General features: G+C 38.5%; 6 protein-coding genes and 1 long non-coding RNA gene across 19 annotated transcripts; 3 read left to right on the forward strand and 4 right to left on the reverse strand.

Moving 5' to 3' along the window:
* The first annotated feature begins 5,136 nt into the window (after window positions 1–5,136).
* Window positions 5,137–49,102, forward strand: LOC309697943 (chemokine-like protein TAFA-1). 9 transcript variants are annotated; one of them, XM_082520170.1, is made up of 7 exons: window positions 24,896–29,162; window positions 30,207–30,367; window positions 46,457–46,597; window positions 47,726–47,850; window positions 48,041–48,127; window positions 48,283–48,363; window positions 48,491–49,102. In XM_082520170.1, the coding sequence occupies exons 1-5, from the start codon at window positions 29,107–29,109 to the stop codon at window positions 48,071–48,073; spliced, it is 516 nt and encodes a 171-aa protein (XP_082376296.1). In that variant the 5' UTR covers window positions 24,896–29,106; the 3' UTR covers window positions 48,074–48,127; window positions 48,283–48,363; window positions 48,491–49,102. The 9 variants fall into 9 exon arrangements, with proteins under 9 accessions (XP_082376301.1, XP_082376300.1, XP_082376303.1 ...); XM_082520175.1 differs by lacking the exon at window positions 24,896–29,162 and adding an exon at window positions 5,137–5,417 and having other exon boundaries at window positions 30,223–30,367; window positions 48,283–49,102; XM_082520174.1 differs by lacking the exon at window positions 24,896–29,162 and adding an exon at window positions 5,137–5,417 and having other exon boundaries at window positions 30,226–30,367; window positions 48,283–49,102.
* LOC309696331 lies at window positions 18,295–21,311 on the forward strand. The gene is made up of 3 exons (XR_014273425.1): window positions 18,295–18,322; window positions 19,882–19,966; window positions 21,050–21,311. It is a non-coding gene; the product is annotated as an uncharacterized lncRNA (long non-coding RNA).
* Window positions 49,103–55,633: 6,531 nt separating the features above from the next.
* LOC309696523 (chemokine-like protein TAFA-4) lies at window positions 55,634–65,271 on the reverse strand. 3 transcript variants are annotated; one of them, XM_082517781.1, is made up of 5 exons: window positions 65,113–65,271; window positions 63,860–63,984; window positions 61,662–61,817; window positions 61,307–61,431; window positions 55,634–59,273 (listed from the first exon to the last, which is right to left on the reverse strand). In XM_082517781.1, exons 2-5 carry the CDS (start codon window positions 63,972–63,974, stop codon window positions 59,262–59,264), a joined length of 408 nt encoding a protein of 135 aa, XP_082373907.1. In that variant the 5' UTR covers window positions 63,975–63,984; window positions 65,113–65,271; the 3' UTR covers window positions 55,634–59,261. The 3 variants fall into 3 exon arrangements, with proteins under 3 accessions (XP_082373907.1, XP_082373906.1, XP_082373908.1); XM_082517780.1 differs by having other exon boundaries at window positions 64,840–65,271; XM_082517782.1 differs by lacking the exon at window positions 65,113–65,271 and adding an exon at window positions 64,078–64,150.
* An 808-nt stretch (window positions 65,272–66,079) lies between these two features.
* Window positions 66,080–71,070, reverse strand: LOC309697653 (NEDD8-activating enzyme E1 catalytic subunit-like). The gene is made up of 18 exons (XM_082519731.1): window positions 70,989–71,070; window positions 70,848–70,886; window positions 70,092–70,215; window positions 69,862–69,942; window positions 69,658–69,740; window positions 69,473–69,553; window positions 69,321–69,364; window positions 69,177–69,241; window positions 68,766–68,921; window positions 67,987–68,089; window positions 67,786–67,896; window positions 67,650–67,703; window positions 67,267–67,303; window positions 67,067–67,148; window positions 66,874–66,974; window positions 66,726–66,789; window positions 66,575–66,629; window positions 66,080–66,473 (listed from the first exon to the last, which is right to left on the reverse strand). The coding sequence occupies exons 1-18, from the start codon at window positions 71,006–71,008 to the stop codon at window positions 66,385–66,387; spliced, it is 1,389 nt and encodes a 462-aa protein (XP_082375857.1). The 5' UTR covers window positions 71,009–71,070; the 3' UTR covers window positions 66,080–66,384.
* An 841-nt stretch (window positions 71,071–71,911) lies between these two features.
* LOC309697942 (PRA1 family protein 3-like) lies at window positions 71,912–76,277 on the forward strand. Its single transcript, XM_082520168.1, has 3 exons — window positions 71,912–72,163; window positions 73,063–73,280; window positions 74,794–76,277. Exons 1-3 carry the CDS (start codon window positions 71,982–71,984, stop codon window positions 74,967–74,969), a joined length of 576 nt encoding a protein of 191 aa, XP_082376294.1. The 5' UTR covers window positions 71,912–71,981; the 3' UTR covers window positions 74,970–76,277.
* Window positions 76,278–77,663: 1,386 nt separating this feature from the next.
* On the reverse strand, window positions 77,664–81,395 carry lmod3 (leiomodin 3 (fetal)). Its single transcript, XM_082519204.1, has 3 exons — window positions 80,145–81,395; window positions 78,444–80,045; window positions 77,664–78,249 (listed from the first exon to the last, which is right to left on the reverse strand). The coding sequence occupies exons 1-3, from the start codon at window positions 80,430–80,432 to the stop codon at window positions 78,202–78,204; spliced, it is 1,938 nt and encodes a 645-aa protein (XP_082375330.1). The 5' UTR covers window positions 80,433–81,395; the 3' UTR covers window positions 77,664–78,201.
* A 76-nt stretch (window positions 81,396–81,471) lies between these two features.
* frmd4bb (FERM domain containing 4Bb) lies at window positions 81,472–100,267 on the reverse strand. Of its 3 annotated transcripts, none has more exons than XM_082519201.1 (23): window positions 100,070–100,267; window positions 93,291–93,356; window positions 92,439–92,533; window positions 92,221–92,313; window positions 91,923–92,007; window positions 91,533–91,589; window positions 91,419–91,441; window positions 90,550–90,633; window positions 89,792–89,857; window positions 89,466–89,523; window positions 89,294–89,380; window positions 87,785–87,861; window positions 87,429–87,567; window positions 87,215–87,356; window positions 86,829–86,962; window positions 86,557–86,673; window positions 85,777–86,005; window positions 85,646–85,699; window positions 85,403–85,550; window positions 85,008–85,175; window positions 84,011–84,795; window positions 83,431–83,569; window positions 81,472–82,385 (listed from the first exon to the last, which is right to left on the reverse strand). In XM_082519201.1, the coding sequence occupies exons 2-23, from the start codon at window positions 93,354–93,356 to the stop codon at window positions 82,349–82,351; spliced, it is 2,883 nt and encodes a 960-aa protein (XP_082375327.1). In that variant the 5' UTR covers window positions 100,070–100,267; the 3' UTR covers window positions 81,472–82,348. The 3 variants fall into 3 exon arrangements, with proteins under 3 accessions (XP_082375327.1, XP_082375326.1, XP_082375328.1); XM_082519200.1 differs by lacking the exon at window positions 100,070–100,267 and adding an exon at window positions 94,387–94,475; XM_082519202.1 differs by lacking the exons at window positions 85,008–85,175; window positions 100,070–100,267 and adding an exon at window positions 94,387–94,588.
* Between the last annotated feature and the right edge of the window lie 1,901 nt (window positions 100,268–102,168).

Here is a 102,168-nt window from a genome sequence, read left to right on the forward strand (position 1 = left end):
TTCTTTTGAGGAATGCAAATAATATACATATACCTTTAACATTAAAAGTATAATTTATATTACAGAGCAATCTGCAATCTACATTCTACTGCTGGCGATTAGCTATTAGAGAAAAAATATTTTGGTAATTATCAGTAGTGCTAATTTAGAGCAGCTCTGTTAAACAAATACTACAGGTGGTAGCGTGGGTCGCGTCCAAATGAGAAGGTTGGTGGCTCAGTCCCTGGCTCCTCCTGTCCATGTGTAGAGGTGTCCTTGGGCAAGATGCTGAGTGTGTCGAAGTGTGTGTGTGAGTGTTAGATACTGCTGTGGTGTGGTGGCAGGCACTATTGTCGCACAGCAAGAAGACTTTGGGTTTGAATCGAGCCTAGGGCCTTTCTGTGTGGAGTTCATGTTTTCTCTGACGTCCTCCCACAGTCCAAAGACATGCATGGGGTTAGGTTAATTGGTGATTTTAAATTGCCCACAGGGGTACCTGGGAAATCTGTTGTCATCTACTAGTACAGTTTATAAAATCAAATTACAGTTTGATTTGTAGGGCAGTCTAATTTGCTGAACTAAAAACAAATTACTGAAATGATGATGTTTTGTTTCTAAAGAGGAGCAAAAATAACCCATTCAACAACTTACACACAACCTGGGCTTCAGCAGATCTGGGAGGCTCTTACAGACAAAGACTTACTATAATGTAGCTGCCAATTAACAACTCAAAAATGTTTTGGGAAAAAAAAACCCAAATGAAAACAATATCAGCTATTTTTTTTAATATCAGAATTGAAAACAGAAAATTAAAGGTTCTCACTGCAGGTTGTCATTAAAGCATTTCCCAAATGCACTTTTCACAATGTGCCAGATATGACATATTAACAGTGAAAACTCAGCTTGCTAATACAAACTAATGCATATTAATGTATTCTTTTCAAACATGCCACTGCTTTATTTGCTATTTCTAATAACACTTACCTAAAATCATTCCTCATAATTACAGTTTGGTTGACATGTTATTCCCCTTGTACTGTGCAACTGGTGTCAAAATATCACATTTTAGGAGAATGTAGCACTTTCAATGTCTGTATTCAGTGACACACTGGATTTCTAAAGATTTACATTATACGTGATAGTAATTTATGAGTAGTTTATGACTGCACAATGTGTGAAACTATGTTACTCATCTGCTGTCGTCAAATAAGATCAGATATGGCATAATGGGTTTATGTATAAACAAGCAGAAGCACCAACTGCCTGTCATGTCGACACACTTTATGCCTTTTGTGTGTCGTTTTTCAAAGTTAAATGACACATGAAAAAGTTTGGGTATGTTTTAGCATTTTAAAGACTACATGTCACAAAATGATGCAAAGAATCTGCAGCAATAACAAGCTTATCATATACCATTTAATGATACAAGTGGATAAAACCCTTTAGCCCTATTGGCAAGAAAAATGAATGCTCAATTTTAAAATGCTAATTGTATTAGTATTTAGTTTATTAATTCTATCTAGAAAAATATCAATACAAACTAGAGATCCTTTTCTTTATAATGAAGATGAGTATGTACTGTCACCTGAGGGTGCAAATGCAACAGAATTAGAAACAACATAACTCACAAAGTGAGCCGTGTGCTGACAGTCGGCATTAATGTATTGTAATGTATTCATAAGGTCGTTCAATGGTGATGGATTTGCTGAGCTTAAAGGGGTTTGCTAATAAACAAACTTGTTAAGTATTAATCTTCTACCATTGTAGGTCTGGATGCATCACCACATGTACAGTTTAAACTCTGTCACTTGGACATTTTTTTTTTTTTTTTTTACAATTTTATAAAGAATAATAAAAACAAAATCTTAACAGTGGATGTATGGTGTGCAAAAATACTTTAGAGGTCAATTCTTACAACACACATAAGCAACAAAAGGAACTGAAATCTGAATGAGAAACTAAGACCAGTCCAATTAATTCATAATTTCCAAAAATATAAGATATTGGAAGCTGATAGTTCACAATTAAGGACATTAAGAACATGTGCTTGTTTTGCAGCTAAATTAAACAGCTTATGTAAACAACAAAATCAGCAAAATATACACAAAAGACCCCAAATTAACCTCATCATCACAGAGTGAAGAGCATGATTGCAAGCACTGGCAGCATTATACAATAGCATGTTTCAAAAAGCAGCCCTCTTAGCTGTCTAAATAGGATGATTGCTGCTGGCCTGAAGGGTCCTTCAGTGAGAGGAGCTTTGGAGAAAAGAGACAGAGAAAGAGGTAGCATATGTGGGAGGTGCCAAATAAAACATCACTGATTAACTTGTTCAGTGCTGCGCAGTGATTGTGGTGTATGTATGCTTGCAGTATACAAACTGCAATTTGTGTGAATTCCCGCATCTAAAATTGGCACATTTACTTGGACTTTTAACAAAAGCTAATGAAAGATGTCTGGGCACAGATGCTCTTTGTTCTCACCTTTTCTCTGAGCAGCAGCTGCATCACAGCCAGGTGAAGGACTGGGTCAAGGGAGAGTATCTATTTGTTATGGCCGAACCTTATTAGCCTTTAACAATATGATGATCTAATTACCTCTTCTTGTAACTGCCAAGTGTATAGCTAATAGCAAGCATCTATCATGACTTATTAACAAAAGACGACTACCACAATTAATCAGCTGTCATGTGACAAATTACTCTCGCATAGCCTAATAAAACAGCTGTTTTCTTCCAAAGTAGTGTAACCACATAATTGTCAGGATTTATTACACTTAAATATGTAACATTAGTATCCCTTTAAATTATTTTTGAGCAGATTATATGTAATGGAGGTTCACCTTCTTTTTAGAAAACAAGCAACGGCTCTTGTTCCTTGTGCCTGAGCCAGTTTCTTCAGCGTATTAGCACAATCATTAAACTGTATATCTGTTCTCTCTGAAGCCACTCTCTTTGTCTCCATGCACAAACCCATGTGAACTGGTTCACAACACACTGTTTGATTTGACTCGTCTGTTTTTACAAATGAGAATTATGCAGGAAAAAGTGGTTGTGCAATACATTCTCCCTCCAGTCATGAATTTTGGACAACATTTTTATTAAGACAGAAGTGGTAATATTTATTTTCTTTAAGTGTGGTCAGTGTTATTATGTTGTTAAGTTGACATTATAGGTATTCTCATAACTTCTGGTTAACAGATGAAATTCCTCATAAAATAGTGGTGTAAAATATAGTGGAGAGAACAAAAGAAAGACTTGCACTACACATCTACAATATACTGTATATGTTGTTTTTTTGCTGTTGAGTTATGGCAATAGCACACAATGGATGATAGGACCATAGACTTATCAATAATGCATAAGATAGTGAGAGAAATGACAGGCACTCTGCTGGTAGGTTCTCTCCAGAAGCAAGCCATAAATTTGCAGGGCAATAATAATGACTCTTCTCAGGGAAATAAAGGCCACCCTCTGCTCCCCATAGTCATAAACCTGACTCACTCTTCCATTGGTTGGAAGAAAAATGCTTCCTCTCCCACCACACAGGAGTCATACACAGGAGGTACTTCAACCAGCCAACTTGATATGCAATCATCTCTCTTTACAGAGGAAAGAATACAATTTCAGTTTTTATATGAGCTATTTTCCTATTATGCCTGTGGAGGTGGGGAGAAATGGTGAGCAATGGTGAAATGAAGTTCAGCTGAACAGCTTGGAAAGGTATTCAGAAATGATTTCTGGTAATTCTTTTACTTCAGTCATCTTCGAATCCTGTTATGCAGCCTGCTGTGTAGTAAAAAAAACCCAAAATATTTTATCATGTTTCTTTCATTATAATTTAAAATCTTAGTTTTTTTGCTTGGGAATCAAAATACTGGAATTCAAATTAGGATGTCCATATCATCTATTGCCAGGTGAGCTTCAAATTTTTGGAAAATAAAGTAGAAGTTCTTTGGGTCAACTAATAAATGTAGAATATACAATATTAATTTTAAAAAACAAGTAAAACTGGTAAAAAATGAATGTTTGTGGTTTTAGAACAAACACTGTAAATTTTTTAAAAAATGGATGTCGTGAAGACAATGAGGAAGTGCCTTCAGCTTTAATTCTTTCTAATGTCCAGCACAGGGTCACTCCTTTGTCTGCAAAAGGGAGTTTGATCGTAAAGAGTGTGGGGAGATGATTGTGCTGCTCACTTAATCTGTGCCCCCCCATTTCCTTATGAGTTTTTGCTTTCAGTTGCTAGTTCCACTTCTTATTTAATAGCATAGCTATGATCCCAGTGAGACTCAAAGAGACTCAAAAAGGACGATAAAGAAAGATATGCCAAGGCTGGGCCTTCTTTGTAACAAAAAAATTGCTATGAACGTTTTTATTTAGATGTTGGACGTTTTTCACTCACTTTCAGTCCAGTCCTTGTACCTGACCAGTTTCAGAAGAATGTTCTTTTTTTTATTGTTTGTTGTTGTCGTACTTTGGTAAGCCGCTGATGTATGAATCATTCAAACATAAAAAATGTTAAAATAAACCCCCCAAAACCTTATGTGTCTACACAACACTGGTTCTTAGCAGAAAAAATATTTTAAATTGTTACTAGCAGCCTGAGAAGAGTGGCAGACCTAAAAAAAACACATTAACAATATCTAAAAGTCCTTAAGAAAAAAAAAAATCCAGCAAAGACCTGACACAGGACCTGAGATGCATCAGACTGTTCAGTTGATCCATCTACTGTTTGTTGACACCTCATCAGAATCAGTCAAGAAACCACAACTAAGGAAGAGAAACAGGGAGAGAATGCTGAAGCATGCCATATTAGATTTAATGTCAAACAATATTTTCACAGACCGGCCTTTAGGTGTCACAGTTAAATACAACAAAATAAAACGCTACCACCAAGACAAAAATGGTGGTATTTTGTAAATATAATAATAAAAGTGAATTAAGGGTGTAATTGTTGTTTATTAACAGCGTCCTCCTGTATGTGCCAACAACACTGAGAGTAACATCCTCCTCTTTGTCCCTTAATGCTCTCTTATTGCTATGGTAATGCATAAATATGTCTTTCAAAATAAGACACAGGAAAAGACCCAGGGAAAACGAGTTAACGATAAAAACCTTGAAAACCCTAAACTTAACTAGAGATGGACCGATCCGATATTACGTATCGGTATCGGTCCGATACTGACCTAAATGACTGGATCGGATATCGGAGAAAAATAAAAAATGTAATCCGATCCATTAAATATCACGAAAGCACCTCACAAAACTTGCAACACGCCGTAACTCACCTCAGAACGTTAGCATGTCGGAGCAGTATGCATCACGTGATAGAGCGGCTGTGGCACCTGTCAGTGGTCTGGATAGCATTTGGAGCTTCGCTAGCAACCCGGCATTTCATCTCCGACAAAGTTATCCCCGAGAGAAGTAAAGCAAGTGTGTAAGTCCATCTCTGAATGTTTGTAAAGCATTCCTGCATTAAGCTTAACGAGCGACTGCCTCTCGCTCTCCGGCTGCTTAAATGATCAGCTGATCGGCTTTTCTGTCGTGAGTCCATCTTTGTTTTTGGCCCACTTTGCACCAGAAAGAGGAAACCAGCGGCTGAACAACAGCAGCACGTTTAAGCTTGATAAGCTGTTGTTAGAATTTATTTAATATTACTTTCTACTGGAGGATCTTTTTCTACAGCTGACGTAACTGTGCAGGGGCGGATCTAGCAAAGTTTAGCCAGGGGGGCCGATAGGGCATTAACAGGGAAAAGGGGGCACAAAGACATACTTTTCTTTCTTATTCTCATTTAAAATGTCTAGCTTTTAATAAATAATTATCTGACACACAAAGTTTTAATTTGATGTAAAATGAATAGAAGTCAATTACTGTATATAGTGACTATTAAGTCTAATATATATACCCTAGTAAGCTATAGTGCTTTTTCCTTTGGGAAGGTACCATCTGTGCAGTCTGCAATTTTGTTGAAGAAAGATGTTGAATCTATTTAATATTTCTTGAAAAATAATTGATTTCTGTGCATTTTTTTTTCACACTGCATCAAATTAAGGTTGATTACGTCGATTAAGCATCATGAGGTGGCGCGTGAGGGGTGGTTCCCTATTTTTTATTTATTTATTTTTGTTGTTGCTGGGAGTTGGAACCCTATTAGTTAGGTTGCTTAATATTTACGCTAAGTACTCTTTAAAATACCAGAATAGGGAGGATGGTGTAGGTCTAAGTTTATTAGATTGATCAGCATTGCTGAACTATGAAATATTTTTTTTGTATACAGGTATAACAAAATAGCTTTAGTGTAGTTGTTGTTTTAAACTTAAGTATGAACTTGCAGACTTGCAAAATGCAGCAAGATATTTTAAAAAACAGTTTTGTTGATTAAAAAACACTATATCGGATTCATATCGGTATCGGCAGATATCCAAATTTATGATATCGGTATCGGACATAAAAAAGTGGTATCGTGCCATCTCTAAACTTAACACCCAAGCCTCAACTCGTGGGCCGGGGTGTCATATTACACAGGAAACAAGCTGAAAATCAATCATAACTGGTTTTAAGGAGTGAGGAATCCAAATTTAAAAGTTTTGGTTCAAATATGTCAGTGTATATGGTACAACAGAGTGTCTACATCCATCTGTAAAACAAGGTGGGGGCTCTGTCATGGTTTTGGACTGCATTTCAGCCAGTGGTGTAAGGGTTCTTCACAAAAGCAATTGAATTATAAATGCAAAAAAAACCACCATATTGATTGATTGATTGATTGAATCTTTATTTTGAACATGTTGAAAAAGTATAAAAAAAAAAATAGAATTAAAAGAGACAAATGAACAAAGCAAACAAAAGGAAAACGAGCAACCACAACTCCAAATAACGTCCATGTTCAAAAAGGAGCAGGAAGAAGCATAAGCTTATTTAATCCCACCCCTTTTCCACTATCTAGTATCAATAGACTACAGAAATACCTCCTTGTAATTACATTATATGTTATGTGTAATTTTTTTTTTTTTTTTTTAATATATACACATATATGTTTCTATCTATCCATACCTACGTATATACACACATACGCACATATACACATTTTCAATAACCCTATTAACACCTGAAGGATACACAACCTACAATTTTATATATATTTAATATATATATATACATATATATTAGAGATGGCACGATACCACTTTTTTATGTCCGATACCGATACCGATATCATAAATTTGGATATCTGCCGATACCGATATGAATCCGATATAGTGTTTTTTAATCAACAAAACTGTTTTTTAAAATATCTTGCTGCATTTTGCAAGTCTGCAAGTTCATACTTAAGTTTAAAACAACAACTACACTAAAGCTATTTTGTTATACCTGTATACAAAAAAAATATTTCATAGTTCAGCAATACTGATCAATCTAATAAACTTAGACCTACACCATCCTCCCTATTCTGGTATTTTAAAGAGTACTTAGCGTAAATATTAAGCAACCTAACTAATAGGGTTCCAACTCCCAGCAACAACAAAAATAAATAAATCAAAAATAGGGAACCACCCCTCACGCGCCACCTCATGATGCTTAATCGACGTAATCAACCTTAATTTGATGCAGTGTGAAAAAAAAATGCACAGAAATCAATTATTTTTCAAGAAATATTAAATAGATTCAACATCTTTCTTCAACAAAATTGCAGACTGCACAGATGGTACCTTCCCAAAGGAAAAAGCACTATAGCTTACTAGGGTATATATATTAGACTTAATAGTCACTATATACAGTAATTGACTTCTATTCATTTTACATCAAATTAAAACTTTGTGTGTCAGATAATTATTTATTAAAAGCTAGACATTTTAAATGAGAATAAGAAAGAAAAGTATGTCTTTGTGCCCCCTTTTCCCTGACTCTTGGTGGCGCTGTCACTTGGTGTTCGCTCGCTCTGTGGTAGAGTATCACTTCCTGTTCCTGCTCAAACACAGTGGTGTTTCTGAGTAGCTTATTTGCTTAGCGATTTAATTAACAACTTTTAAATACATTCTTCTTTCATAGTATAATCTTCACGTGCTTCCTCCGAAGCACACTTTCTGTGTACTCACTACCTAATTTATAGCCAAAGTATTCACTCACTGTCTCTGTACTGTCTCGCTAGCCTAGCTTAGCTCGTAGCCGACTCATTAGCACCATGGCTACTTCACCTGTCCCTCCTGCACTTTCTTGCTCATTGTGTCAGATGTTTAGTTACTCCTCGGCCTCCTTTAGCAGTAATGATATCTGTAACAAATGTAGCATATTTGCAGCGCTGGAGGCCAGGATTACTGAATTGGAGACTCGGCTTCGCACCCTTCATTCACCCGCAGCTAGCCAGGCCCCTGTAGCTGGTGCAGCCGAAAATAGCGTAGGCCCCGCTAGCTGTTCCCCGGCAGGTCCCAAGCAGCTGGGGAATCAGGGCGGCTGGGTCACGGTGAGGAGGAAGCATAGTCCTAAACAGAAGCCCCAGGTACACCACCAACCCGTTCATGTGTCTAACCGTTTTTCCCCACTCGGCGACACACCCGCCGGGGGTCAAACTCTGGTAATTGGCGATTCTGTTCTCAGACATGTGAAGCTAGAGACACCGGCAACCATAGTCAATTGTCTTCCAGGGGCCAGAGCAGGCGACATTGAAGGAAATTTAAAACTGCTGGCTAAGGGTAAACGTAAATTCAGTAAAATCATAATTCACGTCGGCAGTAATGACACCCGGTTACGCCAATCGGAGGTCACTAAAATCAATATTGAATCGGTGTGCAACTTTGCCAAAACAATGTCGGACTCTGTAGTTTTCTCTGGTCCCCTCCCCAATCAGACCAGGAGTGACATGTTTAGCCGCATGTTCTCCTTAAATTGCTGGCTGTCTGAGTGGTGTCCCAGAAACGATGTGGGCTTCATAGATAATTGGCAAACCTTCTGGAGGAAACCTGGTCTTGTTAGGAGAGACGGCATCCATCCCACTTTGGATGGAGCAGCTCTCATTTCTAGAAATATGGACAAATTTATTAAACCCCCCAAAATATGACTATCCAGAGTTGGGACCCGGAAGCAGAGTTGCAGTCTTACACGCTTCTCTGCAGCTTCTCTCCTCCTGCTACCCCCCCAAAAACCCATCTCCATAGAGACTGTGTCAGCTTCCAAAAAGACAAAAAACAAACTAAAAACCAGCAACAAACAACTTAAACATAAACAATCACAAAGAAAGAACAATACAGTATCCACATCTGAACCAAAGAGTAAAACAGTGAAATGTGGATTATTAAATATTAGGTCTCTCTCCTCCAAGTCTCTGTTAGTACATGACTTAATAATTGATCAACAAATTGATTTACTCTGCCTTACAGAAACCTGGTTGCAGCAGGATGATTATGTTAGTTTAAATGAATCAACACCCCCGAGCCATTCTAACTACCAGAAATCTCGAAGCACAGGCCGAGGGGGCGGTGTGGCAGCAATTTTTCACACCAGCCTATTAATTAATGAAAGACCAAGACAGACTTTTAATTCATTTGAAAGCCTGATGCTTAACATTGTCCACCCCAGCTGTGAAACTCAGAAACCAGTCTTACTTGTTATCATCTATCGTCCACCTGGGCCTTACACAGAGTTTCTGTCTGATTTCTCAGACTTTATATCTAATTTAGTTCTGAGCTCAGATAAAATAATTATTGTGGGTGATTTTAATATCCATGTAGATGCTAAAAATGACAGCCTCAACATGGCATTTAATCTGTTATTAGACTCAATTGGTTTCTCTCAAAATGTAAAAGAACCCACCCACCACTTTAATCACACTCTAGATCTTGTTTTAACATATGGCATCGAACCTGAACATTTAACAGTGTTTCCTGAAAACCCTCTCCTGTCTGATCATTTCCTGATAACATTTACTTTTACAATAATTGATTACACAGCGGTGAAGAGTAGACTTTATCAAAGTAGATGTCTTTCTGAAAGCACTGTAACTAAGTTTAAGAATATAATCCACCCACTGCTATCATCTCCAATGCCCTGTACCAACACAGAGCAAAGCAGCTATCTGAACGCTACCCCAACAGAGGTCGATTATCTTGTTAATAATTTCACCTCCTCACTACGTACGACTCTGGATACTGTAGCTCCTGTGAAAACTAAGGCCTCAAATCAGAAGTACCTGACTCCGTGGTATAATTCTGAAACACGTACCCTAAAGCAGATGACTCGTAATCTGGAGAGGAAATGGCGTGTCACAAATTTAGAGGATCATCATTTAGCCTGGAGAAATAGTTTGCTGCTTTATAAGAAAGCCCTCCGCAAAGCCAGAACATCTTACTATTCATCACTGATTGAAGAAAATAAGAACAACCCTAGGTTTCTCTTCAGCACTGTAGCCAGGCTGACAAAAAGTCAGAGCTCTTTTGAGCCAACCATCCCTTTAACGTTAACTAGTAATGACTTCATGAACTTCTTCACAAATAAAATTTTTATCATTAGAGAAAAAATTACCAGTAATCATCCCACAGATGTAATATTATCTACAGCTATTCTTAGTACCATCGATGTTAAGTTAGACTCTTTTTCTCCAGTTGATCTTTCTGAGTTAACTTCAATAATTACTTCCTCCAAACCATCAACGTGTCTTTTAGACCCCATTCCTACAAAACTGCTCAAAGAAGTCCTGCCATTAATTAATTCTTCGATCTTAAATATGATCAACCTATCTCTAATAATCGGCTATGTACCACAGGCCTTCAAGCTGGCTGTAGTTAAACCTTTACTCAAAAAGCCATCTCTAGACCCAGCAGTCTTAGCTAATTATAGGCCAATCTCCAACCTTCCTTTCATATCAAAAATCCTTGAAAGAGTAGTTGTCAAACAGCTAACAGATCATCTGCAGAGGAATGGTTTATTTGAAGAGTTTCAGTCAGGTTTCAGAGCTCAGCACAGCACAGAAACAGCTTTAGTGAAGGTTACAAATGATCTTCTTATGGCCTCTGACAGTGGACTCATCTCTGTGCTTGTCCTGCTAGACCTCAGTGCAGCGTTCGATACTGTTGATCATAATATCCTATTAGAGCGATTAGAACATGCTGTAGGTATTACAAGTACTGCGCTGCAGTGGTTTGTATCATATCTATCTAATAGACTCCAATTCGTGCATGTAAATGGAGAGTCCTCTTCACACACTGAGGTTAATTATGGAGTTCCACAGGGTTCAGTGCTAGGACCAATTCTGTTTACATTATACATGCTTCCCTTAGGCAGTATCATTAGAAGACATAGCATACATTTTCACTGCTATGCAGATGACACCCAGCTCTATCTGTCCATGAAGCCAGATAACACACACCAATTAGTTAAACTGCAGGAATGTCTTAAAGACATAAAGACCTGGATGGCTGCTAACTTTCTGCTTCTTAATTCAGATAAAACTGAGGTTATTGTACTCGGCCCTGAAAATCTTAGAAATATGGTATCTAATCAGATTCTTACTCTGGATGGCATTACCTTGGCCTCCAGTAACGCGGTGAGGAACCTTGGAGTCATTTTTGACCAGGACATGTCCTTCAACGCACATATTAAACAAATATGTAAGACTGCCTTCTTCCATTTGCGCAACATCTCTAAAATTAGAAATATCCTGTCTCAGAGTGACGCTGAAAAACTAGTTCATGCATTTATTACTTCCAGGCTGGACTACTGTAATTCATTATTATCAGGATGTCCAAAAAACTCACTGAAAAGCCTTCAGCTAATCCAAAATGCTGCAGCAAGAGTCCTGACAGGGACTAGAAAGAGAGAGCATATTTCTCCTGTTTTGGCTTCCCTTCATTGGCTTCCTGTTAAATCCAGAATTGAATTCAAAATCCTGCTCCTCACATACAAGGTCTTAAATAATCAGGCCCCATCTTATCTTAATGACCTTGTAGTACCATATCACCCTATTAGAGCGCTCCGCTCTCGCTCTGCAGGCCTACTTGTTGTTCCTAGAGTATTTAAAAGTAGAATGGGAGGGAGAGCCTTCAGTTTTCAGGCCCCTCTTCTGTGGAACCAGCTTCCAGTTTGGATTCGGGAGACAGACACTATCTCTACTTTTAAGATTAGGCTTAAAACTTTCCTTTTTTCTAAAGCATATAGTTAGGGCTGGACCAGGTGACCCTGAATCCTCCCTTTGTTATGCTGCAATAGATGTAGGCTGCCGGGGGATTCCCATGATGCATTGAGTTTTTCCTTTCCAGTCACCTTTCTCACTCACTATGTATTAATAGACCTCTCTGCATTGAATCATATCTGTTATTAACCTCTGTCTCTCTTCCACAGCATGTCTTTATCCTGTCTTCCTTCTCTCACCCCAACCGGTCGCAGCAGATGGCCGCCCCTCCCTGAGCCTGGTTCTGCCGGAGGTTTCTTCCTGTTAAAAGGGAGTTTTTCCTTCCCACTGTCGCCAAAGTGCTTGCTCATAGGGGGTCATATGATTGTTGGGTTTTTCTCTGTATCTATGAAGCGCCTTGAGGCGACTTTTGTTGTGATTTGGCGCTATATAAATAAAATTGAATTGAATTGAATTGAATTGAATTGTTAATGCCCTATCGGCCCCCCTGGCTAAACTTTGCTAGATCCGCCCCTGCACAGTTACGTCAGCTGTAGAAAAAGATCCTCCAGTAGAAAGTAATATTAAATAAATTCTAACAACAGCTTATCAAGCTTAAACGTGCTGCTGTTGTTCAGCCGCTGGTTTCCTCTTTCTGGTGCAAAGTGGGCCAAAAACAAAGATGGACTCACGACAGAAAAGCCGATCAGCTGATCATTTAAGCAGCCGGAGAGCGAGAGGCAGTCGCTCGTTAAGCTTAATGCAGGAATGCTTTACAAACATTCAGAGATGGACTTACACACTTGCTTTACTTCTCTCGGGGATAACTTTGTCGGAGATGAAATGCCGGGTTGCTAGCGAAGCTCCAAATGCTATCCAGACCACTGACAGGTCCCGCATGCCACAGCCGCTCTATCACGTGATGCATACTGCTCCGACATGCTAACGTTCTGAGGTGAGTTACGGCGTGTTGCAAGTTTTGTGAGGTGCTTTCGTGATATTTAATGGATCGGATTACATTTTTTATTTTTCTCCGATATCCGATCCAGTCATTTAGGTCAGTATCGGACCGATACCGATACGTAATATCGGATCGGTCCATCTCTAATATATATATATATATATATATACACACACATACATACACACACATACACACATATATATATACATATATATACATATATACATATATACACATACATACATACATATACATACATATACACATACATATATACCCATACCAACAAACCCGTGCATGCGCACACACATGAAAATATTAGAAAATATTGCTTCATATCTTTACTTAGTCTGTTCCACAGCTTCACTCCACACACAGAGATGCAAAAACTTTTTAATGTTGTACGGATACGAGGATGTTTTAAATTTAATTCCCCCCTCAAATTGTATCCCCGTTCCCTTTTAGAAAACATTTTTAGAATATTGTCAGGAAGCAGGTTATTTATTGCTTTATATATAATTTGTGCTGTGAGAAAATGAACCAGATCTGTGAATTTTAGAATTTTTGATTTTAAGAATAGTGGATTTGTATGATCTCTGTAACCAGTTTTATGGATTATCCTTATGGCCCTTTTTTGTAATATAAAGATTGATGATAGCGAACATTTGTAAGTATTGCCCCAAACCTCTGCACAGTAATTCAAATACGGTGCAATCAGGGAACAATAGAGAATGTGGAGTGATTTGTGGTCCAGAATGTGTTTTACTTTACTCAAGATTGAGACACTTCTTGAAATTTTGTTATGTATATGATTTATATGAGACTTCCAGTTTAATTTATCATCTATAATCACACCAAGAAACTTATGTTCAAGTACTCTTTCAATTTCCACACCATCTACATGAATCTGCACTTGTGCATTTCTAAGGGAATTCCCAAATAAGATAATTTTAGTTTTACTTAGATTTAGCGATAGTTTGTTCCTGTTAAACCATTTTTTAATTTTGCACATTTCTGAAGTAATTGTATCCAGCAGCTCCTTTAGATTCCCCCCAGAACAAAAAATATTTGTGTCATCTGCAAATAATACTAATTTTAATATATCAGATGCCTTACAAATATCATTTATATAAATAATAAATAATTTTGGACCCAGTACAGAGCCTTGTGGAACACCACAAGCAATGTCCAAGCATGATGAGGAATGGACACCCAGCTTCACAAATTGTTTCCGGTCACTTAAATAATTTTTCACCCATTGCAGTACAACCCCCCTAATCCCATACCGTTCCAGTTTATTAATTAATATGTCATGATTGATTGTGTCGAATGCTTTCTTGAGATCCAGAAATACTCCAGCTGCATACTGTTTCTGATCTATAGCATTCGTAATCTCCTCAATTGATTCGATTAATGCCAGAGATGTTGATCTTTTTGATCTGAATCCATATTGACTGTCAGAGAGTAATTTATATTTATCTAAGAATTTGTCTAATCGTTTATTAAACAGGTTTTCTAGGATTTTGGAGAATTGTGGTAGTAAAGAAACAGGCCTGTAATTTGTGAAGTGGCGTCTATCCCCGGTTTTATACAGCGGCACAACTTTAGCTATTTTCATTTTGTTTGGCACTTTTCCCGTCTGAAATGATAAGTTGCAAATATATGTTAGAGGTCCTACAATTCCTTCAATCACCTTCTTGACGATTTTCATGTCAATATCATTACAATCAGTGGATGTTTTATATTTACACATGTGTACAATGTCAATTATTTCTTTTTCCTCCACTGATGTGAGGAACATTGAGTTAGGGTTCCTATCAATCAGGTTTTCACTACATTCTACTGATGGCAGTGACTCAGGAATTTGTTCTGCCAGTTTTGGTCCAATATTTACAAAATAATGATTAAAGCTGTTGACCTTATCAGCAGTGTTTTCCATAATATTGCCATTATCGATAAAGTATTGTGGATAACTTTGTTGTCCAGAATTATTTTTAATGATACCGTTTAAAACATCCCATATTCCTTTCATATTATGTTTATTGTTGTTCAATATTTTACTATAATACTCCTTTCTACATACACGTATAATATTGGTCAACTTATTTTTGTATTTTTTATATTTATTTTCAGCTTCTTTTGTTCTTTGTTTTAGGTATTCCCTATAGAGTGTATTTTTCTTTTTACATGCATTTTGTAAACCCTTAGTGAGCCATGGTCTATCTGAATATTTGTGCTTTCTGTTGTATTTTATTGTTGGACAGTTTTTATCGTACAACTCCATGAATATTCTTAAAAATATGCCATATGCAATATCAATATCAGCTTCTTTGTACACCTTGTCCCAGTCCTGATTTAATAGATCGTTCTTAAATGCAGTCATCGTTTCTTCCGTCCTTACACGTCTGTATCTCAGTTGTTCTTCATGCTGATTTTTCTTATAATTAGTGTCATAAACTGCAAAAACTGGTAGGTGATCACTGATGTCATTAATTAATATTCCGCTCACAATGTTGTTTTCCATATTGTTAGTGAAAATATTGTCAAGTAAGGTGGCACAATGTGGTGTAATTCTGCTAGGCCTGGTTATTTTAGGATGTAAACTCAAACTGTACATAGTTTTTAGGAATTCGTCGGTCATTTTATGCTTTTTTGGATTCAACAGGTCAATATTAAAATCACCACAGATAAACATAACTTTTTGATTTGTTTTAGAGAATATTTCCTCTATGAAGTCATTAAATACTTGAATACTAGAGCCAGGTGTTCTATATATACAGCTAATTATTACATTTTTTTCTTTTTCCTTATAAATTTCAATTGTTATACATTCTAGTAAATTATCAATTACAGTTGTCATACTTTCTACCACCTTGTAGTTTAGGTTTTTATCCACATACACAGCTACTCCCCCTCCACTCTTGTTCCTTCTATTTACAAAATTCACTTCATATCCCTCCAGTCCAAAGTCCATTCCTTTCTCCGCATTGATCCATGTTTCAGAAATGGCAATAATTCCAAATGGATTTGTCAACTCATTTAGATATTCCTTTATATTGTTGAAGTTGGCATACAGACTTCTGCTATTAAAATGGATTATTGATAATTTATTTTCCGTGTTGATGGTGTGCTTAAACTGTTCATCAGTGAAGTAGCAGCAGTTACAGCTGATGTTGTAGAAGAAATTATTTTCCGGGTCTATATCCTTTTCTAAGTCTAGAACATTATGGTCTGTGTATCGAAATGTTCTCAGTTCCAGATTATCATAAAGAGAATTCCAATGAGTCATGTTGATATTGTTGCCGGATGCAGATGAAGTTCTTTTGGACTGTGCCATGTGTTGTGTTGTGTGTCACGTCACATGTGTATTCATACCTCCAGAGTAAGTTGACCTCAGTATTTGTCCAGCTCTTCCATATTTCTGATGACCAACACTTTGGCTTGTTCCGGTGTTCCATTGAGTTTAATGAATACTTTGCAGTTGGTGGTCCATGTATTTTGAATTTTTCCCTGTTTCTTCAAGTAACGTGCTTCCCTGGCAATGTCCGCATTTCTTTTTATCAGATGTTCGTTCATGAAGACATCGGATCCTTTCAGTTTCCTTCCTTGTTTTAACAGTGCTGTTTTCTGTTTTCTGTTTGCAAATCTCACAATGATGGCTGGTTTGTTACTGTCATTTTTTCGGGGTAGAGGGTGGCAAGCCTCAATGTTGTTATAATCCACTTCCACACCTTTGGACCGTAGAAAGGTAACCACTTGATGCTCCGTGGAGTTGACATCTTCCTCTCCTGGCCCTCCTACATTGTCAGTGGCGACCGCCCGGGCGTATGACCGGGGTTTGATGCGAAGCCCCGTGATGATAACATCGTTCATCCGGGTGTACTGCTCCAAATCCGCCACTCTGTTCTCCAGGTACGCCAGCCGCCGATCCTTCTCGGCGTTCTGGATGCGGAGAGCCTTAACTTCCTCGACCAGGTCCAGGATGGCTTTCTGCTGCAGTTTGACAGTAGAAATCTCTGTCATAAACTCCAGCGACTTCTTAATATTGTCTCCTTCCTCGGCTGACAGAACTTTTTTCGGGCCCATGCTGAGAGACGCTCTCGTAGCTTTGCCGTGACGACCGGCTAGCTACTTCCCAGAATATTTTGATCCACCCGTGAAATACTGATTTGCAACAGCTTCATTTTACAGTATGACTCACTGCCAAATAACTAAAAGCATATCTGGATAAAAAATAAAGTCAAGCCAGACACGGTTTTTTGCCTTCTATACTTTATTATATACTTTATTTAAACGTGTGTTTGCATCTTTCACGCATTGCACCTATTTCAGATTGAGATTCAAATAATTTTATTAATCCTAAGAAAAGGCAGTTCATCTGCAACTTACCCACACAACCTTCTCACACAATCAAACTCACACAACCTCCAGTCTATAAAAGTTTATCACACTGTTGGGTGTCAAGGAACAGATCAACCAACACTGAGTTAAGCGACCTGAGTCACACACAGCGGAGCACCCCCTGAAAACAGCAGGTTATTTCCCATCTCTTAGCAAAATATAAAGAAATGAAACTTTCATATGAACGCATCATATGTGTCAGATGGAGCCCAGCTGTTTCACAAGGTTTCCAGTATTCTAGTAAGCTAACCAGCTGTGGGCTGTCGGTTTATATTTACCATTGAAATATGAGAGACATAGTATTCAACATTTGGAGCCCTGATAATAAAAGAGAGTATGCTAGAGGACATGGATTTTGCCCTTGGGTGTCAGTCAGATCCACTCCATGGTTGTGTAATCTGATTACTTTTTTCAGGTAACGAGTAAAGTAAGGGATTACTATTGCAAAAACGGTAATTAGATTACCGTTACTTTCCCGTAGGAACGCTGCGTTACTGCGTTACTAAAACCGTGATTTTTTTGCGAGAATGTCTCATGAGAGTGACGTAAGCGAGTGCGCCATTCGTGACAACAGCTGTGTGCAGATCAACAGTGCATCATATATTGACTGCGGGAGAGAGTATGAGCGTGCAGCGTTTAAAGCGTGGAAGTACTGACCTTACTTTGAGTTTGATTCCATAAAAAGTGACAAAAACATTTGTGTCCGTTGTGTGTGGGAAGAAAACTTCTTTTAAAGCGAAAAAAAAAACCCTAAACTTCCATGCAAGCACCGGGAGTGCGCTACCACGTAATGGGAAACTCACAGAGAAACTCGTGGATTCTTCCACTGACACCTGCACCAGGGTAAACCTCCGCCTACCCTACTCCTGCTTTACAGGTGAAAATAGAGCAACAGGACCGCTAGTCTTTGATGTTATTTATTTTCTGCTGTGTTTTACTTGCATCTATTTGAAAGAGTGAGTGTAAACACACAAAAAATATATATTTTATGTGCTGGAATGTGCAGAAAATAAGTTTAAATGTTAAACAAATTTCTTCCAGTCAGAGAATGTTGCATATAATAAAATTTTTGCTTGATGCATAAAGTTAAAAGATTAAAACTAATAAAACAAGTTAAAAAAAAGAGACTTTTCCATTTGATTACATTTTGTATGATGGATTATGTAGAAAAAGTAGAATTGGGCTGAAAGATCTATCGCTTTATCACCTATTCAGGTTGTAAATCGTGTTTTTAAAAAGTAACTAAGTAACTAAATAATTAATTACTTTTGAAAATAAGTAATCAGTAAAGTAACGGGATTACTTTTTGGGGGGAGTAATCGGTAATTAGTTACTGATTACTTTTTTCAAGTAACTTGACCAACACTGGTTGTCACATTTGATTTTACTAAGAGAGCAATGATCGAAATGTTGAACTTGAGGATTTAATTATGGCAGTGTGCAAACCAGTGGGAATGGTCTTCATCTATCTTTTATCTATAGCATATGAAACCCTACCAAAAATACCCGTAGAGCCAGATACAGAAGGTAGCAGGATATAGATACAAACAAGAATAATAGGGCAAGATGGCTGAAAAGCACTTGCTTTGTGTTAGTGAGCTACTATAGATAGCAAAGTCACATTATAACATTCTGTGTAGTTCTCTGATTTGTAAATATCCCATTGTTATCCAAATTATAACTGTAAATTAACTTACACAAATATGAATTTACCTTTTGATAAAACGATGCAAAGTAGTATTACAGTTTCATCTTTACAAGTGTTCACTGCCGCTAGATTAATGCGATGGTGTTGTGTTTAGTATGTTGCTCTGTTTTTTTGTTGTTGCCTGTTTTCTCTTCTTTTTCTCTCAACAGGTGATCCAGGAGAATTTTTTTTCTTCTTTCTCTTTTTAAGTGCCCTTTCTCACTGTCCCTCTCCCCTTCTGTCTTTCTTTTCCTTCATCTTTCTTTCTCCCTTGCCTATCCCCCAGTCATGTCTGTCCCGTCTGTAACAACTGGAAATAAAATAAAATAAACAATAACAACAAAGCTCGATCAAATGGACCAATATGGCAAGGCCGTGATGATCCATTCGGCAAAGTAAATCCATTGGGTATCCTTGTTGGTCTTCAGACAACAAATCTGATGGCTAAAGAACTAAATGGGACAGGCAAAAAAAAAAAAAAAAAAAATACAAGTGTTCACTGCCACATATAAAATTTCAGTTCTCTGTTCAGTTCTTCAGGTTCTAAATGCACGCTTGTAAATAGCCTGTGTGACAGCAATTAACTAAAAGGCACAAGGACCAAAAACTGCTATGATGATATGGACTATCATCTGACAGTTTGGCAGTATATAAGTTTATTTTCTTGTTAATTATTATGGATTATTCTGCAAACAATGTCCAGGAGTTATAAATGGGAGTCTTTACCCAGATATCTGCTTGCTACGCAGGTGGTTGGCTTCTCAGATTGGAGGGCATGCATCCTGTAGCAGATACCGCTAAGTTGCATTCTGTTTCTGCAACGACTTATATAGTGTGAGTAACGGTAAATAACTGAGCAGACAAAATTAAAATGATTTTCTTGTCAGCTTTTGTTATTGTGCTTGTGACTTTTGGCAGGACTAGAACCACAAACACATATTTATAGCAAACACAAGTGACAGGCAATATAAAGTCAGTGGAGCATTTTGGTCTTCCCCCCTGCTTTGTCTTTGTAGTAACAGTTTAGAGTGAAGGGTATTGTTGAAATTAAGTCAAATAGCAGACAAAATTATATTGTATAAATCCTAAACCTACCATGAGTTCATCATTCAAAGAACGTTTGGTGAGAAATAAGATTTTTGCTGCAGGATATTTTACGAGAAAAATGTATTTGATTTTTTTTTCTTATAAATAATAACTTGAGTAACACAAGTACAAAATAAGTCTTGTCAAAACAAGAACTCGTGATAAATATATAGATTTACCTTGCTTGGGCAAGGTAGCATCATATTATCTTTACAAAAAAAGGTTGTTATTTTTCCGACTGCTGCTGGTAAGGTTCTTCCAGCTGTTCAAGTCATATTCAGTAAGCATTGGCCCAGAACAAAATAGTCTGGGATGGAGAGTGCCGGGGTGGGTATCCATAATCAACTCTAGTGGGCTGCCTTTAGAGTGCAAACAGCAGGTATCAAACAGTTTAGGGTCTATTTGTTGTGCTGAGTGCTTTCCACAAAAGGTTGCATGAGACTCTCTGACCTTGTCAAGGGGGTTAGAAGGAGATTTCACAGAATCCCTTTCTGACTGCAGAAGAGACCAGCAGCAATGTGACAAAGCTCTCACTGATTTCTTCTTGAATTATGTATCTTTAACTTGTTTTAACAGTCACCTGATACCACAAGAAATAATGCATGAATTTTCTGTCCTTGTATGCATGACAGTTTTGAAAGGATTGAATTTGACTGGATTATACGAGCTTTGTGACTACCAGTAGATAGCTTGCAAAAAAAAAAAAATGCTTTTCAGCATCTTTCAGCAGCACCAGCTTGTTCAGAGACGTTATCTAGTTTGGGCATCTCTGGTGTGTAACAAATAACCAATGGGGAAACATGACTGAATGATTATGTTCATGCTTTTCAGGTGTTAATGTAAACATTTGAAGGGCAAACGTGGCTTCGTCTCACGAGATGAATACAGGCATCAGAAGAGGACTGGTGAGTTCAATTACGCGAGCAACAGCAATTTTGGGGTTGTCATGTGATATGATGGAGCCAGCACAAATACATTGTGCCATGTCAACCATATGAACTGGGGCAGGCACAATAAAGGCAATGAAATTGATTGAATGTGACTTTGGGGAGAAAAATGTCTTCCCACAAGATTTCTTTCCCTTTCAAAATGCCTTAAAGATAATGTAATCTCTATGTTTAACATTGTCATATCTGAGTCTATAATCTTTAAGACAGCAAATGAAAAAAAAAAAAGCACATGACAGTTGGCATACAGTATACATTTAATGTCAATTATTAACACAGTCCTGTGCACTTAACCCAGATAAAAACGACTGCTGATGACATTTTTAAAGATGGGAATAAAAAAGGCACCTATTGATATTTTTCTTCACCTGGATGCCACGAGAGAGATCCGTTTTTTACTGTAGCAAATCTCAGGAGGCGCAGAGATAGTTGCTGGAATGGAGTGGTGAAGCGAGGAGCCAGAAGGCAACAGCATCTGCTCTCTCTGGAGACTGTCATCAGCAGTTTGGCCTAAAAGAATGGCTACTTATGTTGAAATGTCTATGCGCCGGGTCTATTTTTTCCCCTGACACTGCAATACTGTAGTTTTCTTTGTTAATTTTAAAATTTCATAATGTGCATGCAGTGACATTTGACTCAATGGTGGGATCAAATAACAGCGCAAGTAGCACTCAGTAAATGTCAGTCGGACTTGGGAAATAATGGAGGAAAAAGCCATTTGCATGAAGGCTTTAAAAAATAAAAAAATAAAAGAGCAAGGTGTGCACTGTGTTAGCTTTTTATTCTGCTTTTCACCTTCATTTTTTCATATCGCACACTTCAGGTGTAGAAAGGTTTGTGTCTGGGAAGTTAATGAGTTGTTTCGCCTGAGAGAAATGTGCCTCAGTCTTATCCACGACAAAGATATAATGGAAAAGATTGATATCCTTAAAAGAATCTATTAAATGTTAAGATCAACTGATGAAAAAGGTGAGACACTCAATTTCCATTAAACATGAGGAGCTCGGCGAATTGAAAAACATCCGGCTCAAGACTTCAGTTATTTTAATAGCAGTTTTGGCTGATTCTACCCACTAAGACATTAATACTCTACCGAATAAGATTCAAAGGCCAGCTTCTCACACTGCCTTCTATAAAGATAATCTTATTTCTTACTTGGCTGAACTTGAGAGTTGGCTCAGGCAGATAAAATAGACACCAACTGTTTCCCATTGACCTTTCCAGAAAGGAGCAGGAGAATGCTTGAGAAAACAAAAACATTCAATGGAAATGCAAATGAATCACTTGAAAGGCATTCCCCACTATTTAAATGTAAGTTGTTTGCTGGCAGTGATTTATTGATCTCAGGGAAAAGAAATTTGAGTTGTTAAACCAACAGCAAGATATTATCTTCTTCTATTATTGAATCTTTGAAACTGTTTGCACACCACTTGTCTTTCTTGTGTCAGAGCCATGGGACTAAACACACTGTGTATGGAAGGTGCGTGTGATTTATTTATTTAATTTATGTGTGTGTGTGATATTATAGCAGGAATGCCCATAGAAGTATATGACTTTTATCTACCAAACTCCCCCTCCAAAACACACACCCACACACACTATTGTTCAAAAGGCATTGTGTGGTGATGCATAAAATGATCTACAGTATGACATGTTCTCTGTGTCTGATAGAAATCTGCCTCGGGGGAATGGTGTCATTGTAATCAGCAGTAATATCATCTTAATAAAATGTCATTTTTTTTTAAAGGTGACATAATAGGAAACATTGAAAGAGTAGACACAGCTGAGGGCGAAGCTAAGTACAAAACTGCTATGTGTTTTTTTTCCTGAGCTATCTCCAGCGTTCCCACCCTGAGCAAAATTCAATGATTTATTGACATTTTTACTCTGCCTCCCCCTCTGGACAAAGTAACAGCCAACACCTTATCTTGTAGGCTTGCTATTCGGAAGAGAAATCTGGCATCACTAGATCTATATTGCTGCCATTATTTGTAAAATACTTGACTTTATGCATGTCATTTGGCAAATATAAGAACAAACATGACGTGCCCCTAAAAACCTTGTCACCCTCGACGTAACATTCGAGCCAGCAGCTCTTGGGAGCTCAGGGCTGTGTACCTCCTGCATGTATCTGTACCCACCATTTTAGATTTAGGAGACAACTCTTGTGGCCATTCTCACAAAAATCATCCTTGCTTTTCAGAGAGCAGCCGTCAGAACCATTCAGGAAAGAGTCCATTGAATCAGCAGTGCATGAACCTTCTTCAGACAGATACTGGTGGTCTGCCGGTCAGGAAAAAGTATGTTTGATTGGCTTGTTGCACTGCAAACATGATAGATATAGATTCAGGGGATTTTTTTCTCAATTCACAACAAAGTTTGTTTTTGTTTTTTTGTTTTTTGTTGTTCAGCTGTGAGCAAACTAAGAAAGGAGGGGAAAAACCCAACATGTGCACAATAATTAGAGAGTTTTGTAAATTTTTCTTGTGCTGTTTGTTCTCATTTATCAGAGCATAAATATATTAGCCTCAGCAAATGTCAAACTAAATGAGCATGCGATTGATGTGCACTATAATTATCTACACAGTCATTTTCCTACTGATACTCTATATATTACTTATTGTAAAAAAAAAATCTCCGGTAAAGAACAAAACAATGTCTGATATCTGACAGAGTGCATTCATTTGATGTGAGTTTCACTGCTGCTCCAAACCTTTTAAAAACATATCAGTGAGCAACACAATTGAATTGAATGCATCCATGAAAAGAACTGTAAATTATTTTGAAGTGACTGTATATAAATAACAGCCTGCCTCTGTAGTGCAAGTATTAATTAATCCCCTGGCATACACACTTGCTACTACTGTTTGTGTGAGTGTCAAAAATGTCAAACCTACAGTGCCTAGCTGTGTCCAAAAAAACTGAAAAATGAAAGTATATACTTAGTATTTAGTATTTTAGTATTTATTTATTTATTGTCATTGTCAAGAACAATGAAATTGCGTTTGGGGCTTCCATACAACCCAAAAAAAAGAAGAAAATAATAAATACCCCTTAAAACCCAAGTGTACATATTTAACCCAGTGTGACTCCAATGCAATAAGACAATCCTTAGCAATAATGTTCGTAGAAATTCAGACAAAGACCTGAGAAACATGACAAAATACAACAATGCAACCCATTCAATATTATTGTACTGTGAGATATGATATCAGATATGATAGTTATCTATTTAAGAAAGAGGGGGGGGGGGGGCAGGAGGGGGAAGAGAATAAAGATATGATGCACCAATGCAGACCAGTTCATTGCTATTAAGAAGTTGGATATGGTTATTGTCCGTGAGAGGGGGGCAGAGAGTTCAGGAGCCTCACAGCCTGTGGATACAGGCTGTTGGCCAGTCTGGATGTTCTGGCCTGTATAGACCTGTACCTTCTCCCTGAGGGCAGCAGATGGAAAAGGTGGCGCGCAGGGTGATGTTGGTCCCGCAGGATACTGTGCACCCTCCTCAGACAGCGAGTGGGGACTTGTTTGTTTTGAAGGATTTGGTGTTTTAAAGTGGGAGCTAGTGGACTTTCAGCTGAGGAAAGATAAAGTGATGACACAGGCTGTATAGAAACTCTTGAGAGACAACATGTTGTTTCCTTTTTTATGGCCTACGTTTGCAATAACAAATTACAGAACATGAGGAAGGAAATTCATTTCTTTACTTTCTCCAACTTATTTTCCCTGGTGTGATATTTGAGTTCACCTATAGCACTATTGCAAAAGTCTCAAGTCACCCCTAAATTCTTCATATTTTGCTGGGAAAATAGGAAATAAGTGTAATCATTTATTGAAACATGTGCAAACACAGAAAGAAATAAGAGGGTATAAGGCAAAAAACAGAGTCTGCCCAGTTCTAACAAGCTTGAAAGTCAGCATTTGATATCACCACTTTTATTCTTCAACACAGTCTGAACTCTCTTAGGTAATCCCACCTTCCTTCACCAATGTGAGTCTGCTGGGGAGGCCAATCCATGACTCAGTGTTCCATTGTGTGTTTTTCAATTCAATTCAATTCAATTCAATTCAATTCAATTCAATTCAATATATAGCGCCAAATTACAAGAACTGTTGCCTCAAGGTGCTTTTTATTATAAGGTATAAACCCGACAAAAATACAAAGAAAACAGAGAAAACCCCAATGACCATATGACCCCCTATGAGCAAGCACTTTCGTGACAGTGGGAAGAAAAACTTCTTTTAAGAAACCTCGAGTAGAACCAGGCTCAGGGAAGGGTGGCCATCTGCCAGGACACAACAGGACAAAGACATGTTGTGGAAGAGAGCCATAGATTAATAATAACCAATAATTAAATGCAGAGAGGTGTATAAATACATAGTGAGTGAAAAAGGTGGCTGAAGAAGAAACATGGGAATCCCCCAGCACCCTAGACCTGTTGCAGCGTAACTAAGGGAGGATTCAGGGTCACCTGATCCAACTCTAACTATATGCTTTATAAAAAAGGAAACTTTAAACCTAGTCTTAAAAGTAGAGACGGTGTCTGTCTCCCAAATCTAAACTGGAAGCTGGTTCCAAAGAAGATGGGGCTGAAAGCTGAAGCCTCTGCCTCCCATTCTACTTTTAAATACTCTAGGACAGGGATGGGCAACTCCAGGCCTCGAGGGCCGGTGTCCTGCAGATTGTAGATGTGTCCTTGAAGCAACACAGCTGATTTAAATGGCTAAATGACCTCCTCAACATGCCCTGAAGTTCTCCAGAGGCCTGGTAACGACCTAATCATGTGATTCAGGTGTGCTGACCCAGGGTAATATCTAAAACCTGCAGGACACCGACCCTCGATTCCTGGAGTTGCCCACCCCTGCTCTAGGAGTACCAAGTTGTGCTTTCATTGTAGCAGTGTTGTTATCATTGTCATTACTAAATAATAAAGCCTATGTCAATCAGACACTTTCTAGATGGTATTGCTTGGTGGACAAAAATCTGATGGTAATTTTCTGTGTTTTTGACAACATCCCCAACTCCAGTGACTGAAATGCAGCATGGTTAAAAATGGTTGATGATACTCGCTGAACTTATTAATGACGATTTGAACCAAAAATTTTACATTTGCACTCATCACTTTATAAGACCTATTGTTACTTATTCCCAGCACATTTCCTGTGTAATTTGGCATTCCTCAGTCTTTTTTTCCACCCTGTTTTCATTCCTTAAGAATTACTTTTTCACAGTCAACCTTTCAGTGAGACCATTTTAGACGAGGCTGCAGTAAACAGTAGAAGGACAAACTGAAACCTTTTTCAGCTAAAGAAGTGGGAGTGAATTATGTTTTTTTTTTTTGCAACAGGCTGCTAGTCACAAAGTATCTAAAGATTTGATTTGTCTGTTACTGTATATGTAGACACCTCACTTGAATGATTCGTACACTAGGTCAGCGTTAAGTGGCTTAACAAAAAAAAAAGAAGGTCAGATACAAGGACTAGACTGAAAAAGAGTGAAAAGCACCCAATGTTTGAAAGACCTTTAGAGAGCCTAAAGAACTCTCGCTTATAATAGCTTAAAAAAAAGTCTGGCTCCTTGAAAGAAAAATTTAAAGGAGCAGTTTGAGACTTTTTCATAATACTGTAGATGGCTTTAAACACAACAAAACCACAACTTTCAAAATACCAAAATTGTTTATGTAGCTTATGTTTAAGATTTATTATTTCTGACTGGGCTGCAAACAAGCTCTTCACTGCACATCACTAGGCTCTAACCTCTTTCAGTCTGCTGACAGCATAGTTTGTGTGGCTTTGTTGTTTGTGTGTGCACGTGACCATGTTTGTATATGTGTGTCTAAATTTATTTCATGTTTAGAGATTCATTATTAGCCATTCATCAAGTAGTTGGACATCAGGGATGCATTAGTACCAGGTTCAGTCGGGTCAATGTCAGAATAATTGTTCAGTCTCACGTTGCAATACGCTTTTGATACTTGAGTGTCCTTTGCACATGTACCGCTTTTGTGTCGTTCCTGAATGCAGTGATTGCCTGTCAGTTCAGAGAATTAATATAGACTTTTATAAAAGTCACAGAGACAAGTAAATGTTTAACAGTTGATTCAGTGGTACATTAATCAGATGTACTCAGACGTAATGGTGCATCTTTCACCTTTTCTTGATACTATACTGAATAAGTCACTTTCAATAATCCATTTTAAGTTATTCATGCTACTTGGTCACATATCAAAAAGTAATCTGACGGTATCACTAACACCATTTGCAAATATTTAACTATGACCATATGCCCCCGTCTTGCTTTGGGTTCTGGGTAATTGTCTGTGTGAGTCACAGGAATAAAGATCAATGGCAGTATTGATTTCAGGGTTCTGTGTTTGAGATACACAGTCTCCAGTGTGCTCCATGAATTTCACATATTTCTCAACAATCTCCCTGTGAAGCAGGTGACTTGAATGAAGTTCAGCCCTTTGTTAAAAAATAGTGTCATCATGCAAAAACCTCTATAAACTATTAATGACTTCCTCATCTCTGGAAACTATTGTTCTGCTCTGAACAACTCAGCAATTTATGCTGCCTGGCTTTCTCCTATATGTCCCAAACCCCCACACAGTTGACTCTGCCAAAGCCACAGACATTAATGCTGTGTTGTAACGTGCATACATCTCCAGCAGTTTCTTGCAGTTTCTCTCACTGTGGGTATTCTTCGCTCCTTCCTGAACTGGGAATGCACCCTGTCTTCCTGAGCAAGCATCAAAATAAAATGTGATGTCTCCATGCCGTAGAGATGGCAGTGTGAGCTGCAGGCCTTGGGCATGTTCTGCATACCAGTGATAAAAAAAAACAAAAAACATCTAGACACAATTCAAAAGTAGAGATCACCATATAATGAAGGTGGTGGAAAACAGGGAGGATCTAGCTGTTTTCCACTCATCCACATGGGAACTGACTTACTTCATATTACAGCTCTCACCCCCCTATGATCATCATTATATCTCCATAATGGTGTACTGAAGAACTCCCTCCAACAGTAGGTGAAGATTGCCTTCAGATGAATGGACATTTTTATTTCTCAAAACAACCCAATTTCAATTTTCTTTTCTTCTGAGCATGTGGAAACATGTTCTTCATCTTCTTTTATACACCTCCCCACAACAAAATAAAGGTATGCTGAGGACTGCTTTTATTTTCTCCCGAATCTTTTGTTACTTGGTAACATAACATCCTGACTTTCTGGTCAGGATTTTTAGATTAATTTTGAATCACCTAGAAACACTGAGCGTGTCTTTAAAACCCTAATGTAGACAGATTTGAGACACTCAATTAAAGATGAAAAGAATAAAAGAATAAAATGAACTGTTGCCTCGGATGAAAAATAAATGCATTCTAAATGTAAATAATTGCTAATCCCGTGGTCACAGCTACATGAGTGATACCAGTTTCCCTTATTTGCATTTGTTAGAAGCATCTGTTTAGATGGAATCCCACTATGCCATCTAATCCAGAGGCAGTCTGGCTTTAAGACATGTGATACACTCTTTACACTCAGCCAAGCTGTACGTGAACATTTGTCTCTCAGTGTTCGCTGAGGAGGGACTCAGCGAGCGCTGCTGTTCAGAGGCTGCCTCTCACTGGAAGGATGCAGACGGGGAAAGAAGAGATTCCACTACAGTTAATCAAGGAGCACTCTGCACGTGCCTATAAATGCGAAGGGGCAAATGAATTCAGTGTCACTGGGAGCAGCTCTTTAAGGGGAAGCAGTGATAATTCAAAGGTGGAATTGAAACAGCTGTAAATCTATTTCCTGACTCTGGCTTGACGGTCATTCGTGAAACACCGGACTGTTGCTATCAAAGTGTGGAGCAGGGAGACAGAGTCAGCGGAGTTCCCTGCTTGAGCCAAATCCACAGTTATTGGATGGGATCAACATGAGCAGAATTATGGATGGATTTATGCCATTCTGTTGAGATATTTATACACTCATTTTTTGGGTTGCTCAGGTAAGGTAATCTTTTGTTCTTCTCTGAGTGAAACCTAATTTCTGTCGTTGTTAAGATGTTCAGGTTTTGTATCAGTCTTTGAAGAAAAAGAATGGAAACTGTGAAATATGCATTCATAAAGAATAACTGGACTCTCTGATACAGCGTTGAGAAAATCTAAATACATTTGATCTTATTTTATGATACTGATTTTGCTTAAAATTGCACTGTCTGTTTAGCTAATTATCTATTTTATTCCAGTTTAACATTTACAAAACCAATATCAATAAATAAAAAGACAGAAAAGACAACCCAGGACTACCAATGAGATTTTTTCTTACTTATGATTTGATAAAAGTTTTTTTTAGGGCTTGTCATTGAAATATATAAATTAGATTAAAATGTAAAACCTAATAAATAAATCCTGATATGAATGAATTTCAGGGAAGGAATGTTTTTAGAAAAATATTTTTTCCTTTTCCATTTTGATATGACCAGATGCATTCCTCGCCGTGAATTCTATATTCTCCTTTTTTTTTCTTATCTAAACAGCGTGGTGAGACGTTACAAGCCTTTTGATTCCTATTACCACCACGTCACTGTCATATTACTGTGACAGATACAGAAAAGCCACGGCAGCCAGCTGCTTGCAAAATCTTATCTTTCTTTAAGTTTGATTTTGGTTTTGAGGCAGGAGCACAGCTCAGGAGTTGAAGGGAGTCAGCCTGTCAGGGGAAATCTCTGCTGCATGGGAAAAAGTCCCCAGGGATCACTCCACATTTGCAGTGTTGTGGCTCAGGGACAAGACAGGGCAAAGTAGGAAGATGAAATGGTGAAGAACTCATACTTATATAATCATGCTAATGATAAATTCCGATGACTAAAAATCTCCACTGAGGGGCGTTGAGGTCAAATTACCGACAAAAGTGCTTAAAAGAAAATTGAAATGTATTCATTTTTGCTCAAGACTCCAGAAGTGTGCATGCACAGGGGATGGGGCAGAAGTGGAGGTGAGGGAGAGTGAGGTCAGAGGTTGAGACATAATGCATTATGGGTTGATTCCAGCTCTACTGGTCCTCAGCAGATGTGTCCTGTCATGTCCTGGCTGCTCTGCCTGTGCCTCTGGGTCAGTGTGACTGCCATCCAGCTGTGTCAGGCCACTTTCTACGACACCATCCAACAGCATCCTGGGACAAGGCCTGGGCGGACCACAATTCATATGATTGGTGAGTCTTTTTGTACTTTCTTTCTTATTTGACATGACACATACAGCATAGAAATGGCTGCAAAAAATACATTCTGAATCATCTCCATTTATTTCCATTGCCTCTTGAGTACTGCTACTGTATGCTGGGTGTTAGATTTGTATTGTTGATTGTCATTTATGCTTAGAAATATTTACTTATATATGCTTAGAGTTTTGTAATTAGTTGTAGATTGGTAGAGGTTTTGATCCTTGATAGTCTGCAAACTTTGTGTGTATTAGACAGCACTTTGGGAGCATGAGAGGTCATACCGTGTCTTATTGTTTTATGGTAGGATTAACGTAGTTGCGTCTGTTCTAGTCTAAGTGCTCTTTGTTTAGATGAACTGCAGGACTTCCTCACCGTGTTATCTAGGATGAACCATCTAGGGTGAGGGGGAGGCTACCCTCTTCCTGACCAAGGATGTCTGACCCTTTGATCAGCAGTCCACACACACACACACACACACACACACACACACACACACACACACACACACACACACACACACACACACACACAGGCAAGGTACTCTGTGTGTATGTAGACGTCACATGTTAATGAACCTATGCATATTCATGTAACCTCAATAAAAGAACAGTGGTACGGGAGAACGGACGAGAGCAACTGGGGTCAAGTGGAGGAACGGCACTCTGTCCGGTCTCTCCCGTGCACGAGTAACATGAAGAACTTTGCCTATTTGTGTCTTGCTTTGCAGTGTAATTATATTGCCTTTAACGTTCCAGCGGATGGGTTCAAGCTACAAACCTATCACTGGGTTTGGCTGCTTAAGTGTTTAATTAGATTCCTAAGAGAAAATATTAGCCCACTTTATTTCAGTCTTTATTTCATTAATATATTAGTGATTAACAAATTATTTAGCAGGCAGATTGCACAGGGGCTGACTTTCATTAAGATTTGCACCACATAGCTTGAGAACTTCTACTGAAGATCACACAGATAAACAATGAATGCCTTTGCTTTTTCCTTCTTCAGCTATTACGGTTGATATTCATGCTACACTGCTCCCCCTCAATTTGATCTGTGCGATTGTGTTGACTGTGAAATTGCACTGAATGGAATATGAGTGAAGCATTGCGGTCGGACTTTTGTTTTCATCAGGCGGACGTGAGCCCTGGTTATGGTAAATAATTATGATCTCCGAATTCAACAGAGAAGAGGAAGCTCAATGCTGTCAGAACTTCAAAGGGAGAAGTAGCTGCATGAATGTGCAGGTCCTGAGTGTCTGTTATTTCCTCTATGCGCTGGTGCACCTCAAGCATATCAGCAAGAAGTCTTTTTAACAGTCTCAATATTGTGAGTCAGAAGACTTCCCGTTCCAACACCTCCATTTCATCACTCAGGTGTGTGCATGTGAATTGGAGACGTAGAAAAATATATAAAAGAAGAGGGGAAAAACACAGGCAAATGGGATATCTTCTCATAGGTGGTCTCATATCAACAAAAGGAAATTGAATTAATATTTCAACTGTGCGTTCGGGTCCTTTTTTGGAGAAAAGAAACAATTTGAATCCTTCAGGTCCCCGTCTTACTAACAGGGAAAATGTCCTGTCATTCCATTTTTCCATAGACCTCACTTCCGCACAAATGAGATGCCAGTTTTATGAGAGGAGGATGGGATGCCTGTCTGGATTGATTCTGACACTCGAACATTTGTTCTGTGCTGTGTTGTGTGCCTGTTGGATTGGTGGAAGGATTGGGGTTGACGGGTCATGAATTGGTGGCAAGAAGGCCATTGGCTACAGACCACTGGGCCAATCATTAAAGGCAGCAAAATGCCACGAGTTCACGGTGACTGGTATTACCAGAGGAAATCAAGATTACAGAGGGCGAGAGATCAGTTGTGTCCTTGCCAATAGGAATTTAGATCTACCCGGACGTATATCAAATCATTCATGTGTAGTGGTTTTGGAATCAGCTAATTGTGACCTGGTCTTTATATCTCTTAAACATATTGAAACTGTTGATGAATTATCGGCTGCTGTGTGAACAGGCATCTGAGAGATTTATTATCAGCACTGTGTCTCACACTCCAGATGTGTTTTCAATAATAATTTCTTTTTGACATTGTGGAAGCACCTGTCCTGTTCATCCACTGACATATTGGCAGCCTTATTGCAAAGAATGTGTGTCCAGAAGTCCATTAGCTAGATGACCCTTGACTAGGTGCCTGTGTGTGCTCAGTGAATCGAACAAGGTGGCCTGCTTTCCACCCTACAGCTCTACTTACAGATTGCTGCCTGCCACTCTCTCAGATATGCTTAGGGCTATTCTCCGCCTTCCTGGTACAGGCAGGGTTGCTCTCTGCGGTATGATTCATGAGGTGCTGTATTTATTTGGTGCAAAGAGCGTGAACAGTGCACAAAAGAGAACAGATTGTGTTTGTCTTGCATCCGTAAAGGCCTGGTCAGAGATGTTGCTTTTTATTTGGGGTTGTGTATTTCTTGACCCTGAACATATCCAGAGGAAACGAGAGGAATCGCAGATGGACAATTTTTTTTTCTGTCTAAAACTCTGACCTGGTAAACAAACAACCAAACAAAAAAATAACCCCCATAACTTGGCAATGATTTTAAAATGTAAGCTAAGATACTAAAAATACATTTAAAAAATCCTGTGCAGGTATGGCTATTTACACTTTTGCACCTCAGATGTTGTGTGATATTTGTTAAAGATCAAAATACATGCTTCAGTTCAGAGGGAACAAAGGTGTGTTGAATTTTTTGAGCAGCAGTCTACATTCAGGGGAAGAAATAGTGCCATTGGTGATGCAGTGCATCATGTGGAGGTGTTAGCAAAAACTACAACAAACAGTAGATAGTGGCTGCCTGAGGTGGCCTTGCTCTCTCGTGAACTTACTCCCACCAACATTTGGCTCGGCAGGGTCAAACTGTTCATAACTGAAAGGTCACTGAATCTCAACGCCGTGCAGATAATCTCTTATCTTGTGGTTACTGTAAAACATTTGGCTGTGAGTGAACATGCATACAAAGAGAAGATATGCAAAGCAGCAGAACTGGGGATACAAGCAGAAGGAGCTCACTTGCATGTTAAAATCTGCTCATATTTAAGTCACGCATGCTACATGTTGCACTCTTGCAAAGTTACCCTTCTTCCTCTTTAAGATGGCTCCTTCAAACATCGATGAAATTTCAGTGTTAAGCAGCTTAAATATCTTCTCTTCTAATATATGGAGTGAAACTATAGTTTCTCCTTTTTTTCCTAGAGTGAAAATACCACATAAATCCCTCATGTCTCCCATTCTGCAGCTTTAGTGGGGACTAGAGGATCAGGACTTTTTTCTGTGTGCCTCAACAAAAGAAACCACTCGCTGGCAAAGCTCACAATGAAACAAACATGTCACAAACAAAGGTTGTATCCACTATGCACTGTTTTAGACACTGACAATTTAATAGCCTTATATAAGGCATCCTGGAGGCACATTATTTTGACATACATCTTCCTCCTCCCCTCCCCTAGACCTCCTCTCAACCACGCTGTCACTAGTGTCATCGCTGCTCTGCTGCAGTGCCAATGGGAAGTGGCGTGCAGCCTCAGCCCGAGGCTTCGCCACATCTGGAACTCGGCAAACTCACTTTGTCCTGATGCTGTTACACATGTTACTGTTATACTGAAAGACCATCGGCCACTCTGTGAAACACCAGAAACTTCTTCTACCGCCTGCTAAAAAGATTTCCCGCTTTAATGGCTCTGCTGAAAGCTGAGGCAAAGCTTGTTCAGCCATCATATTTTAGAAAGTATTCATGTAATTTCCTTGGTTAGCCCTGAAAGAAAAATATATTCTTAAGTAAATGAATCTGAGGACAATCAGTGGCCTAATTATTACTGTATGCTCACAGCTACAAATAGGTTTTACATATTCTAGTATTTCCCATTTATCTTTTAGCCTATGAATTATTCATAAGAGAGTACTCCTCTAAGCTTGTGGATATTTGTTTAAACAGCATGTTTAATTGAAGTCTTTCTGCCAATTCTGTGCTGGGCTATGGTTTGTGGTCACAACGCTTATATGCAAAATGAATTTCTGTGGCCCACAGCTTAATTAATTTGCCAGGCTTCTCTCTCTCTCTCTTTCTCTCTCATGACTTCACCGGCTATTTCTTATCGAAGCCAAATTTTCCCAAGTATTAATAACACAGGTGTTAATGGCTCACAAAGTTTATCCTCCTGATAAAGGCTGCAGTGTTAAATTTTCTCTTCCGGGCCTTTAGAGAACTGTAACAAATTAAAGTAGAAATTAAACGAACTTTTCAGAACATGATACTAATGAATAATGACCTTATTTTAAAAACGTCTTTCAGTTTCTTTACAAAAACATTCTACATTTTAAGAACTTATTGATGTATTTTAACACTGTGCATTATATGCCATGTTTATGTACATAACCTATTACAAATAGGCCACTGTAACAGCCTAATAGCACTCATTCATGAGTCAGAACAGTAATTGCAAATCTGTCACATCTTGAGGTCATTACATTGCTGGCAGCAGCCTGCTATTTTGCCGTGAACCTCATTATCTGAGAGGTAGCACTGTCAAAGTCATATCTCATTGATCATCAGACACAAATAAATATAATCCTCATCATCTGCGGTTACCTCAATGTCTTGCTTTTTTAGATCTGCTGCCATTAAAAACCTCCATCCCAACGTAAAAGTCTTTCATTCCCATCATTCCCTACTACATGTGACAGAAAAGTGACCTAAGTAAACTTATTCATCCTTATGTCTGCCTTAATTCATAATATCAGTGACCCAGAACGAGCCAAAACAAGAAAACACACTCTTGCATACCTCAAGACCCTCAAGGCACTCTAAAGTCTATTGGAGCATATACTGCATGTTTTAAGCAAAGTGGACATTATGTAAATATCCTTGAAGCCAAAGTATACCCTTGGAAATTTGATTTAAACATTTGAAGGCCATAGACTCCCTGATTCTAAGATTGATCACGGCGGGTTAAAATGGGAAAACAGCTGAGAATGAAAAGATGTATGATAAATGTGGTTTATGCTTTCTTTTTCCTTAAAAAAAAGCATGTCTGTAGACGTAAATTGTGACTTGGAATACAAAATCCATCTGTAGTTTGTCTCTGTTTACCTACAAAGATGCAGTTAATCAGAGAAGTCCGATGAAACACAGCGTCCAGTCATATCAACAGATTCTCAATAAAGAGGTGCTTCGGTCTCATTTAGGCTGTCACTAAAGATGACTGTGTGTACCCTCGCTCAAGGAAGCCCCTTTACTGTGTTATGGTCACACCTCCAAACTGACAACAGGCAGCTGCGAATTTTTGATGTGTTTAAAAAAGTAACATAAAATACAACTATTAGAAATGCATCGTCTATAATATAGTCTATACACTTTATAGCATTCTTCTGTCCTTCAGAGTGCACCCCACTTTGGGAACCACTGCTCTAAAGTCTGTGTTTAGTGATGTAAAACAGAGTTCACCTAACAATTCAGTTCAATCCATCACTAAGAAACAAAATGCCAAATGCTTATGGCTTAAACTCCTACTTGAAAGCTTGCATGTAAATAGTTTTTGCACTAAGCCAAAGAAGCTCCTGAGGAACAAACAGAATGCATTGTTACTCCTAAAATTAGTACATTTATGTTAGAACTTTGCGTATACGAGCTGTGGCCCGTGGCCAATTGCTTCTGTAAGACATTAGCTCTGCTAAGAAGGCCTACTGTTTAATAACTGCTTAGAATAGCAGAACACGTTTTGCCTCCGAATGACATTATTATTGGATTGTTTCAAACAAATTTGTCTCTGCTGGGTATAAGAAGCAGTGCATCCTCTTGGGGTCATCAGCTAGATTGTTAGACCCTGGATTTGTTTGTAGTTAGCAGCAGTTTTCTAAATATGTTGCTATGACAGCTGACATAGCTCAAGGATAGTTGACTCTGAAACCCCGAATCCTGATAAAAGTGCTCAGTTTGCTTTAATCCAGAAATAGTCCAAAACAAAACTCGGCTTCTACAGACATCGTCCTTTGTGTTGTGTGAAAACAGCAAACTGAATGAGTGTTTTTGCTAATAATAAACACGGTTCGGGAAAGTTATGGAGCAAGTTTATCTGTGTCTGAAAATAAATTAGTTGCTTCTTAAATGAGTTTATGCAAACAATTAAAGTTTCACATCAATTAATGGATGATGATGATGTTGGGAGTAATTAGTCTCAAAGTTTTATTACACTAAATTGTACATCTGCTTTAGACCACAGCATGATTTTACAAATGTTGGAATAGAGTTGTTTCGTGGTGCTGGGTGACTTACAAAGATAAAGAAATGCATTTATTAGAGGGAATAATAAACTTCACATGAATAATATTTAAATTGCTTGGAAACAAAAATAACTAGCTTTAGATATGTTTCTCTTTTTTTCAGCTTTAGATATTTAAATAAGAAACTAAAAGAATAACTATCTGCTATCTCTAACCCTGGATACCCCAGAGTCACAGAATAGATAAGAGCTAGTGGCACCCTGAAGACAAACATGCCCCCAGAACTCCCAAGGGCAAGACGCCCAAACTGAAAAAATAACATTACTGCATTTCATTTTGTATTCTATTTATATCTTGGTTTTTACTTTGTGCCTCTTCTTGTGTATGTTGGTTGTTGTTTTGCTCATTTTTGTGCTTCCTGTTAGTTGTTTAGCTTCTCTTTGTTTTCTTTTTCATATCTTGGTTTTGAATTTGCGGCTGTGAACCTGTATTCTCTGGAACCATTATTTTAATAAGATGATAAGAGGAAAGCGAGTACCACTTTGCAGCCACATAGATGGGCTCTGTGTTGTTTTTAGCCAAAAATGTCGCCCCCTTTTAGAGGCCCGTAAGCCCATTGAGTTACAGGATAATAGACTACAGTAAATGTTTTGCCAGGCACCGTGACAGCACTTCAAATTCCTCATTATTAATGACATGAAAAAATCAATTCAGCCTTTTTATCCTTTGTTCCTATGTCAGTGAATCAAAACAAGCCTTCACATTGGAAAGGATCCCACCATCACGGCACTTCACTGTAATTGCTGATGTCAGTGGTTGCACAAGTGTTCATGTGTGAGCACTCGTTCACTTTAATTCAACATTTTCCCCAGGAATCAAAAACTACCAGTGAATTAGTGATAGCTCTCGCCCCCAGAGTTTGTAAACATTATATCAGCAAGTTCAGACCTTCGTGTCTCTTGTGTGCTGAGGATTGCTTGGGCGAATGCACTCTCTGCCAATGTAAAATTCTACCCTGGTGACTAGTTTTCCAGCTTAGCCACATTGTGGGTGTGTAGATGTAGACCTTGTCACAAAGCCTGGTTTTTTTTTTTTCTCTTTGCAAAGGATTTTGAGGTGTGGCAGACCTCGTGCTCGTCTTGCTCCTTAGATGATTTTGTCACTTCACTGTTAGCCAGCTGCTGTGGAATTTGGATGCTGGGGATTTTATGATCGAGTTGAAAAAAGTAATCTCGCTAAAACTGAGACTGCAGATTCAGAGTCTCTTTTAACTAACACCCCTGTGGTACCCAAACAGCATCGTGGTGAAGAAATATTACTTCTATTAATTCATGCTCTGTATTTGTAGTGTTAAAAATGGGACCTCATTTCCACATTTTTGATTTTTTCAATGAAGGAAATACTTCTTGCAGACTGGGAATTATGCTTGAGAGATCATTTCACATGGCATTGCCTTTGTGGTAGCCTATTTTAAATGCTTGGCAGGAATATGAAATTCATTATCATTACTTAGACCTCATTAAACTGAAAAGAAGCATCTCAACTTGCTAATTGGTTCCAAGGGGGAGGGTAGTATTAGGAATAAGCAAAGTAATTAATATTGGGTTTATCAGGCTCTCATGCAGATTTTATTTTATTTTTTTCTGCTCCTAATATCTCCTTGGTGTGCTATAAGTCTTCTGGCATATTTACACCACAGATCCAATTACCTTTCCTGCAGAGACTGGATAATGCATGTGTGAAAATGGGGGACGAAAGTGGGGATATTATGTTTTTGTCAAATATAAAGAACATGACGGAGAGACTAAATGAGACATTTCAAGTCATGCATCACCAGAAGAAATTAAATTACAATAAAAAGACAGTGCTTTTTAAGGGTCTACATTAAAATCTGGTCCAGTATCGAGCAAATTAACAAGAACTTTATGAGGCAGTCAGTGAAGTGAATACATCTACAATGTCTAATTTAAAGCATGTTATGCATGCATTTAAAATGTTTCAATATACAAAACAAATGTCCTATATCATCCTTAATGGCAGGAAGATGTGTTTAAAATGTTGATCCTTTGGCACGGGCGGCCAGCAAAGATAATATCTGCCATATTTCTCCCCTTATCGGCACTCCTACATAATAATCGCCACTGTCTCTTGAGAGAACAGTCAGGAAAGGTCATTTAATCTTTGCATTACGCATGTTACACAGTTTACATGCTGCTACCACATCGGCACCCAGGGTGGATTGTCTGGTTGGCAGTGAGAGGGCCAGCCAGCAGTCACATCAGAGGCGAACAGCCATTCTCTAAAGGCTCTCTGCTTTGGCTCTATCTCTCCTTGCTTTTCTTCTTGCTGAATGCAACTCTTTCATCTGAGCAAGCGATCTAAAAATATGAAATACCAGTTCTGGACATTTGCGAGTTAGAGAAAAAAAAAAGCTAGATAGAAGGACAGGAACAGCTTGACATTTAAAAATGAATGACATCACACTGACAGAAGACAAATTTTTACAATGCATTCTTTGCTGTGCGCTCCTTTTCCGAGAACTCTGCAGTAATCGTGTGCAACAACAGCATAGCCTGTTTTATGTGTGTTTAATGGACATGAAAGCTGCTGTGTGATTGCTGTACTTTGCTGTCATGCTCAACATGCCACACCATAAAAAACACATAACCACTGGCCTTTTTCATGTGTGGGACCAACTCACTGAAGAGTCAAAATAGCACGGAATATCCTTGATCAGGACCACGGTGTCGCCAGTGTCCCGGTCCCGTCTTGTATGTGACAACACGAGACGACAGACTTTGAGGCTCAGATGCAAATGAGAAACCCATTCTCCACTACTCACTGCTTCTTTTGTTACATGCAGTTTTCATGCATCTTAAAACAAAAGCACGCTCTGCACTGTGAGTAGTCATTTGGCATTTCAATAAAGTATCACCCATGTCTGGCCCACTGCACAAGACCAATCTAACGGCCTTCTTGCGTGACATGCTGTCAAAACCACCGGGCATATTTCATGAATATCTGTACTTTTATTTGTCATGGACAGTGCCTTTTCAGAGTAGAAAATGGCAGTGTTGATACCCCCTTTCTATCAAGCACATGCGCACACGTTTGTAAACTTACAACATGCAAGTGTTTTAAAGAAGAAAAAAAAGATCAACCTAAATATGCATTGATAGCAATTAATACCTAAAGCTGTTGACAAATTCTGTTAATTCTTTAAACATTTGCAATTCTCAAATTTACTCGAGCGTTGTTTGAAATCTCATTTACACTGCAACAACTCCTCTGCATTTTCTCCAGACTCAAAACAAATTTGTCTCGGAGTGTATCGAGCAATATGTCACTCACTTTCACCCCAGCATTTATGTCTAGAATAACAACAGTACTGCAGGGATTTCAGATGTTTTTGCAGAAGGCAGGGAAAAAAATAGACACTCAATTTGACACCATGCAGTCACATGTTTTGTGCCTCTCACTGTCTTCCATCTGCATTAATTTGACATTCTCTAATCTGGCGCTCCCATTTCCTGTCAGCAACAGAACTGCTGTACCCTGCTGGCTTGGATGTCTACAGAGAGCATGCACAGAGAAAGTGAAGCCTATTAAGGGTCACCTTGGATGCATTTCCCATTAATAGGTGACAGGCATGGTGCTCTAAAACATGGACTTCTGTGGTTAGGAAATCAGGGCCCGCTGTCTCTGATAAATGACTTTTGAGCTACAAAATAATTAACCACAGGAACTACGGACTTTCCAGGGACTTCCATGTGACATGGACTCAGCTCTGAGCTTGTTTGGAGTTATTCAGATGTCACACAGTTATCAAGATATATTGTCACATGGCACTTGTGCACTGTGCAAGCATACACATTCAGAACAGGGTGTACACAGAGTGCCACCGGCTGCCAGTCAATGGAACCCAAAGCCCAGGAGAGAAACTGGTTATCTGCTAAATTGAGTCCCTTAGGCTTTCCATTTGGTTTGTATATGGAGTGTAACAGTGACTACTTTCAGTGCTTTCCTTTCGGTTATATTCACTGTTCATTAAATCGTGGTGTTCAGACTCCCTATATGAATTACACGTATAACATTTTTCATGTATACACAGTTCTGAATGCCTGAAACAGATGGCAGAGGAGTGTTGTCATTCAGAGGGTATACTTGCTATCAGTGTCTCCAGAGACAACCCCACAGTCTGGGCTCATTACAGTAGACAGCGAGCCATTGCATACTTATTGCGTAGTGACATTTCTATTGAGATAAACTGACCATTTTCCTCTGCGCAATAGCTGTTTCATCACGTCTGAAGAACCATTTACTGGTCCCACATGAACCCTGCTCACATTCATTAGGCAGGCAGGACCGCAGATCCACAGAAATTCAGAATTGGTGCTACGCGTTCATGTCACGCATGATTTGACAGCATTTGCCTTCAACCAGGCTTGCTGTCCATAACTCATCGAATTTCGATGCAGTGTTGTTGGCTTCCAGCGTGACTCATTGTGCCGGAGAGCATTGACTGAACGACACTTGCTGTCCATTGAGCAGATGAGACGCTGCGGATCCCAGGTGTTGTCATTTGTGTAGATAATAGCATTACATTTAAGTGTTTTGACACTTTTCCATGTGGTAAACTTGTTCTGCACAGAACCCTCTGTGAGGAGTTGTTTAGAGTGCTAGAGAAATGTTTTGTTTTCTGCTTTTTGTGTTTCACAAAATCAGTATTAAATTAATTTTACATTAGCTATCAACACGCTGTTACATCTTGATTTGCAGACATATCAAGCTTTAGGTGCTTCGAAAATCATGGAGTTCAGATGAATCCAGAACGAATCGTCCTCAACCTTTTCTGCTTTCTCCTTTTTTATGAGTTTTTGGTATCATTTTTCTGACGTTGAGAAGCTCTAAAGTTGGGTGAGACAGGAAAGTGTTGATAATGATTTACTTCTGCTGCATATGAGGATATTATAAGAACACATCAGATAGACCTATTGTATATTATTGCTGGCTATAGGGTATGCTATTCATTTTTGACCTTGGAAACCAGTATGTTGCTTTTGGGCGAAAAATACATAAATATTTCTTCCAACACTGCATCTACAATTCAGTTATTTTTCTACAAGCATTTCTGTATAGTACTTAAGGTAATGATCTCACCATTAGATCCATTTGTAGCTCTCCTGGACCCTTTGATCAAATTTTATGGCTTGTAGATGTTAAACTAAATGTGAAAATGTATAAAGTCATAGGGAAGAAGCTCTAAAAGTGCTTTGAATATCAAGTAATAGACTGATAAAAGTGTAACACAAACACAACCAGTAAAGCAGTAAGACAACAGAAGACAGGTCCTTTAGCTGCACTGAAGGCACAAAGTTGTACAGTATGACTAGTACTTTTAATATGAAATTTAAAAAAAAAAAACAGCTAAGAAGAATTTAAAAGTTATTTCTGCTGATAAAACAGCTCTGATCTAATGTACTCTAAGGCTTAGCAGCGCTCTCATTTTTTAGGCATACAGCAGCTAATGAAAGATGTAAATTGATTTCTGGTAAATATAGGATCAAATTAGACTCTTAAAAGGATGAAAAAGTAAAATCTTAGCTTATGCTGCATAGATTTTGCTCTCTTGAGTAAATGTAGTTATTCTTAAATACAGTCCAGTATTAATGTAAACATTTATCTCATATGCTCGAAGAAAATTGGTGTGATTCCGTATGTTTTTTTTTAAATTTCAATGCTTAATTTGGTAAATACTTCAGTATCATTGATGTCCTGTTCATCGTTAATCATTTACATTGTATCTGTAACTGTAGAATTAGAAAATGTCAAACACAATCAAAAGCATGTTCATTGTTCCAAGGATTTATTTCTCATAACAGATCAACAAAGGTCAGCATCGTTAGCTTCATAGCATAATTGCCTAAGTCATTTGACTAAGTCAATGACTTAGGCACTTATGCTATGAAGCTAACGATATGCAATAAATCGCCATAAGAAACCAAACAACACCAGGAACAGACCTTCCCAGGCAACACTAGAGAAATCTTACCACAATATAGCAGAATTATTTTTTCCCCAGCTCTTCCAAGCCTGAAAATGAGTTGTGCCCTGTTGAGTGCAGGTTATACAGGTTTTCTGGCCCAGAGTAATGAAGAGGCAGGAGCAGGGAGCATGGCAGCAAAATCAGGGCAGCTCCAGTTGAGACCCTTTTTCTTTGTGACCTCTGACCTGATGAATGACAATTTCTGTGTGACCCTTGTTCCCTGTCAATCAAAATGTTTTTGTAGAGGCAATACAACCATGAGCACGCACACACACTGGCAGACACACACACTGTCAAAAGCCATTTGTCATTTGGAAGACTGATAATAGGAGAAATGGAAATACAGAAAACAATTATACCCTTGCATGACTCCAGCCCTTACCTGAAGAGAGCATTCATATCCAGCCATGTTATCCTTCGTTTCCTTCTGCAATATTTATCATGCAATGATGGGGTCTTGGAGCATGCAGCGTGTTGTACTTGCAGGCTGAAACCACGGGTGAAGTTGAAAAGCATTCATCAGTGTAAGCTTAGCTTTTGTTTAAAGGTACCCAGTACACCTGCCAGCTGGAAATACCACACTGATTTGCATTTTTATTCGATTTTAATGTATTCTTCGGAGGTGATGATTTCCAAAAATAGAGTATCCTTATTCTTTGCTGTGCTTGGTAGCAACAAGCAATGCAAGTTAATTCTGTTGAATAGTGTTTTTAATAGATCAAAGAAGAAATCTGGGGCTGTCTTATGCAATTAAGGAGATGCATTAAGAAGAACAAACCCCTGTGGGCTGTTGTTTTCAAATGATGCCCCACTGCTTCCACTGGTACATCACGATTAACGTTGTGCAGACATGCCCTTTTGTTGAGTGCATCAGGCAGCAGGCAATATTCGCTCAGACTGGCTACAGAATTTGGATATTTTTCAGTTAAACCAAAGGCTGTTTATGTTTTCTGAAATATACAACCTGGAGTTATGATAACCCAAAGAAGCTCCACAGACTTGGCAAGAAGCGAGAAAATGACAAACTTTTTTAATTCTATCCTTCCCATGGTCTGAAATTTGACTATTCATTTTGTCCCTTAATGGGAAGCTAGTTGTGTTTATTAATAAACACAACTAGCTTCTGCTACCGCAAGAGCAGATTCACAACCGGGGATTGTAAATATGCTGAATATCAACCCGGGAGAAATACTGAATCCTGAATCAATTTCAAATAAGTTTATACCAATCTGACTTTTTGAAGCTTTACACACTTAGAAAAGATAACGATGACTCTTAATGCAATGAGGTAAAAATTAGAGAATCACAGTGAGAAGTTCAGTGATCTACTTTTACCCAGTAGGTCACCTGGGTCCGTGTTGGTTAATCCCCCCGGAACTTAGATGATGACTCACAAGATTGATCTTATTCCTTTTTTTAAATTTAAGCTGCCTTATGAATGAATTTAGTTTCCACTTAAAAACTGAATCCCTACAATCACATTTTTCTTCCTTTATTTAGAAGTGATCCAAAATTATCATGCGACCTCTTCATATTTCAGTTTCAGAGCTCAGTGTGAGCACCACGTCGCCCCGATTTGGCGTTTTAAGGTATTATAATGCAATTAAATATAGGAAAAGGAATTTTAAAGTTAGAGTGCAATAGTGATCAATAGATTGAGAATGTGCACACGTGCTGACAATAGGTAGTGCTTTGCTGTACTGTGAGTAGAGTGGTAACCATATTTATTACACAGATTTATTTTACTCTTAAAAAAGTACCAGGGCAGATATATTTCTTAGCATTTTGTTCCCTTTATGACTGCATGAGAGGAAGACAGGAAATATAGACAGGAAATGCCAGAAGAAAGAAGGGTTTATGGCTCCAACAACAGATGGTAGTCAAACTGTAGAATGAACCATGTCCTCATTGTTTGCCTTAATTAGTGAGAAAAGATATCCCTTCACCAGTTCAGTGTACCATTTGAGCCTAGAACAAGCAAATATTTGTTATTTTCTCTTGATAAACAAATGAAACAGTTGGTTGAGTGTTACTTAATTGTATGCTGTTTTTTTTTTAACAACAACTTAGTAAATATTCAATCACTGATTATATGCAATAGCAAAAGTTTCAAAGAAAGGTGAAAGAAAGGTCTTTGAATCATCTCACAACTAACACAGCCCCATCTTTTTTGATTGCTTTATGGTTAGTTTCATTAGTTTCATTGCAGTGATTTGTCCGATGACCAAACAACATCGGGTTTTCTGCTAAGATGGTGTCCAAGGCTTCGAAGAAACTACTAGGAATCAAGAGGACCTCACTAACCAAAATATTCAAATGCAGTGAAGCAATATATGCAAATCTAGCCATGACACATTTCACAAACCCACAGCTCATTGTCAAACATTACTTCAAATCACTTTGCTGGCAGTGTACCAGATACTTTCCCCCTCTCACTGCTCTTTCTCTCTGCAACCTCCTTGATCTTCTGTCATGTTGACGGGTGTAATTGTCAGATGGTCCTTTGCTGCACAGCTCTCATATGTTGGAGAGTCTGAGCGCAGTGGGTGGGAGAGGCCAGAGGCCGAGGTGGGTCATGTCCGTTTCGTCCAGTTCTAACATCCCTCAGGGCAAAGCCAGTAGTTTGGCGATAATTGCATGGTGGATGCAGTGTTCATATTCATGATAACCCTGAAGCAGGCCTCTCCTCCTGCTAATAGATGTCTTTTTTCTGCCCGCTCTCACACATCTCTTCATCGTCATTTCACATTCGCCAAGCTGCAGGGGCTTCGCTTGTTCAAAGACTGTAAAGCACAGGAATGATTATTCTGGTTTACGGCAAACTTCTGTGATGTTTTACTGTTATTTTGCTGCATAAAAACAAACAATTCATGAATATGGACATTGTAGATTAAACACAAGATACATCATTTTCAAGTACCTTAAGGGACATTTTTAAAGCATTCAAAATCATGAGCAGAAACATAAATATGACAGTTGTTGTTTATTAATAAACACACACACACACACACACACACACACACACACACACACACACACACACACACACACACACACATATATAGATAGATAGATAGATAGATAGATAGATAGATAGATAGATAGATGAGCATTTTATATATCTAAACTAAAATCATAGTTATCTGAGAGATAAGAAGGGGTCCGACCCATACACCGCTCTTTTAATAAAGAGTCACATGGAAGCAAGCTTGGCCAATCCAAAGCATTTTATAAGCTTATCATATGTGGTTATATGTACTATCTAAAGCATAACTAAAGATGTAATAAATTCACTGTGAATCTGATATTATTAATATCGTGATATTTGGGAAAAAGCCATTCCATTCAGAAAGCTAAATAGCATCTTTAGAAAACCTGTTTTGTCAATAACTATGTTTAAAATGACCTTCATTAGGTTTAAAATGGGTCTGCTTTCACAGGAGAAACTGCTCCCCAAAATACTTCATGCTTGAAAACACAGCTGTTGATTAAAAACCTAATAATTGTCTCTTTGATTAATCAAGCGACAATCATCAGTTAAATGTAGGTGAGCAGAAATATTTCCTTCCAAACAGCAAGATTAGTGTAAACTACTCAAGTAACCTCATAATTGTTAACACGGAGCTCAGCTAAATTAGTAACTTTCCAGCAGTGAATCCGCAAATGTCCACAAATGAGTTAAGTGTTTAGAACGCAAATGCAGCTCAACTTAATGGCTAAATGTAGCCCATTTTTTTTCTTTCTTTCTTATCAGAAGGGGGCACATGTGAGGTAATTGCTGCTCACAGATGCTGTAATAAGAATCGTATTGAGGAGCGGTCACAGACGGTCAAGTGTTCCTGTCTGCCAGGGAAGGTAGCTGGAACCACTAGAAACAGGCCTTCATGTGTCGACGGTGAGTATTTTTATAACCAAAGAAGAAGAAAAAATATCAGGTTAATCTACAATATCGGCTTTACTAATTCTGTCCTATGATTGCATGGTATTTATTCTGTGTGTGACTGCTTTGCAAGAATAGGATGCTTCCCCCTTGGAATTCTACCAAGCATGTTCTGTTTTACATACAAAATATGTTTTGTAAAGATACAGAGATTTGTGCAAATCTCTCAAAAGGCTGAAGTCACCCGTGCAATGCTTTGTCCCAAATAAGATTAACATTACCTGTGATAACGCCACATACAAATTGTGTTGCTGACAGACAGCAGAAGGTTTCTGCAGGGGTAAGCTTTACTCCGACACAAGACAGTCAAATACATCTGCCAAATGTAGCGCACCTCAGGGAAGAGTGCAGAAATAAAAAATAGAATAAGGCAAAGAGACACAGACAAAATAGGCGTTGATTAAATATGCACCTTGTGGATATTTCATGAAGGTTTTACACATGCTTTGACAAATGTCTCCTACACAAGCTCAATGCTTTGTAAGAAATGAATTTGGTGTCGGGGTCTGACACAACTAAAACACATATTGGCTTTAGGAAACCTCTCACCTGCAGCTTTTATCTTAAACCCTTTTGCAAATATTACTGCAATATCTGAGCAGACTGAGGGATATTTGAGTGCTCTCCATGTCAGCTCTGACACATTCTTTTCCTCTGTCACACATTGCAAACCATTTACTGTCTACTTACCCTGTATTTAAGGCAATTTTCTCTTCTGATGGCAGGGATATGGTGTGCATTAAAGTCAAGTCCCAGTCACACCTACCAATCCCTACACTCAATGAAAAGCCTGAGTTCCAGCCTCTGTATTAATGTATAACTGCATCTAATAAAGAGGCCACATTTTAAAGGATATACAATGTAAAGCAATAGTTTTTCACCAAAACGGTTTGTCCAAAGCATATAGAGCTATCAAATACAGCCACATTACTTACCGATAGCTTTGACGTAACATATAGATAATTAGAATTAGACAACTTCACCTTAAATCTCCTAACCACCAAAGCTGTGCTTTCAGGCTTTTTCAGTTTGGGGCTTTTTACTTGCCTACTATGTTATTTCTCTTGTCTTTGTTGCCTGTAGCATCCATAGTAATTGGGAAGTGGTGGTGTGAGATGGAGCCTTGCCTGGAGGGGGAGGAATGTAAGACGCTCCCTGACAACTCAGGCTGGATGTGTTATGCGGGGAACAAGATCAAAACCACAAGGGTAAGATAACCTCTCTTGACCGCAGGATTCATGATATTATAGCAGAAATGTGGAAGAAAAGTGTAGCATTCAGTGACTCTGTCTGTGGCATCAGCAAAACATTGAACTTTGCAGGATTCCTTTTCAGTGCAAATTGACTTGTTAACAACTGAGTCTAACCTCTTAATTCCTTCCTTATTTTTCTTGTCAGAACACTCAGCCATACACAACATCAACATATTAGCATTTTGCAGAAGGGATGCAAGTGAAGACCTCAGGTGCAGAGGATAATTTGCAGGTCAGCTTACTGGGAAACTGGATTACTAATTAATTTCTCCCAACTGTTCCAACTTCTGAACTGAGCAAAGAGCAAAACACAGACTTTGTGCTCTCTTCTGTGCTATTAACTCTTAGCATATAGCCCTCTAAATGTGTCTTTCTTTCTCATTTCAGCACTGTCGTAGGACCAATTAACGCAAGAGACAATGAACCTATTGTTGCTTGAAGAAATGCAGACACTTCTCAAATCAAAGTGTAAAAAGATGTAGAATACATAAAACACATTCTGCTCAAGGCTCCTGCTCAAAGCTGCCTGCAGGAAACTTCATCATAACCTTGTAATGAATACATTTTCCCCATTTTTTTTCCAACTCTGAGACAGAACGAGACTGTCTGTGCATTTGGATTAATATCTGGAGAGAATCTGACGTCCCTCCGTAGACATCAGTAAGACAGATGTGTACTACGAAGCACCAAACAGGAGAGGAATATATCAAAGGACATGGGATGAGCAAGTGCAGAAGCTGACAGCCCTCAGGATTTTCTTTACTCCTTTTAATATTAGAGGAAAAACATTGTACATAATTTGTTTGTCCTTCATTGTGTACATGAACTATTTATGGTGGTGGTGAACCTTCCCCCCTTCTAACCCACAAAAGAGCCAAAGTCTGATGAGTTCACGAATAATATGTTAGGATGAAACAAATGCATTATGAGGAAGATGTTTTACAAATACTGCTTGTGTGTCTTGATACATTTTGCCATTTGTTTGTGTGGTACGTGTATGCCTTTGATAACCTCTTAAATTGCTTTACCAATTAAATTTGGTGACATGTCAGCTACCCTAAAACCTGTTGATTCACCAAAACATGTGAAACCAGTTAAACCATTTCCAAAACTTGAAATGCCTTATTTGTGTTGGATGATTCAAATGGTAATACTGTACATATGAAGCCATCTATTGATATGTGCTGAAGTTTCATTAAAGTCAGTGTTCCTGTTACTCATGCGAGTGCATCTTTGCCACTCAGTAAAACATGAACACAAAGCCCCCCAAAAATAATATTTTAGATTCAGTGCACCTCACACTTCCTGAGGAAATGATCACTTCTGTACTGCTATGTGCATCGCAAATAAAAATCCACAAGTCGACTGAGAAATCGCAGGGGGGGGGAAATGACACTTAGAACTCGCCTCCCCTTGTTTTCTCTGATATCAAAGCAATGTAGTTACAGCTGTGTGCACATTCTTTGGTCAGCTTTAAAAAGAAACTCCTAATAGCCCATTGAGCTGTCTAGCTGTAACCCACACACTGACTTATATAAAAGGATGGATGTAACCCACAGGTTGGAAAAGTGAAGCCAATAGGGCATTTGCTCTTATAGCCAGCAGGGGGCAGCTCCTCCAACTGCAAAAGAAAGAAACAAAAAGAAATCGTGCTTGTGTATAAGGCTAGAAGAAATGAGTCTGGGAGAAATTAACTGCATTTCCAATTTAATTTATGGCCTCAGTAACCGCTTAGCTGATGGGTTTATGGCCTCTATCACTAGTTTATGTCTTATTTAATATAGTGTGATGTAATTTCGTAAACTGCACACAAATGTAAAGTAAAGCAGGGTGTCGTTTAAGGAATGGAAAGACGTAAGCACACTTCAGTTTCTTCTCTTCTGAGTAGAAAAAAGTTAATTAGACAATAAGCATAATGCTTATCTCAAGTCTTTAAACTTTAAACTTCTGAGCGATAATCACAACACCTACATCCATCTTTTATATACAGTCTCTGAGCCTACAGCGTAACTAACTCTACAGCAACATTATACTTCTATATTCTCCAAAGTGCAATTCAAACACTAGTCCTGAGGTTCATTTGTTTCAACCTCGCTTGCGCATTTGTGGATTTAAAAATTCAGGTTTTGCTTTCTTTTAATAAGTTTCCAGATTGCTATGTTTTTAGATGTCAAATGATTTTAAGTTTTTTTGGTTACAACAACAGAAGTTTTTTAATTCTAATAAAATGTTTGTTAGATTGTGTTAGCATATGGACAGGCATTGACAAAGACACATCGGGAGTCATGGTGACCTTTCAGGGACACTGACATTCTTTTCAGTGTTTAGTTTTTTGGAGATGCTGCTTAGCAGAGGGTCTTACTTTTGAATAAAGACAGGTTAGTTTTCATTTCTTTTTAAAGTTAAGCAGCATGTCCTGTGTTGCTATTTGGGATTATCATGATCCCTATTTGCTTGGTAGGTCCTCCTCCCACAGCCCATGAATATTTTAGTTATTTAAGCTTTATGGATATCTAAAAGAATAAGCATATTTTCCAAAATCTAATATTATTTCTTTAATCACAATTGCTTTTTCTGAGAATGTGCTATTCAACCCTTCACAGAAGCCTCTTTCAGCTCAACACACAGGTCATTAATTGGAGTCACTCTTGCTCCCTGTACAGGCAAGACAATCGCGCATGAATAAATGGCAAACAAGCATTGCTCCCCTGTATTTACAACATTTTGATGCAGCACTCAGTGGGACACTGGCCATTGCTTTCACAGCCTCGCTCCCTCAGGAATTACTCCAGGAGGAACTCGTGGCTGCTGTCGCTGTGCAGTGTGTCATCCATCTTCAGGAAAAATTGTTTTTTCCTGGACCTTCCACTTGTTTCATTATTTTCTGCTTTCCACTGATATTCAGCTCTCTTGAAAAGCACAGCTTGTGCGCTCATTAGAATACTCTGGATCACTCATCTATTAGATAAAAATATTAATATATAGATGTTTTATTTGACTTTTAAGCTCAGGAAGGATTTCATCTGAACTTTAAATAAGATAAAACACACAATATCATTTCATGTAGCACTGAACAAAAATCACTCCCATGAGTTACATAAAATCCTTATCCCGTTTGAGGCCTTAGCCCCTTATAAATTACTTAAAACAATTCTTTATATTTTGCCCTTTAGACAGGGGAGGTCACAATATCAAAGGTATTTTTATAATATTTCACAGACATCTACTTTCTGTCTAGAAAAGATCAAGTTTGCCCAGGTACAAAACACTGAAAGGTAGCTGAATGCACCACAGTAGTGACCACTGCAATCTATGGAATATTAATTTATTTGGGATTTCTTTTACCCGGTGCCTGAAGGTATTTGTAAATATCCTTAAACAAAATACAGCTTCCAATGTTAACAGTAAAAATTTATTCTTTGACTTTCTAAGTAGTCAAATTTACAAACCAAAACTAAATTTAAAATGTTTTAAAAGACTTATGCAAGAATGCAGTATAAAATTAGGTTGAATACAAGCTAGCCAGGAAGGGAGACAACAGTTTGACTCTCAATGAAAAACATGGAGAGGTTGTTTGCATAGCAACTACACTCAGCTATAGTGGTTGCTACATGTTGTGATTTTGACAAGAATTTGCACTCATTGCCATAAAAAGCAGAGATTTGATTCAGTGAAGACCTTTATACAAAGAATGTGTTTTTTAAAGGGACAGCATTTTACTGTAAATCCAGGGGTGGCTGTATTAAGAGAGACATCTCTTTTTTTCCCCTGCTGTCCTTGCACATGTTAATTTTTGGCTCAGTCTGCACTGAGACTCATGCAGCATAATCACAGATGCCAAATTACAGCACAATGTCCATCATTTACTGTACTGAAATTACAACATGCAGCAGGGCCAGCAGTGATTGCTATACATGGCCCTCTGAATTCATGAACATATTATTTAGGTCTTTCTTTTATTTCCCCCAGGCTGCCAGACTTTTAACTAGCATTTGAAATAATGTTGCATGTCCAAAATGGGATTGGTAAACGGGCATAAAGTGTGGACGATGTCAGCAGCCTCCTTTTTTCTGTCTGTCTGTGGAGTGGCTCTCTGGGCTAAAGCTGTAGGCCCTGATGTCTCACATCATGCAGCAGAACAGTGAGAAATAAGACACAAGTGATGGTGATGTGCCCTGACTTCTTTTTATGACGCACCTGGGATTTAGAGCTCCCATGGGTTTGTTCTAAAGACACATTTCATTCAAAACACTCAGAGAGTCTAGTCATGTTCCACTGTCTGCACTGGGAAGTCACTTTTTCTGTTTTCATGAATATCAAGGTGCAACTTTGAACAACTGGGAATGATGATAGGCTTTTAAATTTGTAATAATTCCTATCAAGACAACCCCCACGCACCAATAATTATCTGATTGTGTGAAGATCAGTGCAGGGCTTGCCTGTTAATTAATACTAGAAAAACCAACTGCAGCTCTTGTTGCACTCAGTAAATATACGAGAAACTGCGGGGCATGGAGTGCATACTGTGGAAAAAAGCATTTAACAAAGTGAAAGTTATTAACTCGTTTTTGCAGTGGTTTTCTGTGGCATCGAGCAATCGCCAAGATTATCCAGTCTAATCACATCCTGTAACCGTGGAACTGTCTCCACTTCCCCCGCAGGACTCTAGGATTTCAAAGTCAAGGTAACGCGGACCAAACTGGATTCTAATTAAAGTTGACATCAGGTGCCTCATGCTCCTTCCCCCCTCCTCCTCAGGCTTTCATCTAAATGATTCATGCCGAGAATACCAGGCCTTTCAAGCCGTTAGGTCCTCACAAAGGAATAACAACTTGATCACACAAAGAAAACATAGACAGATTTACAATGACACTGGCACAGTGTCTGTTCCACTAGCTTATATCAAGTTATATCAAACCAATGCAGAGGCACTCGGCTGACATTTTACATTTTTGCAGGGATGACTTTTTTAAAGTATTCATGCTGGCAAACAAGAGGAAATTAAATCAGAGGCGTAAAAATGTTTTTCCACCAGAATCACGTTGTGTTGTGGTGACACATACGACAGAATGCTCGGTTTCCAGGTGTGCTTATGTGAGTAGGGTGCAACCTGCTACATGACTGTCTGGAAATGAACGTGACAAGTGTTGGCCATATGTTGCACGCTGGAACACCGTCATTATGGCAGAGGATCAGTTCTAGCAATTCAGTGTCACTCTGGGTAGAGCAGCAGCTAAATGGCTAAAAGAAACATAAAATTGAATCCTTCTCTAAAATTGCAGAAGATACAGGTAGGCTAAATAATTGCTCAATAGAGAGATGAATAGTTGGAGCCCCCACCCCCACTCATACACCCTTATAAGTGGGAAGAGGATTTATCTTTGTGAGAGAAAACCTGCCTTGAATTAAAGATGAGCTTCCCTTGCCTTTTGTCAGGCTATTGTGAACACCACAGCATATAGTACACAATAACTACAGGTATGCAAAAATAGGTTTAGTATAATGGTTTAGCTTTGTGGGGAAGCTGAACAGACTTACCATGACTTGGAACTGCCTGCAGGCTGAGTAAGAGTGTTGTGTGCTCTTATTATTTATGTTGGATTTGGGCTGGTGGTTTAGTTTCTAATGTCTGAGCCTTGAAAATGAAAACTGTTGTGCCTTTGGGAGATATTGGAAAGACTTCTCATGTTAACAGTGAAATGAGTTAGAATCCCCCATTCACAGTGTTGGTCCTCAAACTGATATATATATATATATATATATATATATATATATATATATATATATTTTTTTTTTTTATTCAGGAATAATAGTGCGCTCATATCTGCGTATCTGAAGATTTCTGTGTTTTGCATGTTTCAAAGCAGACAGTGACATAATGTGACCGTCATCCGTTGAGACAAAGGACGTGAAATGAGCAGCGACCAACTCGTCTCCGATCCTTCTCCCTGACTGCGGTGTCTTGCTGTGGGTTATTTTCCTCCCCAGCACCCTGGCCTCACCCTTATTCTTGACTTTAATGGAGAGTGACAGTAAATCACAATTACCCATACAAAACACTTTAAAAATAGTTTTGAAAATTAGGCTGTCGTGATATGAAAGCTGAACACATGGTCCTTGCTCAAGTGTGTTTTCAGTGGGGACATCATATGTCGACAGTTCAGACAGGGGATAAAGGCGCTCATTACACAGTTACACTTTTGTCCTTGTTTGCCCCTAAAATGATGATAAGATGCAAGTAAAGGGAAAAAAACTTCATTTTCTGACTCAAGCAAATATACAATGACACTATGTTTTGTTCTCTTATTATTCTAATTGTGTCTCTAAAAGAACACTTCAGACATTTTAGAAATGTGACGGCCCGCCGCCTTGGCCAGGGCCTGCTACATGGCCCTGCCCGTCCCTCTCTGTTGCCTTGCAGGTTCCTGGTAGGCTGAGTTAATTAGAGCAACCGGGAGCACCTGCTCAGTCTCCTTGGAGCATTTAAGCAGTTGCTTACTCTCTTCCTTCACTCAGCACCATGTTATTTGTTTTCTTGGCATCAGGCTTGTTACTTTAGGTTTACGCTACAAATTGACATTCACTTTACACTGAAACACTGCTGACACACTGACAATGCTGACTAACTAAAGTTAATAATGGTTTTTGCTTTGTCTGGTTAATAAATTGGTAAACCATGATTAAAGCACTGTTTCTCACATTTATGTAAAGAGCTGGACTATGACAGAAATACACTTATTTGCTTTCTTAGATATCAACCTTAATAAATGTATTAGTGGAAGTAGTATTTAAGTATTACATTTTTCTATTATTTAAATATCTATTATCTAGTATCTAATAAATACTTAAATAAATACTAGAAAAGGCCATTGTTAGGTAAGAAAGACAACCATTTACAGCAGTGGTCAATTTAGACCACTATTTGTTCTCACCAGCATATTCCGATAGTCGAAAGGTTTTAGACCCACATTAAGTTATTTGGTGTTCCTTAATTGGTCTTAGTGTGAACTCTTGTCCATCCCTCTGTCTTAGACCTGCGATAAACTGTTGGCCTGTCAATGGTGTACCCTGCGAGTCACCCTGGGACAGCCAGGATAAACTTTTACTCCCTGTCACCCTGAACTGGATAAGGAGTTAAGGAGATGGAAAGATTTTTGAGAAACAAAATTTGACTGGCAACTTGTAATTGAGTCTTATTATCACTTGGGTTCAAGCAATGACAAAGTGAAATCCAGTAGATGATTTTTCCACCTTCCTTCTCAGAAATAAAACCTGTAAATAAGAAAGTTATACCCCCAACACAGTGCATCAGCATCACCAGTGTAATTCTCTATTCTCACTATGGGTGCATAACAGTCTATACTGCAACATGCAGCCAAGAGGCTTAAAGGCCTATACATCACACACAGCTGATAACATCAATTGTGTCCAATTAATGTTTGTTCATTAAAGTGTAATTGTTCAGCTGTCTGTTTTAATTAAGCACGAATATAATCTCTTTTGGAGATAGTATGTCTGCATAACGACACAGCAAATAGATGGAAGCTTCGAGCTGTGACCAGACTACATTGAGACCATTGCTTTAAGTCGCCTTTACTGTATAGCTGTCTCTTATTAAAGAAGGCTAATTCAGTTTACACACACACAAACACACACACTCTGCAGTTATACACAGAGAATGAGAAGTGTGTTTACATTTTTTATTATAACTGTCAACTCTAGATGAGGTGAAAGTTGTTAAAGGGGAATAGAACAGTGTTTCCATTATGTTTTTCATGAGCCCCAGGACAGTTTATTTTCTATTAGTGAACATGAACTACTGTCCCCAACAGACAGCCACAAGAGAGGAAATGTTCCCCGTCACATATCATCCGGAAACTCCCATCATATAAGCTGTCAGAAACGTGTTATTTGTGAGTCTGGTTTGAATTGTGAGAATCAAGTGTAAAGAAATGTTCGAGCTTTCTCTTACTCCTTTGGAATAACATCTCAAAAGTGAGGTTACTTTTCCCCCTCATCTTGTGGATCTTTAATCCTCTCATCTGTTATAATTTTCTGATTATTTGCCTCAGCTTTTAGAGCATTTATTTCGTGTGTGCAGCTACTCCCATCTAAGAGTGCAGATCCTATAACACCCGCCTTAATTAACTCATTTGGCTGCTTTCATTTTTATTTTGGGGGGGATGTGATTCTTGTTTAGATGGCAGGTGCCGAGAGAGCTTCGACTTAATTTGTGAAAAAGCATAGCAATAAAGTGACTGACTTTACTTTACTTATTCAGATAAGAGGTAATCAAGCAGCGCTGAAATTTCCTAAGACCCTGTGTGAGTGTGTGTATGAATCACAGTTTATCTGAGACACATCTGAAAGTTACCTAATGAATGTCACACCAGCTCCTTTGAAAATATATCAGAGAAAATAAAGCTGTGAGTGCTACTGGTATTTTAGGAATATAGGCAGAAATTTGAGGATGTGTGCTGTCACCGTTGACATAAAACCCCCTGGGGTATAAAGTACTGTTACCTACTTCAAACTTTTTTTACACTAAGTTAGTTCCTGTTGAAATTTTTAAAAACCAAATCTCTTACTTCACAAAATATGACCAAACAGTACGTGACAAAACATTATGTTACAATGTAAACTCATGACAGTTCAATCCTGTATTTTTTCTGAAAAAGTACAGATGCAGCAGATTGTAGGGATTCCCAGCAGATGTGTCTTTTTTTCCATTTTAATTCCTGGTCATTCTAAATATTTATTCACAAACAGTTCAAGAACAGTTTGGGAATTATGGAACTTTAAAAATACAATTTTATTTTAAATTCAAAAAGTACAATGTGGTTCAATGAGCAAGAACATTGAAAAGACTCCCAGTGATCTTTCTGTGAGTAAACTTCATTTTCAGTTCAAGCCTGAGGAGTTAAATCAGTCACTGAGAAGCATCTTTAACAAGATAGCGTTCACAATCCATATTTCTGAAGGGTTTGAGAGTAAATAAATATTTTTTGGTTTATTCCCAGAGTTTGCATCACTGAGAGAAGCGTCGGCTGTCAAAATTGAACAAAATCAAGAGTGACAAATTATTAAAAACTGTTGTGACTGCAACGATAATTTCTGTTTCTAATGCCTGAGGTAGTAGCTTCTGATTGCATATATTGTCAGTCTGACACTCCAAAACCCCCATGATACTGTGTTTACTACCACAGAATGTTTGGAGTTTTTGAGTTATACGTGCAGCTAAATTAAACAAATAAATATTGCAGATCACTGTAGGACTCTTTTGTATATCTTGAACAAATGCACTAAATCCCAACACGACTGTATAGTATATTCATTCAGTATAGCCATATATAACAGTTGTACAATGGATTGCATTACATTTTAAATGGTTTCTGTTATTGCACCTATAGTTTTTATACAAAAACAGTGCAAATGTTAAAGCACCATCACCCTACTTTGTCCTAACTATGTCAGACAAGTTTACAAGGTCTGCAGTTTTGTAATACTGCTGTCAGAATGGTTAAAAACTAGCCAGTGAACCTACAAAATACTCAAAAGCATATCACATTTAGAGTGATTTAGAAGAAGGGTTTTGTGTCACAAATAAAGAAATCTAAATCTCAAAATCAGAAGAATCTCAAAACGTCCCATCAGGCACATTTAAGTGCAAGCTCATGAAAAAAGAACAATTTGAGAAAGAAAGAAAGGTGGTATTCCCTAAATACCTCGATGAGATCAACATAAACATGGCATATGGAGCTCTGTATGCGACATTCATTGCTTAAGATGTATGCATATAATAATCTACATCTGGAAAGCATTGCAAAGGCCCTATGTTTCTATTCTCACTGCTATCCTCTGAATTATTTTCTTAGCTATAAAAACAATTTCCAGGAAAAGAAGAAACACAAAGGAGATGAACTTTTGAACTACAGATTCCATGAGATACTACTGTCATCTAAAACCAGTAAAAAACATCCAGCGTGATTGAATACTGTATCGCTACATGATCTTAGATTTACATATTGCATCCTGTAAAATGAATTCACAGCACTGCAAGAGTTAAGGAAGAATTAAACCTGAACGCTTACAAAATAGCCAACGTGTAAACACTTGAGTTTCAGACCTTTCAGTGAAGACTCTTGTCACTACTAAAACAATAACATGTAAAATATAAATCATGCATAAACGTCTTATGTTGAGTTCAGCTGCTTTCAACTTGCAGCGGTTGTTATGCATGCAAGTCTAATGCTGGAAGTTGGAATGATTTGCAGCTACTGTATTTGTGTTTTTATTTTCATTTTTTTTGGTCCCTTCATTTCAAAGGTAAATTGCAAAGTATCTGCCTGAACTCAAGAGATAAAAGAGAGGCAATCGAGGTGGGTCCAGAAGGAATATTATTTATATAAAGAGGACAAGTGATGAAGTGGTAATAAAGGTAAACATTGTGTTGTGTTAGTGGCTACGATTTGCTTCAAGGCAGAGAACTGTCAGTGTTTCCCATCATTACTATAAGCATAGTCCCCGCCACAGGAGCACAAACAGAAACAAAAAAAAGCATGATGTAAAGACTCTCAGCAGTGAAGAAGAACCTCTTCTCTTTTCTCTCCCCTTTCTCCCCATGATTAGCATTTCAAACAGTCCTTGTTTTGCATCAGAGCTTCATGCTTGTGTGCATGCCATCACAGCCTTGCAGGTGGTGGCCCGTCCAACCAGTTGAGTCAAAAAGCAGCCTTTGTGTATGCATAGTCATGTGTGTGTGTGTGTGTGTGTGTGTGTGTGTGTGTGTTCGTGCCGTGTTTGAGAGAGTGCTTCTTTGTGGAAAGGGAGCGGACCTCTTATGAAACTCAGAGTAAGTTAAGAGACAGGGTTGTCTACAAATGCTATATAATAATAAATTTCTCAGAATTTGTTGGCTTCTGCTTTGAGAGAGTCACAGGCCACTGACTGGATTCACATTCTGCCTCCTGAAAATCCACAAAATCTCTTTTTAAGTGTCTTCCAGCAGACCCATCCAAACTTTGATTGAGTGCATCGCAATGTGCCCAGAATATCAAGCGCAAAACACAATGATAGACTTTTGCAAAAGCTGTTCATTTGGATTGGAAAAGGTGCTGCATCATTTTATCCCAGGTCAATTGCTAATAGATTCTCTACGCCATGGCATTAACACAAACCAAAATTGTTCCAAGACAAAGCAAATTAAAATGATGATTTTCTGCAAAGCTGAGCCATATCTAATTAAATCTATATTGTTCTGTGCTCCATCTGACGGGGCATTCACTATCCTCACAGTGTAATGTTATTTAAGTTGACCGAGGCAGACCAGTATGGGCTTGCACTGATTAGCTGGAGCTTCTGTCTTGCTACCGTGTCACCTGAAAATGAAACAGAAATGAAAGAAAATTACATTTTGATTTTTCTCCATCACAATGATTTCAGTACATCTGAAAAGCAAGTTAAATACTGTCGAATTTGTTCTAGTTTCAATCTATCCCTCGTTAAACTCCGCTCATTACCCCAATCATAGCTGAGTATCTGTAATGGCTTGTGAGGGATTGAATTTCTCCAAATTCTAAGAAAGCGTGTGGTGCTGCGATAAGAGAAATACTCTCTATCTCAAGAATTTGCAAACAGCTGTCAATGATGATGTAAAATTATGTTAAGTGCGCATAATTTCAATTTACTGCTTACTAAGCTATTAAGCATCCATTAGATGCAGAGAAGTGAATGAGTGAACAAGGAAGCAAATTCATTAGCGTACACTACATATTGCTGATAAAAATCTGTTTGAGACAGCTGTTAATTTCCACAGCAAAATCCACAGTGCTAAACCAGAAGTGAGCAGTGTGTTTTTATTTACTGTCTAAAGTAAAGCAGCCAGTAAAGTGTTTTAAACTGTATGCCCGATCTGTGAGCAAAAGGCTCAAAAAGCTCAGTGACAGTAACAAATGCAGGGGTTAGCAAAAAGGACAAAAGTATGTGCTTTTGTTCTATTCTGTTGGGAGTATAATCTGATGATCACATGACTTCTGTAGACAATGATCACTTTCTATATGCTGCATGTGTTCACTTTCCCTGTCTCACTATAAAATATTCTCTACTATGAATCATTTATAGAATACAGCTGATCAAAAAGGCAACTTCTGAGAATGTGCATTTTAATTATTTATTTATTTATTTGAATACAGTGGGGTTTCCTTTGGTCGTCAGATTTAATTACATGGGTTTTACTGCTTTGGTATTAGTTCATAGCTTATTTCATGTTTGTCCTCTTGGCCCCATCATTCACCAGATTATAGAATTAGGGTTTCTGAGCCCACTGTGCCTGGTGCAAGCAAAGGGGTTGATATGGGCACTGGGAGCAGTGATTATGCTTGATTCTGGAATCTTTGAGCATCAAAGGAGTGCTTACTAAAATAAAGCTTTATGATGAGCATTCACAAGTTTGTCAGACCCTGTTTGCATGAAAGTGAACAGTGAAAATGGAGAAGATTTTTTTGTGCGACTGTATTTAAGCATCTATAAATACCATGTATGAAATTAAAGTCACTATGTGTTATTTCTTTTGTAGGGCTGCTTCCACTGTGACTCTGGGTGCACCCACACTAATCTATTTTCATTTTAAAATATGTAATTTTTACAACCGCTAGGGCTCATGTCCGAACTGGTTCATTCTCTACAGAGCTGTAAATGTAGAATTTGGGAAATAATACAGAATCAGTCCGGCTGCCTTCTTTTCAAACGCTGAAGACTAGCATGGCTGGATGACTGAGAACATAGATAGACATTACAGACTCAGTTTTAGTTTGTAAATTCCAGAACTATGAATAGTCCTAAACTGGCAGAAACAATATTATAGATGTACACTTACTGAGTGGGTTTTTACATCACAAAATTAAGTCAAAATATTACAGTTAGCCCAAAATAATAGGATTTCATCCTTCATATGTTGGTTCTCCCGCAACACTAAATTGGATAAGCAGAAGAAGATGAATGGATGGATGGATGGATGGATGGATGGATGGATGGATGGATGGATGGATGGATGGATGGATCTTTCCTGGCTTGGTATGGCTTCCACTAAAGATGGACTAATTTTCCATTACCATATTAGGTTTGCAACAACTTTCTGTAACATTTTCATTATTGTTGGACTGATTTCATTATCAGTCAAAGCAACTTTTTGCCATTGCTTTTTCCTCTGAATCCTCTGCTTCCTGTTTACACCAGCAAAATACATATCCAGTATGTATATAACTAATCAGTGTGATACAAGTATGCATGCATTAAGTGAAATTGATTTTGTACTAAAATATTGATTTGGGTGAATAATGTTTAAAACATTGTTTTAAGATGAAAAAGTTATTGTGTCGATGTAACCTCAGACTATTGCAGGCCCTCTGCTCACCTTTGTGGTCTTCACTTTATTTCCAGAGATGCATGACCAGCCAGTGAGGTCAGGGAGGACTCTGCACTCCTCCCCCTGCAGACACGGCTCCATTTTACACCACCATTTCTGTCGCACAATAGAGGCTGGAGGGGGAGACGAACACAGCAAAAGGTCACTTTATAGACAAAAGGACTTCAAAAAAGGCCTTGTTTGGAAAAAGCATCTCAGTCAAATGTCACACTCTTATGATTCTTAAATGCCTCAGTATTAGTGGACTCCAGTGAAACTAACTCTACTCTGACCTGTAATACATGCATGTCATGAGGAAATATTTCAGTTTAAGAGAGCTGAAAGAGGGTCCTAGTAATATTACCTTCAACACAAGAGGGCAGAGCCCTTGTTGTCCCTGCTACCTGTCCTGGGAAGCAGGAGCACTTGACAGTTTGAGAGCGTTCTTCAATTTTGTTCTTGTTGCAGCAGCGATGAGCAGCAACCACTTCACAAGTCCCTGTCCTCTCCTGTGATGACCCTGAGAAAGAAATTTTGAAGGGAATGATACCAATCTTCTACGCTGAGTTTTGCGTGCAGGTTGCGGCAGCCTGGCTGATTTTAATCTTTTAAAAATGACAGAATTATAGGCAATCACTTCTAGGCTTAATGACATCTGAGATCTAATCTTTTGTTACAGTTAGAAAACAGTTTAGTTCTTATTGATTAAACCTAATTTTGCTGTTTTTGAAGCTACAGCACCACCAAGTGGAGGAAATGCACCAGCACTCATGCACCAGGCAGGGGGATGGGGTTTCAAATGCTGCAAACATATTAGCAGCAATTATCACTATGTTCAGTAAGCTAATTTCATGTTTCACATTATCAGAAATTAGCATAATAAAGAACACGAGCAGACATTTCAAAGCAGCATCTGCATCTCTGCACAGAAATCTGCATAAAGGAATGCTGCTTTTAGGGATTATCACTGATGAGTCATTCTGCTGCACTTAAAACTGAACTTCCAGTTTAAGGGGTGCTAGAGAGCAGGAGAAACAAGCCTACAAAAAAGGCATGAATATTGCTAATTTTGAACAAAGGTGTCAGGCTGGCTCCATGGTCAACAATACCTGCAGGATTTGGAAATTCATAATTAAACGGTGTTTTAAATCAGACTACAATTAAAGCACTCATGCCAAATGCAAAATTATTCAAAACATAGAGATGGGTTTAGGGCTTAACATTGCAGTTGTTTGTGAGTGTATTTTCTTAAGTAGAAATTCATATACTTCACTGAAATGTATCCATTTTCTTCTGTACTGGACTTCTACTCCATAGCATTTCAGTCACAAATATGCCCTTTTTATTCAGCTGCATTTGTCTGACAGCTAGAGGTCAATAGTTACTTCTTTGTTACATCATATTGAATAACACTGTATAAGCTTAAAAATTAGATTCAAGTAGTGCTTCCCAATCATTTCTTCATTTGAGCCCTCACAAAAACAGTTTCTATGTGGCAGTTCAACTGTATAATTGTCTGCTTGTACCTGGTCAGATCCATGATCTGCTATCATAAAAAAAGACTAATTGTAATCTTTGTTTACATGACTATTAATGTTATAGCATAATCTTAAAATTAAATTAAATCTAATATGTTTCACAAACCACACATTTGACCACTTAGAGGGGGTCTGACCTCTAGGTTGGAAATTGGTCAAACTACAGTAGGCTGATATGGTTTAACGAATTCATAACCTCAGGAGGGAATGTTCTACAGAATCACTACTTTAGAACTCTGAAGACATACTATGAAGCTCTGTATGACATGAAAACATATTTACATCTAAAAAAAATAAAATAAAATAGCAAAAATGTTTCTCTGGATCTCGTTGCAAAAGCTTAGCCTAGTCCCAGTCTCTACACTCACAGACTCACAGGCTTTGATGCACCTTCCTGCTCAGACCGTGAGAGGTTTAGGACTGTCCCAATTTGAAATCATCAAGTAGATGGGAGCTCTCTCCTATCAGACATTTGGATCCCTTTATGCAAACTTTCCACAAGTCTGCATTTCCGCAGATTTTGAACTACCAATAGTCCAACGTGTTGGGATGTTATACCCTAACATTACAAACAACAACAACAACAACAACAAAAGACTGTAAATAGGCATTAAAAACATATACCATATAAGACTTACTTTATTTGTTTGTAATACTTTAACTTCAATTTTTCCCAATTATGCTTGTGTTAAGAGCAGAGCAAGAACTGCCTTTTCTTCTTTCTAAACGGTAAAGACTGGAAGATGTTCAAATCAGGCAGTTACTCTCTATGGCTGTTTTTGTGATGAAGAAAATAAGAATGTGAAATAGCAAGTCCCACTCACAACAGTATGAAATATTATTGTATTTGAGCATGTGCAGCCTCCAATTCCTTACCAGATGACAACAATTAAGTCTGTGAGGGTTTAGCACTCATGCCTTAGGGTGGCACTGGGCCTTTAACTGTCTACCACACCAACACAATAGTGACCAAAAAGCCATAATGAGTTCCTCTGGGGGTGCCAATGGTCTGGTTGGGTCTTACCTGTCTTTCCTCGGGAGCTTTGGTTGCCACTGGACACAAGCTGGATGCAGAGGCTCATTATACACAAAAGGAGGAGACCCCAGTGTAATGCTTGTGTCCTTATGTTCATCTTCATCTTCAAGTGTCTGCACAAAAAAAATATTCATGCAAACTTTAAGAGACAATTTTCATTAAACAAATTCAAAATACAATATTAAACTCTTTTGATATATTCTCACTCTGACAAGTGGTCCTCCAGATCATAGAATCTATTTGCTCGATTATGACTCTGACATCACCAAGCTAAGCCAAGGCAAATCAAAGAAATGCCAACAAAAGCCTGATGAGAGGCAGATGAGAGTAGGTCCTTGCACTCATTTCTGAGATTATCCTTTCAGCTGTGAACGGCTCTGTGTGCAAAGCTAAACACTTCCTCCAAAACAAGCTGTATTCCACATGAGGCACAGAAAAAAATAAAGTGGGACATGGACTTTTATGTTAAATTACAGCAATAAATTATACAGAGCAATGTGGCATCAAGCAATGCATCATTGCGCTAGATGGCTTGAGGCATTTTCATTCATCACTAAACCCCCTCATATAAAGTTTAAGGCTCCAATTATAGCCATTATAGCATGATTTTCATCATTGATTTAACTGTGGATTACTTTCTTAATTCATTTGTCAAGTAGACAGTTTAAAATGTTCTACAGAAAATGTGTGGGAAAAGTAAACACTACAATACCGGCAATCAGTTTTAGTTTAGTGAGGGAAATTTCCCTTTTTTCCATTTAAGTCGTGTCTTTTAATGCATCATTTCTGAAAACAAACAAACAAACAAACGAATATCTATATATTCATACACTCAACTTGTTTTTTCTTCCTGTTAGTATTTGAACCAACACTGCTAGTGATGCGATCTCACATAAACGATCTACATCAGTTTTGCTTCTGGAATTTGAATTTTTCTTGATGGATAAATTCTTAATTCACCTACTTACTTGTGCTCAGGTTACTGATGTGTATAATGAACCGCTGCTGAAGTCATCATCAGTGTCGGTGTTAAAAGCAAGCGCATCACATCGGTTCAGCGAGGTTGGTAAAGTTCGCTGCAAATGTTACTCTCCACTTTCTGAAGAGGCACGAATCAGAGCGAGAAAAGGGAAGAAGAAGGGGGGGGAGCCTGCAGCTGATATAGATTACAGTCAACACACCGGCTAAGTGAAAAGCTGCACCTTCACACATCATCTGCTCTCCCCGGAGTTACACTGTACCTTTCAGCCAGGATGCGATGTGAGAGATGTGTTGCTCTGTGAACACAGCGGGACAAGCCTGTCAGCTATTCCCGTCAGGAAAATTAAATCTTAATCAAGACACAAGCCATCTGTCTCCCGAGCAATATGTGGCCACTTTCATTAGCGCCATAAGAAGCTTAAAGTGAGTATCGACATCCTGTCACACAGTGAACGGAGAGGATAAACTGCATCTGAGGAGGGCAGAGTCCTGTTTTTGTTTTATTCGTTTCCACCTTTTTTTGTCTTTTAACTAGAAAAAAACTGTCAAATATATTATCAGGATATTATCTTCTTAGGTTTGAAGAATGTTCTTAATTAATAGGTTGCAAAGGGTAAAACATCCCACAATATATATTTATACAGTCTTTCCACGATGTTACAATGTAAACCGAGATTTTTAAAAAAAAAACGGGATAGTGATTAAGATAAGAATAACGATTAAGTGGAGCAGCTATCAGTTTGTGTTTATATCAACACCATAATGAGTTTTACGGTATATGACTGTTCCTTTTTGTCGCGCAATCATTGATTTGCAAATGTTAGCCTATTCCCAGGCTATTAGTACTGCTAATAGTAGCCAATAGTAAAGAAGAGCGTGAACTCCCTTCAGTGATGAGTGTTGATGTCTTAGTTTGTCTACTACATGGGAATTTGGAAAGATATAAAGACAACAACCACTTCCATAGTTAGGGAGAGTTAAAACGTAAATAAACATACTAAACAAATTTTTGCATTTCATATGAACTTTTCAGTTGTTATAGAATTAATCATAAAACACATGACAATCCAAGTGCCTCTAGATTAAAAAGCTTAATGCACCATGTCTATATACTGTGATAGTTGTCATCTAATCCAGTTGTTAGAAATCCATCAAATTAAAACCCAGAAGCTGCCAAAGAAAATGCCATTTACTTCTAAATCAAATAAATGAGATGAAACTGTAGTCTCACATGATAATAAAACTTTATTAGAGTATAGTGCACATCATTATTTTTATTTAATTTGATGGGGAAGTAGCTACAGGGTAGGTCAACACAGGACAAACTGACAAAGTAGTAAACAACATTACTAATAGAAAAACAATGTTATTTAATGGCCATATTCATATAGCATCAACACTATCTGACAAGTGAGAACTTACTGATCATATTTACATTATTATATCAAATGTGCTACTGAAAAGTCCCAGTAACTTTGTCATGAGACCAGTTTGCATCCAGTTGCATCAGTGCTGCTTGTAGTAATGGAGGTTCAAGCTGTAAAATTGAGCTTGAAGAGGACCGTCTGGGGTGTGGTGATATCAGCTACAGCCAGTTCCTGTCCATCTGACAAGCCCAGCTCTACATCAGAAAAAAAGACTTGTTACACAAGCATGATTTACATGTTATAGATGCAACTTTTAATGGACTCTAAGAATCTGAGCTTATCAGCTTCTTATTACCTTTTAAAGTTTTGCAGAGGTTTGGCCTGGTTCGTTCTTCAATGGATTTAACAGACTAGAATAAAAATACAATCCTAGGTTACCTGTGGTGTATAATACGATACAAGTCATGAATTTTTTTTTTCCTCCCAGAATTGGTTTAATACATTACCTGCAAATACAGCGTCTTATTCTTTCCTTCCAGAGTTGTGGTGATAGCAGGGGATTTCATTTGTCTGGGAAAGAAATGAAATAAATCTTAATGCGATCATTATTTGTGTCAAAAATCCGAGAGCAGAATGTTCTTCCTGAGTACTCACAAAGAGGCGTTCTCTGTCAGGTACTCTAAAACCTCCTGTAATTTGGCAGAAGGAGGGAACTGGAGATCTTGAGGCACCTGGCTGCAAGCTGAGCAATTTTCCTGTCAATCAATGAAAATTCAGATTACACTGAATATTCTCGGTGAGCATACATTACACAGCTGGCAAAAAGCCAGTTACAGCTAAAACAAACCTTTCGCTCTGCTTCGAATGTGTAGGTGTACAGTCCATCCACGTCATTGAAGACCATGTAATTATTCAAAGGGATATAGGCGCTGGTAAAAAAAAACAACAACAAAAAACAATAAGAGATGTTTATGTTGAGAAAAATAGAAAAAAATATATCAACAGCTAACTACAATAAATGGCTCAAAATGTCTTTTTACAACCAACCTCGTAGCAATCTTAAAAACTTCTGTTGCACAGGCAGCTACGAAGAACAGAAACAGAAAACAAAAGAAGTGAATGAATGAAACGTGAACGAGTTAAGCTGCAAAGTTAGCATCTAAGGTTAACAAGCTACCCAAGTACAGTAGTAAATGATCACAGTGTTAAAAACTGCAGAGCAATTAGCTGTCTGTTAGCTGCAAGTCTAAATATGTTTAAAAAACCAAAACACGTTGTTTAAAAAATGTCCACCATTTTTCAAGCGCTACATCTCCCAATACCATCATTTTAACAACTGCATGTTTAATTAAGGAATGTTTGCTGCTTTTACATCACCAGACATTACAACACTTTCACTGCTACCAGCTTAAAAAGTTGGACTTTCATACCAGCAATAACAGCATTAGTCGAAGCCACAGCAGGAATGATCCTTTTCACGACACCTGTGACATAAGAAACAGATACAACTTTAATAACAATTCAAATGTAGCACAATAGAGCTGAACAAATGATTCCCAGGCTCACCTTGAGTCAGTCTGTATGTCACTCCTGTAATGTTAAACTCTGCTGCTCTTTCTTTGGATCTTTCGAACACCCACTGGATGTGCTCTGGATTGTCTCCATCTAAGCTTGTTTCTATTAGACAACCCATGTTCTTAGTATTCATTTTAACAAAGGCAGGTTATATGACGTGTTACTGGTTACCAAGTCAATATATTAGCGTACCTCCAAATGGCTTTTCTTTGGGCCATTGTAAGATTCTGGCGTATTCGATGCAGTGTTCTGGCAGCCTTGGCATTGAAGCAATGGTGCACATGGGGAAATTAATCTGTGGATCACAAATGTTTATTTAATGCTATGCAAAAACGAGTCATTGAAAGGATCATTATAAGCTGTTACTATGGGCCTGGTACTATGAAGCGAATTCAGAATAGCCAGGACATATTTAGTAGTCCACTAAAGAAGAATGATTTTACAAAGATAAAAATATACCATTAGAAAGATATGAAGAGGTAAAACACATAAAACACACCGGTAAGTAAGTAAGACTTATAACAAAAATAAACTTCAAGTATCAGTAAAAGCATACGAGGATTAAAATGCGCTATGCAACACTAAGACAGCTACATTGTCAAAAACTGTTAGCTACCAGCTGTTTAACCGTTAAACCATCAGTTTAACCATTAAATCTCTATTTACCTTACTTAAGTGCTGTTTTTTATATCCTCTGAATGTAAGTGACAGTTTTCTCCAAATTAAAATAGTTCTTTTCAGCCTCAACAAACAAACAGCTGTTGCTGCAGATTGGAATATTAGGGACCACCTGTTCCCCACAACTGCTTTTTCACACCCAGACACACTCAACACAGCACCAGATGTAACTTTGTAAAAAGTTAATAGGCTGGCAGACAATTCTGTCACAGAGCACACTAAAAACAGAAAAATATATACAAATCTTTAAGGTGAAACCAGAAAATCAATATCTGTAAGAAAGGGAGCAGTACCTGTGGCGGATACAGCTCCAGAGTGCAGTCAATACATGCAGTCATTCCCGGCAGAATGACACGAGCATTTCCTTTAAAGCCCTCTGTCCCTCCATCAATGAGCGGGATGATGGAGCTAGGATCCAGGACTCCGTCTTCATAGCTCAGGAGGGAGATCTATAAAAGGTCAAATCAATCATAAATTGCACACATAAATCTGTTTTATCAGCAGAAGAGAAAGCATACACGGTGCAGCATTGACAAAGTATGACACTATCTCATAATGTACTTAAAAATTTGAATAACACACTATTTTAATTCTTAAATAACTATTATTCCTCTCTTTCTTTTGGCTGCTCCCTTTAAGGGAGTAAAGAAAAACCTGAAGGAAAAAAAACAAAAAACAAACTGCAACTAATTTATATTTTGTACCAGCATCCCATTCATCCAGCGTCTGGCAATGATGGAGTCCAGTCCACAAACGATGATGTGGAACTCTGAAAATAAAATAAACTATCAGGCGTCTATTTAGTAAGACCTGCTAAAGTTTACACGTTATAAGAAAAGCACACTTACGCCTGTAGAAAGACTCGTCACAGTCTTGGATCTTTTTAAAGTGACTGCAGATCATTTATAAGGTGATAACATGATAGCAGCACACAGTAAATGTCATATATTGTAAACACAGTCCGTGTTGTTTTTAAAGAAAATTGTCAATAAAAGGATACGGAACAACTTTACAACCCGGGACACGGCTGTTAATAAAGTCAGCAGCCACTTCCGCCTTTGGTCGTCCAACATCGTTGGGTCTAAATAGAGACACGTCAGTTTTGATTATATATGAAACACTGTGCATAATCAGTACTTGTGTGGTATTAAACCATGGTGAAATTTAAAAAAGCTAAAAACCTACCTGAAAAGAAACTGCCTGTTGAGGTTGGACGGATCAATAGTATCCATATCAACCACGTGAATGAGGCGAAACCCAGACAAGGCCTGAAGCAAAGAAAGACTATGTAAGAACTTATTTAAACCACTAAAAAGACTTTGCATTTGTTCAATTTACACTTGATGATGAACCTTAACAAAACGTGCATTCAAGCTTGCTATTTCCTACCAGATTTTTCAGCAGCTCACAACCAAGTCCTCCTGCTCCGATCACCAGAATCTTGCATGTTTCCAACAAAAAATGCAGGGACTGGTATGAAAAAAATATTATATATTTAAAGAATGGTATTTAAGATTTTTAAAAACCCTCTAACCTCACAGTGCAGCTATAGCCTTATCTTGTTTGGCTTATTCAGTCAAATATATGAAGCATGCACATAAAAAACATTTCCATGTAACCTCAGTGCTTGGCTCAAAGTCAGGATGCGTAAATGGGCCAGGTCGCTCCAAAAACTTCTTCACATGATTCCAACGACCATCCCAATCGCAGCCACCATCTCTGTGTCCACTATCTACAGCCATTCTGGGCAAACAACACAACACAACAAGATGCACTGGACTTGTATTACAACACAATTTATGCTTACACTTCTTCTAACTTATCTCAAGACTAAAAAGAGCAGCCAAAATGAATAGGACTCTCATATTAAGAAACCTGATAGAGATAAAAGTCATAAAGCAGGTTTCAATCTACTAAAGCATTAAGATTACAGCACTTATATTTCCTGTATAGGCTTGTTGATGAACACATAATAAGTGGTCTCTATCAGTGTCTCAAGATTGCATATCCATGTTGCATTTAACTACAAGGACAGTGATTACCCAGGTGAGGGGTGATAGATATAGATAGAAAAATATAGGGGTTGCAAGAAAAATGCATGCGATATGAAGCAGACACAAGGCTGTAACAGACCGAATAGGTCTTGCAAGAAAGCTGATTTGAGCAATGCAACTTCGACCCTTGCAATAAACTCTAGACTTTAACTGGATTCACGTTTCACATGGATGATTTATAGAAACATATAATGGTGGGTTAGTAAGTCCTGCGTGCATGGTAAAATGTTTGATTTGATCATATCTGCTGGCCCAGCAGTCGCTGCTCACTTAGCAACGCAAACCTGCTGCCAGAGACCCTTATTTAGATTCGTCACTAACTTCTCAGTTAGGTCCTCTATTCGCCTTCTTTTCTTCTCCCTGAAAGAAAAAAATAAAGCTGTCTTTAGGCATGTTGGGTTGCTGACAAAGGTGCAGCATTTAACTACGTTAAAATAATAATTTCCATCAATTACGACTTACGGCTCCTCGGCATCCGCCATACTTTCAGGGTCCCATGTCCTCGATTGAGACTACTGTATTCACGAGTGTCAAAGCTGCGCCGCAGCCCCGACTCCTCACTGCGCATACAGGGATATATAATTCTCCTGGTTCAGAAATTAGGTTCCTTCCCCACACATATGTGCGTATCTGCATGTCTTTGAAGAGCCATATATAGAGATAATAATTATCCATAGGTGAATAGCAATATTCAGTGATGTCTTCTTCTCTTTCTGCGTTTCATAATTTGAACACAATTTGAGACAAAGGACATTACAAATGCCGCATTTGCCAAAGAGCGTGTCCACTATTTAAAACAATGCAATATTTTTGTGGTTTTAGCCTACATTAAATCTGTTTCTTTTCCTAGTAATTATTATTATTATTATTATTATTGCTATAGCAAACAATAGAGAGAATGCACGTAGTAAAATAGAGATTAGAACTTATTAATCGACTGAGAAAAGGATGTTAAAACAGTCAGGGCCGCTGCACTGGGGAGGCAGCAAATTTTGCCCTCTCTGACCCCCTTGGTGATGTCCCTGATTACAGTGGACTCAGATAATAGAAAAACTAGAGAATTTAACTAAACACTGAAAAAACAAAATTCAGAACAGAAATATATTTAAATAAGATTATAATTATATAAATATAAAGGAAGATGACAAAACAGCAAAGCAAAAGGGATATATTGTATTAATAATTGAATTAAAATTTTTGGTATTAGGTACTAACTAATCAAAAATAAAATTATCTTTTTTTTTAATGGCACTGCTGCACTTTATAAACACAAGTCCTAAACCCGTTAACTGCCGCTGCAGACTGAGCCTCGTTTAAAGTCTCGCGAGAGCGTTTCTCTTTTCGGACTGCCACCTCCTCCAGGCCGCTGACGTGATCAGCTGACCTGTCAAAATATTACGCAGCGTGTGCTGTGGTGTTGTGTTTGTTTGCGTCGCTTAACGACACGCCGAAGATATGGCAGCCAAAATGGAGCTCGCACCCCTCAGACCGTGGGACGACTTTTTCCCCGGAACGGACCGATTCGGCAAGCCCGATTTCGGAGACTTAGCAAAGTGGAACAACAGAGTGATCAGCAATCTGATGTACTACCAGACGAATTACTTCGCCGTGGCTATGGTGGTTTTCCTCATTGTAGGGTGAGTCCTGGGTTGACAGCAGGCTAACGCAGACAGGCCAGCATCTGCTGCTCTGAGCTTAATTCTCTTGCATACCTTTTATCCACACCCATTGTGACCACACAGGCTATTTTTGTTGCATTTAGCACTGTGTTGCTATGTTTACTAATGTTTAATACGGTGAAGCTCTTTTCTATCTTTCCAGTCGTCAGATGGTCACTAGCCATATAGATGTTTTAACCTCTATTGGCCTACAAGTCCTCTCTTTCCAACATTTAAAACATTCAGAGGAAGTAAGTTTTTAGATGGCCTAAATGCTGAGCTGGTGCTTTATACTGTACGCATGTCGTACACATCCAGTAAAAACTTGTGTAAAATTAACCTTATTTAAAAGTTATGCTAAATTTGACCATCGGCCGCCCAACATTGTTGCCGTTTCCTGCATACAAGCTGCTGCTTTGAATGCAGGATGATGTAGTGGAAATCGTGAGTCGACATCCTCTTGCAGGCCTTGCCGCTTTTGGTGTACAGCAAAGTGGTAGTTACTAATTTTTGCCACCACCAGCAGGTTGTGCTGTTTAAAAGAATTTTAAATTACATATAATATGTGTCTATGTGAATTTTTGCATACACTCGTTATGAACATGAATGTCACTGTCATTTTAAGTTTTTAATAATTTCTTTGAACTGTTATATATATTTATTTATTTATTTATTTATTTTTTAGGATGGAGTAATGATGTTTGCTGTACAATGATTCCAGTCTGGAAAAAAGAACAGTTCAAATAAATCATTACAAGCCCAGATTATCTTGACATTCATGCTAATGATGAGTGTATGTAAACTTCTTACCACAACATATATGTAGTGAAATTAATGCACAGCATTTCAGTTTCCTTTGTGTGTGTTCCAATATTCAGGTTCATGAATCCATTTGGCATGTTCCTGGGTGGAGCTGTGGTGGCACTGGTCTTTGCAGGATCAGTCTGGGCAGGAGAAAATAAGGCCACTATCAAGAACTTCAAAAGGAAGAACCCTACTCTGTTTGTCATTGGTGTCATGGTCACCAGCTACTTTCTGCTTTCACTCTGTGGTGGAGTCATGGTCTTCATCTTTGGAATCACCTTTCCTTTGCTCTGTAAGTATATTACACAAGCATTTTCCATTAATTTTGATATTCACCATGTTGGATAATTTGTCAACACCCAGCACAACACTACAAGTACACTACTTTTTGATTATAGCGTCAGTTAATTATTGTTTTTGTTTTAGCTTGGGGTTAATTAGAAATAGTTTAATTAAACAGTTTGTCCAGCAGAATGTGCTCCAAATTCAGTGGTTACTAATACTTTCAGCGCATGTAGCAGAGAAAGCATCAGTATTGAAATTCAAAAGACTCACAAGTCACCTGCTTTTTGCTCCATGGGGCATTCTAAGAAAGGAAAGGAAGCGCATCCAGGATATGCTGACTGGCCAATAACTTGTCGATCAAAAGGCATTAGCCAGTGAGCTAACGGATCTGTTGCAAACACCTGGTGCCAGATACCATACCATAACACACCTTCAGGGCCTAAAGTCAGGGCCTCAACAGATCAGCAAATGCTATTAGCCAGGTGGTCATAATGTTATGCCTGACTGCTGTGTATCTAAGAATATTTGTTAGTGTATATACAACAGAAAAATTCTGGCTATTAGAGTAGCTCTGATTGAAATCTTCCCAATAAAGATATTGTGAATTTCTTTCTAATGTTAACCTGATTTTATCTGTTACACTGGTTACTCACTTTAAAAATAAAACACAGTATATCCTGTAATTTATAATATTGGAATTAATTGAGCTCTTAGTCATTTTATATAAAAAATAGTGACTCATTCTATGATAATTAATATCATTAATAGAGCAGTTTTCCTCATAAAATCATTCCTTAGGGATTATAAAAGTATTCAGATTCTGATTAATCAAGCTTGGAATTTTCTTTGGTTCACTCACAGTTTCTTGACATTTGAAAGGGAAATGTGCTAACTTTGTTACATTAAGAACCTTTTCGAACTTCGCAACTTGTACAGACTTGAGACCGTTCCCTATAGTATATTGCTAACATCTGGCTAATGTTATGCAATGAAAACTGCCAGGGAGAGTGGCGATGAGTCACTGAAGCATTTGAACAGTATGTGCAGAATTGCTGATGCGCATTTCCTGTTGACGCTGATTGTAAAATAAAGTCAGTATTACAGGCTACTTCTCTCTAAATATTTTTAGACTCTGACCATCAGCAGAGTGGTTCAGATAATTGGTGGGTTAGGTTCCTCGAGCAAATGTAGCAGCTCTAACATTGTGGCAGACAGATGAGGCAGTTTGATTCTTCCCAGGAGGAGTGCCCACTGCTGCTTGTGTTGACTCGTTGCTATGGGTTGTTGACAGGACCACATTTACTAGCTGATGTCATGCATTCAGTATCTGTCTGACATGGAAATAAAAGATTTACCTTTCCTAACACCTGCTTAATGTCTGCGTTTCAGGAGTATCACATTTTGTTTTGGCAATTTTCAACATGTGTTTCAGTAAAAACATTAATCTTGCTATACTTAAATGTATTCTATCCCCTCCTTACTGAAACAATATTAATAGGCTGCTCTTGTTTATCCCGTAGTAATCTTGATCCATGCCTCTTTGAGACTTCGCAACATGAAAAACAGGCTGGAGAACAAGATTGAAGGTGTTGGGCTAAAGAAGACCCCCATGGGCATCATCATGGATCTCCTGGACCAACAAGAGGAGAAAATTAATAAGATTCAGGATTTCATTGAAAACAAACTGAAGGAGTAAGAGTGCAGCCAAGAGTGTGCCAAAAGAAATCAGTGTCATACAGTATGGATTAAAGTTTCTGTAGAATTGTCTGATAAGTTCCAGTTTAAGCCCCTTATAATAATAATAATAATAAAGTTACAGATTTTTTTTCCCCTCATTCCCACTTTTTTTTTACCCATTTTAGTTTAATATATGCTCTTACATGTTTGTGTGAGTTCACAATATCTAAGGGGTAAAGGTGAATCATGTCATTATAACAGAGTTCGCACAATCATTGTATGGATTGGATGTTGGGATCAAAGTTTTTAGCATTCCTGTGTCAAAATATGTCCACAGACGCATAATTCCCCATCGTTGACAGTGCACTTTGTTCTACACAGTAATCAAGTATTTATTCAATCCAAATAAAATAGAATGTTTGAGCTGAATAAACAGTGATTAGATACCAGTTATATTTGTTCAAAAAAAAAAATTCATTTCCTTTCAGTTTGCTACCTCAAAATGAGCACGTTTATCTTTATTCTCACCGAGTAGACCCAGATTACCAAAACGCACCGCTGCCACCAAGTGAACTGCTTATTAAACCGCAATAACTCCAATTTTGTCATTGCAGGAGCTTGCTTTATGAATGCTGAAAAAAGTTTGCTTCTTGCATAGACATTGTTACTTGTCCTTACTCAAAATAATAATGCAGTGTGGATATTCGATTTGTCACAAGATTTGTGCATACAGTTTCTGACTGTACACGGTGGCCTGAGTGCATCCCCTCTGTTCACAGCTATGCAATACGGAAAAATGAATGGCAAGTGCAGCTTTATCGTTTGAGTATATGTTATGTATATTTTTGTTATTTCTGATGTGTCATTATTTTAGCATGCAGAAATGTATTTTAAAAATAAATTTTCAACTGACTTTTAGCACATTTCCCTGTTCATTAGTCGACATCTCATGGAATTCTGAAAAAAGTTACAATAATTATTATTTTATACTGATATACTTATACTGATCTGTTCAGAAATGCACACTGAACGCAGTTTGTACTGCTACCTACTCAAATGTCAGTTCATTTTTAATTGGTTTGGGATGCAGCATTATGTGTGTGTGTGTGTGTTATATGTTTTTTGGTGACATTTCCATTCTTGAAAAGTGATGAATAGAAATAAAAATTGGCTGTCCTCTATAAAAATAAATGTAATTTGATTTACAGTGCAAAAGTCTCAAGCCATCGCTCATATCTATATTTTGCTGGGAAAATAAGAAGTGGGTGAAGCAATTTCATGAAATGTGCAAACATCAAACAAATACAGCATATGAGGTAAAAACAGAGTCTCCATCTTTCTTTTTTTTTTCTTTATGATACCTGAACACAGGCAAAATGAAAGGGTTTTTCATTAAGTAGTCTTCAGGAATAGATCTCCAGGCTTCTTGTGGGACATCCATCCAAAGCTCTTCTTTGGATGTTGGCTGCCTTTTGTTCTGTTTTCTGTCAAGATGATCCCACATGGCTTCACTAATGCTGAGGTCTGAGCTCTGGAGAGGTCAAATCATGTCTGGTACTAATTCTCTGTGTGTTTTCCTATCAAGGAGTGTTTTTGCTACATTGGTGGTGTGTTTGGAAATATTGTTGTGATAAAAAATTAAGCTGTTGCCAATCAGATGCTTTCCACATGGTAATGTATAGTGGATCAGAACCTGACAGTACTGTACTTTCCTGCATTCAAAATGAAACAAATTTGATAAGATGTTTCCATGTTTTACAGATGGCTGTAGACAGTCATGGTTGTGCCCCCTCCCACCCCCACCCTGTAGACATTGAAAGTGATTTGAACCAAATTTCACATTTAGATTCCCTGCACAAGATGTTTTGCCACTGGTTTGTAGTCCAGTTCTCGTGTAATTTTGCATACCTCAGCCTTTTCTCCCTGTCTCCCTTATTTAAGACTTCTTGACATCCACCCTTCCACTCAGAAGATACCTGATGAAGCTTCAGCAAACAGCAGATGGATCAACTGAACGGCCACATGAATGTCTCAATTCCTCTGTCAGGACTTGCCTGGATTTTTCCCCGAATCTCTTAAGAACATGAATTTTGCATGCTGTTGTAGACAGTTTTTTTTTCAGCTTCCCACTTCTTCTTTCATCCTCTGCTTGCACAATTTTAAACCAAATTATTGGTAAATGATAATATACTGGTTCTTATATACCGGTAGTGCTTTTCTACTCTGCAGGAGCACTCGAAGCACTTAATACAATTTACTATTCATCATATTCATACAAACTTTTTTGCTATACCTAAGTTCTTTTTTCTTTCACATTGACACTATGATGAACACATCCGAGAGTAAGTTGTGGTTCAGTGTCCTCTCTAAGGACACTTTGTCATGCAGCCTTGAGCAGCCAGAGATTGAACTACCGACCTTACAGTTTGTAGATGATCAGCTCAAACTGTGTTAATTTTGGCATTTTTGTTATATTCAAATAAATGGCCTTTGCAAAGTACTTTATGATGCAGACTTTGTTCCAGATAAGTCTAAAACAAAAAGTATACTGTAGGATTTTACTGAAAAAAGAGAGAGAAAAACGACTACTGAATGGCGGATTAGTGGGGGAAATAAAACCTTTGCAGATATTTATATCTTTTGAATAAACTGTCTGGGAGGCATGAATTTACTACACAGATTATATGAGTAATTTTATTTTCTATATCCAGCGCTCATTTCAGGATGAAAAAATGATCCCCTTGGGATGGATGTGCGTTACAGCTAATGGCACCTCTACAGTGACCAGTGATGTTGAATTAATTTAAAAAAACATCCCCCAGCAAAGAGTGGAAGGTTTATATTATTTAATAGCAAAATGATTAAGTCACAAACATTTAATCAAACACGCTTGCTAATTCATTTTAAGCACAAAGATTAGAGAAATTGTTGTATATGTAGACATCATGAACAAATACTGTGTGAATACACTTTTTTTTTCTTAACCATGCACTGTATTCAGAAGAGCTTTCAAATTATGAAAGGGTAACACGCTTTACTGTAGAATTAATACACAATATTTGGCTGTAGTCAGTGTTCATAATTGCTGTGACTTTGCAAAGACTATATCACGTATTGAAATAAAACAGAACTAACCAGTATTTTTCTCTAGGTAATTAAAGTTCAGTAGCAATTTGTACTGTTCATGTGAAGTGACTAATACTGAGCATGTGTAATAAAAACAAATACTATGGTGAAGAAACAGCAGCGCCTTACAGGAGACTCGTTTCACTTGATTCCAGGGCTTTAGGGAGAGGCACCTGTGAGAAGCAACAAAGGAAAAGAACAGCAGGTTTAGTTTGCTTTTTAGGACAATGCATGCTCTATTAAAACACCTTCAGAAAATGAAAGTGTTATGATAAATGCTCTTCTGTTTTGTGAGCTTGAACACTGTTCCACTTTTTGAGCAATTAAAAAATGTAATTTCAGGTAATACTGATTCTAAGGTACTCACAGATTTGAGATAAGCCACGTTGCTCTTTTTGATATCATTTAGGAGCTGATCACGAGGTGTGACGTCAACCTTTGGAGGTAATCGTCTGCGAGGGACAGGTTTTAAGGACTTGATCACGTCAGTCAGATTGGCCGTTTCATCCTCATTCCCTGCACTGCCTGTATCCTTCACTTTGGGAGTCTTCCTCAGTTGAAAGCTTGCCCTCTCTGATCTTCTATCATCTCTTGGGTCCAGCTCGAATATAGGATCCCGTTTTTTTGGAGTTCTCCTCAGCTGGACATCCTTTAATGGGTTTGCTGGTTCATCACTGGGTTGTTTGGGAATGCTTTTGTGTTTGATCTTCTTCTGGGGCTCTGGTTGTTCTGTCTGGTGTTGTGTTTGCACAACAGCATTCAGCTCTGATGAGGGTGGGGCAAGTCCATGCTCCTGTAGGAATTCTATGGGTGGTATGTATCCCAGCATCTCAAGTAAACCAGGAGGTAGATTGAGACTGCTCTCATACATCTGCATCAGCTCCCTCTGCTGCTTTAGCTGTTGCTGCCTCTGCTCTTCCTTCCTCAGCTGCCTCTGACGGTCCAGATTCCTTGTTAAAATGTTGGTCACTACCATCCTGGGCCCTGGCTGTTCAAAGTGGTAGCCCATCTTCAGAAGGGTGTTGTTGGCCTTGAGCAAGCGAGAGATTTCCATCTCTGCGTGATGACCTAGCATATGCCTCTGGTTGTGAAAACGCAGCTCTGTGAGAGTCTCATTGAACTGGAGGCAGCGAATGATGGCAACGATGCCTTTGCCAGTTATGAAGTTTGACTCAATGTTTAAAGTCGTAATGCTCCGATTCTCTCGTAGCATGTTGGCTAGATTGAAAGAAATATTTTCATCGACACCAGTGTTGGCTAAACTGAATGTTTTAACATATTTATTCTTCTTCAGGGCTTTGACATAGTCCACGAGCATCTCTTTGGGAATGTTTTCTATATTGTTGAGGTTTACCTCAGTGATAGAGGGGTTGTTTTTGCGGATCTTATCAAGTGTCGACTCCAAGTTTGTATCATTTCCTGAAGGTCTTGATGTAATTTTTATATTATTGAGTGAAAGCTTCGGGATTTTCAGTTTACCTATTTTTCTCTCTTCTTTCTCTGGAAGCTTCTCATTGGGTTCGACTGTTTCTGGCTCCTCTGGAGCCTCTTGGGGAGGCAAACATTTTGTACTTTTATTTCCTTCTTTCTCTTCAGTGTTGTGTTTCAGAGCTAAGGTCTCAGTAGTCTCCTTTGTGCCTGAGAAAGGCTGACTGCCAGTTGTATTTTTTCCTGGTGCTTGTTCTGTGATATCCAGAGGCTCTGCGTGTTCGTCTACATTTTCAGGTTGGACTTCAACAAGTTGCTTCATCTCTTTCTCTCTTCCCACATCTATTATTTTGTCCTTTTCATCCCTCTCATCAACTTCTTCAACAATTTCCTCAATAATCTCCTCTATAATTTCCTCTCCAGTTTCACAATCTGCAGCTTCTTCTTCAGTGACTTCCTCTATCACTTCATACACCTCATATTTGCCACATCCTGCGTTTTCTTCTTTTTCTTTCTTTTCAGATTCCTCCCTCAAGGTTTTCTAAACAGTACATTAGGACATTAAGATTAGAACTATAACATTAATGGTATGCACCAAAAACTGAATTGTACATGAACCTTTGCTAGAGTTATCTCTTACCTCACTGGGCAGGAGAGTAGCAGGCACTCTTTCTTCCTCGAGCATACGTTTAGACTCTTTCTCCCAGTAGAGGTAATCAACTAGGGATCTGTGGTCAAACGTCCCTGTCGGAGGTTTTTCTGTCTGGTCCTTCTGTCTCTGTCCTACTGGTACACTCTCATCTGGTGCAATAATAACATCCATCTCACTCTGAAGCTCCTTAAGCTCCTCAGGCGAAAGCATTGCAAGGATTTCATCCTCATCAATGTCCTCTTCGTTGAGATCCTCAAGGTCTCTGCCGTTAGACATATTTGCACTGAAGTTTTAAAGTTGTGTTTTCCTGTCGATATCAAGGCAAAACACAACTTTTTATCCAATCTCTGACTCAACACAGAGCAAACTGGGAAGCCTCTGACTTTGACTTTAGCTAGAAACCGTTTGATCCTGCCTCACGGACTAAAATAAACCCTGTGAACTACATGGAAGATATTTACGGTACCAACAGGGGAAAGACATGCTAACATTCTTTTTTCAGACCCTTCTGCCAGCTGCCCTGGTCATCACAATCTTTTGAGATGACAGTTGCTTCAGGCAAAAGGAAAACGCTGGATTGACTGCAGCAGGTGCGATGTTTTTACAGGCCTAGCGGGAGGGCTAACATGTCCCATGCAAACAGAGCTCCTCCCAGAGTTACACAACAAACAAACCATGAGCAAAAAGAGTTAGCTTGTTTTCAGGGGTTCGTTATCACAATCCCTTTAGGCCTTGTATACACCTAACCCACAGTTAGGTAGTATATTTTTCTATATGTTTGGGCCTTTCATCCACACGTAAACATAAAAACTCCTTTTAGAGTGAAGATTTGCAGTTATCTTCTTTATTGAAGAGACCTTTGTTGTTTGTACACTTTTGAATGGACAGTTTTTCTATTGTAAGGAAAAACTTGTTTCTCCCACTCGAGCAAATGTTGGGTTAATATCTTTAAATATCAGCTTTCTAGCTTACTAACTCAAAATTTCTAAATTTTACTCAGGAGTAACTCAAAATGTTGAGCTAGTTTACTATCTCATTAATAACGATGAAAGTAATTACCAATCTTTACAAGTGCTGGGATACAGATATTTCCTGGCTAGCTGATTTGCAGTTAGCTAACAGCCTGGTTTTAGCCTATGTTTGTTGGACAGATAAGAGGCTGGGATTAGTCTCCTTATGATACTTGGTGAATACCATTCATTATCATTAACATTATAATTTCTCAGTAAATAGTTTGATTTCTTTAAGTTTTTCTTAGCAGAACTCAACCATTAAGAACTGTGCAAGCTTCACAAAGAAAGTGACAGCAGGCATATTTGTGTCACACATATGTTTATTCACCTTTTATTTGAGTGGAAAATATTTTATGACAACATCTAACAACATGTAACTACACACTGACTGTACAAATGTGTGAGAAAACAATGAGAAATGGATATGTTTTATGGCAGTGGTCTTCTGTTAATATAAAAAAGTCTGAACTTTGTTTTTGTTTTTTTTTAATCCAAAAAAATCTATTTTCTCACCATGCATTTTAAAACACAATAAAGCACTAACAAAGACTAATGGTTCTATAAACAATATTGACATGATACATTCTGATTTAAAGAAATGGAGCGTCATTAAATACACAGCCTGTTCTAATGATGATTAACCCAGCTTTTGTCATGTCACACTTGTAAACATGCCCAAGCTTTGCCTTCAATCTCGATGTTATATTTAAGATGAGTTTTATCATTTATCATGAGAGAAAAGTGGCAATTGTTTTTTGTTTTTATTCTATAACCTACTGATTTGTATAAGGCAGTAGCTAGTTTCTGTTAAAACACATGGTGGTGGATTGAGTAAAAACACGTTTGTTAGCTTTGTTATCTTTTAATACACAGTACGGTTTGAATCCAGTGTGGTTGTGCAACATTTTAAAGTTTCTTGACACATTCTCATCTGCCTGTACAATTCATCCAATCCAAGGCACATGGGAAAATCATTCAAGAGTGTCATCACTGTGTTTAGAGATTACGACAACGTGAGGACGGTTTACACCTCTCTGCCAAAACCAAAACGAGAAAACACCTTCAAAGACGAGGTTATGGCAGCCAAAAACATTTGTGTAAAGCCTGCGTTTCCACTCCATTCCCTTCATGTGCTGCTGGCTATGGCTTTATTTGTGCCACAGTTTGGTTTGGTCCTCTTCAGTGGATGCTCATGTAGCTCCCATCAAGGTAAAATCTGTACAGGCAATAACACAAGACTAGGTAAGATCCACTGCAGTAGTTATTTGAGAACAAGAAACAAGGCTGACATTTTAAATAAAGCTGATGGATGGAAATGGAAATACATTGCACTTTAAAGTCCACCATACTTTTGAAGGCGTACAACATGACCAGGGCTTTATGGAGTAAATGGCAAGGCCTTTTCACTCTGGCAATATAACTTTAGGAGGGACAGTATTGGTTGTTTGGTCACTTTTGTCCAGACTTAAATATCTCAGCTGTTAGGATGGACTGCCTTTCAGATGTTCATAATCTCATCTTGATAAGGCTTGCTAAGCTTTTATCTCCCGAGTTTCCTTCACTGCTACAAAAAGACTGAATTTCTGTTTTCTGCATTCGGGTGGTTTTAGTATGTTTCTAAACATGTAATAATCCTTCTTTGCCTTGATATATTAGGTGCATGGCCTTGATCATGATGACTGATGCATTTTTGAAAAAATGGAGCCTCAAAAACAGCAAAACACAGTGTAAAAAAAATAGATGATATATATGAATGAGCTGTACACGAATAACACGGATGACGACGGGATGTCTGAATGGAGACGACTGGCAACACGACACAAAGTGGCCCGCTGTGTTTGGTCTCACCCTTAAGTGCTAGAAAGGTTGTCTGATGGTTCAGCTGCACTAGTGGCCTCAGCGCCAACCACATCTACTGACTCACATTTTTGGGGCATTGTGTCAGACTCTTTGTTTTCTGGAGAATTTCTGCACACATGAGCGTAGAGCGTAAGCCAAGTAACAAGAGGAAGGAGAACAGATCACGCTGGCAGAATACAATCATAAAATAAAACCGCTCTTTAAAAGAAAAGCAAAAGAATGCAGAAAAATACACGTATCATCCAGATGTAGAGGAGCGGCAGGGTACCCGCCTACCATTGTGTTAAGAAAGTAACAATCAGCATTTTAGTTTAATCCAATGATTATGACTGTCTCTAACTTATTGACTTTATTTATAACCACAGCCTCAGTGTGGAGATTCAGTGAACTGAAGCATTCACCTGTTATGTGTGGGACTGCGGTTGTACAGGGATGCTGAAGCTCCAGGATGAGGGTACTGAGGTGTGTCAGGTGCATCAAACTCTGTCAGGCCGACTGCCAGCTGGTTGCGCCAGTTCCCTGTGCTCTCTGCTGAGGAAACTGAAAAGAAGAGAAAAGCATGAACACTCAAATAACGCTGGAGTGCACAATATCTCTAAAGCCTCAAAAACGATAGTATTTCTCTCACACAAAATACTATGTGATACTTATTACTTTGATAGTTTACAAATGTATATCTTTAAACCCACAAACTGTGTCTATTTCTCACATGGCAGCCTAGAAAACCCTGTGATAGAATAAATGAAACCCCTCAAATATACACAAACAACACATAAATAAAAATCCTGTGAGTAGGAAAGCAGCCTACGCATCCTAACATCAGTGACACTACAGAACATGACCAATTAACTTGTAATTATGATTTTTTTTCATGTTATTAAACCTGAACAGCAGCCTAATGTTTCCCTAAATTACAAACATTGAAAATGATTTTTATTTTATTATTGACAATTCCCCTCACGCTAATGCGTTTGACTGTACCTGAAGAGAAAGAGGTGGCTCGGCTCGAGTGGCTGAAGGCCGCCGGCATGGTCTGATATCCCAAGCTGAGCTGAGAGCCACTGTCAAAGTCATATCCAGCCAGTAATCCCCTCCCTCCTTCCCTGTGGCCTCTGTTTCGGTGGTACCAGCCTCTCAGGTGCTCTGCAACCAGGGCCTTCTGCATGTTCTTGGCCAAGAGCTCATTTCTAGGCCCCTCTCTGGTCCGTGGTGGCCTCACTGTTGCGTACGGATTCTGAGAAAGATTATCCGCCCCATCACTGCTGTAGTGCCTGAATCTGTCATGTCCGTGATACCCATTCATTTGGTAGGATGGGTTGACGTTGTAGTGGCCTTCGACTTCATTCTCATATACATAGGCACCATTAGCATAAGGCTCCATGTCCGGACAGGGGTAGCCGGCAACATAGTAGGCACTGGGTGCATAGTGTGGTGAGGCCTCACATGAATAACTACAACCAGAATGGTGCTGGACCAAGTTTGGCATGCTCCCAGTATTACCATACACTTCTACTTTTCTGTGAAGACGATGCATGGTTGAGGTACGGGAGTCCAGTGTACTGTAGTGGGAGTTGGCAGCCCCGCAGTAGTCCAGACTTGACTGGCTCGTGTAAGAGGAGCAATCTTCTAATACCTCTGTGCTGTTGCTGCGGTGGGCCGGTGACAAGATAAAGACGGGCTTCTCTGAATCTCTGTCTTTTCTCAGCCGAGGCTGAGACTCCAGACTTCCACTGCGATGCCTGAAGCAATGAGGAGATCCCTCCAACCTGGGAAAATGACACCAATTTCAAAGTGTCTTTGAGAAGATCACGATTAAGATACGGGATATTATTTTTGGATTTAGGTGTTAAAATAAAAGTTAAGGTTTTATGTGAAAGCATGGTAGAAGGTTAGGGTATTAAGAGAAGCAAGGGTTGGATTAAATAAAGTAAAGAAGGATAAACACTGGCTTGGCAGGGCAGGGGAACAAAGATCACACCTGAGCTGACTGCTGCTGTAGGCATTGCGGGTCATAACCGGGGTGGGAGGCATGCTGCGAGGATCTCTAGGAGGTCTGGGAAGGGTTTTATAGGGACTACTGTGGGTGGAGGAGACCTCTCTTGGATTCTGGTAGTAATTGGAAGCCTCCTGGCCATCAACAGCTAATCTAAATGGGTGCAGTATCAAAACAGGATTTAAAAAAAAGGAAGTAAAAAAATGTGAGGAAAGGAATGAGGCAAACATGACACAACAAATACTATGGGCTCTACCGATGCATGATGTCATCTGCTCATTCTGAAAACAGCTTAAAATAAAATATAAGGCTGTAAAACGAATTAGATTCCACTCTACGACTCACACAAGCAATAAACAGTTTGAACAGAAAATCCCAACCTGTTGTGGTTCTTGTTGTGGTGATTATCCCGTGGAGATGCCTGTCTCTCCAAATCAAATTCTGCTCCCAGTGATCGCATTGGACTTAGTTGAGGGGATCCTTGGACTGACCGTGAGCGTGGCCTTTGACTGAGACTGTCTGAATCATCTGATTACAAACACAGTGACAAAAAAGGACACTCCTGTTTTCTGGGTTTGGTCATAATAAGAAAGCATCACCTGTGTTGTAGATGTCTGACTCACCATCATCCAGTGGGAGACTAGACAGAGAGCTGCAGTTTGAACGAGCGAGTTCATCTGCAGGAAAAGAAAACAACTTTGTGCTTGCTGTGACTCGATCTAACACATTCAGTAACAAATATCTTCCAACGTACCTGCAATGATGACTGAGGACCGTTGTGTGGGCTTTTTCCCCTTCTTGATTCTGTACTGGTTCATCTCATCCTCTATCTGTTGCAGTTTCTGCATAGCATCCAAACAGTTTCTCCTTCTTTTCTTCTTAACAGTTTTGCACAGTTCTGGTTCATTTGCGAGCTTCTTAGCCGCCTCCACAATCTTCTGCTGAAGGGCAAATCTGCTCTCCAGGTTTCTCAGGATGGGATCCTGCATAAATCAGAAAACGTAGGTGATAACCAGAGATAAAAATAGAGAGCAAGCATTCAGATATTCAGCAGGTACATGTAAGTAAATTAGAAATCACTGCCATTTGATACATGTGCTCACTGAACATGTTACAGAATAGATCTAATTAGAGTTTCATATCAGGTCGACCTAATTAAAATTATTATTTAAAAAAACGCTGCAGGTGTAATGCTCTGACTGCTGCTGATGTTTTCCTTATTATAATTTCATTTAAAAAAAATAATAGAATAGACTAAAATAGCGTATCTGTGTCTTAGTAGACAACAGAGCCACCCACTGCAGTGTGTAACACACAGTTGGGTTTGTAATAACGTAGAGAAAAAAAAAACTGAGCTCCGTCAGACTTTAGCTGCGTTCCTCGCTCAGTTAATATTGGTGTTATCTTTCTGTGCAATTTGCTGACATTATTAGAAATCTAAAAAATAAAATCTAAAAGTGAAACAATTCCAGCGTACAGCGTTGAAAAAAGATACACTAATCGTTTATGCTTTAAAATGCAGTTAAATACGCACCTCATTGTAGGGAAAAAGGTCATCTAACTTGAAAGCAGTGCCAACTCGCCGTCTGACCTGTGGTGGTCTTTCACCTGAAGAAAGGGGATACTCTTTTGGCAGTTTGCCGGTAAGCTCCTGAAAGCACAAAACAACAAATCCTCTGGACGCTTAGATGAGGTGAGTGCAACAACAGAAACAATTAATCTACCAGCAGCAGAGCAGCGGTTTATTAAAGGGAGTTTTTGAGAAAAAATAGACCGATATAACTGTAGCACAAAATGATTTCTCACCGCCTCTCTCAGGCAGATCTTCTTCAGCTCTTTTGTTTTCTTAGCCAAAATATCTTGAATCTCCTGTTCCTTTTTTCTTAGTTCAGTGAGTTTTTCCTTCTTTTGCTCTTCACTCATTTCAGAGTCTGCTGAACCTGGAAAAACAGAATTCTAACTGAAATTGCCAACATAGCCTACCACACCCATTAATATAAAAATCACACCCATGGCATGTGTACTGTGTGACTCCTTCACGTGTCACCTGTTCTTTTTAAATCTCATTCAGCTGAATGTTTATAGCTCTTTGTGACAATAAATCTGATCTGAAGTTACAGTTTTACATGTAAAAGCATACAAACAAGTTATACAGAAATGTGCTTTCGTTATATAAAATAATTATAACCAACCTGTAGATACCAAACTCCCATTGCTGGCTGTTATGAAGTTATTCTTAAGGCCCACATCACCCAGTCTGTTTATTTTCGCCCCTCCATGCTCTGTGAGGTCCATTGCAATTTCCTCTAAACTTCTTGTTGTTCCGAGTTTAGCCTACAAGAATGAAGAAAACGATGTAAAACAAAGAGCAATAAAAACGTGCAGTGACTCATAGCTGACACTTACTTTGCTTTGCTTTCTGTCCAAGTAGAACTGATGCTGACTAATAGCCATGACCCAAATGGTCTTGATTAAAGAATGGCTTGCATACCACGTGTGGATGAGTAGCCCCGTCTGCCCAAAGGTTCGTTTGGTTACTGCTCTCCTAAACAAACCACGGAAAACATTACGCTTTTTTGGTCACAGTTAAACTAAAAGTTGCAGTGAAAATGATGATTTTTTTTTAGATACATTTCTAAAGATGGATGATATCAGTGTTAAGAGCTAAACAAAAATGAAAACAACATAATAATCAACTTGTAAAAACAGTCATTGTAAGAATAGCAACAAGCATCTCTACACGAGGATCCCCCGCTGCTCACCTGTGTGGATCATTAACTTCTACGGCAAACTTTTTCTCACGGAAGTACAAGTTTTCCAGCTGCTTCCACTGGTACAGCTGGTGGTAAAAACACGAAAAACCATTCCCAATGAGAGAAAAGCATATGTGTTGTTCACACTCTGAAATATAGCACCTTGGATGTTTGGATAATGCGCAGAGTAATGTCTAGTTGTATCTTCATATAAAAAAATTCTTCATGTATTTCTTTTTCCAAAAACACCTAGAACACGATAACCATGATGGTCATGACTAATATCAAAAAAACTATGTTGAGCAGGTGTTTTCTCAAGTCTGTTTCAACCACAGTTATTAAAAAGCCAGACTGTAACATAAACTGTGATTAAAGTCTTGTCTACCTGGCATGCAAAGTCTGCAATAATGCAGGTGTTGGAGAGAGACGAATACCATAAGGGGTCGTCATATAAACACTCATCATTTCCATCCCCCTATCACCCAGGTGCTCACTGACAACAGCTTAATATGATCAATCCATTTAGGTTTCTGACTCACTGTACGTCTGGACAAGATCCGAATGAGACACAAACAAAAGCTTACACAGAGTTTTGTCCGCTTAGGTTTGCGTAAACCAAATAATTTCAAAGGGTGATAAATATTTAAGTCATAAAATACATTCAAAGTTGGCAAGACAAAGACGTGTAGTATTTAGCCTTACCAGAATAATAGATCCTCACACGTCCTGTGTGTAAAGTTATTAAGTCTTCCCTGGCTTTGCTGTCAATACAAAAACATAGTTTGTACTGTCTTCATGTCAGCTCCTGACTTGTCTCCTCAGGTATTCTGCGAACATGCAGGCTAACGCCCAAATCCAACCCCTTCTTTCTTTGACATCACGAGCTGACACTCTCTTTCCCTCTCGAAAGTGCACCCTGCAGCTGTCAGCTTGCACAGTTTTGCAATGCATCAGGCAGCGATGGATTGCATCATGTTGAGCAATACAGAGGTTTAACAGGAAGGCATTGCTAGTGATTTAATGCAAATTGCACTGAACCTTCACATTCTATCGTAATAGCAGTTCGGTGCATGTCTGCATCCCGCTGCACTGGGATGTACTGAAGTCACCTAGTGGAAGACATAGCTGACAAATCACTCATATGGGTGTTTCTCCTGTCAACCCACAAGCTAAAACAATACCAATGAAACGGGAAAAGCAAGTTCGCAATGTCTCCATGATTCTCCAGAGTTATTCAAAACTCACTAACCTCATTAAGGATAAGTGACAGCCTCATCTACACTGAGAGTTTGCTCTTTTTCTTTTCAAGTCTAGCCTTGTCTGGCACAGCTGAAGCTCAGCCTTTTGCTCGATTCACTCGAGCAAAAGGCTGAGCTTCAGCTGATGCGTGAATTAACACACCGTGTGCAACAGCAGCAGTCCTTACACATGCCTTGTGCTATCATGTTCACAGTCAGATTAGTGGAGCAGAGAAAAAGCAGCAGCCATTTTAAAGATCGAGCTCCAGGGAGTGTTTACCTTCCGAGGTTTTAATTTATCCTGGAGATCATACTGGCCAATGCCCTTATAGCTGATTCCAAGCCACCATGGGATCCCCTGTTTATCCTGTAAGGCAAGAACAGAGCTCCTATGGTTGACACAGTTCCAGGTGCAACAGCTGTCATGTCATATTAATCACAAAAAGGCCTACCTTAACCTCATAATAATGGACGCCATACGTTGGCAGTGATTCCACCAACGTCAAATACCTGGAACAAAAAACATTTATTCAAACTTCCAGCTGCTTTTGAACATCTCAAATGTGGGAATCTGATCTCTGTTTAGTGAATCAGTGTGATCTCGCTGCAACTGAAGGGGAGCTATTGATTTCTATCAGATGATGAGAAAAGGCGTGCCAGAGAGGGAAAGGGATGGGGAGAGGGCTAATGGAGGTGAGAGTAAGATTAATGAATTTAAAGCCTAAAAAGATTCACTGTCTTCCTCTTACTCGTGTAGCAACACAATTTAATTACTTACTGCACAATGGCCTGTCCTCGAGAAACACCTTTCAGCTGCTTATAATATTCAATAACTCGATCCTCACTGTAATGTTGCATAAATGAGAAGGCAATATAGTTAGCCGGGGAAAGATAAATTGAGGTGTAAACAAATTGTTTTAATTTAATTGATCAACTGATTGTTAAAAGACGAGTATATATGGTATTCTACAAGTTTCTTTACACATTCAATTTAATTAAAGGAGAGTTATTATGTTTATTATCATGTTCTGTATTGGATGCTTATATTTAACAGTGTTGGCATGTATACTATATGCTATATATTAGCATACATAAACACAGTTTCAGACTTTTGGCTGTGGCTCTATATGACATAAGATACAGCAGCTATCCGTAATATGGTCATTTCAGGCACACAGCTCTGGCTGAGAACACTGGAGCCCCGCCCAACTCCTGTTCTTCTGTTTGTGAGGGGTAGCCAATCAGAAGAAAGCTTGCTTAAAGGAAAGAAGACCTTAAACAGAGAGGAGCTAAAATTGATTTTTTTTTTCAGACATAAGGATGAACCAGTAGTGTCCAAATAGGCCCAGTATAATGTATACAAGGATCATGCAAAGGTAGAGTCCAAAATGAAAATATGAAGCTGGGAATTAGCATAAGTCTCCTTTTATTACCTGTAAACTTAAGATTTTACTAATGTCTTACAGTATTTTCTCTGTTTACGGGCTTTATGCACTTTGTTGCTGAATGTAAAAACATGATTTCCTGTGAACTTACCAGTATGCAAGAGATGGGTGTTCCTTGAGTACTTTGGTGGGAAGAGTAGGTAGTTTCTTCAAATCAGCTCGAGTGTTTTCATCACTAAAACGGAAAAGAAGACAAATGTAACCGTTTTGGAAGTTGATTTAAAAATCTTGACACAAGTAGTAATGAACCTTCCTAACACCTCTCACTGTATCTCTTTTATTCTAGTACAGGATCTGAACGCGGTGGTGTTTTTGATTTTTGTTTTTGGTGATATTTATATATATAATCTCTTTTAATCGACAAAGCAAATTTTCAAAATAGCTCTAAATATATTGGGATCTACCTAGAAAATACTATATTCCCAATACCCATGTCAAGTTTTAAAGTGAGTATGAAATTTGCCCTAAAAGTTAAATCCACCCTAAATCCCAGAGGAAATAGTGAACATATAACCACTGTGTCCTCAGAAACAGCTGTGGCCTTAGCAGCAACTATAATACAGAACATACTGACATGAAGAAATATTTCTACACCATCATACTTCATCAGCTGACCAAAACCAGTGCCAACATGCACAATAACATGCAGTATTACCTCTGAAAGCACCAAGTATAATAGCAAAAGCCACCACAGTTAAACACAGCTATCCGTTACTGTGTACATTGTAAAGGTGTATCTACTCTGCAATACTTAGCTTCTATCAGCACTCTGAGATTCATTAGTTGCCTGGTGCTAGCTGCTCAGCACTATGTGGTGAGCCTCACATAACACTGCTATTGATTTTTGTTGTCTGCACTGGAGAAACAAGTGACCTATTGAATGTCTTCGCTAAGAGCTTACTATTAACTCCTCCTGCTGCTGTTAAATACTTCTTAACCAGCTGATGATGATGCTCTTACCTTGTATAGTCTCCTTTAGCCTCCTGGTGATGAACAGAACATATATCTTATTAGATGGCATGCTTTTAGATGTGGCAATTAATGCATGTTTACGAGGCTATTAAAAGCACTAACCTGCAAGGCATTTGCAGCTAATTTGAAGACGTTATCACTTTCCACTTCAATAATTCCCTGAGAGACATAATAGACAAACAAAATAAAAAATAAATATGATTCAGAAGTGGAAGCCTGTGGAGAGAAAGCTTTCCAGATCCAAACATAGAATCTGCTCTGCGTTGCCCTACTGTAACCTCTGCTTATTCTCCAAATCAACCCCTGTATTATCCTACTCTCTTACGCTGTGTGTTTTACATTCCAGCTAGCAGAGTAAGAAAAGTGTGCCCTGCAGCTATTGTCTGCTGAGCTGAGGGTCCAGAGACAATGAATCATCACAAACTGTGATGAAAATAGCAGGATCATTTTGCATTGTTTCAAAATCGAGTAAAAATAAGAGAAAGCACTTACACTGTAGACAGCAGATTTGGCATTCAGGTAGAACAGCTCCACTGTTATGATATCTTTAAGTTGTGTTATGTTTTCCACATAAAACCTATGAAGGGTGAAATCAAATGCACACACAAAAAAACCCCATAAAAGACAGTCAAAGACTTTCCAAACACTGATTTATACCATCAGCTTTATCACAAATGAGTTCTATAAAAATCTCTGGATAGTTTCTTGACTAAACTATAAAACGCAACGTTAACAAAGTACTGCACCCTGCTGGGGAACCTGGGTTCTGCATGAAACAAGAATTTCTTACCTGACCAAGAAATTCAGGGCAATGGGCCCGGGCTTCTTTGAAAAGTCGTGATCAAGGACTCTGCGGTCCATCTGCAACCACTTACACTGGCCACTGCAAAAGTAAACAAACTGTAACATCAGAAAGCTGCCCTTTGTAATCATCTGCCAACATACACTTGCACACATGTAAAAATATCCATATCACTGAAAAAAAAAGAAACACTGCAATTTACATACTTGTCATCAAAAAAGGCCAGACCAAAAAATTCCTTCTCTTTGAGGTTGAAGTGGGAGGAAACCAAGTCAAGGAGTTCATAAGACAGAAGCTTCGGCTGAGAAGGAAGTCGTAGATATAAACAACTACTTTAATCAAAATTATACACAATTTTTAAAAGTCAGTGTGTCAAAGATACACTTGATTCATTGAAAAGTCTGTTGGAAATGGGTACACAGAGAAAAGAATAGTGCTGATGAGACACTATACTATTTGATGGTAAATAGACAGCGTTTATATGACACCTTCTTGGTGTTACTGACCACTCATAGTGGTTTACACACAATTTCACAAGGACACTGACATCCAGACCTGAGTATCAAACCACAATCCTGAGGAACCCTGCATTTGCTATGCCCTGGCTGTTTTCACAGTACAGATATTTAGCTTATTTAGCTAAAGAGGGAGTCCAACTGCTCAGGGAACATGCAATAAATTGGAGTTTGTCCACTTGGGGGCAGCGGAAAATAAGTTGTGAACACACCTTTGATATGTCATTACTTTTTAAGGAAAATTTTAGTTGACAGTTGTGACTCTTTTGGGCCACCTGTACTATATAAGTCCACTTGTCATTACCTTAAACACTATTTCAAATTTTAGCTTCACAAGCGTAGGAGAAAAATATTCAGCTTTTCAGCTGCTAAATGCTTCATTATGTTCAGCTTCTACTCACTACGTTAAGATGATGAAGCACTCCAGTGAGCTAATAGGAACTGCAGTAAGCATAGGTGATTACCCAAAGTCCTTTTAACATTATGCATAAATATCACAGAATTCTTGGATCCATTTTAATTATTGATTTTAGTTTTTTGTACCTGAACCAGCAGCTCTAGCTTCCTGTCATCCAATAAGTGCACTTGGCACAGTTTGCCCTCAGTCATCTGTAGGGGGAGATAAAAGGAAGTTCAAGGTCTGTGAAAGCTTTCATAAACACAAGAGACAGTTATATCAAGATATTCATGTGTTAGTAGAATTTTTGTTTTTTTGTTTTTTACCATGATGGCATCTGGCATTTAACAGTTAACGTATTTGCAAAAGACAAAGTGAGCAAAAGCCAAGGTAGTAAGCACAATGACCCGTCTCAAGGAAAAAAAAGAAAAACATGACACTGACGTTGTTTGTTACAATAAAACCATTGTGTCAAGGATTTGTTGCCATAGTAACCAAATGAGGGATTTGAAGTCCCTACATTTTGAACCTTTCACATTTAGCTTTTAGTCGCACAGCTTTTCCAACAAAATCATTTTTTTATGAGTATTTTTATTTCTTGTTGCTTTGTGCCACTTACCAAGATCAACTTCTGTTTTACAATTACTGCAAATTTACAAAATCTCACACATTACTTCTTTACGTCAAGCTTATACAACACTAATATAACTCTTAAATACAACATATATTAGAATAAAAGTCCTACAGGGCATTTTCTCTGAATGATGACTTGATACATTCTTGGATAATTATAAAGATTTCAAATGAAATCTAATTACATTTTTTACCATCTTGACAGCAAATAGAAATTACATATTCTTCCACTATAATTAATTTTCTACCTTTTTGCCAAAAGAGTGAAATCAAGTCCCAAACAGCAAAAATGTGTTCACAGCAAATCATAGCAAAACTAATTCAACTTCATATCATATTTTGACTTAATAGCATTTTTGCGCTTCAAAAACCCACCCTTATTGTAAAGATAAAGTTAGACTGACCTGGACCAGGAAACACTGAAAGCACTGTGCATTTGATAAATTAAAAACAACACAAAAATGACAGATTGAGGTTAACCAGTTTTTCAACAAAACATCCTCAGAAACTGAAAAAGGTACACTAGATAGATCCAGCGGCCTCCTTGTTTGACAGAATGAGGCTGATCGCAACTTCTAACATTTGTAGCAAAACACGCAGCTGCTGTACCTGGTAAACCTCTCCAGGGAGAGTGCAGGTGTGGATGCATCCCTGACTAGATATCATCTTTAATACGTTTCTTCTCGTGGATCCAGACCATGAAATTGTTGGCTCTGACTGAGCATCAGCAGCAGATCATCAGGTGTAAACAGCAACTTGTTCCTTAGGTTATTTGAGTGAGGAGCCAGGCCTCTACTGTGGGCTTATAGAATGTGAAATCAACAGCTGACCTAAGGGGGGGAAGGCTGAGTCAGATGGCTGACCACAGTTTAGTACGCTCTGGTTCTTAATACGAACAAAATGGGTCACACAAGAACTATAAGCGGTTAACCACGTCTATATCGTCTGTTAAGTCAGACTAATTCACTTTTATATTATTGTTATTTCAGCACTGTGTCTGTTACTGTCTGGCTTAATGTGAAGAAGTTTATAAGTAGAAAACAGCTTCTTAAACAGCCATGCTTCACAGAGGAATTTTTATGAGCAGTTATTAGATGAGCAGCTGAGAGTCAAATTCATTTGGGATGGCATACACTTATTATGGAATATAAATGAAGTGACTGGGTGGAGGATTGATTATTTTTAGGAATCTACACCATTAATCATCTGAAAGCTGTAATCAGTACAAGAACTGTTATTTAAATCCAACCCAGCAATCCCAGATAACCCTTCAGTTTTTCAGAGAATTAAACACAACTGAGATACAGCGAGGATTGTGATTTCAAACCAATGGTTATGAAATAACTATATGCACAAACCTTTATCTGACATTTCATGCTGTAATGTATACATTATTATGAGCCAGCAGACAGCTCTATGAGGTCAACCAAACGTAACCCATTCAGCAAATAAAATCAAATAAAAGGGCAACCTTGAACCCCGTGGTGCTAAGACAAGCACTGAACCGTTGTGTAAAAATAGGCATGGCAGACAGACATCAAAGAACTGTCAGTCTTTTTGTTTGTCTCTCTAGAGACTGGACAGGCACTGGCTGAGCATGGTGCCGCAGGCTGCAGGTTTTGCTTTAGTCTGGGAGCCTGAGGTTGGTATAAAGGCAGCTTTTCAGATGTATGCGTGCTACAATGAAATGTCCCAGCAGAGACTTGGAGATGGTGCAGATGTGGCCTCCGTCTTATATGCTGCTACAACTGTTAACAAAGACTACCCATGTATGTTGCGGCAAGACATTCAGATGATGAGATGTAGCTCCTTCTGGTTATGAGAAACTGAAAATAAATGCTGTTAATTTTTGTCTTATATACTCGACAGTGAAAATGTCAAGCTTGCAAGTTGTACAATAGCCAACAGGAGAATTTCTCTGCCTCCTGAGTAAACTGGCCGTCAGTATTTAATACATCACACTGGTTAAATGTCATGTCCAGACTCCAGCACATCTTATCTTAGTTTCCTGTCTTCATGCATTATTGATGAAGGTTGGTATCACAGACAAGTGTCTGTGTTTACATGAAGCCACCTGGTACAATTGTAAATTGACAGAAATTATTATACTATGTGCATTTTTTCCAAACTATTTTACTTCATATGTGTTGCATATAAACATAGGGAAAAAAATTATGAACTCCAAAATACAATTACAGGTACAGGTACAGACACATGAAGCCTAAAGGAACAAAAATGAAATCTGCCTGTGAATTCAAGTGGCTACAAACAGGATGTGACATCCAATACAATGTAGCAGCAAAGGGAAACTCACTAACTTCAGTGTTTTGAATTCAAGAGATCTTACAGTTCCTCTGTAATGCTATGACGATGTACGATCATCAGATCATTTTCTGCAGCTGAGGACTCTACTGACTTTACAGATAATCTCCATTTACGGGACTTGGGGAATGTTATGGCATATATAGGAAAAAAAAGTCACGCCTAGAGAGCTGTGTGTCAAGTCGGATAAATGTCTTCCACTGACTTGAATCAGCATCGTCTGGGACTGAAGATTACAAGTCTGAAAGGGAAGAGAATCTGGGGGCAGGGGAGGTGGGGGGAGTTAAATAGAAGTGACCAGACATCTGTAGCCCACCTCTTGTCTTTACTCTGGGCTCCTTTAGCCCACTGCCAGCATGTCATACTTGGATCTTTAACAGAACCAGCAGGTGGGTTATGTAGGTGTCAGTGGGAAAGAATGCAAAGTTATCTGTTGCTATATGATAGTGTTACATATAATACTAAATCTGTGAAGTACTCTTGTTGATGACCCTTGATGACTTCAGAGACTGTCTGAAATAGAAATGGATAAATTAAATGATTAAAAATACATCACTGGAATCATTTGTTTTAGTATTCTCTGAACTCTCCTAAAGAAACAAACCTGACAGGATTTTTAATGAGTATTTATATCAGTCAAAAAAGAAGAGGTCCAAGCACAGAGAAGTGAACCCTGGTTATAGAGGCAGTGGGCCGAAGCATACAGCAAAGGATTATCTCCTCATCTGATATCTCACCATGACTCATGCTGTCAGTGGTCAAATGGTATCTGTGTACGTCTTCTCACAAAGAGAACCTGTCTGGCTGTTTGTGGTATCTGGGAAATTCAAGAACACAATGGGGCTTATGATATTATGGATCTATTAAAACCTGGGATAAATATCTATTTTTTTTTTATGACACAGCATGTCTTTGATACAACAAGGACGGGCTGCATCACAGGGGACAGATTCATGTGAATGATGTCATCATGCAGCATGAATTTCTATTTCCAACCCATAAAGGACATCTACAGAAGGAGACTGTGATATATATATATTTTTGGCATTCTTACAAGTAGCAGCATTCTTTGCAGCAGGGTAAAGCTGCCAGCAGAAAAGCTAACTAGCATACTAAACATCCAGGATAATCTTAGTTTCGGGTCCTGTCCTTTCATAAGCTCTTCAGAGCTCAGAGTGCTTGAAATTTTGTTCCATCTCCTATTGCAAGAACTGATTTTGACTAATTATGACTGTGTCTATTAAAAAGAAGAAAAGCTATACAATTTCAAAACGAGACAGCATTTGCATTTCATTTGATGGTGCATGAGTAAAATATAACTGAAACCTAGCTCGATGTGCTTGAAATCATAACCGAAACCCCACAACAATCCTTGAACATATTAATACGTCTGCATTAAACATATTTTTGTTGTATTTTAACAAAGCTATAAGTGTACAAGTCGTTTTCTGAAAGCTCTTTGCAGCTGAACTAAAAGAGTCACCTAAATAAACACATCCCATAAGCCGATGCCTAGTAGGTACCATACTCAGATTTACTAACCAATACAAAACAAGCAGATAAAAAAGGCGTATATATGAATACATATGTAATACTATTTTGCATGTATTTGCTCATAAAAGAAAAAAACAGCTGGAGCAAAGTGAACAACTCATATTAATAGGTGTATGAATGCCTGCACCAGTCTATCTAATAAACACTAGGACAGAAACATACTGCCATCTGTATCACTGCTTAGGCTTATGAATCTACATTATCTCATTTGTCTTTCTGGTCTAATATCAGTGTTATACTGCAGTATAAGCAAAATTATTTTTCTATACATGGTACATACATGAGAAATGGTACATATTGGTGTCTAATATTTCACCAGAATGCAGGAAATTAGTGCAGTAAAGCACTACAGGGTCACATAGACATAGACAAGAGACATCAAAAGAGCTTCATTAGAAATAAAAGAGCGTGGATATTTCTGGCTTAAAATCTGAGCTTGTTACTTTGTTGGAATATCTTGCTATGTAAATGTCAAATGAAGATAACGAAGCAATATTACCTTTTGAGATAGTGTTTTTAGTTTGTGCCCTTTATCTTGTAAATTCATTTGTTTGCCACAAGGTTTGAAAAGCTCTACACTTTTCCTAATCATAGTTTGCATACTCAGGTTACAGATATCATAAAACTATCTGAATGCAGAAATTCAGTTCTGCGTTTAAGATAGATCATAACAGAGTGTCCGAAAAAGCAAAGACTAGCTTGTGAGCGGTGAACATTGGTGAGGTTTCCTATATTTGCCCTCGTTTGAGGCTGTCCCCACTGACAACACTGGTATCTCAAACTGCAGAGCTTTTCTTTTGCAAACTACTGCAGTGACTTTCTGCAGAGCACGGGAATGTGGCACAGAGGCACAGACATGCATGGGTGGAGAAAATGGAACATGACCAACTTTCAATGATCTGGATAAAAAAGTAACCCTTTGAACATCACCATATAACAGCAACGTGGGCTGAGATGCAATCAGACTGTGTTTTGTTACCTTTATCTCAAATTAATGGCACAGTATGCCAAGGATGAGAAGATTTTTTTTGTTTATAAATCTATTAATCCATCTGTACTTATTCATAGGACAAACTAAGTCCCAAAACCTCACCTGCTGACCTGTATCATTTTGCTGCTCTATACTTTACCATATTATATCTATCAAATTCGGTCCATCTGTGTTAAGCATATCAATATAAGATTAAGGCCCATCCAAAAATAGGTCTCTCCCACTTTGTCTTTAGCACATTTCTCAGGATGTCTCAGGAGGCTATGATTCTTAAATGGAAAGCTGCCAACTGAGGGCTGAGACATTTTTAGTAGCATTAAATGCAGAAAAGAGCATCTCATCCACATTGGGCTCTCATACTAAGTAACAAGTTAGAAGGATGTGAGAAAACAGGTCGGTTTTTACCAGGCATCTTATGACACTTTTACCTTTCAAATCGTTGTTCAAAATGCACAAACCCCACCAACTTTGGTGATAAACGACACAGGATTTCCTCTTCAGCAAATGGGAAAAGCAACAAAGCTTCATGCTGGACATGTGTGTCATACAGACACAACCATTACAACAACAATTCCTGTTTACACTGTTTGAAGCTTTAAATACGCCCACACACGCATCTCTTCCTTCACCTCTGACATAGCATCTGCAGGTCAATGTTAGCTGTACTTATCTTCCAGCCAGAGTGTTCGAGTCAAAAGACGAAAAAAGTTCGAAGGTAACATGGAGGCGTCAAGGAAGATATCTCGGCTTATACTTGAAATGAAACTGTAGCAAACCGTCTATTGTCCTTGTTAATCCACGCTAAATTTCCCCCTTGTAGCACATGTGCAGGAGAATAGATAATTATACATGAGAAAATCAAATAATGATAATTGCTTTGGTCAAGCATGATTTGCTGCTGTTCTGGGTAAAATGATGATTCATCCAGGATTTTTTTATTCACCAAGTCACACTCCCTAAATCAGTGTGCTATAGGTTTCTGCATGATGCATTCATTCAGTCCAGTGGCCAATAAATTACTTTTTTTAAACTTAAACATGCATCTAACGATCTCATTTCATATCGTCTTATTCTCTACAATCAGCAGCCTATATGGCCCACGGTACCCAATAATGAGACAAGCCCACCGGGGCCAGTTTCCTCTATGCAGGGAGAACAATGAATGTGCTACTGTAGGCTACTGTACATGGGTGGTTTCCACCTGAGCCCCATGATTAGCTTAATGTGTCAAAAAAGGGAAAAAACTACACCCTATTTTACTGAGGAAACACACCAGTCGCGGCTGAGAGCCAAACCCATGCTGTTGTAATTTTCATTGATGCTCCCTCCTCACATCACATGCAGGCATGACTCAGTCTACTTTTGTCTCCTCACAGCTCATTGACGCTGGTTCAATCTGCCCCACCGCACCACATATCGCCTTACCTTTGCACCCCTTATATCCTGCTTTTGGTATTGATAACGTGAGGCTTCCCCTGCATATTGATCAGCTTCGTTCAGCTTTCTCCACGGCCGCTTTTACCAGGGAGGAGAGCCGCCGTGCAGCCGCTGTCCATGTTCATCCTCCGGTACTAGGATACTGTAGCACACACACACGCCTCGTATCGAGCCACAGTTACCACGCCTTCACCCGCCGGCTATTATGTGAACAAGCCCAGCATCTCCACCCTCCCTCCCTTGCTCTGCCCCCCTCCTTCCCTCTCATCCAGCAGATGCCGGCCGGCCTGGTTCACACTGGATCCCCATAACAATGAAGAGAGACTGGCTTTCTGTTGCATCTTCAAGAACCTTTTAAATTTATGCTTGATTTCATATCATGAAAACCCCAACAAACACACAGTGTTCTACACACATATGTGTTTATATTGTCGTGGTAGCCCTTAAATAAAATGATCTTCGAATTTTTATCTTCAAAATTTCTACATTCTTCACACGCGGAAGTATATTGTTCACTCAGTGGTAAGTTCAGATAGGTCCTATTTTATCAAATTGTCGAATTCTCATTAGTTATTGTCAACACCTTCTTGAAATCGATCAAAAAAATACACAGTGCGACTAGCAAGTCTTTACTGATACAACTACATCAATAATATGATCAATAAAATGAACAAAATCAAAACCAATACCAAAAGAAATTGTAACAAACCATTCACCAGTAACCGTTTTAAGATTGATTTATTCTTTTTAAATAGATTTACTATAAATATGTTTTACTGAATATATGACTGGCTATATATGTTTCCCTTTACTTGCCATATTCAGGGTCACTTCTTGATAAAGATCAGTTTGATATTTGATATTTATTTTATATATAAGTGCTTTGACATCAAACATACTTACAACTGTTCCATACACCACAAGTTGATCTTGGTCTTAAAAATATTCACAGAAGCACATTTTGTGTAATTTAAGTGTACAACGCTTCACACATCTTGGACCTGTGTAACATAGAAGACACAGGACTGGTGTGTGTTTCACATGTGCTATTCATTTCTGTTCCGGAGTGACGATGCCCCTAAAATATTCATTACTGCCTTTACTCTGGCTCATCTGGTAATTCTTCAAAGGAAACAGGCACCAAAGTCACATATAGCATTCAGTTTTCTCAAAGGGGAAGTTAGATAGAAACTCTTTGACATAAACTAACAAATTCTTGTTTGGTTTGGGTTTGTTTTTGTTTTATTTTGTTTTGTTTTTTTCATTGACCCTAGACCCCTAGCAAAAAACAAAAACACTAGTGTCACTGCAGTCTGCTGTAAATGCCATTGCCTGCCAGCACGGCGAGGTATCCCCACCCCCATGCTCTTGGATTTCTGACATCAGACATGAATAAGTATCTCATTAAGATCCCCCAAAACCATCTGCCCAATGAGTCTCCTCCTTACAGGAAAAATGCTCTCATAAACAAAAGAGTAGGATTCCCTCATTACCCTCGTTACCCTCATTAGAAATTATTCTATCATCTGGCAAGCTGTGGTTTTAATTTATTCCAGGAGTCGGGATTCTTATTAAGAAACCTTCTGTATTTTTGTTGGTAGCAACAAGCATGTCTCCTCCTTTTATAATCGGATTTTGCAATTCAGTCAATAAACCTCAAAAATACTCATTAAAACTGCTCACAGGAAGTATTCTCCAAGTTATCAATCTTCATCATTTTCATTGAACAATGAAAACACAATATTTACTTAAGGGGTGTGCATCAAATTTTATGCACATCTAACTGTGTTTAACTGCCATTCAGTTTTTCATAAAGTCCTGGAGAAATGCAGCATCACTGATAAACTATGACTTTCTTGAAGCTCATTAAACCAAAACAGTTATTTTTGTACTCTCAAATGCTGTTTTGATGCATGTGCTGGATAGTGTTTTGTTTTGCTGATGTTTGAGACTGCTGACAATCACATTATGTGTAACAGGCTGAAATACTGGATGGTTGCATGGGGGTGTCCTGATGCATGCTCAATCATGCAGGAAAGGAAATTCCACAAAGTTGATTCTGTTCATCTGGACGTTACATTTTCAGT

Source organism: Aulonocara stuartgranti (genome assembly GCF_965226115.1).
Source record: "Aulonocara stuartgranti genome assembly, chromosome: 20".
Lineage (NCBI taxonomy): Eukaryota > Metazoa > Chordata > Actinopteri > Cichliformes > Cichlidae > Aulonocara > Aulonocara stuartgranti.

What these genes read in the sequence shown, in the direction of transcription:
- frmd4bb (XM_082519200.1), bottom strand. Translation starts at nt 94,443, where the DNA reads ATGATATCTAGTCAGGGATGCATCCACACCTGCACTCTCCCTGGAGAG. An exon ending in TGGACAGAAAGCAAAGCAAA is followed by an intron (nt 87,357 to 87,428) that starts GTAAGTGTCAGC and finishes TCATTCTTGTAG; the next exon opens with GCTAAACTCGGAACAACAAG. An exon ending in CGCAGTCCCACACATAACAG is followed by an intron (nt 82,386 to 83,430) that starts GTGAATGCTTCA and finishes TTGCCTGTACAG; the next exon opens with ATTTTACCTTGATGGGAGCT.
- LOC309697943 (XM_082520169.1), top strand. Translation starts at nt 29,107, where the DNA reads ATGGATTTATGCCATTCTGTTGAGATATTTATACACTCATTTTTTGGG. An exon ending in GACCACAATTCATATGATTG is followed by an intron (nt 30,368 to 46,456) that starts GTGAGTCTTTTT and finishes CTTTCTTATCAG; the next exon opens with AAGGGGGCACATGTGAGGTA. An exon ending in ACAAGATCAAAACCACAAGG is followed by an intron (nt 47,851 to 48,040) that starts GTAAGATAACCT and finishes TTTTCTTGTCAG; the next exon opens with AACACTCAGCCATACACAAC.
- LOC309697942 (XM_082520168.1), top strand. Translation starts at nt 71,982, where the DNA reads ATGGCAGCCAAAATGGAGCTCGCACCCCTCAGACCGTGGGACGACTTT. An exon ending in GTGGTTTTCCTCATTGTAGG is followed by an intron (nt 72,164 to 73,062) that starts GTGAGTCCTGGG and finishes TCCAATATTCAG; the next exon opens with GTTCATGAATCCATTTGGCA. An exon ending in AATCACCTTTCCTTTGCTCT is followed by an intron (nt 73,281 to 74,793) that starts GTAAGTATATTA and finishes TTTATCCCGTAG; the next exon opens with TAATCTTGATCCATGCCTCT.
- LOC309697653 (XM_082519731.1), bottom strand. Translation starts at nt 71,008, where the DNA reads ATGGCGGATGCCGAGGAGCC. An exon ending in CCGGGTTGTAAAGTTGTTCC is followed by an intron (nt 69,365 to 69,472) that starts GTATCCTTTTAT and finishes AATGATCTGCAG; the next exon opens with TCACTTTAAAAAGATCCAAG. An exon ending in GCTGGATGAATGGGATGCTG is followed by an intron (nt 68,922 to 69,176) that starts GTACAAAATATA and finishes GACCTTTTATAG; the next exon opens with ATCTCCCTCCTGAGCTATGA.
- LOC309696523 (XM_082517781.1), bottom strand. Translation starts at nt 63,974, where the DNA reads ATGAAGATGAACATAAGGACACAAGCATTACACTGGGGTCTCCTCCTT. An exon ending in AAGCTCCCGAGGAAAGACAG is followed by an intron (nt 61,818 to 63,859) that starts GTAAGACCCAAC and finishes TTTCTTTCTCAG; the next exon opens with GGTCATCACAGGAGAGGACA. An exon ending in TCTGCCCTCTTGTGTTGAAG is followed by an intron (nt 61,432 to 61,661) that starts GTAATATTACTA and finishes CTCCCCCTCCAG; the next exon opens with CCTCTATTGTGCGACAGAAA.
- lmod3 (XM_082519204.1), bottom strand. Translation starts at nt 80,432, where the DNA reads ATGTCTAACGGCAGAGACCTTGAGGATCTCAACGAAGAGGACATTGAT. An exon ending in CTACTCTCCTGCCCAGTGAG is followed by an intron (nt 80,046 to 80,144) that starts GTAAGAGATAAC and finishes TGTACTGTTTAG; the next exon opens with AAAACCTTGAGGGAGGAATC. An exon ending in ACGTGGCTTATCTCAAATCT is followed by an intron (nt 78,250 to 78,443) that starts GTGAGTACCTTA and finishes TGCTTCTCACAG; the next exon opens with GTGCCTCTCCCTAAAGCCCT.